The sequence below is a fragment of the Leopardus geoffroyi genome, chromosome B4 (assembly GCF_018350155.1).
Source record: "Leopardus geoffroyi isolate Oge1 chromosome B4, O.geoffroyi_Oge1_pat1.0, whole genome shotgun sequence".
In the NCBI taxonomy this organism is placed as follows: Eukaryota; Metazoa; Chordata; class Mammalia; order Carnivora; family Felidae; genus Leopardus; species Leopardus geoffroyi.
The window spans coordinates 77,437,883-77,563,615 of NC_059341.1; the positions used below are offsets into that span (position 1 = coordinate 77,437,883).

At 39.7% G+C, this 125,733-nt stretch overlaps 1 protein-coding gene and 2 non-coding genes across 10 annotated transcripts; 1 reads left to right on the forward strand and 2 right to left on the reverse strand.

Annotated features, from left to right (window-relative positions):
• Positions 1–2,344: 2,344 nt before the first annotated feature.
• Positions 2,345–87,273, reverse strand: LIMA1 (LIM domain and actin binding 1). 8 transcript variants are annotated; one of them, XM_045464223.1, is made up of 11 exons: positions 87,155–87,273; positions 60,839–60,980; positions 46,685–46,730; positions 36,477–36,941; positions 24,586–24,673; positions 23,218–23,366; positions 20,354–20,461; positions 15,713–15,770; positions 14,084–14,196; positions 6,997–7,130; positions 2,345–4,637 (listed from the first exon to the last, which is right to left on the reverse strand). In XM_045464223.1, exons 2-11 carry the CDS (start codon positions 60,955–60,957, stop codon positions 3,629–3,631), a joined length of 2,289 nt encoding a protein of 762 aa, XP_045320179.1. In that variant the 5' UTR covers positions 60,958–60,980; positions 87,155–87,273; the 3' UTR covers positions 2,345–3,628. The 8 variants fall into 8 exon arrangements, with proteins under 8 accessions (XP_045320179.1, XP_045320180.1, XP_045320181.1 ...); XM_045464224.1 differs by lacking the exon at positions 87,155–87,273 and adding an exon at positions 71,238–71,247; XM_045464225.1 differs by lacking the exon at positions 87,155–87,273 and adding an exon at positions 67,974–67,981.
• Positions 65,605–65,708, reverse strand: LOC123592289. Its single transcript, XR_006709686.1, has one exon. It is a non-coding gene; the product is annotated as a U6 spliceosomal RNA (small nuclear RNA).
• A 2,299-nt stretch (positions 87,274–89,572) lies between the features above and the next one.
• On the forward strand, positions 89,573–89,763 carry LOC123592353. Its single transcript, XR_006709740.1, has one exon. It is a non-coding gene; the product is annotated as a U2 spliceosomal RNA (small nuclear RNA).
• The last annotated feature ends 35,970 nt before the right edge of the window (positions 89,764–125,733 follow it).

Here is a 125,733-nt window from a genome sequence, read left to right on the forward strand (position 1 = left end):
CCCTTATAAACCTCCTTAATTTTAGGTTTGCACAGTAAACATTTAACTCTTTTGTGGATCTACACAAAAAAGAAGGGGAGCCACAGACAAAAAACCTTCAGAAAGCTAAATTCAAAATGTCCCTCAACTGCCTGAGATTCCTGACCTCTGGTTGCTGTCTGTTCAAACCTGGCTACAAGGTTAATTACCACAGGCTAACTAGAATGATCTGAAAAAAGATTAAAGGAAATTAATCTCTACCTTTTGTTCAAGGACAGATAAAGTAACTTTATAACTAGTAAGGTATGCCTACACCAGAAGTTAGAGTTTTAAGGGGACAGGAAACAGGAGAAAAAAGTGTGCCATCCTAAGTAGACTAGGTTTGCTTTAGCTCAATGGTTCTCAAATTTAGGGTACCACAGCCCAGATATTAGTTTGTCCCATCTCCCACATGGAGAGTTTGCTAAAAGGTTTCTTTTAGCAAAGAGATTCTGATTCTGATTCAGGAGGTGAGTCTGAGTGGGGCCTATGAGTTTGCATTTCTCATTTTTAACAAACTCATAGGCAATGCCACTGCAGCTGGTCTGAGAACCACTACATGGTGCCATGTTTGTCCAAACCCAGCAATAGCTTAGTGGTAACTACCACCCTATATTCAAGGTGTATTGTATTGTATTGTATTGTATTGTATTGTATTGTATTGTATTGTATTGTATTGTATAGTAGTAATGTTTACTTATTTTTGAGAGAGGGAGGGAGTATAAGCAGGGTAGAGGCAGAGAGAGAGAGAGAGAGAGGAAATGAAACAGGCTCTGTGCTGACAGCAGAGAGCCTGATGAGGGGCACAAACCCATAAAGCATGAAATCATGACCTGATGCTTAACCAACTGAACCACCCAGGCACCACAAGGGTGAACAAGAAGTGGACTCTCCCTGATTCCTGGGAATTCAAATCAGAGCCCCAGGGGACAAAGAATTTGGCATGCGGGCACAAGCACACAGTGATCTTGGTCTCAAGGTCTATCCCCCCCAAAACACATTTGTACCACTTCTCGACATCTTGAGTGTGAGAAAATATATAGTGAAGGAAATGTGTAATGAATGTAAACTTTCTGCCACTTTCACTTTGTCCAGGAGTGATTCAACCAGCAAGCTGGTAGAACTAAGTTGGTCCTGTAGTAGTCATGAAGAGTCTCCTTAACCATCTCAGGTTACAAGCTGGCCCCTTTTCTTGCTTCACCAACAGGACCTGTTGCCACCACTGACCTACAAAGCCCAAACAAGTTGCCTTCATTCAGAAAGCTGAGAGAAACACTTTGGCTGTAGGTTCTTTTGTTTTCTAAGAATGTTTAGTGTTACCTGGTCATTCTCTTGATAAGAACCACCTTTTATTATATTGATATGGAGTTAGTCCTTGTTTCTACTCTCTGTCCCTATAATATATCTATCTTAGTCTTTGAATGGCAAAGAAAACATTTCTTCTAAGGTTAATCTCAGTCCCTGCATACCTGATATATGGTGAAATACTCAACTGATATCCATAAGTACTGGCCATAGGTACTCAGACTTTTTTGTATAAAATCAGTAGGCTCAGTGAGTACCATGTGGATGGGTTGGAGCAGCAGAGTCATACAGTAAAGGCAGCTAAACTCAAGCCAGGATTCGATAGTTTATGAATGTCATCAGGAGCTTCTGGATTAACTGTCCAGTGAACAGGACTTTCTAAAGGACTTCAGCCTGTGATGGGCGAAGAACAGAAAGTAGTACCCTGCCATCCATTTGGAAGACCAGGCAAGACCCTGGAACATGTAACAGATGACTCAAAAAGTGTGTTTATCTCCAAGGAAATCCACACTCCCACACTTCCATTAACAACAACAACAACAACAACAAAAAGTGTTTTAACTATTGGGGCAGTTGCCTCTACAGGCAAGGAAATCAAACAATCAACTATGCCTCTGCCCAGGGTGGAAAACATCCATTTTCAAGCAGAGACATTTGGAAATTCCCTTTAGCATGTTAGGCATAATTGCAAGATGAATTATTAAATGTTGAGTACAATTAACAACAAAAAACCACCATCAGAGTTTGAATTGTTAAAACACACAGCTCATTTTGAATGTACACACTAAGTTTCTTGCCAAGTTGCTCTCAATTTTTCAGAAAAATTTGTCCTCTTTTAGGAAAGATCAAAGCCCAAGATCGACCCAATGCCACCACCTAGTGGGGAGATATATTCATAACACCTCTCTTCACTTAAAATGCATCAGACCCATGTGCCTTTCTCCCCAGACTGCTAAAGTAAAAGGTCTTGAGACACTGTCATAATGTAAAATAATAATGGAAAAGGAACATTGAAAAGTTCAGATGTAAATTAAGAGCTTTATTGAATAAAAATGGTTCAGACTAAGCAAGACTATAAGAAAGCAGAATATTTTACATCTCTAAAAAATATTAGAGCTAAATCTCTAAAAATGCAGGACAAAGAAAAGCCTATGGCTTAAAACATCTCTCTCTCCACATACAATTTGGAATATCGATTATGTACAACAAGTGTACTCAAGTTTATGTTCCAAAGCCTTAACTACTAGAAAACCATCCCCCCCCCCCCCCCCACACACACACAAAGGCCTGTAATTGGTTTAATTGCACCCTGGGAATACTGTCTGCCATAAAAATCAATACATTTCAGAGCTGGTATGTATTTAAAAAACTAGTGTCCCAGAAAGGGGATATCAGAAGTGGAATATAGGGCGTGGGGGTCTGAGCTCAAGTGAGTTAAGGCAGTTTTTTCTGTTATTCCTTCTTTAAACTCCTCACTTTGCTTTAACATGCAACATGGCAAACAGCAGTACAAAAGATCTTATAAAAATATTGTAGTTTTCAGTATATGATGAGCCCATAGATACCACCAAAGAAGAAAGCAATCACTTGGGGTGTAGTCAGACTCATTGGCAAATACCAGAGCTTATTTGAGAGAGAGAGTGGATCTCTCCAAGCACCAAATGTGCTCAAAAAGTGCCCCAAAAGAACAGTTGTGTTATATCTCAGTAATCCAATTCAGGATGTGGCTTAGAGAATGGGATGCAAAGCAAGAAATTCCCCATGTATATCAGAGTGAGAAAATTAACCTAAAAATGTTTTAAAGATTACATATTTGATTTCTTAACAGATGAATGCTAAATAAACTGGTATTCATTTAAAAATATACAAACTGTGCCCTTTATACTAAAGTGCGTTCAGTCATAATGTTTAGGTCCCTAAACCCCTTCTGTGTGTTCCCTAATTCCATAGTTGAAGTGCGACAATGTGCTACTAATCGTCTATTTTTGTACTGCCTTTTGGGAATACAGTGGAGTCTGAACTACATCAGTTGGCATACCCGCCCCCCGCCCCCATAAGACCTTAAAGCACTTATGTATATCATCATTGCTAAAATAGAGGACTGAAGTAATATTATCTATAGCGTTTAGAATTGGTTCACTTAAGCTGCAGTATGGGATTTTTTTGAAGCAAGAACTCCTCCAGAACTGCTTCCACATAAATGACAGTTCATGCTAAGACACCTGTTTACGGTGCATCACTTTGATAAAGGGCAGTGGCTTGCTAACACTAACACAGATTTAAGGCCCAGCACCGTTGCAGTCTGTCATTCCTCATCATCCTCATCCTCATCATAGTACCGATTTCTTTTTATCTGTTCCTCCACAGACAGCTCTTTGACTACTTCTCCCTCCCAGAATCCCACATCCTGGGATTTCTGATGCTGGGTAGTGAATTCTTTAGGGGAGGTGCTTTCTGCAAAGCTGGACCAATTTGTAGACTTGGGTTCTAGTGGGGACTGCTCTTTGAGGTTTCTATCATTTTCATCTAAGCTTGCACCATTTTCTATAAGATTCTCACTCCCCATCTCGAAACCATGATCTTCCTTACTTCTCCTCCCTGCCTCCCCTCCTTTAGATTCTTTGTTTTGCCTGGCTGTTTTTCCCACACTACCATTCTTTTCGGAGGCACTGGCATTTTCCACTTGTTTCCTTTCTGCTGCCATTCCTCCTATAAACTCCTCACTCTGCTCTGACATGCTCCAGCCTTTCCTTATAGGTGGGGATAGGATTTTGGGGCTCTTGACTGAAGTGGTTCGAAATGAAGCTGCCACAGTGAAAGGACGGCTTCTTTCCTTCAGTGAAGAAGATCGTCTTAGCTTCTTCAGATCCAGATCCACATCCTCGGGAGCTTCAGGCTTGCTCATTTCATCCTCAGGAGGCCATTTGGGCTTGGATACTTTGATGCCTTCCTCTAAGGTACTTCCTGAACTACCAAGTTCAGTGGGGGGTGGCCAGGCTATCTTCAACTTCTTGGTTTCAGCTGGCTTGTCTTCTTTCTCTGGCTGAGAGGATGCCTTGGCTTCCATACTTGCTGTAAGCACACCCACCTTAGCAATGGGGGCATCTTCGACCCCTGGGCTCTGAGGGGTCTCCCCTGCAATTGGAAGCTGGGCTGGTCTCTCCAAAGTCCCTTCACTTTCATTTTTGCTTGCCCACAGATCCTTGTGTGGTCTGTGTCCAAAGCCTTCATCATAGTTGCCTTTAGCTTTAAAGAGTTGATTGAAGTGAGGCTTACAGTAGATTCTCCCATGTAAAGATGCGTATGTTCCTAGACTGTTGTTAAAAGAAAAAGAGCATAACGTTGAGGTATCCATATACTCTTACTTATACTAGCAGGCTGAAATTTGGCAACTTCAGTATTTTCAGAAGTTGCTAAGTGAGAAAAATACCTTTAAAAGCACATCAATCACCTAGGATTCTTTACCCCCTCCTCCCTTTCAAGCACGTTTGTTTTATTACCCTTATAAAAAACATGCTCACTTCTAGGCCTAAAGCTTCACAAGACATTCATGTGGTACATCTTCCTATTTTCAAACTCCCCTCTGTCAAAACTGTTAAAAAAAAAATTTCTTCCAAGAAGTCTTCCCCAGGTTATCCCACCTATCTCTGACCACTCATATATTTCCTAAGCATTTATAACCTTTCACTACTTATAATGATATTTTCTTTTGTACAAAGCTGAATCATTTTCCTCGTTTCCCATTTGTGTTATAATTTAAAAATACATATCTACAGGAGTAGGTATAATGCTTTGCAAATGGTTTGCACTCACAAGACACAAATGAATGAATGTGGTTAATAGGAGCACAGTAGCTGGGAAGTAAATCTACTCTAATGTCAGTGCTGGACAGGCCTTTAGGAGAGTTGGTGTCTCTTGCAGGGTAACACAGTTTGAAGGGGGTATGAAAACAACAGCATTTCCACAGAAGAGATACAAAAATTCAGAAGCTTAGAAAAATATGCTTTGGAGAAAAAAAGTAATACCGTGGGCAGAAAAAGAACCAAGGAGCGGAAGTTACAGAGGCACGTTTTGGCTCAACAGAAGGAAAAGTTGTTGGGCTGGAGCTACTCCCACACTGGAACAAGGCAGTGGGGTATCGACCCCTGTGGAAGTGCCACACAGACGCCAGCACGTCTTTGAAGAGTATTTTCATTTATTTTTGAGAGACTGAGTGAGGGACACAAAGAGAGGGAGAGAGAGAGAGAGAGACAGAGAGAGAGAGAGAGAGAGAGAGAGAATCCCAAGCAGGCTCTGTGATGTCAGCACAGAGCCCGATGCAGGGCTGGAACCCATGAACTGTGAGATCATGACCCAAGCCAAAATCAAGAGCCGGACACCCAGCTGACTGAGCCACCCTGGTGCCCCTCAAGAGTATTTTAGAAGGAATGCTTGCTCTGAAAGGAAAGCTGGAGGAAGTGACATCCTGGTTACTTTCTTCTCTAAAACTCTATGATTAAAATGAGTTCATATGGAATATGTCCCCAAATGGCCACATTTATATCCATACTTTAAGTTACTTGGAAGAAATGATAATTATTTTGTCACACATAAAAAGAAGCAATATACAGAATATGTGCTCTTCAGTGCCCATTATCATTGCTATTATTACCATTTACACAGTGTTTGGGACATTTTCAAGTAAGGGCTGAAACAACTATACTCTTTTTTTTTTTTTTTTTAATTTATTTATTTTGAGAGAGGCAGAGAGAGTGCAAGTGGGAGAGGGGCACAGAGAGAGGGAGAATCTCAACCAGGCTCTGCGGTGTCATTGCAGAGCCCAATGTAGGACTCGAACTCACGAAACTGTAGATCAAGACCTGAGCCGAAATCTAGAGTTATATGCTCAACTGACTGAGCCACCCAGGCACCCCTAAACTCTTAAGATTTCTTAGCTTTTAAATTTTTTTTTTTTTTCAACGTTTATTTATTTTTGGGACAGAGAGAGACAGAGCATGAACGGGGGAGGGGCAGAGAGAGGGAGACACAGAATCGGAAACAGGCTCCAGGCTCTGAGCCATCAGCCCAGAGCCCGACGCGGGGCTCGAACTCACGGACCGCGAGATCGTGACCTGACTGAAGTCGGACGCTTAACCGACTGCGCCACCCAGGCGCCCCAAGATTTCTTAGCTTTAAAGGGGCGCCTGGGTGGCTCAGTCAGTTGAGCATCCGACTCTTGGTTTCGACTCAAGTCATGATCTCACGGTTCGTGGGTTCAAGCCGCACATCAGGCTCTGTGCTGACAGTGTGAAGCCTGCCTGGGATTCTCTCTCCCTCTCTCTGCCCCTCCCAAGCTCTCTCTCTCTCTCTCTCAAATAAATAAATCGACTTAAAAAAAAAAAAGATTCTGTGAGATCCAAGGAAAATATTCTACTAAATTAAGTCACAGGGGGGTTTTACCTGCCACCCATAAGATTTAAGCTCCATGTGAATTAAAATATCAACGTACTAAGATGTTCCAAGATGTTCATCATTTGATATTAAATACTTGTCACTAAATGATACTTTTTATGTTTTTCAAGGGCTTTCAACAGTGTGCTCTTGGTATAACAGCTTTTAGCACCAGTGCTCTAAAAGCCAAACATGCCCTCCGGAGGTCCAACTGTACAGAGATAGCTGGTTTGGTTGGCTTACCTAAGTTTGTTGTTGCAATAGGAGCACCGGAAGCAACTGATGTGAAACACCTGCTGGTTGGCTAAGAGACGCTCCATCGGGTAGACTGTCTTCTGACATTCCACACAAGTCTCTCTCGCAGGTGCCTGAAACTTCTAGGAAAAGGAAAAGGGCAGCTTTAACAAGCACCGGCCAAGATGAGTTAGTGCTCTGCTGAGAGGCACCCTGCTTTTACTTTGTCAGCTAAAGGCTCCCTTACCTGTCAATTCTCACAGGAACACTAAGCCTGTTACGATTCTCTTAAAGAGTTCTCTTTAAGGCCAGGAAGCACTCCTGAATTCCTTTCCCCAACTGCCTGGCTGCCCCAAGTGTAGCTGCCACCAAGGACAGGTGGAGCTAGGGCTGGATTGCAGAGAGAGGCTTAGACAAGCCACCACATACACACAAAAGCACATAAAAAATGTTTCCACAGACAGGAAATTAGGAGAAAATGTCATCACACACAGAAGTTTATTTGATTCAAGTGCCTAGTAAAAGCAGGACAGACTTTTGTAAGATTCTGAAGGGGATAAATTTAAAGGAGAGGAAGAGCATTTAACTTTGGGGATGAGGAAAAGACAATTTGATAAAGTATCTTTTAGTCCCCTCTGCTTATACTCTTCATTTGGCATATTATTTTACCCACTAGGCATAATATTTTGAAGTAAGTCAAAGCTGACAGATAAATGTAATAATTTTAAAGAGACAAACTATTTTATTAGGACATCCAGAAGACAGCACAGCCCAACAAAGCTAGAATCTTCTCAGAAACCAATGGAGAAGGGCGCCTGGCTGGCTCAGTATGGAGAACTTGCCACTCTTGATCTCAGGGTTATGAGTTAGAGCTCCACGCTGGGCATGGAGCCTACTTAAAAACAAAAACAAAACAACTCAGTGGAGAATAAAACTATTGTAATGGGGAGTGGAAGGTCATAATAGACTAGGAATTCATGAACTGCCTATAAAGTGTGGAATAAAAGTGAGGTGAGCACAGGTGTTCTAGCTGGTACTACCAATCCTAAATAACACCAAATAGTTAGTATTCCAGCATTGATGAAAGCCAGAATTACCAAACTGCAAGTTTTTACATAAGCAATGGTAACATGGCCACCAGGGGTGGGGGGTAAGAAGTCTCTAGGTATATGTAAATAACTCTTACCCCAAGAGAAACACCTTATCCAGCAAATGCAGAAGCAGCTTAGGTGGCCAGGAAGCTCTCAGTAGACACCTGGGGAAGGCTTTGCTGCTAAGACCCGGGTGGTGGTAAATAACATAAATTAGTCCCGAGGTCCAGGACCTGAATAGTTAAGATAAGCCTAAAAATAAACCAGGTCATGGGCAAGACAGAATTTTCATTACAAAAACCCGAAAATAGTCCCATAAAAAAAAAATCAGACTGCTGGTTCACTTGCTATATGATTCACCAGGAAGTAAAGCAAAAAATAGGAATGGTTTTCCAAGTAGATTTGGATAGGAAACAAAAGTAGAAAATGGACCAAAAAATGGCCATAAAGGGAAAGCTCTATAAAAGGGAGTTTATTAGAGTTTAGTGGTAAACTCCCAAACAGCACCAAGGGATTTAAGAATGAAGGAAGAGAACTGAGTGGAAATGGCTTATCAACAGCCCTCTTCCATTCCTAAGGTTAGAGTCCTAAAAAGAAAAACTGTAATAATTAAAGACAGGTTCAACCTAGTTTACCAAGTGTAGGGGAGGTATTTAAATATGATCAAATGTTATTGTAATTGAATGCTGTTGGAAGTAATTAGGGCATTGTTTGGAGCTCGAATTTTTTTTTTTTAATGTTTATTTATGTTTAGAGAGAGAGGGAGACAGAGCATCATGGGGGAGGGGCACAGAGAGAGGGAGGCACAGAATCTGAAGCAGACTCCAGGCTCTGAGCTGTAAACACAGAGCCCGATGTGGGGCTCAAACTCATGAACCTGCGAGATCATGAGCTGAGCCGAAGTCGGATGCTTAACCAACTGAGCCATGCCCCAGAGTTCAGAATTCTTATATGACCACTTCTAACAAGACAGGACTAAGTGGAGATGTCATTGCATAGTTTTAATTGGGTTTTCTTCGAAAAGAACTAGGTCCTTGTCTAGCAAGCAGGAAATACGTTAAAATGCAAAATAAAATTTGGGTATCATAGTACAGTTGATGGCATTGGAGAGATCCTGTACAGATCACTGTTCACATAATGTAAAAGTAATCGGCCAAATGTATTTATTTATCAGATTAAAAATCTTTTTCAGCTGCAGGGGGACTTCTGTATTTTTAACACTTGACTTAGAACAGTATTCATTCTGGTCAGTAAAGACAGAGCAGAGGACGGGAATTTCACACGGTACAAGGGGAGATGGGCATTATTTATTCTGCTAATGGGGAACGAAGACCTACAGAGCACTCCTCCATTACAAACATACAGAGAACACACTGTAGGAGGGTGCGGCCCAGTGAACAGAAAGGAAAACCTGAGAGAAAGCTGAAAGCTGAGCTCACGTTAGGAGGAAAGTGGAAGGCAGGAGCAGAAATTAGGTACCGGAGCAGGAAGCAGAAGCTGGAAGAGACAAACAGGAACCTTCAATGAATACACAGCATTTGGAGTGCCCTGGAGCGCTTTACCACAGCTGAGCTGAAACTCAGGTGCAGGCTCCGATCCAAGAATAAGACCATGTTTGCTTTCTTTTTCAAGTATTTCTACTAATTGTGGCTAAATCAGCCTCACTCATATCTACCTGAGGCTGGAACATGTCCCAGCTCAGGAGAAAGAGCTCTTCTGAGCTTTCACCCACGCGAGGAGTGTCTCATTAACAATTCTTTAGTGTCTTACCACCTCCCACACCTGACCCACAATGGCTCTCTCCTGAATGGGGCCTTCGCCCACACAACTGAAAGGCCATCCTCCTTCTCCTCAACATCAAATTAATAGACTGCTAGCCCAAACATCTGACTAACCACAAGCTCCTAACTAGCCAGACCTATCAGAGTCCCATTATTCCCACCCAGCTTTTTACACAGACCCTTTGCAATAGTATTTAATGTTTATGCGGCAGCTGCCCGAGGGCCCCAGAGTTTCATAAAGTCAAGAGGATCCCAACTTGGTAATGTGCCAAATCAGAGTGGCTGTGTCTGTGCCTTCCCTTTACTTCCTCTGTCCTGGGCTCTCAGCCACTTTTCTGTAATTGCCCCCATGCCTATTCAGACAACAGGAAGCACAGTCAGTGCCCAAAAATCTCCACCATTATGGTAGGCCTGGCAAACATCCTGCCCATGCCTCCATGGCATGCTTGGACCTGGCGCAGCCACGTTTTAAAATGATGCCAGCATCAGAACGTTAGACAGTTTTTAATCTTTTATATATTTTTCAGTTAGTAAGGTATTTTTCATCTCTCCTCCCTCACTCTTTTTCACACGTAGAAACTGCAGCACCAGAATGTCAGGTGCCTTATCAAGGCTCACATGGTCAGTAGCAGACTTCAAATTAAAACTTGGAACTCCCGACTCACAAACCAAGAGAGCACTTTCTAAATTATCCTGGAATGTTAATTTTCCATAACTAAAGGAAACTCCTTGGGGATGAGAGCAGATGCTAACCCAAATGAAAATAATCTCACTTGAGCATTTGGAACAAACTACTTTGTTCAAACTACTTCCTCCCTTTGTTTCGAATTAAAATATGTAGATAACATCTTCGGGATATTCAGGAATGAATGAGGTAATACATACATAATTGATGTTCATAAACACTGTCATGTCTTTCCCATATGACAGGTCTTTAAGTAGGTGGTCAGCACCTACTTAAAGCTACTTTTCCAATAAATTGCTACATCTGCATTCTTTCACCCTCTTGCCTTACGTCTATGTTTCAGTCCAATGAAAGCTCTAGTTGGGAGATGATATATATGTAACGCACATAATATATATAGAGAGAGGGGGTAGCTGGCAACGAGCAGTAAAGCTAACTAACCTTTGGACGTGGTGAAGTCAGAAGAAAATTCTGTATTGATGTCAGGCTGCCATTCCTCAGAACACCACAAAATGCCTTTCATTCCCTCCTTTCCAATCTGTGCAAAATATCTAGGTAATTAAACTGAAATTCTTCGCATACAGTAAATGGTTGGGCCAGCTCTGTGCAGCCTTGGCCCTTTCCCTGGCTTTCTGTGAAACTCTTTTTGACAGCATTCTGGAGATACTCACATCTTAGATTGCTCTACATATAGAGGAAAGGTTAGTGTTCTGATAAAGCAGTAATAACATAGACAGGAAATAAATAAATAAATAAATAAATAGATTCTAGATGACCTTCTAGCATAATTCTGATAGCTTTGCAAAATAGCATAAAACCTCCTACCCTGTCCAGAGGAGAAGGGACAGCTGACAGGGCACAGAGGGGGTGCAAAGTGTGTGTCCTCTCATGCAGTCTGCCATCTTTTCTCTCCACATCCATCAGCAGCGAGGGTCTGTCCTAATGAGGGCAAGTGGGTGTTCCCATGGCTGGTCACATCTCCTTGCCTTTTCCTATCCTCCTTTCTGGAAACATTTAAGGGACAACTTCTTTCAGGGGAAGGACATAAACCCCAAGAGACCTCTGGGTCTCTTGAGTAGAAAAGTCCTGATCCTTCCCCCAGGGTCCACTGAGCTCTGCTCCCAGAACACCTCTTTTGAGAATGAACCTGCAACTTGAATTGCATAGGCACCAAGTCCCACCAACTGAGCTATCCGGCCAGTGTCCAAAATATACAAATAAAACTCATACTTGTAAAACTAGTATCATTTTTTTTTTTTTTTACTTTATCAAGCTAAAGTTTGAAATGAATCTCTACCTTAGATACCCTATTTTCAATAATAGATAGACAAGCACTAAGGAACAGTTTTTCCAGGATGTGTGGGACCTAAAAATCTATTCTGAGTGAGCAAGTTTATTCTTAGCTGTATGTAATTTCCCCAAGTGCAGAAACAACTTCTGTTGCATAGTCTACTACCACGACACCAATTACATCAGTAGGTCTTACCTATAGACACTAAAGTGTGTGTGTGTGTGTGTGTGTGTGTGTGTGTGTGTGTGTCTGTACTTGCCTTCAGAATGTAATGGATAAATCTGAGGAAGAGAAAATAAACTACCCTTAAGTAAGAGTGGAGATGTGATTGAGTCCCATCCGTATCCCACACCATAATCCTTTGAGCTCTGGACCACAGACAAACACAGGGAACCAGGTCCATTTACTCCAGTCTTTACACAATACTCAAAACCTGAGGTGTATGTCTGCTGAAAGCATGCCTGTCTGCATTCTACTGCTGAGTGACCAGAGGAAGCAGCCATGGGTCTGGGGCAGGTGCACAGGGGGCTTCATCTCCACCTCCTCTTGTCCCTGGTTATGCTTGTCCCTAGTTATGGGACCCAAGTGAGGTGCACTCTGTCACTCATCACTCAGCAGCTCAGATCCTGGAGCCTATGTCAAGAAGGGACCTCAAAAGTCCAACCCAGTACCCGGAGGTCTGACCTAGCAGTTGAGGGAGGGAAACAAGACTGGGTTGAGAGTTCAAATACACTTAAGAACAGATTTTAGTTCTTAGATAAGCCACGGAATTTCCCTAGTCCCTAAGTCCATTGCTAAGTCAGATTTGTTGGCTGTTCCTGATCCAGAACCGCAACCCAAGGACTCAAATCTGGGCAGGGTTGCTGTTGGAAAAGAAATTAACCCCATGGCATTTGCTACTTTGTTGGACTCCAGATACCAGACAAAGGAAGTACTGATAACAGCCTGAGCTGGTCTTTCAGGTCAGAAGAGGGAGTCGTATTGAATACATGTGCAGCTCTATCACCGTAACTCCATTTTTCCTCCCTTTACTTGCGATCTCTTATTACTTTCTTCACCTTTTGCTCCTTTTCAACAAACTTCACTCTCCTCATAAATCTCAGCTTCCCATAAAATTTTCATTTACATTCTTCACCCCCCCCCCCCTTTCCCTTTTTTAACTCACCCTTTAAATCCCGGATTCTCTGCTTCCTTCTTTTTGTTGCAAACCTTCACCTATGTCCTCTTTTCATCCTTTTTTGTGCACTAGAACTTTCATCAAGGCACCAGTCATGCCCACAGTTGAGAGATACCCACAGGGCTGATGCCAGTTACATACCATCTTAACACTAATTCTACCTACTGAGCTTCTTTCAAATGTTAAAACTTTCTAAACAAAACCAGGCTACTGAAGAGAGCACCAGAGGAGAAAGACACTAAAGAAGTGTGGGTATGTTTGGTTATTAATCCAAATGGCTACATTAGCACCACATTAGCAAAGCATTCCATTAAAACAAGTCAGGTAATAAAGCCTAAAATAGGTATTGGGTATTTTTTTTTTCTTAAACTTTGTTTATTTTTATGAGAGTATATATTTGTCCACAGAAAGGGAGAAGACTGTTTTTAAAAACTGGTGAATAAAAGGCAGCAACAGTTTAAGTAGCCTAGTAAAGTCTTCTTAGGATAAAAAAGTCTGTACATTCCTTAACACCTAATATTATACACCCTAGTATAAGTGTTACTTGAATGCCCATTTTTATAGCAAATGGGCTGGCCAACCCCCACTGCGATGTACACATTCTTTAAATAAGTTAACCACTAATCATGTTATGGTCAAGTTCTTCAGACCAGGGAGCCACTAACTTTAAGTTGACATGCACGTTCCCACCCAACGAGCTGATTTAGTTTAACAGATTTCTTGAGTTTCCCAGTTTGTGGTCTTTTACCCCTTCACAGATTTATGGACTTTGGGCATTTTTTTCCCTCAAAAAACATAATTTTCTTTAACTTTGGGTTTCCTTAAAACTTTCATGAATTTTCCATATTTCAAAATGAGAGCTATTAGTGAACCTCTCCCCTCCTGGCTCAAACATTTGAGCAGAAAAAACAAGGTTTCCAGGGAAAGTGATTGGCATAAGTAAGCCCTTATTTGGTGTTTTTATCCCCAGGAAAGCAAAAATAAGTTATAACGAACATAAATGGTGTAAAGTGCAATGAGCTCTACCAGTAAACCAGTGTCTAAAGGCTCAGAGAGAAATTGCCATCATACCTTCAATGCTTTGGGAGGAGAACTCTCAGAGAGGCTGGAGGCTCTGGCATCTGGATTTAGTGGCTTGGGATGGACAGGCTGCTGGACCTCACTCTTAACCAGGAAGTTACCTGCTTGAGTTTCAAAAGGAAGAAATTTTATAGCACCTCTTGGCAAGTCTCAGAAATGGTTCCTCTCCAAAGCAAAGTTTTGTCACCTTCACTACAGGACAGGTCCTTTCCACGCCAGGAGATACACAGCTTTTCTAATGCTAAAAGCTTTGCTCTTAGACTCTGAGCTGGGAGGTTTTCTCACCCTTAGCCACACACAGCAGAAATCCAAATCAGCAGATCTGAAGAACTTTCTGCCAGCCCCCCTCCCCACCCACCCCCCCCCCCCCCGCCACCGTGGGATGTCATATTTAAAGGCTGTTTGTAGACATTGATGGCTTTTCTGGTAGTCAGCACCCCCCAATAACTCCTTCTGGAGTTGGGAAAATGAAGGAATGTGAGGGTAGAAATTTCATATCATGTGCATATGCACACGTGTGTGTGTGTGTGTGTGTGTGTGTGTAATCTGACAGTCTTTTTAGTCAATCCTATAGCAGACATCCATGGATGAAGATTATGGAAAAAGGCTCTATGAGGTTTTTTTTCCCCATAATCATTGATGTGTCACCTGGATAAGTTAATTTCCTGCTAATACATTAACTGCGGAAAACTCTGAACAGGCACAGAAAAATGCTACTAAGGAACCATAAGAGAATTCCTTAAAATCTAGAGTTAAGTCAACAAAGTACTAAAAGACTTAGGCTTATTTTTCAAATGTTTTGCAAACCTAGTCAAAACTGAGAAAAATTTCTAGTCCAACCAAAATGCCTGCAAAAGGAATGTTCCTGGATTCAAGCAGCAAATTTCTCTCTGAAATTTTTTGAGGTAGGATTTACTAGAGATTTGTTTAGCTCATATTTCTACTTTAGTTGCTGAGTTTTCAATGTCTAGTAAAGTCATTATCCTGGGGGAAGCTAGAAATCCATAAATATTTTTAAAAATACACTGAAAATCAGAATCAAATGTGGATAGAGTAAGGAAAAAAAAAAAAAGAAATGTTTTTGTCCTTGGGAGAGGTGAGGCTCAAAATGACTCTAAAATAGGATGAAAAGGTGATAAAAATTCAGCACCAGCAGGATAATCTCTAGAATCTAGCTAGAGGGTGGAATATGGTACACATTTAGATAAGCAGAGGAAGATATGTTTAAAAGGTTAACTCAAATATCAATTCTTTATCCTTGTAAATGAATAAAATCCTTCTTGGCCAAACTCCTATTAAAATGAAACTTCAAAATTAGTTTTTGCAGCTTTAACCCTGAAAAGATTTGATGCAAAAGGTAGGATAAGTTCAATGAGAGAAGCACCAAAAGTATTCAGTGCCTCAAGTTAATCATATCAAATTTAACTTCTCCCTAAGCCATGGAATGTGTGAAGGGTAGGCAAGCACCAGTCCTTGAAACCAAATGAAAGATTTGATCAGCTAAATTACTGGATTTAATATATCACATTCTCAGCACTGACGGCATTGGAGACATCCCCGGACCAAATACAGAACACAGAATAAGAACCTCATCCTCCAGATCTGAGAACAAATGCTTACGGGAGTCATCTTCAGCAGGGGTGGGACGGATTGCCAGGCTATTCTCAGTTGCAGAAACCTACAAAAAGGGTGGAGGGGGGATTAAGAATCACATTAAAAATAAAAGAGCAAACTGCTGTTAATGCCATAAAAACCTGCTGACTCTAGTCAGTCACTGGCTGCCTGGGGGAAATAACGGGCCTCAGAACAGCTGAGCATTTAAACAAGAGGCAGCAAAATGTCTTTTATGAGGATATTAACATGCCTCTCAATTACAGAGTAACGGGAGAAACAGACTGCACTCAACTGCCAAGCGTGCATCATCTCCCTTTATAAAAGAACTTCTAAACCACATCTTTCTACTGTCAAAAAAAAAAAAAAAAAAAAAAAAAAAAGGGCAAAACAAAACCCTCTATCAGAGAGAATAAAGCTTCTCACCATATAACTATAACTCACTCCAAGCCAAGATGGAGTCTTTACATTAGGAACTATTCTTATTCTTTTATCTTCCTCATTGCTAATTTCCCAACCAGATACATTCAGCTGAAACAAGCTTGCCAGTACAGAAGACACTTTGATAGCTAAACAACAAATTTACCTAAAACCAACCTCTGGTATTCTCTTCAAGGTTAGTTTTCCTTTTTGTTGTTGTCGTTTTTTCATGTTTATTTTAGAGAGAGAGAGAGAAGTGAGGAGTGAGAGTGGGGGAGGGGCAGAGAGAGAGGGAGACACAGAGTCCGAAACAGGCTCCAGGCTCTGAGCAGTCAGCACAGGGCCTGACACAGAGATCGAACCCACAAACTGTGAGATTGCGACCTGAGCCAAAGTCGGACGCTTTACCGACTGAGGCACCTGGGCGCCCCTTCCTTCTTAATCCCAGTTTTAAAACAGCAGAGTGTTTAACAAAATGGCAGATCTTGTGCATAGGTACAGATCTCTTCCCAGGAAGCCATCAAATTTAAATAAAAACTTTCTATGAGCTCTCCCTCTCCTTTCTGGTGTCCCAGGCCTTCTGGGTATCCTCCTTCACACCCAAAATCATGAAGGGCCAATAGGTGACCAATGTGGAGTCTGCCTGTAACAGTCTTTCATTCAGATATCAGGGATTTTATGGGCAATGCTGAGTGTTTCTATTGAATAAATTTACAATGCAGATTGAGTCATTGGCTGACTGCACCTGAATTTATAGCAAGGTTGTTTTTTCTCATTACTCTGTTTTCATTACAGAAATTCTGAATTGGGATAGAACAAACCGCTGTAATAACAGCTAACATTTACTGAGCATTTAGTATGTGCCAGGTATTGGAATAATCACCTTACATGCATTATGTCATTTAATGATAATGAAAGAAACTAAAAGCTCTTCAATTCCTGTTAATTAGTAGGTGCATCCATCTCAGGATGTTCTTCTCTCACCTCTAATTTTGGTCACCTTGAACGTGCAGGGTAAAGTTAATGCCAATCATGACATCATTGCACATGCCCAACCAGCTGACTTCACTACAGGAACAGCCAGGAGAGAGCATGTGTGATTTCTGCTCAAACATTTCATTAAAGAGAAGCACAGATTTGATCACAAGAGGACAAAGGGAAGAACAATACCTTGACAAAATATTCTATTTCAGACAAGTGCACCCCTAGTGTCCTTTTTTAACAAGCTGATGTTCCAATCGTTCTTAGGTATTGGTTAACAAAAGCTGGGCGAACAGCTGAAAGGTAAGCAAGGCTCTGAAAAATGTTATGAATTTGCCATGGGTTTATGGGTTTATGAACCTGCAGTGCGGTACGTGAAGATTATGTACTACTGTCTTTATCTCCTTTCCTTCCCACCCACTCCTCAATTCATGGTTCAGTTGCACTGATGCCTTTTAGGCTATAATTAAAATGTTTTGATCCTCCAGCTCTACTCAGAGTTCCAGTTTCAAATCAGTGTGAAGACCATCAAGAAGGAAACACAAAATCAGATTAGGGACAATCCAAGCATTATTTTCCGCATGACCATTTCTCAAATTATATGTTCCTAGGGTAGATGGGGGGATTTCAATGCTGGGAATATTTTTCTCTTAAAATTTTTTTTAAGTTTATTTATTTTGAGAAAGAGAGAGAAAGAGCAAGTAGGAGAGCAGAAGAGAGAGAGAATCCCAAGCAGGCTCCATGCCCAGCATGGAGCCCAACTAAGGAGTCGATCCCAGGAGTGTGAGATCATGACCTGAGCCGAAATCAAGAGTATGCCACTTAACCCACTGAGCCACCCAGGCATCCTTTAAATTTCTTTTTTACAGTATGTAACATTTTAACTCAGTTCTTCTTCTTCTTCTTCTTCTTCTTTTTTTTAAGATTTTACTTGTAAGTAATGTGTACACCCAACGTGGGGCTTGAACTCACGACCCTGAGATAAAGACCTGAGATCAAGGAACACCTGGGTGGCTCAATCAGTTAAGCATCTGACTTCGGCTTAGGCCATGATCTCGTAGTTTGTGAGTTTGAGCCTGTACTGGGCTTTGCACTGACAGTGTGGAGCCTGCTTGGGATTCTCTCCCTCTCTCTCTGTCCCTCCTCTGCTCATGCTTGCTCTTGCTCTCTCTCTCTCAAAACAAACTTAAAAAAACAATTAAAAGACCTGAGATCAAGGGTCAGATGCTTAAACGATTGAGCCACCCAAATGCCACAACTCAGTTATTCTTAAGACATAATCTCCCGCTTAAAAATGGGAAAACCAGGTAGTCTAATAAGAGAACTCATTTGATACATGGCATGGGACTCATGGGACTAATGCATGAGCCCACTGTTGCAAGGACATGTGTAATTTACTGGATTTTATGATTATGAAATACACTACTGCTAAGTATTCTGTCTTACTATTTCAAAATACATTTGCAATATGTTTTTGTCAAATAAAGTGATTTAATTTTTCTAATTTATTTCTCATTTTATCATATGATTCATATTTTGTAGCCATTAATCTGAGACCATTTTCCTGTGCACCTACTTAGTGTGTTTCATAAGTTTCTGTTGGTGTTCTGTCAATACATCACACTTTTTAAAAAAATGTTTATTCATTTTTGAGAGAGAGTGCAAGTGGGGGGGGGGGGGGCGGTGCAGAGAAACGGAGACACAGAATCTGAAGTAGGCTCCAGGCTCTGAGCTGTCAGCACATAGCCCAATGCAGGGCTCCAACTCACGACGTGGGCCAAAGTCAGACACTTAACTGACTGAGCCACCCAGGCACCCCAATACATGAAACTTTTTTTTTTTAATGTTTATTCATTTCTGAGAGACAGAGAGACAGACAGAGTGCGAGCAGAGGAGGGGCAGAGAGAGAGGGAGGCACAGAATCTGAAGCAGGCTCCAGGCTCTGAGCTGTCAGCACAGAGCTGGATGCGGGGCTCGAACCCACGAACTGTGAGATCATGACCTGAGCCAAAGTCGGACACCCAACCGACTGAGCCACTCAGGCGCCCCACATCAAACTTTTTAAAGTCTCTTATAGTCAAATAAATTTGAGAACTATTGCTCTTAATCCATTTTAATGATCTCTTCACCTTTTGGAAGAATGGCCTCAAGGTTATCAATATGTGTAACAGAAACAATGATTTTTCTCCTAAAATTAATCACTGTAATATATTTGAAAGCTCTTTCTCCTCATCTAACTTAACATTTGACATTGACCAAAAGCCAAAAGAAATTGGGTAATGGATTGGCAGAGAAAATTATAAATTCACCTGATATAAATGTTGTGACTTACTCCGACCAAGCCATTCATCTAATGATGGCTGCATAAAATGCAAATATGATTTGCTTAAAATCTTCTCGTCGTTTTCCACCTCTGCAGGACTCTTTCCAAAGTCTTAAGCTTGGCATATAGAGCTTTTTAAGACCCGCCCTGGCTCTCCCTCCATTTGTCTCTCCTTCACCTGTATGTGCCTTGTGTTCCAGCCAAGCCATCTTGGTTTGGAGCTCTGGTTTCCAAACCTTTGTTTGTGTCTGCCTGGGGTGCCCTTCTTATTCTTTACTTAGCCTTTCCCTTACTCACTTGGTCTCTTTCCACATATTCTTCAGGACTTGGCTCAGACATCACCTTCTTGAGGAAGTCGGGTTAAACGTCCTTAGTCTGAGCTTCCATGGCCCCACAGAGCCCTCTCACAACACTTACCATATTGCTTTTTAACAGTCAACCTGTTACTCATCTCCCTTCTACTCTGTTAGCTTCCTTGCAGATAAAGACCACATGGAATGGTCTGCTCACACTGAGTTGCTAAGCTTAGTATTTCCTGTGCTTAGCATGGTGCCTAGCTTTCAAAATAGTTTGAGTGAAAGAATGAAATGGTCTTGCATAAAATGTGTTAAATTAAGAATACACAAATACTTTGAAGATAGGATCGCTAATCAAAACAGATTTTTTAAAATCACTTTAGCTCTACGCCATCTGAGCATTTGCTGAGCAAAAGAATTTTCCAGTGAAGGTTCATTATTTGGTCAGCTATAAGTTGCAGAGTTCCCCAACTAAAATTATGTGACCTGCAAAAATGACAATCTGTCCTGGCAGCTGTTACCAAATTCCCAGACACTCTGCAGCCTACAGTTAGAGTTGTTTCTAATTTTAAGCATCTAATTTAGAACACATGCTTCCTTGGCAACTGGACATCAGACTCTTCAACCCACCTTTTCTCCAACCTGATGGGAGATGCAGACCTCAGGATCTGGGGGCACATTCTCCTTTTGCTCCAACTTATGAGTTTTTATTTCACCACCATTGGCTCTCAAGTCATTCTAGAAAATAAAAATAATCTGTGAGCTAAAATTAAAAATCTCACAATTCTACGCTCTTCATAGCACATCTATTAAATAAACTTGGAATGGTAAAAGAAAAGTTCTTTTAAGAGGCCTTGGGTCAAATCAACCCCCTAATTCTCACAAGCAAAACCCATTTACTAGTGAAATGACAAAAGCAGCTTTGTGGACACATACCTCGGAGTTAAATATTTGTACGCTAGTCTAAAACTGGATGCTCATTAGAATATAGACATATCAACACAGACACACACAGAAACCACCCCCAGCATACAGTTTTCTTGTGATTCACTCCTCTAGCAGCAGAGCTCGTGGGAATGCAAAGCTTGTGAGTTTTATCAGAAAAGACCATTCTGGAGCAGGGGAAAGGAAATGCCAAGTGCCAATAATTAAGAAAATATACTGACCATATATATAAATGCTCGGCCTGGAAAGAGAGACAGGGATGATGCATACATATAAAAACGGAGATTATATTTAATGATACCATAAAACAACCTTTTTTGTGAGACTTTCAAAAACATGCTTCTTTTTTGCATCAAAGTCATACATTGTACTAAAGACATACCTTATTCTACTCAGAACAAAGCCTCAACATATAAAAAGCAGGCATTAACACTGTCATATGGAGTAAGCATAATCACATGTTTTTCCTTGCAAAGAACACTTGGGGCAAAATATTAAAATTAACTTTATCGACTAGATCCAAAGTTAATATAGTGGTAGATGAATATGGACATTTCCTAACCTTTAGTCTGCCACCTTTCTGAAAGGCTAGTACCTTTCTGTTGTTTGCGATTCTTTAGGCAGGGCGAGAAAACAAGCAATTTATGGCCTCGGGGCCAGTGAAGAGGGTGTGAGTGTGCTGGCTGAGGTGTGGGCTCCCAGACTAAGGGACACGACTCTGGAGGAACATCTGTGAGGAGCTGGCGGCCAGAGCTGCAGAACACAACAGGCCAGCCCAAGGACTCATTTCTGACCCCATCTCAAAGCCCTGCCTCCAGAATCACGGCCTGAGAGTGTGCGCCTAGTTACAGCCTTCCTCTGTAAGGAGCCTGAGAAATTCTTTGGGGATGAGATAAAATGTACTTTTGACAAGAATTCCTAAAGGCCCTTAAAATTTACAGAGCAGGAGAACGGCAATGCATAAACTCTATTAGGAGTTAAAAAAAAAAAAAAAAAAAGTCACAGAACAGGTTTTTCCACCTAGGGAGTCACCTGGTCGGAATGTTTGTAGCAGGAAGACTGAGAAGTAGCAGAATCTTGAAAGGAAGGACTTATGCTCCAAAGATCACCCATTTGCCCTATCTCCTGACCTGCCTTCTAAGTCTAATTTTGCTCATTTTCACACTCAGGGAATAATGAGCCTGTGGTGTTCCACTTTGCTATCAAATTATGCACATCCTCTCTTCTAACAACCACAGTGAAAAATCACGATGAAATTATTTGTTGCCCAGAGACAGAGTCCACGGGTAACTGCTACTAGAAAATGCATACTTAATAATATGAGGCAAAGAAGGCTCCACTCCTGGAATACATGTGATGATTTCTAATAGATACTAGTTTCGGTCTGCCCAGGAACAAGTAAAATTCAACGCTCTTCTTCGAACTTTGTTTAAAAAAAAAAAAAGGACACCAATAGGTTCATAGCTTGTATTTTTAAATCTTAGAAGGATCAAATGTTTGAAAGATACACATAAAATATACATATGTACGGTGTCTATATGCATGTGTATATATGAATAAATGGCATTTGAAAGGTAACTTCTGGCAAGCAGTTCTGTAGTGTCAGCTTGCCAATTAAGCCTAGGAAAGTTTAAAATGGAAAATCCTATTTAGAATAACAAATTTTGTGATTACTGAGCAAGCCATCTTGTTATTCCCCCCTCCCCTTTACTTATCTACTATACTATTTCTTTAGAAAATCATTACATCATAAGAGGTAAAGATTAAGTGCACCACATATTATATGATTCATTTACATAAAATGTGCAGAATAGTAAATCCATTGAAGACAGAAAGCAGGGGGAATTGGGAGTGACTACACAGATATGGGGGTTCTTTTTGGGGTGATGGAAATATTCTGGAATTAGACAGTGATGATGAGAGTACAACATTAATGTTGAATATATCCTATATTTCTCTCCAGTATTCTCTCTTTCCTCAAAAACAAAAATGGGGCACCCGGGTGGCTCAGTCAGTTGAGCATCCGACTTTGGCTCAGGTCATGATCTCACGGTCTGTGGGTTCAAGCCCCACATCGGGCTCTGTGCCGACAGCTCAGAGCCTGGAGCCTGCTTCCGATCCTGTGTCTCCCTCTCTCTCTGCCTCTCCCCCACTTTCACTTTGTCTCACTTTGTCTCTCAAAAATAAATAAATGTAAAAAAACAAAAATAAGTGTTTCTGTTAAAACTAACAGATGACACTTTTTTAGCAACACAGCAAGATTAAGTAGAAGAGACAGGAAAACTCTCAATATTACTGGATGATAACATCACACACACAAAAATGAGTGGGGTGGGAATAAGGCCTAGGAAAGCAAAGTCAGCATTAGAACACGGTAAGGATTTTGAATGAGGCTAAGGTAGGATTTACAAGAAAAGAGAATGGCTGGGGACCAGGGACGGAGCCAGGGCTCCAAGTCAGGGTCTGGGAGACATTTCTAGTTTCTGCACTCAGTGACCATTTGCCAGATGAGGGAATGAACGAATGAATGAATGGTACAGAACACATACTGTGTAGTTGGTGGAACTACTTTGTTTGGAGACAGCTGCCTGGTACTTGGCCATTCGATCCTTTATGGAGGTTTCTGACAGGCGTGGTAAGTCCAGATTTCGCCTGCTCTCGCTTTTCTCTGAGTTGAATGCAGAAGATGACAGTTGACCTGGAAGCATGCAAATAATGTGCTTTACAAGAAGATAAAACGTGATTTGAATGATTTTCAGATTCTAAATTTGGGGCTACTATAATTCTTTGTATTATCTTTGTATTAAAAATACAAAGAAGGGTACCTGGGTGGTTCAGTTGGTGAAGCATATGACTCTTGGTTTTGGCTCAAGTCATGATCTCAGGATCATGGGATCAAGCCCACAGTGGGCTCTGCGCTGAGCATGGAGTCCCCTTAAGATTCTCTCTCTCTCTCTCTCTCTCTCTCTCTCTCTCTCTCTCTCTCCCCCCCCCCTCTCCCTTTGCTCCTCTCCTCTGCTTGTGCTCTCTCTCTCTCTAAAAAAAAAAAAAAAAAAAAAAGTACAAAGAAGCGGGGGTACCATTTTAATTTGCATTTCTTTATCAGGAGGCTGATAATTTGCCTGTTAATTTTTTCTTTTGTGAAGTGCTTGTAAATGCCCCTTTCAAAACATAGTAATTATGCTCTCAAGGCATTCTGTTACCACCAGTAATACAAGATAACCAATCTTTTTCATTTTTTTATTTTAGAGAAAGAGAGCACAAGTGGGAGAGAGGGGCAGAGAGAGAGAGAAAGAGAGAGAGAGGAGACAGAATCTTAAGCAGGCTCCACACACAGCGTGGAGCCCGACATGGGGCTTGATTCCATGACCCTGAGATCATGACCGAAGCTGAAATCAAGAGTCAGATGCTTAACTGACTGAGCTGCCCACGTGCCCCAGGATAACCAATCTTGACAGAGGGAACTGCCCATCCATGGCAGCCCTCAAGCCCCAGATGCCCATGAAGCCAAAACTGCTGGCATTATTTGCCTTGTAATCCCACAAGGGTACAACTTGGCTTTCACAAATAGACTTCCTTTAAAAAAAGCTTTTTTTAATGTGTTTAATTTTGAGAGAGACAGAGAGAGACAGAGTGCAAGTGAGGGAGGAACACAGAGAGAGAGAGACACAGACTCTGAAGCAGGCTCCAGCTTTGACCTGCCAGCACAGAGCCTGAAGCGGGGCTTGAACCCACTAACCAAGAGATCATGACCTGAGCTGAAGTTGGACATTCAACCAACGGAGCCACCCAGGCACCCCACAGACTTCCTTTTAATTTGTGCCACTCTTCTCTAAAAGCTTTGAGCATGAGGCCAAAAGGTATAGCTACTTATGAGTATTTCCTAGGGAACTTCACATACATGGAACTCTGCTTACCTGGGCCTATTTCCAAATCATCCAGAGAATAGCTGTTTTCAGAGATCCTCCTTCCACCTGCACTACGGCTTTGGGTCCGAAGAATCTGCTTGGAAAACAAAACCCAGCAATAAGGTTTACACAGGAGATGGGAAATCTTGATGAATGTTCAGAAAAGAGGTCTGCAAATCTCTTTTATTAACAAAATCCACAAGGAATTAGATTTTACATTTGTTTTTACATTCCACAGAACGTGTTTTTAGCATTATAAATATGAAGCAGTACATATTCACAGGTGCCCAGGGAAAAATAAGTAACTGTATATAGGTAATTCTCTCTGGTAATCATCACTGCCTAATCAGCTTAACCAGAAAACTTAGTAATTTAAACAGCATGGAGGTGAATCCTCATGCCCCAGATGATACTGACATGTCTCCCAAACTGCTAAGTCCGGATCGATGGCTGTTACCTACCTGCTCTTTGTTTCCCCGCTCCCTCCCACTTTATCCTTGCTGTTGCTGCCTTGGTTCCCATCGTCATCTTTTCCTTGGACTATTGCATTACATTTCTAATCAGTTCTTCTATACCTTCCAATCAAGTCTGTATGATGCTGCCATTATCCCAAGTCATAGAAAGTAATTATCCCCCAATATAAATCTATATCACTCCCTTGTTCAAAATTCTTTAAAAATTCCTAATCACTCCTTACATTAAATCTAAAGTGCTTAGTATGTCACAGAAGACCCATTCTACATCTGGTCCCTACCTACCTACCTTCTCTGAATATTCCCTTCCTCACTCTTTACCCTCCAGGAAAAGCAAACTGCTGTGAGGTCCATATTATACATGAGTTCCCTTCTCCCATTACCCTTTTGTCCCTCTGGTTGTCTGTTCCTTCAAGATTTGGTGGAGGCTGAGCAACCTTCTCTCTGTGAAGTACACCTTATCTCTCCTACCTAAATCTAAGTTGCCCTCCCTCTGTTTCTAAGGTCCCTGGCCACACTTCCATTACAACACTTATTGTGTGTCCCTGGCAGAGACCATGTTTTTTGTTTTTTAAATGGAAAAGTGGGTGGTACAGATTTTTTTAATACGTTATTTTGTGTTTCCTATAAATTACTACATTTACATCTCTCACATCTAGGGTAGATCTCTAATTAAAGTTACAAATTATAATTTTTAAGCCTGGAAAAGTAACTCAAGAGAAAGCCATTTAGTGTCACAGAATGTTCCCAGACATGGTACACAGAGGGTATGTCATGTTTATTCAGCTTGTAATGAGAGCCTTCAACCAGATCCTATCATTCAAATCTCAACTTATTTCCAGATAACTTGAAGTAGGAAAGATATCTGAAATCTGGTATGACAGGAGATAAGAGTAAAACACTTAGCACTCTTCTGAATTCAACATTAGTAAATCGCTATTAAACCTTTACGTTCAATGGGCTAATCAAGTCAACAGTAAAGTTTGAGACTGTGAACTATCATTTTTTTCAATCCTCCCCCACCTCCACTGAGACAGAAAACATGCCGCTTCAGAAATCAGAGCCACAGGCTGGTTTGTTTGTACCACAGCAATGACAATAGTTTCTTGTAAATTCAACATACACTTAATATCATTTATTTTCAGTCGGCTTTGCTATTAACATTATGAATTGATAAAAAAATAAAATAATAGATAGCAACTCTAACCTTGCCACACCATACTCAGGTAAGCTGCACCAACATCAACCACACCCATGTGACTTACATGACGCAACAGATAATGAACATCATCAGCCAAACAAACAGGTAAGTTTGGCAGGACACCCTCCCCATCCACGTTTTTTCATCTTCAAAACATTGTTCATTTGCAGATAATTAAAGTAAAGGAAATTCCAAAGACTTATTCTGAATGCTGCTTCACTGTAAGATGAGTATTATAAAAGAATTTTCCGGACTCAAAAAAGGGAGAGAGCCTGCAAATACACTTTTTTTTTTTTTTTTTAACCGAAAGGGAACAGGCTCTGAATCCTTAATACTGAAGCAATATTTCCAATATTTACATGCTGTCAAAGGTAAAGTTCAATTCTAAGAATATGTGTTATCTGCCGCAACCTGCAGAGAGCTGTTTTCTGTCTGTGCTCATGGTCAAGTCCCTCTCGGCCTCCTGCAGAGTCCCTGCACTGGCATAACTGGCAGCAAGCTCATTTAGAACGAGGACATATGCCTTGCCAGGGCAGAGGCTTACTTTGGTTTTAGGCGCATAATATTTTCCGTCTTTGCTCGCTTTTAATTTAAACCTTCAGGTTAAATGAAGTCAAGAGCCTTTTTCTTTTTTAAAGCCTTCAGGTTCATGAGGGTATCAGTACTTGGAATTGTTTTCTTCCAAATACTAAAAAAGTGACTGTGCAAAGCCACTTGGTCTTAAAGAAGAAATTAGAGAGAAATGTCTCTGGAAATCAAAGTTATACTGATGCTGGTTCTGAGGAGGACCACAGCTCTGAGATGGGAAAGCTTTTAATGAGATTCCAGGCAAAGCACGAAGCATTTCTTTTGATACCATTTCACCTCCAAATCCTTCAAATATTAAGAATAACAAAAACTCGGGGCGCCTGGCTGGCTCAGTCGGTTGAGCGGCCGACTTCGGCTCAGGTCATGATTTTGCGGTCCGTGAGTTCAAGCCCTGCGTCGGGCTTTGTGCTGACAGCTCAGAGCCTGGAGCCTGTTTCAGATTGTGTGTCTCCCTCTCTCTGACCCTCCCCCGTTCATGCTCTGTCTCTCTCTGTCTCAAAAATAAATAAACGTTAAAAAAAATTTTTTTTAAAGAATAACAAAAACTAAGAAGCATTTACGATGAATTTTATGATCCTCATTTTATAAGTGGTAATTTGAGGTACAGGAAGAAGGAGGAGTTTCCTCTAATATTTCTCAAGGAAGTAGAAACACACACACACACACACACACACACACACCCAGGAATTCTGATACTGAAATACTCTTCTGTAACACACTTTTATCACATTTCAGCCCTGTTTACTCAGATGCCTGAGGGAGCCTTTTAAGAGAAGAGAGAAAAGACAAGACACTTTAAGACTTTCTGGAATTTCCTAAGGCTTGGCCTCCCCCCAACCCACAAGTCCTCCTTCCTGTCAGCTGACTATAGTAACTCTCATTAGTGGGAACGCCTCTTTAAATAGTCACTGAGAATCCCTAAACCAAATGTTATCAACACGTACCCTTAGAAGAACAAGAGCTTAGGGCTTTTAGCTAGTGGTCTGCAGAATTTCTTTTCTCCGGAAAATTTTCTTAAAGAAATATAGTAAGTGAGGTCTCAAATATCAAGTAAAATGCAGGATTTCCTATCCCCATAATTTTTAGGAAAAATTCTGTTTAAAAGTTGATTCTCAACACTTTATAATTTACCTTCTACCTCTCTCAACCACTTTCTTCAACCTTTCAAGTCTGACCTTCCTTCAGACTCTCATCCCTGAAAGTCAAGGGTAGAGGAAGGATGGCCTTTAGGGAAAATAGGACTTTGCTGAACTATCCATAGCATGTAGACAAAACCTAGCCTTAATTTCTCAAAGTACTGAGAGACAAACATTGCCTTCTTCAGGTAGGAAAAAAACAGAAAAAATAAAGATCTTTTAAGTAGAACAATAATATATAGAAGGAGCAGTTGCATCCAGGTTGTGGGATTTCTCTATATTTTCTGTATTTCTAAGCATTCTACAAAAACTATGTGTATATTCCTTACAATGTTTTTAATGTTCATTTATTTTTGAGAGAGACAGAGTGTGAGTGGGGGAGGGGCCGAGAGAGGGAGAGAGAGAGAGAGAGAGAGAGAGAGGCAGAATCTGAAGCAAGTTCCAGGCTCTAAGTTGTCAGCACAGAGGCCAACATGGGGTTCGAACTCATGAACCACAAAATCATGACCTAAGCCCAAGTTGGATGCTTAACCAACTGAGTCACCCAGGTGCCCCAACTATGTGTATATTCTTACAATTAGGGGGGAAAAGAAAAGGAAGGAGAAGTAATTTATTAATATAAATAGATAAAAATGATAAAATCAAATGCTGACAAGGTGCTAGAGAATTAAATATGTTCTTAGGCTATGCTAATAGTATTATGAAGTAGTACAATCTTTGAGAACAGCTGAGAATATGTAAGAAGAATGTTTAATGAATTACATACTTTTGGTCATGAGAATACCACTTTAGTAATATAGCCCTCCCCCTAAAATAACTAAAAACAAAATGTTTCTGCCACGATGCTTAGAGTTTTTTATTAGGCTCGAAAAATATCTAATTACTGGGGCATAATTAAACCATAATGAAATACTATATTGCTATAAACGGAGAACCACATGAACTAGGAAGATACATAGAAAAGTCAATATAAAAAAGACCAAACAAAAGATAAAGCACACAAAACAGCACACAGGGACTAAAACCATGTAAAAACTAGTCGTGCAGTGATAGCATATCATTGTGCACAGTTGTTTTATTATTTTTTCCTGATAAAAGTTACTGGTTTTTCCTGGTTTACTTGGCTTTTTCTTCTTCTGTTTACTGTGTGTGTGTGTGTGTGTGTGTGTGTGTGTGTGTGTGTGTGTGAGAGAGAGAGAGAGAGAGAGAGAGAGAGGGAGAGAGGGAGAGAGAGAGAGACAGAGAGCAGAGAGAGAGAGATAGAGAGAAACAGAATCCCAAGAAGGCTCCACACTGTCAGTACAGAGCCAGATGTAGGGCTTGAACTGACAAACCCATGAGATCATGACCTGAGCCAAAATCAAGAGTCTGATGCTCAAACCACTGAGCCACCCAAGCACCCTGAAATCTCTTGCATTCCAGCATGTTTCTTGTCTTCATTGCCTTGAGGCTTCTAATTCAGTTACAAGGGGTGCCTGAGTGGCTCAGTCAGTTAAGTGTCTAACTATTGGTTTCAGCTCAGGTCATGATCTCTTGGGTTCATGAGTTCAAGCCCTGCATTGGGATCCACACTGACAGTGTGGAGCCTGCTTGGGATTCTCTTTCTCCCTCTCTCTCTGCCCCTCCCCTGCTCATGCTCTCTCTCTAAAAATAAATAAATAAACTTTAAAAATTTTAAATTCAGTTATGAGACTATAAAGCGTGGGAAGAGGGAAGATAGAGAGCTAAAGTCTTTGAGGATACAACTGTTGATATATTTAAATTTTTTCCTGGCTTCCTTAGATTTCAGATAAGTAAGGCCATGGCCAGTTGTTTTTATCTAATAAACAGTTACTACAATATTAATGAAGATACTGTTACATGGTAGAGATGTTACTAGACAATTCCAGTCCTTACTCTGATATTAATTAGCCAAATGACATTGGGTGTATCAGTAAACTTCTCTGACCTTAGCTGTTTCCATCTGTAAATTAGGGATTTTAACATCCTAACTGACAGCAGTGAGCTGGATTAAATAACTTTACAGTCCCTTATGGCTCTAGGATTTATGTCAAACATTTTTTAAAAATTTCTATTTTTTTTTAAGTTTTGCTTATTTAAGTAATCTTGACACCCACCATGGGGCTTGAACCCACAACCCTGAGATCCAGAGTCACACACTCCTCTGACCAGCCAGGCGTCCCTATGTCAAAGATTTTGATAGGGACTTTTCATTCACTGTAACTCATCAGTGAGTTAAAAGGCTAGAGGAAATGACTAATATATTCATCCGGGTATACACACCTATACTGTCCAATCCAGGAGTGAGTCTGATACCAGAAAGGTATGATATCATATTTGGGGCGTAAATGAAGTCTTTCTGGCTACTTCAAATTCTAATGCAGCCAACCTTGCAAATAGAATGTTCCATTCCTCTGACATTACTTTTCAACATGTTTTTAACTTCTCAACATGTTTTATTATAATGAAACCAGCTAGAAACCAGTAAGTAATTAGTTGGCCTGAAAGTAAACAGAAAAGAGATGACTGGTCTCTAGTTGGTACATCAAGGACAGCCATAGTGAAAAATATCAGCATTCCTTGACCGGCGTCTTTACACCTGGATCCATTATTACCTTACCACAAAAGATGAAAGAATTAATGAGTTACTAATTAAGAGTAAATAAAACGTAATTTACACTGGTGTGAGGTCTTTATGAGAAATAATCCACTATAAAGAGAGGTCAGTTAAAATAACACTTGTATTTACAGTGTACTTACATTTTGAAATTATAAAAGAAGCTATAAAGCATAGGTGACTACAATAAATGGGCAAAAAATTACTTTTAATATGAGAAAGATGGCACTGATAGAAAACCAAAGATAATTCTTGTGTTTATTTAACAAAACCAGTTACCGTATCCATATTGAAAGCTCTAGCAACGTATCTATTGGAGGCTTAATGTCAGGTCAATTTAAGATTTATGATTTGCTGATAAGCAAATTAAGGATATACTCCCCAACATTTGGACGACTACACTAGACCCTACAGTGTGTTGACAGTTATTCAAGTCTCTTTTCCTCTTCTTGGAATATAATTTCAAATGACTTACTGAAGACATTAAGAAAGCAGAAGGGGCACCTGGGTGGCTCAGTCAGTTAAGTGCTCAACTTCGGCTCAGGTCATGATCTCATGGTTCATGGGTTTGAGCCCCGCATCAGGCTCTGTGCTGACAGCTCAGAGCCTAGAGCCTGCTTCAGATTCTGTGTCTCCTTCTCTCTCTGTCCCTCCCCCACTCAACTCGATCTCTCTCTCAAAAATAAGTAAACATTAAAAAAAGAAAAGACATTAAGAAAGCAGATGAAAAATGTTATTAAGATAACATTAAGTGGATAAAAGAACACATGCAGTTGTTACCCAAGAAAGGAGAAAATTAAATGTCATGGATAATTTTATAACACTGTAGATTCCCTACGGACACCTACCCATTCTTCAAGAAGGCAAACATAAATTGTTTCTTTGAGGTAGATTATAGATTGGTTGGCTATGGATAAAACATCTAATAAACTTTAGCTTGGTGACCTTATTTGCTCAAGGGCTTGCTCCACTACACCAACACATATATACTGTCATGTACCAGAGATACATAAAGGTGAACAAGATACCAATGTTGCTTCCAGGAAATTACAAGAAGAAAAACCACAAAAATATTAGGCTGTTTGAAGAAGGATGGTTTTACTCTCCCATTAACAGGTGCAGCTTTTGTTGGTGTTTTGGTGCCAGCCATTCATATAGTCATCCCGGTAAAAAGAGGAACAGAAATTCTCAGGGAAATTTAAGGGCGTAGGAGTAGAAAGGGAGAGAAGTAGTGAACAATGAAAAGGGGGCTGGCTGGGACAAGGGAAACTTCCATTTTTATTTTAGATTCTTCTATTTTAGCTGAATGTACTGTTTTGCCTTTGTCATATAAGACAAGTTAACACAATTAAAATACGACTAAGTGGAAGCATTAAAATGTACCATGAATAGGGGCGCCCAGGTGGCTCAGTCGGTTGAGCATCCGACTTTGGCTCAGGTCCTGATCTCCCAGTTTGGGAGTTTGAGCCCTGTGTCAGGCTCTGTGCTGACAGCTCAGATCCTGGAGCCTGCTTCAGATTCTGTGCCTCCCTCTCTCTCTGCCCCTCTTCCACCCGTGCTCTGTCTCTGTCTCTCAATAATAAATAAACGTTAAAAAAAAATATATACCATGAATAAACAGGGATAAAAGGAGAAAGAAACAAAATTTCTAAATAATTTTAATTCTTTTCACTTGTGGATAAACTTATCATTTTCTCATTACTATTTCCCATCCTTGTTTAGTCTTAAAGAATGAGCAAATGAGTGAGTTTATGTGTTTTAGGAAACAATGACGTTTGGTGAGGAGGTATTCTCTCCTCTTCTCTCCTTTCTTTCTTTATCTAACTCCTCTCCTAGAAAATGGAAACACTACATGGAAGAAGCAGTAGTCTGCATCTTTGTAAAACAATCAACGAATATCCATAGCCTAGTCTTATTTTCTTGTATTACACCTAACTGGTTCCATCGACCCAAGCCAAAGACAATAATTTAAATAGGTTGTGAAGGTAGAAATATATTACCCAAATAGTTGGTCTTTACTCTCCTAGCCAAGGATTTGTGTGAACCAAATATGTTACGAACCAAACAGAAAGAAGTGAGACTTAATGAGCCTGTCACATGCTCATTACAGTGGTTGGTCATTCCTGGGCATGAAAGAAGGGGCACTTAATTTTTTGAATAACCACATCCTGGTTTCTAAAGGTTATGGATTCAAATGTCAACCCGATGACAACTGAATGTTGGTTAGGACTAGTTAGTTAATCAGCTATCTTTTTCATAAAAAGATGTACAGAATAGTTACCTCAGCTACCAAAAATCCAGATCAACATATACATGAGGATAGAAATGCTAAACCACTTCAGTATATGTCATTGGGGAGTTTCTTTTTCCTAGTAATGATGGTAGGTTATATTAATCCATCCACTGCTCATTTGTTCATAGGAATTAGAACCATCACGTTCAACTAAAACATCTGACCTGGATAATGTATCTATTCACCAAAGGTAGAGAGTAAGTGAAGAAAAGCCTTTAATCAATTCTTATTACTTATAAGCTATTTGAATTCTAAGCTTCGTTTCTTCCTTTAACTAAATAAACACTAAGAGCTAAGTCACTGTGCTAACCGCTGGGGAAGAAAAACATCATTACTTTGGAAGAAATTATAGACTTTGGGAGTATACAAATTTATACACAACTATTAAGGGGAAGCATGATATAAGTGCCCAAACAGAAGTGAAAAGAAAATTCTATAGGAGAATGAGAAGGGTTGCTTAACTTATCTGACAGAAATGGAGGTAAAACCTCACAGTCTTGATAGACCTTGAGGAGTAAGATTTCAGAAGGCAGTAATGCCGGGGATAGGCAGGAATAATTTAGAGAGTGAGGAGTTAATACAGAGTTTAAGTATAAGATTGGCTAGAGACTGAAAGGCAGGTTGAGCTTAGATTGTGGAGGACCCAAATATTAAATAAAGATTAATCCTGAGATATCAAAATGAAGGGGGTAAACTAATTTACAACTCTATTTAGAAAGATAAATAGCAACGGTGTACAGGATGGATGGGAGAAAGGAAAAGAGAAGCTGACAGGGGAGGTGGTGGCAATGCTATGGGACCAGACAGAATGGCACATACTTGAGAAGCACATAGAGGGTAGGCTTATTTAGGACCGACTGGGAAGAAGAAACACGGAGAAGGAAGAACTGATCCCAACTTTCACAGACGAAGAGATTTGGTACATGGTGATGTATTAAGGGACACCTGGGTAAAGGAGGTTTTTAGTTAGAAAGACAATGGATTCTTTTGTAGCCTTCTTGAACTTGAGTGCCTAAGGGATATTCAAAGAAAGATGTTTGATCTGGCAGGCAACCAGAAATATGAGGCTTAAACTTGGGTTAAGAACCGAGGATTAGAACCTAGTTTGGGGGTTCACGTCAAAGAGAGGAGATTTTTTCACAAGGAGAGAGAAAAAACCAGGAGGGCAGAGAGATCAGGAAGAAAAGTGGACAAGAACAGAAACTATCTTGAGCAAAAGGGAACAAGAGGAACTAAGAAAAGTGGAAGTCAAGCCAATTAATTTTGTCTCCTGTAAATAACTGATAAAAAGACTTAGGACAACACATTAGACAGATCATGTATTTCATTATCTATGTGCTCCCTGCCCCTGACCAGCTAGTTAGTTGAGATTCAGTCCAGTTCTCTAAAATTTAATTATGGAACCAGTTTGTCCCTACTATATTCATTTGTCTCACTGAGGTACTCATTTGTTAGCTCTGAAGTATACATTCTTTCTTGCAGGCTCTTGCTCCGAAAAAGATTTCTAGTGTCCCTACCATATTTGTGAGAGCTTCCTTCCAAAGATCCAATTATGTAACTTCCTGATTAAAGCCTTATCCATGTTAAAGCTGAAATCATGTTAACAATAACCATAATCTAGTTTCGAACTAATTAGTTATTCCTCAAGCTAAAGTAGACAAAACTTTAGCATTTTTTTTTGAAATATTAGATAAAACTTTTCAAAGTAAATGAAACACAATGATGCTTAGAAACCGCTATAAAACCGAGGGCAGCTCTGTTTGACTAAGCACTCCATTAAGTGACAAATGACTGTTTAGTCAGGAAGTTTTAAAAGCCATCTAAAAAGTCCAGGTCAACTTAGACACTCTCATCCCCCCCCCCCCCTTTTTCCTATACCATTAACAGTCAGGCTGTCCAGTGCCATTAGAGATTTAGATGGATCTTTCTTTATATGAGGAGTCTTTCTTCACTTCTGACCAGCCACAAAATGATAGGCTTGTTCTGACACATCTCTCGCCAGACATGTACGAGAAAAAAGTCTCTCACCAGATCCTACCACATAATCAGCATTTTTGTTTGCTGCAATCCCAGTCATTTCCTACCTTAGGCCAGTTTCGACATGCACCAGGCTTTTGCACTGAATCGACATTGTGTGTGCTAGCATGACATCAGCCGTCCTGCCCCTAACAGGGTCTCTGAGGAGGAGACTTACAATGGTGCTTTGAGTCACAACAAAACCCCTTCCTCTCTGTTTAGGATTTCTGACATTTTTTCCCTTCCACTTAAAATTCTTCTTCCCATTTAAATTTAATTTTTTTTTTTTTTTTTTTTTTATTAAGACCATAAAGGAGAAAGAGGGAGTTGGCAGGCCCTAGAGGACTAAAAACTGAGAGGGATGAGAGTTTAAGAAAAGTCATAAAACTGCTTTGTGGTTACATCTCTTGCCAACTGGTTCCAGTGTTAAAATAGAGCTAAAACTCATGCAGAGGAAAGGGTTCTAGGTTTGCAAACCTTTAAAAATTCTTACTACATCCTTTAAATAGATGATCCTTTAAAACATCCAAGAACTGTTCTAGTCAGGAAAGCTACAGGCACTGCAAGTTATGGGAAGAGATAAACTAAGTCACGTCAAACATAACTGAAGATTATTGGACGGGTTCTCGAATTTTTGTCTCAGAAAGAAGGCCTTATACCATTACTTCACACATGTAGGGATCTGGGCCAAATACTTAGCTTAAAAAATTTCAGCTTTCCCATCTAGATGGAATGTAGAGAAAATGATGGCTTTGCTTCCTGTCAAATCTGTTTATTTCATTATAATGACTGTTGTAACAAACCATCCCCATGTACAAAGCCAGATATGCAGGAAAGTATGAGAAAACTGGAAAATTTTACCAGCTCTGCCGCCCCTGGATTGTGTTATAAGTCACCAGCATATGTAACTCATTTTCTAGTTAAGTAATTCCCTCTGGGTACCCGGTCTGCAATCCACACGAAGGATCAAATTTCATTAGCAGTCCTAGGAAAATGCAACCCTGTGCATTTGCAAGTCAAAACTCCTGAAGGCTACAGCTAGTCTGGCTACCCTCATTGATTTTTCCTGGGAGAGGATTTTAGCTGATAGAAAACATTTGTTGGAAGGCACAGATGAGGAAGTTCAGAGAAGGAGTCCACTAGCAAAGAGACAACTAAGCCTTAGTCTTCATGTTAAACTCTGGCCTTAACACTCAGCCTGCAGCTGTGTCCAAGGGGAGAGAGATTCAGCAGAAATTCCACCCCCTCAACCCCCCCCCCCCCCAAGCTACAAATGACAAAAGGCACAGGAAGACAAATTAAAAGGGCAAGCGTACAAAAACAAAATCCAATCAGCCTCAAACTCTCTTCATTTCTAGATATTAAACTGAATCCCTGTGTGTGCCTGATTTCACGTGAAACTGGGTCAGAGATCCGCAAATCTTAGCATCTCTGTACATAATTCAAGACTTTTAATTAATTCATTTAACATTGAATCGAAAGACACGCTGGCCACTACTCAAACTGTCTAGTTCAGAAAAATAGCGTTAATTACTTGAATTGCCTTTCTCAAGTTTGAAACCGGCCCAGTCCTTACCTTGGTTTGAGTTGGTTCACCTTTCTCAAACATCATCTTAAGCCTGTTCAGCGGAACATTATATTTCTCTATTTTGTTTGCAGCTTCTGTGTTTTCACTGATTTCGGGTTTTCCTACTTCATGCCTGGATTCTCCTAGACAATTTTCCATTTTTTTACTTTCTTTCGAGTGGTCTTTAAGATGCTCACTGCCCTGGGTGCGGGGATACGGATACCGATTGAGGGCTTCAGAAGGCGATCCTAGTCTAGGTCTGGGATGGACGGGTTCTTCTTGGTCAGCTTCGGCCCCAGAGGCAGACCTTCTTGCCACTTCACCGGGAGGACGGTTGCCTCCGTGTCTGACCTCAGCGCTGCCGTTTTGCAGGGAGTCCGTGTGAGACTCCGTTCCCAGGGCTGGGTTCTCCCACTTCTTCTTTAACACAGTCAGGATCCCCCTTCTAACGTGCTGGGGGAGATTTTCAGTGTTCTAGAAGAACAAGAAGTAAGTGCCAGTTATAACTTGCCTGTTGAAACATTCAAACATGTTGTTCTTTGTAAAATGAAAGTTAAAACTCTAAGCTGCTCCTGGTCCACTGGCGTTTCGGACAGCTGGGAACAGTTACAGTCCTGCCACATGGAGAAAGCATCCACCCCGGGAGAGGGAGAGGGGAAGAGAGAAAAAGTCAGGAGCTGAAGCAGGAAGTGATAAAACAGGATAGCCTTATAAGGACAAAATGAGAAGAAAGGAGAGCCCAGATCTAATGAGACGAGGGATTTTTATCCAGAGATTAATAAGAAAAACAAGAAAGAAAAAGCAAAATACTAGGTACTTTAAATACCACAAATCTGCATTAATACAAGTTCCTCATTACATACCACAAAATTACATGGTGAATCTTTTTCTTCTTTTAAATAAAACAAAGAGGCAGTGTAGCTGAAACCACCCAATACCAATAATCATCAAGGATTGAAACTATTGAAAGAAACCGAAAGAACTCACCAGACTTTTACATATATTTGCATAAATTATATTTCATCATATCTGACATAATCTACGGGCATATGAACAATCAAATTCTATTTTTACATAAGAACCTAATCCTCTTTTTTCCCCTGCTCTTCTCTACATGTTTGTCCATGTGTAAATTCTCAGTTATCAGGAAATTTACTACTTCACACATCCTTTGGTAGAAAAACACCCAAGCTTCATATGAAAACACCACCACCCACTTTCTTGATTGAAGGACACACGTTTTCACATCTCAGAGAGTGCCACTTTCTCCTGGGTCGAAACGGAACGAATTTATACATAAGACAGATTGCAAACAACCTGGAAACTGCCACTGTTGTTCTTCAAGAACCGAGGAAATGTGCTTGATGAAGTGAAATTCCATGTCCCAGACTCTGAAAGCTTTCCTATAAATAAAGCGAACAGCCCCAGTTCCCAACAAACCACGAACTCCAATACCTTCGCGCTCTCTCCGTTCCTGTGGTCTGTGACTCACCCGTCTTTCTACAAAGAAAGGACAAACCACCTAGGACTGAAAGACTTTGGGGAATTAAACAGGATTAGCAGCTATATTGGGAATTAAGTCTCTCACCCTATTATTCTTCTGAATTCACTTCATCAAGTAGCACCAAGATTTGGAAAAAAAAAAAAAAAAAAACTTACAGAAGAACAACTGCCTGATTTTAGTGTTTAAATCTTTACTGACAAGATGATTCACTGGTGGAAGCATGAACGGATCAGAGATACAAGAAGCACAAAAAAATTTTCTTGTTGGAAAAGAATTAAAAAACTGCTCTGGACACCGGTGCTGCCTTAACTCTGGCAACATGCTTTGCTCAATGCTACCTCCTGCCACACAATGGATGAGTCATCCCGGTCTCCAACTTCACCTGCCCTGCCCTTGCCCTGCCTAAATAGGAGCCCTGAGAATCTAAGTGGCATTTTGTCTTGGGAACTGGACACTACTTTTCTCAGTAACCATGTGATCAGAGTGTATTTACTGACATGGAAAGATGCTCGTAAGATGCTTTTGAGCGGAAAAAAGCAAATTATAAGACAGCATAATCCCACTTTATAATGCACATGTGTATTTATAAATATAAGCAGAAACGTAGCTGGAAGAAAAGACATCAGGATGTTAATAAGATACCTTTGGATTGTGGATTGTGGGCGTTTGTATTTTTTTTCTTTCTTTTTACAATAAATGTGTATTTGTTATTTAATAAAAATGAATAAAAAATAAAACTATACATCATCGTCCTATCACAAAAATCTGCTACAGAATATTAAAACTTTTTTGATGTTAATGTAAGCAGCTTGAAAATGACCATTTCTACTTTACTTGTGATGACCAGGGAGGGAGGGATCTGTGGGATGGAGTAACGGCAGTGTCCCAAAACGGGTATGGGTGGAGGACATCCCTTAGGGGACATCGTAGCTAGGAGTAAATGTGCTCTTTTATTAAAAGGAGTTCTTTTGTTTTCTGTTTTTGTGAGAGAGAGAGAAAGAGAGAGAGCGCGCGCGAGCTCAAGTGGGGAAGGGGGGCAAAGAGAGAGGGAGAGAGAGAACAATCTCAAGCAGGCTCCACACTCAGCACAGAGCCCCAACACAGGGCTGGATCCCACGACCCTGGGATCATGACCTGAGCTGATATCAAGAGCTGGATGCTCAACCGACTGAGCCACCCAAAGCGCCCCTAAAAGGAGTCCTTAAAGGAAACAGGTCCAAAGGTGTTGAAGTGGGGACAAAAAGGGCTGCATGGTCGGACAGCGTTAAAGGCCCCATACCCTTAAATCACTCTTGGCAACATACCCAGGCAACGCCAGGTGTCCAGGTCTTTAGGATGTGAGGAGAGCAAAAAATGGGGAAGCAGCAGTGGTTACAGGCTTTCTGGGGAAGGTAAGGCAGCAAGAAGGTGTAGAAGAAGAGCAAATGCTAAAAGCAGTTTGGACAGCACGATGGCCTGGGCTATCACTGGATAAGGCATAATGGGCCACTTCTATGTTCTTCTCTTTATCTGTATTTTCTACAACAACAGCTGTTACTAGTATAATCCAGCCCCACCCAGCCAAGTGACCTTGGGCAAGTTTAATTTCTGCAACCCACAATCCTGGGCTAGTATGGAGAACAGATGTGACTACATTAAAGCATGTAGTGCGGTATGTGACATAAACAGGCACCCAATTTAGTGGTGACAATTAATATTATGTGGGTGGCCCTCCCTACCCCTCCAGCCATACCTCATGATGATCAAGCACAGTAAGTAGCCAGTCATCTCCCAAATCCTGAACTTGGGTTACAGTCTCTTCTTGTTCTTTCTCTTTTTTTTTTTTTTTAATTTTTTTTTTCAACGTTTATTTATTTTTGGGACAGAGAGAGACAGAGCATGAACGGGGGAGGGGCAGAGAGAGAGGGAGACACAGAATCGGAAACAGGCTCCAGGCTCTGAGCCATCAGCCCAGAGCCCAACGCGGGGCTCGAACTCACGGACCGCGAGATCGCAACCTGGCTGAAGTCGGACGCTTAACCGACTGCGCCACCCAGGCGCCCCTTGTTCTTTCTCTTTACAGTGAGTATCAGCTCACTGTACCAGAGTAGAGGTGTGGGGCACAAAATAAGGTGAAATTCTAGTTGATGTCCTTTGTATCAAGGGTTTAACTCTGTCCCAAGTATTTTCCTAGAGTAGGCAGTGGGAAGTCACGGAGACTGCAAGGTTTCAAGGACCTTGTTAGTTGCTACATTACTGTAGCTTCCTCTCTCAAAGTGACATCCAGAATGCTGTTCACTCTACCCTGAAAGGCTGAGAATCTTGGCAGATTTGCCTCTGGATCAGAACTGGCTGCCTGAATCCAGATTAGGCACAACCTGGAAATGCAACACAATGTCTTTTCTGCGGGAACATTTGACTTTGGGATGTGTCCCAGCACTGTCATTCTGAGATGTATGGCCTTGGATAAGTCCTTTCCTCTCTTTGTCTCAGTTATTCTACCTGTAAAATAAAGAGGCTGGGTCAAATGAGCTTTAGTGTTGAAATCTTAGCAGGGGTATCTTCATCTTAAAAGCCGGAGGATATTTAGTAGGAGACAGCAGTGGAGTTGGAAATATGGACTACCTGAATGTATAGCCTCCAAGGAAGGGAAGAAATTCCTAGGCTGAGAGACTCTCAGAAAAGTGGTAGCTAGTCATTACGGAGATGAGTGACCAAAGCATAGATTTCAAGAAGTGCTATATTGCATGCTTGAAAGGAACCTGAAAATATAACTGATGGCAGTATTAATGGTCTTTATTTCTGTTTTCTAGATGTATGTGGAAGAGGAAGAGAAAAGGAGAAGTAAATTTCTGGGAATCTAGGCTATCATATAACCTGATCCCACTATTTGCTAAAGGAATAAATGTACCCTCTTGCTCCCAAATGTTTCTCTAAGTTGCTTTCCATGGTAGAATACAAGTATTCTTTCATCTGATCAGTCACTTCTACTAATTTATATGGATATTTCTCCCTGTTCTTCAGGAGACAATTCAGACTTCTGACAAGTCTAGTGGATTTGTCCAAAAGTAACCCTTGGGCGTCTGGGTGGCTCAGTCGGTTAAGCGTCCGACTTAGGCTCAGGTCAAGATCTCATGGTTTGTGAGTTCGAGCCCCACATCGGGCTCTGTGCTGATGGCTCAAAGCCTGTATCCTGCTTCGGATTCTGCATCTCTCCCTCTCTCTCTTCCCCTCCCCTGCTCGAGCTCTGTCTCTCTCTCAAAACTAAATAAACATTAAAAAAAAAAAAAAAAAAGCAACCCCTCTGTCATTAGTGGGAAAAACTGCTGAGATTTGAATAAATTCTATAGTTTAGTTAATAGCACTGTATCAGTGACTTTTTTAGTTTTGATAAATGTTTCAGAATTATGCAAGATGTTAACATTAGGGGGAGGTAAGTAGAGGCATATCAGAATTCTCTGTAATATTCTTTTTTTTCTTCCAAATTTTTATTTAAATTCTAGTTAGTTAACATATAGTGTAAGACTGGTTTCGGGAGAATTTACTGATTTGTCACTTACATATAACACCCAGTGCTCATCATAACAAGTATCCTCAATACCCATCACCCATGTAGTCCATCCCCCACCAATCTCCCTCCATCAACCCTCAGTTTGTTCTCTATCCTTCAGAGTCTCTTATGGTTTGCATCCCTCTCTTTCCCCCCCTTCCCATATGTTCAGCTGTTTTGTTTCGTAAGTTCCACATATGAGGGAAATCCGATGGTATTTGTCTTTCTGTAACTGACTTATTTCACTTAGCATAATACACTCTAGCTCCAACCAAATCGTTGCAAATGGCAAGATCTCATTCTTTTTGATGGCTGAGTAATATCCCGGTGTGTGTGTGTGTGTGTGTGTGTGTGTGTGTGTGTGTGTGTGTATACACCACATATTCTTTATCCTTTCATCAGTCCATGGACACTTGAACTCTTTCCATAGTTTGGCTATTGTTGATAATGTCTCTGTGCTATCTTAATAACTCTAGTGTAAATCCAAAACTATTTAAAAATAAAAAGTGTGTTTAAAAAAAAAAGTAACCGTCCCTCAACTTTGTGTCTTCCTTTATCTCTTGCATTTTATAGTTAAGGGTCTTTTTTTTTTTTTTTCAACGTTTATTTATTTTTGGGACAGAGAGAGACAGACAATGAACGGGGGAGGGGCAGAGAGAGAGGGAGACACAGAATCGGAAACAGACTCCAGGCTCTGAGCCATGAGCTCAGAGCCTGACGCAGGGCTCGAACTCACGGACCGCGAGATCGTGACCTGGCTGAAGTCGGACGCTTAACCGACTGCGCCACCCAGGCGCCCCTAGTTAAGGGTCTTGAAAGCACTGTCTGTAGTTGCTATTTCTACTTGAACGCTCTATATTCACACTAACTCTACTGCCCAAACACTTCTGAAGTAGCTCCAGTCAAGATCACTGATTAGGTCTCTAATATTTTCATTTTATTATCTTATTATTAATAATTTTTCCTAGTTACAAAAGTAATAAAAATCTCATTGGGGGAAAAAAGTCACAGTCAATATAGGAATGTACACATGCCTTGAATGTATGCTCTTATTTTCCCTATTTGACTCCCCTATGCCTGCCACCCAAGATACCCACTGCCAATGATTTGGTGCATATGCTCTCAAATTTTTTAACCTATTTTCATATACTCTATTTTTTTCGATACTATATATATATTTACATGTGAAGATATCAAAAAGCATGTTAAGTGATTAAAGCAAGGTGTCGAACAGTATAGTATGGTAACTATATTAACAGTATGTGAGAGTTCATATTTCCTCACATACTAATTATTATCCAATAAAAAAAATCTGCCAACTGTTTAGATTACAATTTATATCTCATGGTTATTTTAATTTACATTTTTTATTATTATTAGTGAGGCTAAGCATTTTTTTCATGTTTATTGTTTCTTCTTTTTTTATTAAAAAAATTGTTTTTGTTTGTTTAGTAAACTCTACTCCCAATGCGGGGCTTGAACTCACAACCTAGACATCAAGAGTCCCGTAGCTCTACCAACTGAGCCAGCCAGGTGCCCCTATTTTTTCTTTTTTAATTACCTACTCACATCCTTTTACCTCAACTGGCAAATGCAGTGGACACTTCTGCTTTATTTTACTTGATCCCTCTATAGCATTTGACATTACTGACTACCCCTACCCTTTTAAAAAAATTCCCTCCTTCCATGGCTTTTGTGAGATACCCCTTTTTTTCTAGGGTTCTTCCCATTTCTCTGGCCACTCCTCAGTCTTCTTTATAGGTTTCCCTTCCTCTGTCCCTACCTTGTATGCTGGGGTCCCTCAAGGTTCTGTCTTAGGTCCTCATTGTTCACTTACATATTCCCTGTAGATGATGTCATCTACCTTCTGGTTTTACCCACCAGTTGCCTAGAGATGACTCAGACCCTATAACTAGCCAGATCCCTCTCCATACCTGGAATTCTACCTGGAAATCCTATAGACATCTTACACTTATCCTTGCCTAAGGCTGAAGTCTCCTTTCTCCTCTCTTTACCTCTCACCCTTTATTTATTTTTTTAACGTTTTTTTACTTATTTTTGAGACAGAGAGAGACAGAGCATGAACAGGGGAGGGGCAGAGAGAGAGGGAGACACAGAATGGGAAGCAGGCTCCAGGCTCTGGGCCACCAGCCCAGAGACCGACACGGGGCTCGAACTCACAGACCGCGAGATCGTGACCTGAGCCGAAGTCGGACGCTTAACCGACTGAGCCACCCAGGCGCCCCTACCTCTCACCCTTTAATCTGTTTCTTTTCTTGAACTCTCCATCTTGGTGGATGTGACAATTATCTTTTCAAATGTCAAATGTGCCCGTTCTCATGTGTCCATGCTGTGCATGTGTCACTTGCTCTGCCATTTCCTTGCCCGCTTTGCTTGACTAATTCCTATTTATCCTTTGGGCTTAGTCAGGCACCACTTCTGGGAAGCCTTCCTTGACATGGTATAGTCCAGGTTAAAAGTTTCTCCTAAACTTTCCCCCAGCACCATGAGTATTTCTCTAACAGGGTACTTACTGCACTGGGATTATAAACTCTATTTTCCACATTCTAAATAGTCCCTTGAAGGCAAGGACCACATCTTATTCCTCTTTGTGTTTCAGCACCTGGCACCTAAGAGAGGCTCCACAAGTGTTTGTCTACACTCGTGGTATCAACTTTTATCATCCCCCTGTCTTGAACCTACTTCAGTCAGGCCTCCCAAACAGCACAAGGTGACCAATGACCTTCATGTTGCTCCAATAGTCAGTTCCCAGCTTTTTCTGGGTGTTTGACTCTGATGATAACTCTCCTTTTAGAAGCACTTTCTTGGGGCACCTGGGTGGCTCAGTTGGTAAAGCATCCGACTCTTGATTCTGGCTCAGGTCATGATCTCACGGTTGTGAGTTTGAGCCCCACATTGGGATTGCAGAGTAAAGAGCCTGCTTGGGATTCTCTCTCTCCCTCTCTCTCTGCCCCTCCCGTGCTCTCTCTCTTTCTCAGAAGCAAAACAAAACTTTTAGAAGCACTTTCTTCACTTGGCTTCTGGCACCCATACTCTTGTTTCTGCTGTCGTTTTACCAGCTGCTCCTACTCAGTCTCCTTTGCTGGTTCCTCCTTATCTCCCAACTTGAAACATCAAAGTGCTCTTGAGCTCAGTCCTCAGACCTCCCCTCTGTCTCCTTTCACTCCCTAAGTGATCACATGCATCTCATGTCTTTAAATACCATGGATACTTTGATACACACACATCCTATCTCCAGCTCACATCTCTTCCAGTTTCAAGTTCTTATATAACATCTCTACATAGGGGGCGCCTGGGTGGCTCAGTCAGTTAAGGGTCCGACTCTTGATTTCGGCTCAGGTCACGATCCCAGGGTTGTGGGATCGAGCCCCACATTGGGCGCTGCGCTGAACATGGAGCCTGCTTGGGCTCGCTCTCTCTCTCTCTCTCTCTCCTGTTCTCTCTGCCCCTTCCCTGCTTGTGCTCTCTCTTTCAAAAATAAATAAACATTAAAAAAAAATCTCTACTTGGAAGTCTTAAAGCATTTCACATTTAACATGCCCCAAACTGAGCTTCTACCATTTTCCCTTCTCTAAACCTGCTCTTCCTACAGACTTCTTCATCTCAATTAATGTTATTTTTCCAGGTGTTTGAGCCAAAATTATTTTTGCCATTTGCCATTTTTCTCTTTCTCTACTTTCAGTATAAATCCTGACCACTTCTCATCACCTATATAACTACTCCAGTCCAGTCCATTATCATCTCTTGCCTAAATCATGGCAATTGTTTTATAATTTGTCTCCATGCATCTGCCATTGTTCCTAGAATTTCTTCCTCCTCTTTTTAAAATTTAAGTCAGATAATATCACTCCTTTGCACACAAACCCTCTGAAGGCCCCCATGTGATCAGAGTTAAAGCCCTGGTCCTCGTAGTGGCTATGATTTTGCTTTTCCTATTCCTCAAACACATCAACAAAGTTCCTGCCTCAGGGCATTTGCATGTGCTCTTCCTTCTGCCCTAATCATTCTTCTCCCTGGTTCGCATCTTCAGATCTCTACTCCAGTGTCCCCTCATCAGAGGTGTTCCTGGACCACCCTACATTCTATCCCTCCTACCCACTTTGTGTTGTTTCTTAGCATTAACCACCACCTGACAAAATTTCTTTACTGTCCGTCTCTCCCACTATCGCAAACTCCATGACGGAAGAATCGTAGTCTGTATTAGTGCCTAAAACAGTGCTTGGCACCTAGTAGGTGACCCGTGAATACTTGCTAAATGAACCACTGAAAGAAGGAAGGAAGAAAAGAGGAAGGGGAAAAATAACAGGCGGGAGAGAGAGGAGGAAAGAAACCAGCAGTTGAGTGAAATGATGGTAGCTTTTGCTTACAGTGGACCACAAGGGACCCATTTTTTAATTACAGGAAAATTACGCCAAAGACCTGGTCAACATTACCCCCTTCGAGAGAACAAATTGACAGGGGCACGTTATGCACTAACTTAAATAGGTTAGGTACTAAAAACCGCTAGGAGGATGTTTCTGTAATGCCAGCCAAATTAAAGAATTCTTACCCAAATAAGTGAGATTTTTTTTCCTCACAAGATTAAATCAAGTAAGATTTCAAAAGAAATACATTCTCCAGCCCAGCTGGAAGCTAGCCAGCAGGGAGAGTAGAGAATGAGAGCAAAAGAGCTTGTTCTAAGGTTTTAGCCTTTGATGGATCCTGCAGCTAAGAAACTTGCTAACTAGACTGGGTCAAGAAGTGTGCTTTAAACAAAGAACCCCAGGATGACGACAGTGGCACAGCTGCTACCATTTAAATGCAGAAATACAGAAATTCTGGTTGTTTGATTTGGAACAAGGGATGGAACCTAGGAAACCCTGTATTCTAATTTGAGCAGAATTAGTAAGCCATTTCACTAACCTCGGGCAAAGCACTTGGCCTTCTACCTTTCACTCAACTCAGGGAAGAGAAAGGGGTTCAAAAGGAGAACCTCAGTGGAAAAATAAGATTCCCTGCACCTGAACCACGTCCTCATGAGTAAATGGCTCACAAATCAGAGCAGCTGGCACCATTGCCTGGCTCAGCTGACATGGAGCCCGAGCCCCACAGAAGCTGCAGGTGGCTGGACCACGCAGGCTTTATCAAGAAGTTCCACATGCCCTGGGGCTCCTCAATACTTACACTTCTTCTCTTTTCCATGTTTGCTTCTTCAGCGGCTTTCTGGTACCTTCAGAGAAGGGGAGGGGGGGGAGAAAGAGAATGTTCTCAAATTAAATTTATGTTTTTACTTTTTTTTTTAATGTTTATTTATTTTTGAGAGAGCACAAGCTGGGCAGGGGCAGAGAGAGAGGGGGACAGAGGATCTGAAGCGGGCTCTGCACTGACAGCAGCGAGCCCAATGTAGGGCTCGAACTCATGAATCGCGAGATCATGACCTGAGCCGAAGTCGGAGGCGCGACCGATTGTGCCACCCAGGTGCCCTGTTTTTACTTTTTTATCCTTTAAGAAAACCACTTCTGCCTACATATTTCTGCCAGCAAGTGTCTTTAATCAACTCCAGCAGAAGAAGCAGAGAATCAGAGCAGCCCTCACTTCCTGCACTGGTACAGTCATCCGGTCTGGTCTAACAGGTCCAAGGCGAGGAGGTCAAAGGCTGGGAAATAACTAAATAGAGCAGAAAGTCTGGGGTTTAAATCCCCCTTTGATGTCTCATTAACTGTGATCACTTAACCTCTGTAAACCTCAGTTTCCTTATCTAGAAAATGGCTTTATAGATCTCCTGTCAAGGTTGCTGTGAGGGTTAAATGAGATCACGTGCATAAAAAACACTTTGCAATTAGCCAAAGGATGTAACATGGCATTGAACGAGGATGCACATTTCCCCCGGGCACTAATGCCTCTGAAATCTTACAGTTCTTGCCAAATGATGGAGAGCTAGTCACACTGCCCGTGCATGTGTGAGTGTAATCTAAATTCTTGGTATTGTCACTTTAGCTCAATGTAGTTGATGGTATTACACATATTTTAAATGCCACTGAAAATGTCTTTAAAGAAATTACATGTGATTTGGCACTTAAAGAAAAACTGTTTTTACTGTTTTAGGTATGAATAAGGGTGATATGTGAGGAGAAAAGTTTATGTGCTAAGCAAGCACTGGTCCTTTTAATTGGCAGTGTTTTTGTTTTTTTCTGAGTGATGCATAAAATAGTGGCAAGGCTACAGTGGATGGCATTATAGATGCCATTTGATAAACAAGCATGTATAATTTAATTATTTTAATTTTATGATTACTTTCATCATTTTTCTTTTTTTTTTTTAATTTTTAAATGTTTTTATTTATTTTTGAGACAGAAAGAGACAGAGCATGAGCAGGGGAGGGGCAGAGAGAGGGGGAGACACAGAATCTGAAGCAGGCTCCAGGCTCTGAGCCATCAGCACAGAGCCCGACGCGGGGCTTGAACTCACGGAGTGTGAGATCATGACCTGAGCTGAAGTCAGACGCTTAACTGACTGAGCCACCCAGGTGCCCCTTTCATCATTTTTTCTTACTTGGATCAGAAGATCCCTGAGAAACAACAGAAGTCCCAGGGCTTCTCAGAGGGGATTAGGTTTTCTCCATTTGAAGGCAAAGATGGGCTGGGATGTCTAGGCTGCAGCAAATCCCCAGGCCACCCAGGACAACCTTAACCTGGCTTCCCCAGGGCCTCTGAGTCAAGCACAGAAGGCAGCACCATCACCAAGAATATCCCCACCCCATGCCTCTCCTTGGGCTTACATGCCTAGAACTCAGCACCAACCCAACCCTAGAAAAGGGCCACTGAATTCACAAGTCACTTGGAGAAGGAAAAGGAGGTGAGAGAAAACGAAAAAAGCGGAATGGGGAAGGGCCCATCCCTCTACCAAAACCAACTTACTTTTTTTTTTTTTTTGGTTTCAGGGAGTATAATTTAGTGATTCAGCACTTACATACAACACCTGGTGCCCATCGCCCTCAATACCCATCACCATCTAGCCCAACTCCCACCCACTTCCCTCCAGCAACCCCCCGTTTGCTCTCTATCATTGAGAGTCTCTTATAGTTTGCTTCCCGTTCTTCTCTTCCCCCCCTTCCCTTATGTTCATCTGTTTTGTTTCTTTTTTTTTTAATGTTTATTTATTTATTTTGAGACAGAGAAAGAGTGAGGAGGGGAGAGGCAGAGAGAATCCAAAGCAGGCTCCAGGCTGTCAGTGCAGAGCCTGACGTGGGGTTTAATCTCATGAACTGGGAGATCGTGACCTAAGCTAAAATCAAGAGCCAGACACTTAACCGACTGAGTCACGCAGATGCCCCAACACTAAAACATTTTTAACCTATGAAGTAGGGAAAGATTTTTTTTTTAAGCTGATATACTGGGGGTAAATTAATAAAACCCTTACGGTGGCATTTTGTCAATTTTACAAAAGCACAAATGTTGTGATCCATCAATTTGAAACAGAATTGATTCTGAAACAGGAATTTGTCCTATAGATACACTCACACAAGCAAAAATGACTTTTATATTAGATTATTTGTCAGCACATTAACTGTAATAACAAAAGACTGAAAACAACCTGAATTTCCATTAGCAGAGGAATGGTAAATAAATTACAATGTATTCCTGTAATGGAATACTATGCAGCTATAAAAAGGGATGATGGTGATGGTTGCCTGATAATGTGAATGTTCTCAATGCCACTGAATTGTATACTTAAAAATAGTTAAAATGATAAATTATATGTTATGTATAACATATCACAATTAAACAAACACAACAAAACAGTATGATACTAGCATAAAGACATATAGATCAATTGAATGGAATAGAGCCCAGTCAAAAACAATTACAGTTACTTCAATTGCATGAACAGAATGATTACTAATGGATGGAAGTCACCCTATTACAGAAATATTTGCCACAGATTTCCCATCTGCATTTTCTCAGAAGGGCTAAATATATTTGAACTGTGAAATCTTTGCATATATCTGTGCCACCCCTGTCCATTTCTCTCTTTACTTAACCAAGGTATTAAGCATGACTGTCACAACTGTTATGTTTTCCATTAAGCCAGCAGTATATTACTTCATATATGTCATATAATTGTAAGGTGACTTTTACCATCTAAATGTAATGTTCACATGTTGCTTCCTACATTAAAATTTTTGTTAGGGGGGAGAAGAAAAGGAATATAGCCCAGAAATAAACCCTCACATATGTAGTCAAGAGCTTTTCAACAAGGGTACCAAGACCATCTAATAGGGAAAGGACAGTCTTTTCAACAAATGATGCTGGGAAACTGGATCTCCACATGCAAAAAAAAAAAAAAGAAGTTGGACCCTTGCCTTATACCATATATAAAAATCAAGTCAAAATGGATTAAAGACCTAAGGGTAGGAGCTAAAACTATAAAACTCTTAGAAGAAATGAGGGGCCAAGATTCACGACGTTGAATTTGATAATGATTTCTTGTAATAAAAGCACAGGCAACAAAAGAAAAAGTAGATAAACTGAACTTCAACAAAATCTGTGCATCAAAGGAAACTATTAACAGAGTGAAATGGCAATCCATGTAATAAAAGAAAGTATTTGTAAGTCATATCAGATAAGGGATTAACATCCAAAATATACAAATTTTTAAACATAACAAACATGGGATAATATTGTGCATTCTATTCTGCATCTCCCTTTCTCCATCTTAGAACAGCTGAATTTTTACTCAAGCACTAGAGAAAAGTAGTAAGAGGAAGTAACCAAAAGAGATATAGTTCCTGCTCTCAGCTTAACAGTTTAGCCATTAAACACATAAGCACATGAATATATATATAATGTATATATATAATGTGTGTATATGTATAATATGTATACATAAAATATATACATTAGACACACACACACATATATAATACACACACACATATTGCAATAAATCCTTTAAAGGAAAAGAACACAGAATTATGAAATAGCCTAACAAAGGAACCAAATTGAGAAGGCCGTGGTGGAGGGTTATGTGTATGCTGCGTGTCTGAAGGAAAGCCTTCCTGAGAACAAGACCTTTAGACTGAGATCTGAAGTTTGACCAAAAGAGTTGGCCAGGCGAAACAAGGTGAGGAAAGCATTCCAGGCACAGAAAAATGGCCCACACAAAGGCCCCAAGGTGCCTCAGGTGTGTAAGTACATAAAGCTCCAGGGTTGCTGGAGCACATCGGGAGAGGGAGAGCAAGAGACCGATCAGGAAGGCAGAGGTTCTGTGAGCCATGCTGAGCGTTTTGAATGTAATCCTAGGTGCAAGGAATGGTCACTGATCCAATTCATGTTTTTAAAAGAGTGCTCCAGGGGCACCTGTGTGGCTCAGTCTGTGAAGTGTCCAACTCTTGGTTTCAGCTCAGGTCATGATCTCACAGTTTGTGGGTTTGAGCCCTGCAATGGGCTGTGCCCTGACAGTGGAGCCTGCTCGGGATTCTCTCTCTCTACCCCTCCCCCGTCTCTCTCTCTCTCTCTCTCTCTGAAAATAAATAACTTTTTAAAAAATTTTTAATGTTTATTCAGTTTTGAGAGACAGAGAGCAAGCAGAGGTGGGGCAGAGAGAGAGAGGGAGACAGAATCCGAAGCAGGCTCCAGGCTCTGAGCTGTCAGCACAGAGCCTGCCGCGGGGCTTGAACTGACGAACTGTGAGATCATGACCTGAGCTGAAGTCAGACGCTTAACCGACTGAGCCACTCAGGCGCCCTTTAAATAATCTTGAAAAAAATAATAAAGGGGTTCTCTAGAGGCTGTGTGGAGAATGGACTAGGGGGGCCGACAAAGGAGGTGGCATTAATGAGAGGTGATGCTGGCTTGGCCCAGGGTGGTGACACTGGAGTGAAAGAAAAGTGAGTAGGCTTGAGATGTATTTCAGAGGTAGAATCAACAGGACTGGTAGTGAGGGAAGGGGGAAGAAGCAGTCAAGAACAAGTCCCAGGTTTTTGGCAGCTGAGTTCATGGAATTACTGTTAACTGGGATGGGGAATTCTGAAGGAGGAGCAAATCTGGGGATGGGGAAGATAAAGAGTTCAATGTTAGCCATGTTAACTAACTAGCAATATAAATTTAGGACTTGTCAGTCCACAGATGGTATTAAAGCCACGGGAATACACGATATCACCTACAAGAGTGTGCACTGCGAGAAGAGGTCCTGGAGACTAACATTTTAGCAGTAAAAAGGGGATGAAGAGGTCATAAGAGACAATGACGAGGAATAGCCAGAGAGGTAGCAGACAACCAGGAAACTGGCAGAGAAGCCAAGAGAAGGAAAAATGTGGGAGGCACAAAGTGCTGAGAGGTCATGTGATACCAAGGCTACCAACACCTGGGTTTAGCAACACAGCAGCCTCTTGTAACCCTGGCAATCCTCTTCCATTATAAATATAATTAATTTACCCACACTCCTTTTATGTGCATTTGGATTATTTCCAGCTTTCCACCATTACAAATAGTACTTTGGTGAATGTCTTTGGGCGTATATTTTCCCCCTTACTTGTACTAATACATCTGTCTGAGAGTCCCTAGAAATGGAAATGCAAGAGAAAAGTGGATTATAGATAGAAAGGAACCTACAATTGGCCTTGGCCCTTGTTTCCACACCCCCTGGGTAATCATCTACAGTATATTACAGTGATAACACAATATATGGGAGCCAGAGCCAATCAGCAGACAGGTTTATTCTTAGTCAATTGTTCTCCAAGGCAAAGTATTTGCACTGTGGTTAGTTGAGTAAATAGGCTCAAAGGTTCCCTTCCCTTTTCTGTCTTAACAGAAATATAGACTTAAAGAAAGAAGACCAGAATAATTTTCATCTTCAGTCCTCTCCTTTTAGCACAGAGGCATCTGAAAGACACAGGTATATCTGTCGCTGGCTGTCTTGAATTTTGTTTTGAAACTCCACTCAAATATCCCTGTCCTTTATTTAGAATGAAGTACTTGCTAAATATTAGATATGCAGGGAGAAAGGTCACATGCCACTGCTTTCTTCCAAGTCAGGGCCGTGGTACTTTTTACATTTTGCACTCTCGGTATGCTAAGAGACGCTGGGGTGCCACACTTCTAAATTCAGGGTTGGGGCAGGATTCAGGCCTCAGACTTTCCTCAAAGGCACTTAGAGCAACTGGCGTAATTCTGACACAAAATGTGAAGGTCACTGATTTTGCAGGGGCAGGGGAGGGGGAAGGCATTTTGAAGATTCAAATTGGAGGGGAAAAAATATTTGCAGTGACATTTCTATAATTAAAATCTCATCCCGTGCTCGCTTCGGCAGCACATATACTAAAATCTCATCCCTCTCCCCCTCCCAGACTGTCTTGTCGTCCACCATCCTCTTCTTCACACACAGAATTTAATCTTGCAACTGCTCATTAATGCTCAGCGGTGGGGCAGGCAGCTGATGGAGGATGCTAGAATTATCTTGGGAGTAAGAGCAGTGCCTCAAACTTTTCTAAGGCCAGAACAGAGTTCCTGAGCCATGACTCTTGCTCGCATGCCCTCAAAGAGAGCAAAGAGAAAATGGAAACTCCCAAGTTTCAGGCAATGTCTTTTCCTCTGGAACTATTTCACCACTAAAATGTTACAGAGGAGCAAAAAAGGAAAAGAAAAAAAAAAAAAAAAAAAAAAAGAGGAAGGTAGCCAGGGAGATCTGAGGGTCAATTTTTTCTTAATGAAGGAAAAACTAAATATAAACCAGGTTCCTTCTTGAGACTATGGAGAGGGTAAAGTCATAAGAAGGTGGTGTTACAGAGGGGAGGGATGAGTGTGGGGGTGGGGTTCAGGGATCTGTGTGCTGGCTTTGGCTTTGCCACTATCTGGGGTGGGAGCCTCAGTCATAATCACTGGCCATCAAGTTCCTGGTCTGTCAGAGGAATGGGGCAAAGGTTAGCCAGATTGGTGGTTTTAAAACTCTTTTCACTGCAGAATCCTACCTTCAAGTGATACCTCTTTTTTTAATGTTTCTTTCTTTTTTTTTCTTTTTTCTTTTTTTGAGAGAGAGACAGAGTGCGAGTGGGGGTGGGGAGCAGAGAGAGAGGGAGACGCAGAATCTGAAGCAGGTTCCAGGCTCTGAGCTGTCAGCACAGAGCCTGATGGCAGGTCTCGAACCCACGAACTGCGAGACCATGACCTGAGCCAAAGTTGGACGCTTAACTGACTGAGCCACCCAGGTGCCCTCAAATGATATCTTATTTAGAACCTAACATATAAAAGAGATCAAAGCAGTACGGCTGGTGTGGAAGGTCTCGCGCTCAGTCCTTTCGTTCTTCCCATCTTCCCAGACCTGGCCCCTGAGGTTCCTCTGAAGAACTCAATTAAGATAGGTTGAAAACCAATGAGCCAGATTCTCTTTACTTCCAAAAATGTAAGAGTCAAACAGGAGTCTTCTGGAAAGAAACCAAATTCCACCAAAAAAGTCAAATTTTAATCAAGCAAAGGATATGTTACGCTGAAGTTAGTGGTGAGTAAACCAAAGCTAGCTATTCATTTTTTTTTCTTAAATTTTTTTTAACGTTTATTCATTTTTTTTTTAATTTTTTTTTTTTTTCAACGTTTATTTATTTTTGGGACAGAGAGAGACAGAGCATGAACGGGGGAGGGGCAGAGAGAGAGGGAGACACAGAATCGGAAACAGGCTCCAGGCTCTGAGCCATCAGCCCAGAGCCGGACGCGGGGCTCGAACTCACGGACCGCGAGATCGTGACCTGGCTGAAGTCGGACGCTCAACCGACCGCGCCACCCAGGTGCCCCTAACGTTTATTCATTTTTGAGACAGAGAGAGACAGAGCATGAATGGGGGAAGGTCAGAGAGAGAGGGAGACACAGAATCTGAAACAGCCTCCAGGCTCGGAGCTGTCAGCACAGAGCCCAACACGGGGCTTGAACTCACGGACCGCGAGATCATGACCTGAGCCGAAGTCGGACGCCCAACCGACTGAGCCACCCAGGCGCCCCCAAAGCTAGCTATTCAAACCGACTCATCAATAGGACCTTCCTTACCTCAAGTTTAATGATGTATATAGTATAGAGGCTCAGTAAAAGAATTAAGTCGAGCTATAAAGTACTCATGAGACCTAAGATCTATGCTAGAAAAATCACTCTTAAATTTTTTTAATGTTTTTTTTTCTTTCTTTAAAAAAATTTATTCTTGAGAGAGACAGAGCATGAGGGAGGGAGGGAGAGGCAGAGTGAGAGAGGGACACAGAATCCAAAGCAGGCTCCAGGCTCTGAGCTGTCAGCACAGAGCCTGACATGGGGCTCGAACTCACAAGCCGTGAGATCATGTCCTGAGCCAAAGTCGGATGCTCAACCAATTGAGCCACCCAGGTGCCCCAAAAAAGTTACTCTTATATACAAATAAATGTAAAACATGTTAGCAGTTAGAAAGTAAAGCCCAGGGGCGCCTGGGTGGCACAGTCGGTTAAGCATCTGACTTCAGCCAGGTCACGATCTCTCAGACCGTGAGTTCGAGCCCCGCGTCGGGCTCTGGGCTGATGGCTCAGAGCCTGGAGCCTGTTTCCGATTCTGTGTCTCCCTCCCTCTCTGCCCCTCCCCCGTTCATGCTCTGTCTCTCTCTGTCCCAAAAATAAATAAACGTTGAAAAAAAAAAAAAAAAAAAAAGAAAGTAAAGCCCAGCTAATTCTACAAACATGAGCCAGATTAAGCTTCCAAATGCCACTTTTATATTAATCTCTGATCAGAAACCTCCTCAGGTTTCCTACAGTCTCTTAACTAGGCTTGTACAGGATTTGTTCATTCCAAACCCCATAATAGGGAGTGTTTCAAAATAAGAGAAAATCAGGTCACCAGGTGTTGGAAGTAGAGATGAGTATATGCTTTGTGGAACACAGTCCTGCAATCTGCTTTGGAAACCTATAGTGAGTGAACCCTAAAAGCCTTGAGCAAGACCAGCAACGTTGATTCAGGGTCTCCATTGAGCATGAAACCTGGAGAAGAGATTCAGGCTGATTCTCTGGTTTATCTGTGCCAAGTGCACATCACACCCTGTACTACTTCTGTGCCTTAGACCTCCTGTGGCTCTCTGCAATGTCACCACCATCCTCTCAGCCTACCAAATAAAATCTATTCATCCTTCAAAACTAGTTTAATACATGGGCATCGGGGTGGCTCAGTCGGTTAAGCGTCCAGCTCTTGAATTTGGATCAAATCACGATCTCATGGTTTGTGAGATCAAGCCCCACTTCGGGCTCCCACACTGAGCCTGCTTTGGGATCCTCTCTCTCCACCCCACCCCCTCCCTGGCTCACACTCGCTTTCTCTCTCTCTCTCTCTCTCTCTCTCTCTCGAAATAAGTAAATAAACTAAAAAAAAAAAAAAAAAAAAAAAAGAATCTAGCATGAAGCCTGGCACATCGATTCTGTTAATAAGTTCAGGATTTAGTTTTGCATAATTGCCATTTGCCCTTATAACCTTCATGGAGAAAAGACAGTCACCTTGCTATGCTAGGAGAAGGTGACCTCTAAGATGACTTTTTGCTTTCTCTCTGTAAGATTAAGAAGGCCCCTAAGATGAACTGCTTTTCCCAACTTCCTAACTCTCATCAGTTCTAAAAGACCCAGTTCCTCTATCTTGAGAACCGGCCGGGCGAGGCCATGACAGAACAAAGGGCTGGGAAAGGAACTGAAGAAGGGGTGAGAGTTTCACTGAAGTGACCAACTGAGGTAGGCAGGGAAGGAAGTGAAGCCAAGAAGCCATCCACGGCCTGGGCGTCCTGCTTTGGCCTGAGAGCAGTGTCAGTGGGAATAAGAGAGCGGAAGAGTATTAGCACAGGAAGCTCCAATCAGAGAGGTATTAAAAAATGCACATTCCAGAGATGGATTCTGCATGAGATAAGGTTGGGATTGGATGCAGGGCCATGGGAGACAATGTGTCGGTTGAAGAAGTAGGGAAGGTCAAGAAATTAGGAGGTCAGAGTATGAGACGGGTCATTTATGTGGACCAGTGATTCTTCACTGGGGGGCACTATGGGCCCTGGGGGACATCTGGAAACATGTGAGGGAATCTTCCTAAGGTTTCCCTTCCACCTCATTTTTCTTTTTTGGATGTCACAATGTCGTGGGGGTACTACTAGCATTTGGAGGAAGGATGAACATCCTGCAGAAGGAAGGTCTGCCTCATCGAAAATGCCAATAGCACCGTTGCTGAGAAACACTGAGGAGAGAATGAAGCTGGAAGCTACTGTCCCCAGCAAAGTGGGGGGAGCTTGGCCAGGTGGCTGGCATACCACTGCAAGAAAGGGGAATAAAGAAAGAGTACAGTACAGTTAGATGTGAGCCTCAAAGCACAGGTTTAGAACTTCAGAACAAGGAATGAAAAACAATCGATGGGAACCAGTAGTGGAGATTTAGGACATCAGCAACCCTGACTCCCAGCCCCAGCATGTGCAGAAGCAGCAGGCGGCCACTGCTCAGAGACAGAAGGCAAGTGGAGGGAAAGCCAAGTTCAGCTGAAGAGAGGTGGGGCTAGGGAGGGTGAAAAGGGTAAGAATGTGGAGAAGTTTCTCTGCAGAAGAGGGAGTTTCCAACTCCCATTAATCACATCTCAACACTGTCTCAGTTCTTTCCCTTCCTCTCCATTCCTGCTGCCCCCCACCCTCAATAGCTTTCACTTGGGTTCTCAAGAGAGCCTCACAACTTGTTTCCATGCTATCAATCTCTCACCTTTCCAGTCTACCTTTTTACACTGTTGCCAGAAGCATCTTTCTAAAATACAAGTCTGATCATGTCATTCTCTCTACACAAAAACCTTCAATTGTTTCCCTTGTTTATCTAACTAAATCCTGAACTCAGTATGGCATTCAAGGCCATCTATTATCTGGCTCAAACTAAACCATACTAGTCCCTTCTCCCTTTTGTATCTCTCCATGCCAGACTGCTTGCTTTCCCATTCCCTTTATTCATGGTTAGTTTCCACAATCCTTTGTTTGAACCCATCATAAGCCTGATAGAATATCTTTCACTACCAGTGCTCCCTAAACCTCCCTGAAAGTAAAATTCACCTGGGATACTTGTTGAAAACAAATTCCTGGGCTCCATCCCAGACACATTGAATCAGACTCTTTAGGGGAGGAGCCAGGGAAGCCATATAGGATAGTTTTAAAACATGTCCAAAAATATCTTTGACATTCCTGGGGCGCCTGGTGGCTCAGCTGGTTAAGCGTTTGACTTCGGTTCAGGTCATGATTTTACGGTTCATGAGTTCAAGCCCTGCATCGGACTGTCTGCTGTTAGCACAGAGCCTGCTTCAGCTCCTCTGTCTCCCTTTCTCTCTGCCCCTCTCCCCCTCCTCTCGCTCAAAAATAGACATTAAAAACAAAAATTGACATTCCTCCCATCGAAAAGTAGAGTCAAGTTCTCGTCCCTCTGAATGTGGGCCAACTTGAAGAGAATGTGGCAAAAGTGATTCTGTGTAACTTCTGAGGCCAGGTCATAAAAGGCCACACAACTCCTGATCCTGTCTCCCTTCTTCCTTTGTTCCCTCCCTCTGTCTCTGGATGCTTGCCCTTGGCACCCAGACAACTAAGCCACGCAGCCACATGGAAAAGCCATGTGTAGGTATTCTGACCAGGGCCCCAGCTGAGATCCCAGATGACTGCCAGCAGCAATGACCTGACTTGCGAGTGAGTGAGTCTTTAGAGGACTATGGGTCCCATCTTTGAGCCACCTTGGCTGATGCTAACAGAAGCATCAAATTGGAGATTCACAAGCAAAATAAATGTTAGTATTTCAAGCCACTAAATGTTGGAGATTTTTTTTTTCTAATGAGCAATAGATAACCGGAGCACCATATTATTAGTAAGTACCCCAGGTGATTCTTAAGATGAAGGAGGTTCAGGGACTTCAGCTACCATATAAACCATACTAATTTATACCATCAGTTTCCTTGAGGTCAGGGATTAAGTCTTACTACCTTCCCAGGGGCAGCTGGGTGGCTCAGTCAGTTGAGCATCTGATGTCAGCTCAGGTCATGATCTCACGGTTCGTGGGTTTGAGCCCCACACCAGGCTTGCTGCTGTCAGCCTGTCAGCATGGAGCCCATTTCGGATCCTCTGTCTCCCTCTCTCTGCCCCTCCGCTGCTTGCACTCTCCCCACTCACTCCCCAAAAAAATAAATGTTAAAAAAATTTTTTTAAATGACATTTATTTATTTTTGAGAGTTAGAGAGACAGAGTGTGAGCAGGAGAGAGGCAGAGAGAGAGACACACACATACACACAGAACCTGAAGCAGGCTCCAGGCTCTGAGCTGTCAGCACAGAGCCCAACGCAGGGCTTGAACTCATGGACCGTGAGATCATGACCTGAGCTGAAGTCAGACGCTTAACTGACTGAGCCACCCAGACGCTTCAAAAAAATATTAAAAATAAGTCTTACTACCTTTCAGGATCTCTGTCCCTTTTTTCTAAAATATCTTTATTGATTTTCTTTTTCTTTCTTTTTTTTTTTTTTTTTTTGGTAAGAATAATACATGTTTGCCATAAAATTACCACAATACAAAATGCATAATGTAGAAGATAAACGGCCTATGCAGTCTCCCCCCCACCTTCCTTCCACCTTGAGCGGTAAACAAAGTCAACAATTTGGAAGGGCAGTGTTTTCCACAGAGCAAGTGCTTGATGGATTTGTTCCTGAAGAAAAGGTGACACGGTAGATTTAAAAATGTCTTGTTATTTAGCTATATCCTAGATACAGCTCCCAGAATTTCTTTCTTCAAACCTTGACCATGTTTTATCTCTTAAATGTATCGAGCTTCCTATTAATTAACAAACTCTACTAGTAAGGTAAACCTATCAGCTGTCCTAAGCTCCTCCCCAGTATGGCGTCTCCCTTTGAGTGAAGTCAATGTGTGCATCCCTGGTATATTACATATACCATTCTTTCAACATCTGTTGAGTGCCTACTACATTCCAGTCACCATGCTATACACTAGGCATATAAAATAAGTGGGAAAGGGGCCCTCGTATCAAAGAACTCATGGTCCAGAGTAGGGGGTCAGCAAGCTTTTTCTTAAGGGACCAGGTAGTAAATATTTTAGACTTTGAGGCCATCTGGTCTCTGCTGCAACTCTGCAGCTATAGCACGAAAGCAGCCATAGACAATGCACAAATGGAAATGGCCATGTTCCCATAAATCTTTATTTACTAAAACAGGCAGCTAGTGGGCCGGAGGTTGCCTACACAGTTTTCACTGTTCAACAAAACTTTGTGCATTGATGAAATGTTTCTGTGATTTCCAAAATGGTAGCCACTTGCTACATGTAACTCTTGGATGCGTGAAATGTGGCTAGTGCAGCTGATGAACTGAATTTTAAGTATTATTTAATTTTAATTAATTTACATTTATTTTTTATTTATTTATTTTTTTAACGTTTTATTTATTTTTGAGACAGGGAGAGACGGAGCATGAACAGGGGAGGGTTAGAGAGAGGGAGACACAGAATCTGAAACAGGCTCCAGGCTCTGAGCTGTCAGCACAGAGCCCGACACGGGGCTCGAACTCACAGACCACGAGATCATGATCTGAGCCAAAGTCGGCCGCTTAACCAACTGAGCCACCCAGGCGCCCCAATTAATTTACATTTAAATAGGCACATATGTAGTGGCTACTATACTGGACAATGCAGGTATAGAGTGTACTAACGCTCCCTTCAACGAAATCAATGCTTGCCTCACAACGCACCTCAACCAAAAAGCCTTCCTGATTAGCTTCTGCCCATGATGGTCACTCTTTCTCTCCTATTGTTTCTAGTCCTTAGTTCCATTCATTTTGGACTTGCTGACATTTTGCTTAATAAGTATGTGTTTTATAATTATCTTTTGTGTGTAACTTTTTCTTTCCCTAACTAAACAAAAATTCAAGGATAGAGAATGTGTTTCCTGATTATTATCAGCCTCCTCCACAGTGTCTTGTATGGTGCTTAAAATTCAGAAGGTGCTCAATAAAGCCATTTTTTTTAGACTTTTTTTTTTAAAGTTTACTTATTCTGAGAGAGACAGAGAACGAGCAGAGGAGGGGCAGAGAGAGAGAAAGAAAGAGAGAGAGAGAGAGAGAGAATCCCAAGCAGGCTGCACACTGCCAGCAGCGGAGCCCGACGTGGGGCTCAAAGTCATGAACCATGAGATCATGACTTGACCGAAACCAAGAGCTGGACACTTAATGGACCGAGCCACCCAACTGCCCCTCAATAAAACCATTTTACATCATGTACTTCCTTTACTGATTTCCCTGACAGGTGGTAATGTTTGCTCAAGACAGGTGGTCCTCTTGGACAAGGATCAGCACTTACTTGGAGAATATTTCTACAATAGCCGATGACTTGTTCTTGTTGACAAGAGAAAGTTCTTTGGCCGTTACCCTCAATGATACTGAAGTCCATTGCCGTCTATTAAATGGAGTTGATTCCATCTTGTCGACAGATACTGAAATACCTAAGCAATAAAGAAAGTCAGAGTATTAGACACAGAAGAGGATTCTCTAGCAGCCAAGGGCTCGCAGTGGTGTGGCAGAAGAGAGAACACAGAGCTCTACCTAGGCCAGCAGACCACACCACTGCCTCTACCAGTTCTCTCTCAAAAACTGTAACCTTGGTCAAATGATTCAATATCTGGGTTGTAGTTTCCTGTAAAATGAGAAGGTTAGACCAGATGATCTCTAAGGTCCCTTCCAGTTCCATCATTTTATGACTGACCTCACTGTGCAAACATCAATTGGCCTCCCTCTGAACTTAAATCTGTTCCAAAGTCACATTTGGAGTGAAATGTTCCACTCTTCTGAGTTACATCCCAAGGGAAGTACACTTGGCATCTGTGTAGATTCAGGTCCAAATTAGGTTCTACCTACGTCCAAGTTTCTTTTGGCTGCCCTTTCTCCCCAAACTGTGCATCACTGACCACTTGGTTTGGAGAGAGAGCTGGGGACACAGCATGGTATAAGATAAAGAGTGAGGGCTTTAAGTTGAGATAATCTTCAGCTAAATCATAACTTTTGTCACCTTGAACAACCTATATAATTTAATATATATAGTTTTACTTTCTTCTGCTGAAAAATGAGAATAATACTTACCATTGGTGGTGTTTTGATATGGATTTAAGGAGAGGATATATTTAAAATATTAAGTAGATTATAATGCATTAAGAGCAATTTAAGTATACATATCAGAATTGACTATTGTTATATACTTATTATTTTTACATTTTAACAATCTTGACAACATGGAGAAATATAATGTACTTTAAATTCAGGCGACAAAAACCTCTATTCTGTAATTCTTTTCTAACATTGCTTCAAGTCAAAGAATACATAAAGCTATGCCCCTGAAATCACCCAGTCCCTGCCCATTAATCTGGATTGTTTCGGTTTCGCCCCAGAAATTGCCAAAGGTGTTTTTGCCCTAGTAGTTAGCAAAGGAGTTCCAACCTTTGTCCAGAGAAGGTAAGATTAGAAATGAGTCCATAGTTTCCTTATTTGAAGAGTGAAAACTATAGATAAAGTACTACTTGCAGGTCTCTTGACAACTGCAGAGCATAACTGATCTGACAGAATGCAGAGTTCATCATGTACTGTTTCTAGCAACCTTGACAACAACAGAACCCAGTGGGCTTAACCAAGCAACCTGGGCTGCCATTTTACACTGAAAGTTCTGTTATGCAAAGCAAGTGATAAGCAACCTTAAAGAGCACACTACTTTTCCACACGCAGTACTCCTTCTTCCGACTAAAGTCTTGTCTGAAAACAATGAGAGTTTTGTGGTTTTTACTTGTTTGTTTTAAGCCCCATGTTGGAAGGTAACATAGAATCTCCTCATGATCAGGAGCTCTGGTATTAGATACAGATGCATTTAAGTGGGAGTTTTGGCCCCATCCCTAAAACTTAGATTTCTCATCCATAGCAATAGTACTTCCTTCATAATATCCTTATGAGGAACAAATAAGATAAAGAAAAGACCCTGACACAGAGTAAGTAATACATATTGGTTTTTCAAGAATCTCTCTCTTCCTGGATAAAATAATCTTAATTCTACACATGTTCTTTGAAGTAAACGTCAGTGTATCAAATAATATGTATTTACTTGTTTATCTGCTTCCCAGTCTGAATCTGACAGACCCGTCGAACATTGTCAGCCCTTACTCTAATAAGAAAAAGATACAGAAGCAAAAACAATTCTGCTAAACTCAGTTACGCAACATCACAGTAATGACCCTTTGAGCCAAGGTTAGGAAATACTGAATCACACTTTAAGACACTGTTTGGTACAATTATGCTTTCAATGTAGGTGTGGGTATAAAAGTCGTCAGTGCTTCTATAGCAATCAATTCTGGATCAAAGAAAAAAATACAGAAGATATGTTCTCAAATTTGTTTGTAAAAAGGAAAAATCCTTCATTATTTGAGGGACTGAGTATGGTTAAAAAAAGGGGGGGGGGTATTTAATTCCCAAGTCTAATTCCATGGTTTTGATTAACATTGGCCAGGAATCCAGGAAAACGCAGAGTATCTATCTTGGTATAAGGCTGTGATAAGCACACTTTTTGCTCAAGGAATGAGGTGGCTCACACCATCACCACACTTCTCTTTACAGAAGCATACTATCATTTCTTAGTAATGTGATTAGCAGCACCCTATGAAACAGATAAAGGCGAGAATGAGTACACGCTTTTTGATAGACGCTGGTATCAGGTTACCAAGTAACTAGCTACTTTCTATAAGGTATAGGGAGAGGGCCTGCCCTGGCTGGGGCTTGCTGACACGTACACAATAATTATAGCACGAAGTAGAATATGGTTAGAGGCAATGTGTGGTCTAGGAGTAGGGAATTTGATTTTCTGGCTTGATGGGAGGGAAGGGAAGAGACATCAGATTGACTTGGGACTGACAGAGGGGCAGAACTTCATCTGAGGCCAGGAGGAGGAAAGTGCATCTCAGGTAGGGAGAACAGCATCATACTGCTAGGGAGCTGAAATAGCATAGAATACTTTAATGGATTTGACTGTAGGTACAAAAGTAGTGGAAGATAAGGTAGGGAAAGAATGGGCCCAGAATGGGAAAATCCTTGCAAACCATGTTAAGGAGTTTGAGCCATATTCCAATACTGGAAAGAACTAGCCTGTGAGTGAGCAGAGATAAGGTCTAGTCTTCATGTGCCACTCCCAAAAGAATGATTTCCCTGAGCCCAACATCTATATCTGTAAGATAAGAGTTCTATAGTGAATCGCCCACAGTCTCTATGGTGGAACCTGGAAAGTTTCTGAAAAAGCAAGTAACATAATGGGAACCATGTTTTAAAAGCTGATTCTGCAGCAGTGTATAACGTGATAATTGGGGGGCAAAGACTGGAGTCTAATTTACTTGTCAAAAAGATCCTAAAACTGTCTAAGTGAGAGGTAATCAAGGTTTACATTAGCATAGGTGGGAATGGAAAGGTGGGAAGAGAATTTACAGTTCTTAGAATAAAATGGATTTAGAGTTAGAGAAGGAATCAAAATTGGAATCATCAAACTTGAATGATTAGAAGATTGTTGATGCCATTAAAAGAGACAGTAAACATAGGAAGAAGTGGGAGAATTATGAGTTTGTTTTACATATGTTGAAATATACACGCCTGCAAGAAAAATCCTAGTGATTTTAGGAAGCTAAAAATTCCAGGCTGAGGTTAAAAGTCACACTCCTGGAAAGAAATGAACGTTTTGTTTATTTATTTTTCACATGTGTATTTTTATTTATTTTTGAGAGAGAGAGAGCAAGTGCATGAGCAGGGGAGGGGCAGAGGGTGAGGGAGAGCAAGAATCCCAAGAACCCCAATGAGGGGTTCAATCTCATGAACCATGAGATCATGACCTGAGCTGAGATCCAGAGTTGGACACTCAACTGACTGAACCACCCAGGTGCCCCAGAAATGAACATTTTAAAACATCTACTTATATGAAGTACATATTTCACTTAATTCTCAGAACCGCTCTACAAGATTGGTTTTACTATCTCATATTTATGTTGAAAAACCAAAATTCAGAGATATTAAATAACTGTACAATCATCTTTTAGTCATAAGTAGCAGAGCTGGGATTCAAATCCATATTCTCTCTGATTTCCAAAGTCAATTTTCTTTCCACTACAAGTAATGAATAATGATTAAAATCATCACTTTTGGCCATGGTAGAAAATTGGGTAGCAAAAGTTTTGAATCACTTAGCTGCAAACACATACAAATTATCTTTCAGCAAGAGTGTAGTGGCAGTTATCTTCCCAGAATGGCCAGCATCAGAGATAAATCATCTGTTCTTTCAGTGAAACTTAGAATTAACTAGGGCCTTCTTGAAATACTCTCCACTGTGAACATCTTGACTTTCATGGGCTTGAATTAAAGGTGTGATATCTCTCCCTCCTTACCAACTCTCTCTCAGATGGGAATCCCATTCTCACACTTTAGGACAACTTCCTAATCCTAGACAACTTATTAAGAGTGAGAAGGGCATGTACCAATGCCTGGAAAGACCCATCTAGAAGGAGGTATTCAGTTTGGGCTGCAATGCCTTTTTTTAAGTTTATTAATTTTGAGAGAGAGAGAGAGAGAGAGAGAGAGAGAGAGAGAATGTGCATGAAGGAGGGGCAGAGAGAGAGGGAGACAGAGAATCCCAAGCAGGCTCTACTCTGATAGCGTAGAGCCTGACGTGGGGCTCGAACTCATAAACCGTGAGATCATGACCTGAGCCAAAACCAAGAGTCGGACACCTAACCGACTGAACCACCCGGGCACCCCTGGCTACCATACCTTTGACTATTTTTTTTTTTCCAAAGGCCCATTTGACTCTAAGATCTAATCCACTGCACTGCTACGTGCAAATAATAAAAGGCACTATTACTTATTGGACACTTACTAACTCATTTAAGCCTTACAACAACCCTGGAGATAGACTAGTGTTATTTCCATTAAAAACAAAAGCAAAAACAAAAACAAAACCTGGTTCATTGAGGTTGAGTAATGTGCCAAAGGTCATGTAGCTAATATATGGCCCAAGCAGAAGGCGTGTTCAGATTCTAAAACCCAGCCTCTTAGGTCAAACGCATTCTACTACCACTTTAACTGTGTGTCACCCTTGAGCAAGGGCCATGCTAATCTTCTCTGGATCGTTCCAATCTTAGTATACATGCTACCGACACCACTTCAACTGTGAGGGAAGAATGGCTGGATTGGTTGTCAACTGTGTTCGAGAGTTAAAGGAAATGGATATAACAGAAATAACTCTAAGATTTTCTAGCCTCAGACATTGGAAGGACGGTGGTATCACAAATAATAATGGGACACATAGAAAGGGAAACTGTTTGCTAAGAAGGAAGAAGTCTTCGGTTTTAGATGCATAGGGCAGATTTTAACATCAAAAGGGAAGCTTAGAAATCGAGGGGCGCCTGGATGGCGCAGTCGGTTAAGCATCCGACTTCAGCCAGGTCACGATCTCGCGGTCCGTGAGTTTGAGCCCCGCGTCAGGCTCTGGGCTGAGGGCTTAGAGCCTGGAGCCTGTTTCCGATTCTGTGTCTCCCTCTCTCTCTGCCCCTCCCCCGTTCATGCTCTGTCTCTCTCTGTCCCAAAAATAAATAAACGTTGAAAAAAAAAAAGAAATCGAGTAACCAAATCCCCCTTTATACAATAAGGGAATTGAGCCACATGAAGGTCCAATAATTTTCCCCAGCTCCACAACTAGTTACGTATGAAAGCCGGAGTTCTAATTCCCAGCTCAAAGTTCTTTTATCACACCAGGTAGCTTGAGGTAAGACGGCTAAATGTCCTATGGGGAGCTATAGCTTGTTGATAAAAATCTCTTGAACAAAGGTTCTTTAAAGTTTAAGGGTTGGGCAATGACTCACTGGGAAATTTGGCCCCAGGTATCTGCTTCCTCAAGCTATTGCTGAGGGTGAGACCTGTGGCTGCTCCAGGAGTCCTACTGTAATAAATGCATCTCCAGACTTCACCTAACTAAGCAAACTGTCTTGCAGAACCCAGGACGGGACAAAAGCAAATGAACTGTCGTTAATACTATTCCTGTTCTTATAAATCTAATCTCCTAATCTCATCATATCTTTCTCCCCCCACTCTTTTTGTTTTGCTTTTTGTTACTTGTGCAAGAGGCATAGTTGCCTGAACACAGCCCCCACCCCCCCTCCACACACACAGATTAGAGAGAACAAAGTACAAACTCATTCATTAAAAGAAAATGTTGGAGAACCTGGGTGGTTCAGTTGGTTAGCTGTCTGACTCTGATCTTGGCTCAGGTCATGATCTCATGGGTTGTGGGTTCAAGCCCCACGTCAGGCTCTGCACTGACAGCCAGACTGGGATTCTCTTTCCCATTCTCTCTGTCCCCCCACCCCCCCATGCTGTCTCTCTCAAAATAAATAAATAAACTTAAAAAAAATAAAAAGAATGTTTAGAATAGACTGTAGGGGCACCTGGGTGGTTCAGTCGGTTGAGCGTCTGACTTCGGCTCACGTCATGATCTCAAAGTTCGTGGGTTCGAGCCCCGTGTCAGGCTCTGTGCTGACAGCTCAGAGCCTGGAGCCTGCTTCAGATTCTGTGTCTCCTTCTCTCTCTGCCCCTCACCCACTCACACTCTGTCTCTCTCTCTCTCAAAAGTAAACATTAAAAGAAAATTAAAAAAAAATAGACTGTAAAGTTTTAAACGTTTCTTGTTTCTTTTTTATCAAGAACTCTTTCTGATTTTAATGTCAGCAGGTAAAAGGGAGCAACTATTACAGTTTTTTACTTCTTTTTAATTTTTTTTTAAAGATTTACTTTATTTTTTTTGAGAGAGAGGGAGAGAGACAGTGCATGAGCAGGGGAGAGGCAGACAGAGAGGGAGACACAGAATACGAAGCAGGATCCAGGCTCAGAGCTATCAGCACAGAGCCTGACGCAGGGCTCAAACCCACGAGCTATGAGATCATGACCTAAACTGAAATCAGAGCTTAACTGACTGAGCCACTCAGGTGCCCCCTGTTTGTTTATTTTTTTGTAATCTTTACACCCAATATAGGATTCAAACTCATGACCTCAAGATCAAGAGTTGCATGTTTTAGCAAAAGAGCCAGCCAGGCACCATAGGAGCAACGGATTAAAAGAAAAAAACCAACCTAAAAAAACCTTCAAGGTGCAAAGGGAAATTTTAAACAAAAGCAACGTGAAAATGTTCCCATATAATGTTTTTTTCAGAATATAAACTACATTTCTTTCTTTTTTTTTTTTTTAATTTTTTTAACGTTTATTTATTTATTTTTTTCAACGTTTATTTATTTTTGGGACAGAGAGAGACAGAGCATGAACGGGGGAGGGGCAGAGAGAGAGGGAGACACAGAATCGGAAACAGGCTCCAGGCTCTGAGCCATCAGCCCAGAGCCTGACGCGGGACTCGAACTCACGGACCGTGAGATCGTGACCTGGCTGAAGTCGGACGCTTAACCGACTGCGCCACCCAGGCGCCCCACGTTTATTTATTTTTGAGACAGAGAAACAGAGCATGAATGGGGGAGGGTCAGAGAGAGAGGGAGACACAGAATCCGAAGCAGGCTCCAGGCTCCGATCTGTCAGCACAGAGCTGTCAGCACAGAGCTTGACGCAGGGCTCAAACTCACGGACCGAGAGATCATGACCTGAGCCGAAGTCGGCCGCCCAACCGACTGAGCCACCCAGGCGCCCCTAAACTACATTTATTTCTAAGTGTACATATTTTTTTTTTTACCAAAACAGTGACTAAATTCACATACTTAAAAAAAGCTTTTGAAAGTTAAGTTTTTTTAAAAAACTTATTTTGAAACAATTTTAGATTTACACAAGAGTTGCAAATAAAGTACAAAAGTTCCCATGTACCTTTCATCTAGTTTTATCTTGTATTACCACAGCACAATTATCGAAATTAAGAAATCAGCATTGGTACAATACTATTAATTAAGCTATAGACTTTATTCAAATTCTACTAGTTTTTCCACTAGAGTCTTTCTTCTGTTCCAGAATCCTACATTACATTTAATGGTCATGGCTTCATTTTGTTTTGTTCTTTTTTATGTTTTATTTTATATTTGAGAGAGAGAGAGAGAGAGTGAGAGAGAGCAAGCAAGCAAGGGAGGGAGGGGCAGAGACAGAGACAGAATCCGAAGCAGGCTCCAGGCTCTGAGCTGTCAGTACAGAGCCTGATGCAGGGCTCGAACTCATGAGCAGTGAGACCATGACCTGAGCCGAAGTCGGACAGTTAACCCCTGAGCCACCGCGGTGCCCCTAATGGTCATAGCTTCTTAGGTCTCTTCCAATGTCTATGACAGTCCCTCTGTTTTTGTCTTTTGTGACCATGACACTTTTGAAGAGTACTGGTCAGGTATTAAATAGAATGTCCCTCAATTTGGGTTTCTTGGTGTCTCCAATAAAAAGAACCAGGGCTCCTTGAAGAAGTGGTTGATTCCAGAGCTGGGGCAGGGAAATAATCAGATGAGCCTGGAATATCTCACAATCCTTAAAAAAAAAAGGGGGCGGAGATAGGTCACTTTTTAAAATATGATACTTTCTCAGATTTAGAGTGAAGTTCTAGAATTTTGGGAGGAATACTACAGAGTCTGATGTGCCTTCCTCCTCAGTGCATCATATCACAAGGCTCATGATGCTGATGTCTTGTTAATGGTGATGTTAACCTTGATCATTCGGTTAGGGTAGTGTCTGCCGGGTTTCACCACTGTAAAGTTACTATGTTTCCCTTTATAATTTGTAAATATTTGGGGGGAGATCCTTTAATCCTATTCCTCCTTAAACTTTTACTAATTTTAGCATTCATGCACTGATCTTGCCTTCAGCAATTATTACTGTGATGTTCTAATGGTGATTTTTCTCTTGCCCTCATTCCTTCTGCATTTATTACTTGGGATTCTTCTGTAAGGAAGAATTGTCCTTTCTCTCTTGTTTATTTATTCAATCATTATTAATATTAGGATAGACTTGTGGATATTTATTTTATTTCCTGAGTTATAATAATTCCTGTATTATTCTATTCCCTGGGTAATTTTGTTTTGTTGCTCAAATTGTTCCCAGCTTTGGTCATTTGGAGCTCTTTCAGCTTGGCTCTAGTGTCCTTTCAATATGCCACCAACTTTTTTTTTTTTTTTTTAAGCACATTCTTACTTTGTAGCACTATAAGATGACCCAAACTTGTCTTGTATTTGCCTGGTCCCAGGCCTGGAATCAAGTACTACAAGGAGTTGTGATTCCTTTTATTGGAGAAACCAAATCTGGAGACTACATGTTCTCATTGCTACTGAGATGTCACTGCTTCTAGGCTGCCTTGGGAGATAGAACCAGGAATATATATATTTATTTCTTTATTTACCTGTTTACACACACACACACACACACACACACACACACACACACACACACAATCTAGCATCAAATAATTTAGTATCACAAGATTCATTCTAGCATTCCTTTTATTTATTTTAAATTCTTTCTCTGCTACTAGGGAGAAGCCTAACTTCATAGAATTTTGACATGAAAAGAGAATCTCCAAAATTATGTCATCACCAGTTTCTACTCCCTTGATACACCATATATTTTTTCACTCCACCTAGAATGTTATCCCTTCCTCAACTATCCACCTTTCAAGACTCCAGTAAAGATCACCTCCTCAAAGAACCCTTTCCTGAACTGCCCTGGCCCTATTCCCAATCAGCATAGGTCACTTCCTTTATCTTATTATAATTTTATAAATTCTACTTGACAGAAAGATTCTTGGGATCAGGGGACAGATCTACTTTGCCTCTTGCCCTCTTGGCATCTAGTACATTGCCTTCTAAATAGAAGGAACTTTGGGGCACCTGGGTGGCTCAATTAGGCATCTGACTTTGGCTCAGGTCATGATCGTGAGTTCAAGCCCTGCATCAGGCTCTGTGCTAACAGCTCAGAGCCTGCTTCAGATTCTGTGTCTCCCTCTCTCTCTGCCCCTCCCCCGTTCTCTCTCTCTCAAAAATAAATAAACATTAAAAAATTTAAATAGAAGGAACTTTTTGCATATGTTTTGAATGAAATTACATCAGGTTTAAATTTCATCCAAAACACTATCAGTACAAAAAAATGAATGCTTGTTACACAGTCTTAAGGCTAGTTGTTGAGAAAGTACGTATCATTTTTCAGAACTGTGACTTAGTAATTTTAGTTTATTCAAACTTTTGAGTTAAACTCAAGGAATATGAAAAAAATAGAATGATTAAATAACTTCAAATACTGCACCTAAAAGGCTCACTACTCTATTATTCAGCCACACTGTGACAGACAAGTCTATAGGCAAGTTTACAAGTCTGTTAGAATTGTCACTGCTATTCTTCTTGGAATAGTTTTAGCCAGGTCTCTGTAGAAACATGTATCCTAGACAATAAGAAATTTGTAGCAATGATCAAATTCCCAGGGGTCAACAAGGATGTAGATGTTTGTATCAAGACAGAATCACCTTAGCAACATTTTGTCTCTTTTAAAAAATCACTTTTTAAGGATATATATATATATATTTTTTTTATTTTATATTTTTGGGACAGAGAGAGACAGAGCATGAACAGGGGAGGGGCAGAGAGAGAGGGAGACACAGAATCGGAAACAGGCTCCAGGCTCCGAGCCATCAGCCCAGAGCCGGACGCGGGGCTCGAACTCACGGACCGCGAGATCGTGACCTGGCTGAAGTCGGACGCTTAACCGACTGCGCCACCCAGGCGCCCCAAGGATATTTTGATCTCTAAAAACACTAAGAGAGAGGTGCCTCGGTGGCTCAGTCGAAGCATCCAACCCTTGATTTCGGCTGTCATGATCTCATTCATGGTCATGAGATCTAGCCCCGTGGAGGGCTCTGCGCTGACAGTGTGGGGACTGCTTGGGATTCTCTCTCTCCCTCTCTCTCTCTGCCCCTTCCTTGCTTGCTCTCACTCTATAAACAAACAAACAAACAAACAAACATTTAAAAAAACCACTAAGATGCAGAGCAAGAATAATGAAAAGGAGGTTGTGTAATTCTGAGAAGCAATTCCACTTCTGGAAACTGCTCACCAAAGAATCAGAGCAACTTTCATGGGGTGCTTACAGAATTCACCCTTAGCGATTCACACTTTACCACTCCAGAAAGAAAAGAAAAGAAAGAACTGAATATGATGGCAACTAAATTCGAGATGTCAAAAGTTAAAGCAGGAAGCCAACAGACATGGGTTCTAATCTTTAATCTACAACTAATTAGCAGTATCATCTGCCGAAAAAGTCATGTCTCAGGGCCTCAATTTCCTCTTGTGTGAAATGAAAAGGTTAAAACAGCCTAGTATTTTCCTCACTGCGGGTCACAACTAGTGAGTTGTGAAATCAGTTTTAACGGGTCAGAGCCAAGATGTCTGTGCTAAAGAAAAAGAACAGAATGAAATACAAAATGTCAGACTGCATCACACGGAGTATAAGTAGTCTTTCAAAAAGCTTTTGTTTCAGTTATTTGTGTGTGGATAAACTGGGTAAGAATGTAAAATATTTCTTACTGTGGGATGCGGTTAAAAAAATTATAGTCTGACAAGTGTTGGAGAGGATATACAGAAACTGAAACCCTCACACACACTGCTGATGAGAATATAAAATGATGCAGTTGCTTTGGAAAATAGTTGGCAGCCCCTCAGAGGGTTAAACACATAATTATCATGTGACCCAGGAATTCCACTCCTGGGGGAGGTACACCCCCCCCCCAAGAGAAATGAAAAAAAACAAACAAAACGCATGTCCACTCAAAAACTTGTACATGATTGTGTATAATAACATTATTCACAGTAACCCCAAAGTGGACACATTCCAAATATTCATCAACTGATAACTGGATAAACAAAATGTGGTCTATCCATATAAAAGTATGATATTTGGCCATGAAAAGGAATGAAGAACTGATATACGGTACAACATGGGTGCACCTTGAAATTATGCCAAGTGAAAGAAACCAGTCACAAAGATCGTATATTGTATGATTCTATTTCATGTCTAGGATGGGCATGCCTATAGAAACACAAAGTAGAGGGGTGCCTGGGTGGCTCAGTTGGTTGAGCGTCTGACTTCGGCTCAGGTCATGATCTTGCAGTCTGTGGGTTCGAGCCCTGCGTCAGGCTCTGTGCTGACGGCTCACAGCCTGGAGCCTGCTTCAGATTCTGTGTCTTCTCTCTTTGCCCCTCCCCAACTTGTGCTTTGTCTCTGTCTCTCAAAAATAAATAAATGTAAAAAAATTAAAAAAAAAAAAAGAAACACAAAGTAGATAAGTGGTTGCCTCACACATGCAGGGGGGTTGAAGGGGATTGGACTGACTGCTAAAGGGTGTGGGTTTTTTTCTGGGAGGTGATAAAAACGTTGTAATATTGATTGTGGTGATGGCTGCACAACTCTGTGAATATACGAAAAACCACTGAACTGCACACTTTAAACAGGTAAATTATATGGTATATGAGTATTTCAATAAAACTTCTATTTTAAAAATTACAGTTTGGGGGCACCTGGGTGGCTCAGTCAGTTAAACATCTGACTCTGGATTTCGGCTCAGGTCATGATCTCACAGTCTGTGAGTTCAAGCCCCGCGTCAGGCTCTGCCCAGACAGTGTGGAGCCTGCTTGTGATATTCTCTCTCTCTCTCTCCCTCTCTCTCTGCCCCTCCCCTGCTTGTGCAAGCTCTTTCTATCTCTCTCTCAAAATAAATAAACTTAAGAAAATTATAGTTTTAAAGTCACTAGACTGGATGATAGCTGATCACTGAGGTCCCTGAGAATTCTCAGTGTGCCCTCAACACGGGGCTCACATCACCTATCCTCACGTCTTGGTTATTTGGGGGCAGAGCGGTACCATGGAAACACCAGCTGATTCCAATCCTGATTCCAGTGCTAACCAGATGCATGGCAACCACTCCATCCTACACTTTCCTTCTGTATAAAATGAGGATGATAACCCTAAGATACAGGGTTGTTCTAAAAATAAAAGGAGATAATAAATGAAAAACAGTGCCTGGCACATTGCTTGAGGTCAGAGCCAAATCTTGTTAGTACTGTCGTATGCCTCTGTGTCTAACACATCGAATAAACATTATTCTAAAGGTTCAGTTAACAGATTACATATTTTGGCTTAGCTTAGTTTATATGTCATACTGTCTTAACAAGGCCTATGTCATAAGGCTCTGATGAAAATAATTCATAAATGTAGCATATTCTTCAGCTGTTTGACTTTTTTAGTGCAAAGATTATAATATTACATAATGGAGGTAGTAATGCTAGTTGAAAAGACATTAGTGGTGCCTTTAAAAGATCAAAATTTTTATTTTATAATTATTCAAAGAACTACCTCTTCCTAAATGTTTTGGACATGTGAGCAATTACTTTTTTGTAGCTTTTGTCCAAAAGTCAAATGAAACATGAATCACTTCTTTAGTATAAATGTAAAACTAAATTGCAAAAAGGAAAAGTCCAGATATAAATGTTGGGCCTTCATAAGGTTCTTGTGCAATTTAAAATTTTTTGATCTTTAATTAGGTTAGTGGTTTTCAAAAAGAGCTTCAGCAGCCAAGGTGGAATCAATGAGCATCCTTTTTGTATCCCCACATCACCACCGTCTTTCACCCTCCTCCTTTCCTTCGGGGAACCTCTCACTCCACAGGTTTCAATAAGCACTCCAAACTGGAGCCACCATTTTCTTCTTTGCCTCGCTTCTTTGTCATAGTGATTGGTCACGCGATGGGCCTGCTTGTCATAAACAATTATGTAGACACATACAATGTAAGAAATCGAAGTCTCTGCCTGCTTTTGCACACCCCTTCCCCCAAGACAACTCTACTTGCCAAAGGTAACCTCTGTCACACTTTGGAGCATAAACCTTCTGATATTGCCCATGCATGATAATAATAGCAAACACCCAGCATAATATGTCAGTCACTGTCCTAAGCATTCCACAAATATTATCTCATTTTATCCTCACAACAACTCATGACGTAGACATTATATTGATCATTATAATGATACCTATTTTACAAATGAGGAAACTGAGGCACAGTGAGGTTAACACCAGCGCACATACTTTCTTTTTTTAACAATAACAATGACTTTATGTTAATATGCTATTCAGCAACTATTTGTTTCCTTTTGGACATCTTCTCACACATGACAGGAAGACATATAGGAAAGGACATATAGATGGAGGAGGACATAGCGATCTACTTCACCCTTTCAGTACCAAATACTATTTCACTCTGCAATAGTCTATAACTTATTTAACCAGGCGCCTGTCAATGAACATAGAGGTTGCTGTAGGTTCTTCATTATTAAGAACAAGACGGCAATGAAAATGTTTCTATCATTGCCTACTTGGAAGTATGCATCCATGGCATAAATTCTTGGAAGCAGCATTTCTAGTAAAAGGCCTATGCATCAAAATTTTAATACACATTCCCAAGTTTTTCTCCAAAAAAGTTGCATCAATTTGTATATATTTTTGCATCCATTTATATTTGAACCATCAGCTATATGAGAAAGACTATTCTCCACATCCTTGTGAATATTGAGCATTGCTAATCCTTTTTATATTTTCCAATCTGCTAGATGTATGAAAAATGGTATATTATTGTTTTACTTTTCATTCCTTTACTCATGGGGAAAGTTGAACATATTTTCAAATATGTGCTGGCCCCTCAATACATTTATTTTTTGAAACTACAGTTGTTTTTAAAACATTGTTTATAAATTGTTGGTTATCTTTACAACTTAATTACTTTTTAAAATGGCACAAGGACTTTAGTAATATCATGTGTAACTCCTTGTACAATTCAAATTGCCTCTCACAGCAGCTGTCCTTTCCCGGTGTCTGATTCCTATCCAGATCTCATTAATATTCTTTCCAAACAGAAACGTTGTTTGACTACACAGATGAGATCGTTTCTGTAGAGTTCCTTTTTGTAGGGCACCCACCCCTTGACTACTCATTAATATTCCCACTGACACCGACAATCCAAGCATTAAGATCACTGTTTGGGATTGCGCTTCAGCTGCTACCCTCAACTAGCCAACCTAACACTTCTTAGTTGTGCAGGGGTCAAGGGTGGGGAGGTGAGGCAGGGGTTGGGGAGGGTGCTTTGAATATCAGGATCATCTTTGGGATCTGAATCTCTCATGTAAAGTCTGAACACTTCTAATTTTTCTTAAGAGTCCCCTATGATTCCAATGTAAAAACAGCTTTGGGTGTTTAGACTTGGTTTGATCCCAGGGTTCTTAGGCCTCAGCAGGGAGGCAGACACAGGCCCTAATCACCAACCATCTAGATGGACTGTGTCAGAATCAGATAAAAAAAAAATCTGGGCCACCTTAGCGTAAGCCTGGGGCCAGGTTATTGAGTGCTGGTCATATGCAGGGTGATTCATTCCATTTGGTTTTACTCCCTTAGTCCCTATAATATCATGAAACAAATTTTTATTTAAGTTTATTTATTTTATTTTGAGAGAGACAGCAAGCAGGGCAGGAGCAGAATCCCAAGTAGGCTCGATGCTGCCACCTCAGAGCCCGACTCAGGGCTCAAACTCACAACCATGAGATCATGACCTGACCTGAAATCAAGAGTTGGACACTTAACCAACTGAGCTACCCAGGTGCCCCGAAACAAATACTATTATTCTCATCTTACAGAGAAAGAAACCGAGGCTCAGAAAGGTTAAATAACCTGCCAAAGATTACATAGCTAGTAAGTGGCAGAGCCAAGATTTGGGACAGTCTGACAGACACTAATGTCCATGTTCTAACTACTTACTGCAAAACACAAGTTCCTGGTCTCTGGGGGGTGCTCTGGGCCAGTCTTATCCTAAGCGTCTTGAAACTAGAAGAGATGGGTAAGAGTTGGGCCAAATGCCCCAGTCTGTTCCATATCTAAGCCGATTCTGTCTCCAGTTTCTTTCAGCCTAGGTCTACATTTTGAATCTGCTCCTTGCTTATGGGGTAACACTAGGAAAATTACTCTAAGCCTCAGTCTCATCATCTCTAAAATGTTCCTTTAGCTCAGTGCTAAAATAAGTGCTTATAAAGTAACAGTGGTGCTGGTAATAAAAATAGCTAATGTCTATTGAATGTTTACCACGTGTCAGATCCTGTTTTGTTTTGCATATATAAACTTATTAATCCTCACGGTAGCAAACTCAGAATATTGCCGTCCCACTCTACAGATGAAGAAACTGAGGCCCAGAAAGGCCAAAATAAATGTTAACTTATTCATTTTTTAGGAGGCTGGGATGAAAATAAAATGACCTCTTGCAGAGAGAATAAACTACAATTGCCATTCTAGTGCACACTATATTTTAGGGTCAACTTATTTTCGTTATATCAGCAAGAAAAAAAGAGCACCTTGAATGTCATCTCTGAGAAACTGGCAGTAACTACCAGGAACATCAGATCTGCTTAAAACCCTGACACTGTTTCTCTGCACCCAAAAGTCTAAATCTCTCTCAAATTATACTGTTTAAGGGCCAAATTTTAGGTGTTCTTAACACCTCTGTAAAAACTCTAACTGGAAGATGATATAATTATCACCATCCTACACAGCTTCTATCACTTTATTCATTAGTTTGAATATCTTATCTTCTTGCACTTTTGAAACCCAAATTAGCTTTTTACATAATTGCGGTAGCATTCACATATCTTATTTTAGTAAAAGAGTAACCTGTAGTTACAGCCTTTAAACACGAACTTTGGTCTAAAATTTTTAGGTCACAAAGAACCACCCAAGATTCTTTCTAATCTTTTTTTTTTTTCTTCTTTAAATTAAAAATTACCCAATCTACTCCAAGTTTGATTCGACTTCTCTCTCAAATCTAATTTGTAATTTTTCTCTGCTTGGTTCTTCTTCCTCCTCCCTGTGCCCAGTTGATAATTAACACATTGTAAGGACAAACATAATCCAATGGATTGAGTCTTTTTTCAGTATTTTTCGCACATAGTAAGGAAAACCTCTATCAGTACATAGAAAAGCAGATAATTATGTCAGTAATTTCAAATTTAAAGCGAAAAGTAGAAAAAGGCACAGTTAATTGGAAAAATAATGTGGAAATTTATAGTCAACAGAGACCATTATCGAAAGCATAGATTTACTCTAAATAGCCTGTTTCTCCTTTAACCTTTGTACCATTCCATACTTTAACATCAGATGCATCAAATATCAGTGCCTGGTACAGTGTAGGGACTCAATAAACATCTGTCATATGAATAAAAAACAGCATTCTGCTAGTTCTCAGTTGCCACATATCAAAACAAAGGCCCACCTACATAATTGAATGTCTATAAACTACATGCTCACAGGTCTTGCCAATCACATGCTTAATTAAGACAAAGTGGCTAATTAAAGAACCTTCTTTACAATGTCAAAGCAGAAGAATCATGTACACTTATTTTAAGGCTGCTTCCATTAAGGATATAACCTCCTTGTACCAGTCCTTTGTCCTTAATAATTAATTGAGTTTTCTCCAAATACAGGGCTTCTTAGTTTCACTCCTGGCCATTTCCAGGAAGGACCTGGCTTCCATTCTTCTTATCTGAAATTTTAGATGATGTGTTTTTTTCAGGACCTGCTCAATCTGAAAGGCCAGTTCAGATCAATTGAACCAATCCCTTCAAGCAAGAGGAGAATTAAAACGGGCTTACTGAAAAGTGACTCTTCTCTAGGCAAGTTCTCTAATCTTTCCTTTCTGTAAAAATCTGAGCAGCTCACCCAGAACAATGCTTTAATCAAGGACAAGCATAGCTGAGGCTGATCAAACAAAGAATTACCAAACCATAGAGCCACAGAAGTGACAAAATTTTGTACTTATCTCAACTAACTTATGCATCTTATTTCTTAGGGACCGGTTACAAACGTATAACGTTAATGTTTCAACTACATTTTCATGTTTACCTTCTAAAAATTATATCAAATTATGGTGCTGTTTTAAAAAGTTATTGAGAGGCATTTAATTGAGTAGTGGGCTTTTGGGTGACATGGGAAAATGAATCAGTGGGTCTCAGTTTCTACATCTCAAAAACGTACTCACAAGGGATGGTTGTAAGCATTAAATGAGGGAAAAAAAAAACCCAGAATACTTTGAAAACTATAAGTTGCTATAAAAACTATTGTAATTTCTAATAAAGTTTCAAGCCAGTTTCAAGAAAAAATGGAATGAAAGAATAAGTCTACCCAATGAAGAGAAATTGGAAGAAATTATAACTGATGAGTTAGACTGGTTCAATGAGATGTTAACAAGAAACACCTTGTTTATTTTTTTGTTTTGTTTTGTTTTTGAGAGAGAGAGAGAGAGAGAGCACAAACACACATAGGGGAGGGGCAGAGTGAGAGAGAATCTTAAGCAGGCTGCAAGTTCATTGTGGAGCCCGACAGGAGGCTCAGTCTCACAACTGTGAGATCATGACCTGAGCCAAATCAAGAGTCAGACACTCAGCCAACTAAGCCACCCAAGCTCCCAAGAAACACCTTGTTTAAGGCTGTTGCTAAAAATCTTTCAAATCAAGAGGCATGTAGTAAATATAATGAACATCATTTCATGTTTCCTTGAGGATTCTAGGTAGCTTTCTTATTTTTCTTCTAGAGAAGGAAACCAGAAGAAAACTTTTGGTTGCTTGAGGATTGGTTGGATTCTAATTTTGCTCACTTTTAAAAATGTAACGAGAGTTTAAAGACTAGAATTGGCCAGCAGTAACAACGCTGGAAGTAGATGCTGACAGCAGTAGTAAAATAGTGGCCTGGATCCTGGGAACACCTTGGAAAGCCTGCATTCAGATGGAAGTGAATCCTGGCTATCACAGTCTCCATTTTTCCTGCTACCTTCAGAAACCCTCAGAGGCTGCTACCTGATTTGAACCCTGATGGAACTACATCAGCTGTTGTCCATTAAAAAACAACAACAAAACTTTGAGCTGCAAACCAAAACAGGACGTGGTAAAATGAAAAGTCTATCTTCAAGGCTTATGTGTGCATTCAACAAATACTTACTGAGAACTTACCACATGTCAAGCAGTGCTCTGTTTGCTAAAGACATGACATTAAAAGTGAGACAAGGTCTCTGCTCTCATGAAGCTTCCATTCTACTGAGGAAGCAGGACAATTAAAAACTGTGATTAGTGCAGTGAAGGAAATGCAAGGAGAGTAACTGAAGTGGCAGTAGGAAAAGGGGCAGATGCCTTAGATAGTGGTCAGGGAAAGCCTCCTTGAGTGAATGACATTTGAGCTGAGACCTGAATGATGGGGAGGAGATACGCAGCCAGCCAGGCAAAGAGAACAGATGTAGGAGTTTTCAACGTGTAAGAAATAGCAAATGCAAAGGCACTGAGGCAGGAAAAATATGACTAGGGAGTGAATGAAAAGTATGAGAAGATGACAGAGATGAGTGGCAGCACTCATCCTTAAATAAGGATTTACAAGCAGTGGTAAAAGATCTCAACTTTATTCTAAGTGTGGTGCAAAGCCAAACATTTCTATGGAATACTGTTTGCAAGATGAGATATATTTCATATACTTTATGATATTTAATTGCTTATTATATGTATAATGACTACAAAATGGAAATGAAAGGCAAAGTTCTCACAATTAGAAGACTTATAATCATTTAAGGAAGCAATAATTCATAGTGACAGCATTAAGGTAAAAAAAAAAAAGAAGTAAAAATAAAGTGCTAAGTGAAGACTGGGGAGGGAGCCAATGATTAAAATAGAACAAATTAGAGGCTTCATTTTTTAAAAGGAGCATTTTATTTGAGCTCTTAAGGAAAAGGATTTAGGCAGGAGTGGGAGGAGGGAGAGGAGCATGAGGCTGTGGGAACTGCATGAGCAAAGGCACAGAGGCAGGAAAGGACAGGGTGGGTCCAGGAAACCATGAATCACTGTATGGCTACAATGCCAGGTGGGTGGGTAGTGATGTGGGAGATAAGTCTGGAAAAATAGGCTGTCAGGGTGTGGGAGTGGGGGTCTTGAATAGCATTCAGAGAAATTTAGATTTAATATACTTGTGCTTTGCTTCCCCTTAAGTGTGTAAATGAATCTCCTGAGGCACTTGTTAAAACTGCAGATTCCCAGACCCCATTCCCCCAAATATATCAGTTTATAAGTCTAGGTGGGACTTGGGAACCTACCTTTTTTAACCAACACTCCAGGCGATTCTGAAACAGGTAATCAAGGAAACCATACTTTGAGAGTCGGTGTTCTATTTTTTAATGACAACTCTGGTCTAAAGAGGAAAAACTGAAGCCAATTCTAAGGACTAACGAAAAAAGGGGGGTATTAATTAGAACAATGACAAAGAGCCATTATCACTGTTGGAGTAGAATCAACCAAATGTAGTGAGTTTTGATTAAATGTGGGAAATGAGACTAAAACTTTCAAGACAACTTCAAGCTTTCTCCTTAGGGAAACTAGGTGGACATAATGCCTGGTACATAGCCCCGGTAGTTGGAGACAGGGATCTGGAGCTCAGGAGATATGCAAAGGCACTAAACACATTGCTTTGGTACTCCTAAATAAATTCAAGACAAAGAATTAAACATAAGAAGTAAAACCATAAAAGCTAGAAGGAAATCGAACTGAATACTTAATCCATCTCCAGAAGGCAAAAGGCTTCACAAAATAAAAGCAACAAAAGAAATCCCAAAGGAAAAGATCTATAGATAACTAAAAGGCAAATAACTAGTTAAACATTTGACCACAGGGCAAATAATTAATATTCTTAAAATGAAGAGCTTGTACAAATAACAAAGAAGAACCCCCACTCTGAATAGTTTCTGTATGGAATCCTGGAAGTTGTTGAGTACCTTGGCTTCGCAACTTAAACAGGCTGTCATAAAATGAGATTTGCTTTGTATCATTAGAGATGGTGGGGCTTTGTGGCATACATCAGCAGGGCTCCAATGACTTATGTAACTAGGTTGCCAAGTGTCAATCCATGGGAGTGCCTAAAAATTACCAATCTTTGCAACTTCTATTGTTCTGCCTTTAGGTTCTATTAAGCCTTACTGCCCACTATGAAAATTGCCTTTACTGCATCCAGTCTTTTTCCTCGGGCTCTATATATCTAAAATGGGCAACGGGTCAGGGATGGGACAAAAAATAATTTCACAATGTCTAGAGAGCAGTGGCTTGTAAGTCACCCTTTCGGCACAGACGGTGTATGGACTTTGGGATCAATAACCCAACCCTGTTCACTTCACAGATAAGGCTCAGAGAGGATGGATGACTTTCCCAACACGACCTAAGTGGTTGGTTCCCAACACCAAGTTGGCAATTCTGACTTTCAAGGAGGCACCCTTTCCATTTTGCAGTGCTGCTCCAACAAACATAAGCTCTGGCTCCTTATACCAACGGGCATTTAAAACACCACCATTTCAACTACTGCACACTTTCCACTTCATCCCTTCACTCATTCAATTTGGCCTAACAAAAATCTGTACTCCCTCCCCATAGCCCCAAATAAATGAAAGAACCCCGAACAAAAAACAACATAATTAAAATGTTAAGACCCCAATAAAAATCGGAATGGACTAACCAAAAGACAGTTCACAGAAGAAACTGAAATGGATGTGAATATATGAAAAATGTTTGCTCTCACTAGTAATTAAATACAAATTAATCACTTTTGCTTATCAAATTAATAAAGATAAAAAATAAGATCCAATATTATGAAGGAGGCACTCGGGCACTCACAATCACTGCAGGTGAGAGTATTAATTAGAGTCTAATCTTTATGAAAAGCAATTTGGCAGCAGGTTTAGTGTTTTTTAATTTTTATGCCCTATGACCCAGTAATTGAACTTCTGGCAATCTGACCTAAGGAAACAGTGAGTGATCTGTACAAAGATTTATGCATCAATTTGTTCTCATTGTTTTTCACTTGTTAATAATATTGTAACAATTGAAATACCCTAGTACACACGTAAATTATGCAACAGCAACACATTAGGACATTGAACATCCATTATAATTGTTTTCAAATAATTTTGATGCCACTGAAAATTATGACATAATGTAAAGTGAAAAAGCAGATACAAAACTATATCTACTACAATAGGATGAGCCCAATTACCTGTGTATGTCTGTGTGTGTGTGTGTGTGTGTGTGTGTATCAAAGGAAAAAAAGACTGAAAGGAAATATACCAAATAGTTCCCACTGGAACAGATTATGGAATATTTTGCCTTCTTTATTTTTCCTCAAGTTTTCTATAATAAGCATATGTAATTCTTATCTTCCAACTATATATGCATATTTGTCTATGTGAAAATAAAATAAGAATATGAAATGAAATATGAAATAAAGTTTCATATGAAATTTTATATGAAATATGAAAAAAGCTTCAAAGCGAATCAGTAAATCACTCACATGGAGATGTTAGTTGAAATTGCAGAAATAAATCAGTCTGCACAGAGAGAGAGCATTATAAGAACAGGATGCTAAGCCAAGGCAAAAACCCATACTTAAGGGGCAAAAGACTGAGTTAGTGAAGGGGCATGGGAGGAAGTGGTTAGACTAGAAGATGGACAACCAGGTAAAGTCATGTCAAGAAAGCCAACTAAAAGAAATAACCAAAAAAGTTGTCCACTTGGTCAAGTGTTGCCAAGTGGTAACTAAGGAGGACAGTGACAGGGCCATTCCAGGGAAGTCACTGGGTAGGATGCAAGGACAGACAGGTTTCCTCCAGTTGTAGAGGCGGAAGCCAAATCTGAGCAAATGTTACCTAGTCAGTGAAACTGACTATGAGGAAAAGAAGTCCCAGGCCATTTGTTTAAATTTCAGTTTATGTGGGGAAAAAAAAGATTTTGGAGATCTACAACCGAGTAAAAGTATATCAGGATTACTAATCTATGGGCAATGAAACAAAAATTGGCAATACTTCGGAGTGCAAGAAAAAACATGTTTGAGGGTTTGTGAAACTTTCTAAACTCCATTAGAGGATGAATAAGAGAAAAAATAGCTCCATACTTGTTATCAGAAGAAAAGTTGCATCTTTTCACCCCTAGAGACGGAAGTTCTTAGTTTCAGTGTAGCATTATGAAGAAATTCTTTAAAAGAAAATAAAAAGAATGTAAAATATGACGGTATCATGTTAACTTCTCATGACTGCAAATGTGAAGTCTCTAGAAACATTTTCAAGGGTGAAGAAATCATTTGACATGCTAAATAATGGACTGCTTGTTGGGTCAAACCATGTCCTTTTAATAAAAAGAGGTCTCCATTAGAACAGTAACTTGACTGGGTCTCAAGGACTTTGCATCCAGCCACAGAATAAACACATCGGTATGGTTCTACCAAGAGTACCATTTACCACAGAATCTCAGTTCCACAATCATTAGGAAACTACTCAATTTACAACCACTCATTTGTTACTAAAGAACTTTAAGAGTCTGTGTTAAGTAATTTAACATCACCTGGAGATTACTGTACACAATCCAAAATAAAGTACTTTAACTGCCTATCATAAAACATAGTGAAAGACCATAGAAACCTTAAGAAAAAAAAAAAAAGCTTTTTCTTATGGAAATTCCTGACTTAGGGACCAAGTCACACATTTTCCTATCTGCAGAAAGAGTGCAATTCCAATCTAAATAAAAGTCACCTATTTCTGAGCGTATGGAAGTAAGAATACTGAAAACCTGTTCTGCTGTCAATATAGACTGACGAATTCTCCCAATTTGTGGTTAGGTAGCCTTTTATGGCAAAGATGTCTAATGATCTCCTGTGCTCTCAAAATTCTTTTGTGTCTATGTGTATATGTCTTTGGTGAACCCTTCTGGTACAGAAGCCCTAAGTCAGTTACAGTTGATTTTTGAAGAATATCAGAGGAAAGCAAAGAATTTGAAACCCCAAGAGGAACAATACTTAAAATTGAACTTGAAAGTATTTTAAAGGAAAAAGATAATTGTTACAGATACCGAAAATACATGCAAATACTGACTGGCTTTCCAAAAATTCCCAGTGAAACCACTTTCCCAGAGTGTAAACAGAAAGAAAGGAGGTAAATAATTGTCAAAGAAATGTGTTCATCGAGTACCATGGCTCAAATTACCAAATGAGACAACCATCATCTGTTTTATTACCTCAGAATCTCTATTTAAAAATGAAAAACATTATCATATAGAAGGGACTGTATCATGTTCATCCTCTATATACTAGATCACTGGCACACAGCAGGCAATTAATAAAAGCCTGAAGTTACATGGAAAGCGCTTAAGACTATCATAGACTTCAGATCATAAAGCTCTGCAAGGAATCTTCAAACACTTCTGACCCTTTCCTCTTTCGCTCATTTACCCATCCTGTCTCCCGTCAGAAAGAAAGAAAGAAAGAAAGAAAGAAAGAAAGAAAGAAAGAAAGAAAGAAAGAAAGGGAAAGAAAAAAGAAAGAAGAGACATTTTGAAGGCACCTTAGCAAGAAAAAAATAGCCTGTCATCATGATGCGCTGTTAATAGAAATATTTTCACTTCTGAAGCTTTCTCTTCTTAGAATTATTAGAAGGTTGAAATTTGGCCCACTTTTAACCAGAGTCTGGAACAAAACTGGACTGTACCAAGTTAAAGTTACACAATGAAGCAATTTTACAAAATGGCACTATTTTGCTAAGGTTGCCAATACACTATTCTATTCCCAGAAGTTCTACAGTTCAGGGACTACATGATAACAACACTTCGAGACCCAATACAGAACAGTGAAAAACAGCTCCACCAACCATTAATGAACTACCATAGAATTAAGGACAAGTCTTAATCCCATCTTCAAAAGGCCATAATGTTGGCAGAACACGAGGTAGGACATATATGCAATACAAATGTCTGAGGAAAATAATTCACTAATACGCAAAGTTTTTTGTGTTGTTTATTTTGTTTACAAGGAAAAGTAGAAGAGGGACATAGCACTCTGGCCTCATCTCTAGCATAGCACTGATTTCACCAAAACTGTAAGTTTTATCTATTGATTCTGCCTAACTCATTTGATTTTAACTAAGCTTTTTTAGAGTAGGGATGTTTGGAACTTTTTTTTTTAATGTTTGCTCATTTTTGAAAGAGACAGAGCACAGAAGACAGAGCACAAGCAGGGGTGGGGCGGAGAGAGAGGGGGACACAGAATCCAAAGCAGGCTCCAGGCTCCAAGCTGTCAGTATGGAGCCTGATGTGGGGCTCGAACTCACGAACCGTGAGATCATGACCTGAGTCGAAGTCGGACACTTAACCAACTGAGCCACCCAGGTGCCCAAAGTTTTTTCTTTTCTTCTTCTTTTTTTTAATGTTTGGGGATGTTCGGAACTTTGAATCCATACTATAACTGACAAAACGAGGCACTCAATAACTGTTTTGTCCAAAAAATGAAATAAATAAATTCCTAAATTATTTAATAGCATGTTATGTATCGCTCTGTTGATGCAAAACAAGGAAATAGATGTGGACACAAACTTTTTTTTTTTTTTAACCTTCTCTCCTGCCAATTCTATACCTTTTCGGAGGTCTACCTAAGACAATCATCCCATAGCCAGGTTATTACTCCACAGAAACTTAGAAAATGTTTGTTGAAGGTCATCTTCTTTTGTGTCTCCATCAGACCTCAGAAGAAAGTGTTATTTTATGGTTTCTAAAATATTTATCACTTGTGAATAGTATTAGTAACTATGGGGATAAAAAGTATTGTGTTTAACCACTTAAATCAACAGCAAAAGAAAGAATAATGCAAAAGAAGACCTCTCCCCCAAAGGGGTATTGTCTCAAGGCTGATAACTCCCTAAGTACTTTCACTAACTTGAGGAGCCAAGTCAGTAGAACCATCTGGATTAGGCAGACTTTTGAAAGCAGGAATTAGGTGAAAGACAATAGTAGTTCAAATATCTCTCACTAGGATCAGCTAAACTCGTTCTAAGCACCAGTAAGGAGGCAAGGAAGGACGCCAGATGGTTGGCTCCTAGCACGTACAACTTCAAGCTTAGTAGGTGTAGCCAGGGGTGTACAGTTACCTTATATTAACACCTACCTATATTGGTGACAGGTGTCAGTGATATATACGCGACAGCGATTTGGGGATGACACACTCAGCTGCAAGGACTGCTATATTCTCAACATGCCTCAAAGGGGTGTAAGTGTCTTAGAGTTCAGTAGGCAGCATGGAATGGGGAAAAATCGAAGACAGAGGGAATGGCTTTAAATGAAGAAGGGAAAAAAGCAGTTGAATATCAGAATATTTCCCTAGGAGACTATTTGGAATTTTGATGAACTGCCGCCTTCCTCCACCACACCAAAACTGTATATAGTTAGAAAGGAGTCTTCCCGATGGAAGAGGTGGTCCTATCAGCTCCGGCCCTCAGGCAGCAAAGATTCGGCCCTACATAATTACTCCCAAGACCAGCGCAGTACCTAGACACGAAAAGAGCAAGAGGATCAGCGGTTCCTCTACACTCTCCCTCTCTCTCTCGGCGGGGGTGGGGGGAAGGGGTTCAAGCTCCTGGTGCTACCCCTGGCCCCAGAAGTCACTGGAGAAGGAGACTGTGGAGGGAAGCCGGGGTCTCGCGCACTCTTCGGCCGTGCAAGATGTGGACAGAGAAGGCCCTTACCTGGCTGAAGGCGGTCTTTCCTCTGTGCTGCTACCAGCGGGGCTACGGGTCCCAGGCACTCTGCCTTGCGCACCTGTCGCGACCCAGCTGCAACACCTACAGCTTCTGCGGCCCCGCCCCGGTCCGGCTCCGAGCCCCGCCCCACCCCGCCCACTGCCGCGGGGGCGCGCACGCCCGCCGGTCTCCCGTGCGGCCTCGGGGCGGGCGTGCGCGTCGCCGACTGCGTGCCCTGCCTTCTGGGCCGCTCGCGTGGCTCCGCTGCGCGCTGCGTTGGCGTCTTGGGAGGCGTGGCTGCTTTTCTAGAGGCAAAGTCTAAGTCTCCGCGCCTATCAGTGAGGGGTGCGCCTACCTTTTGTAGCCTTGAGCTTTGCGTTTCTCTGCTTTGGTCTTAACGCTGACCCAGAGTTACCGCAGTTTGACTCCGGAGCGACTGGGAGGTTTGACCTAGGTTCAACTGTAGGCCAGTCCCCAGCCAGGTTCCTGGTGCTTTCAGGGGTAAGTTTTGTGCAGGGAGAGTGATTTAGAGGAGGTGGCGTGGTGTAGTGGAAAGAGCTATAAATTAATCCTGATTCTACCGCTTGACGTTCATCAAGTCGCTTCACCTCACCAAGGCTGTGTAAATATGAAGGGGTTGGATGGGGCGGATCAAGTTCTTCGAACAGCTCGAACAGTTATTATTCCTTCGCTTAGCATTGGAGCTCTGTGAAAGATTGAGTACGTCAAGAGGCCTACCAGTGCGCCATCCGGACCCCAGATTCTTGGCCCAGTTCCGGGAGGCTGCGTGAGTGCCTCTGATAGAGTCCTTCCTTTTCCTGCACTGCAAAGGTTTCAGATCACAAGTTGTCTGAAGTTTTTTGGAACTCACGTAGCTTGATAAGTGCTACAAGGGGCTTGGGTTACTAAATGCCTATACTTACACTTCCTAAAGCAGTTAAGAGAAATACCTAATGAGGAATTTCCAACAGCAGATGATACATGGACCAATCCGTGTTCCCTTCTTCCTTCAAATACCCAGGCTAGACTGATTTCTGAATAGGGTAGCAAGCATCAAGACTAGCAAAATTGGCCGGCGACATGGGAATGTAAAAGAGTATGCATATCAATATAGGATGGTACTCCAGAAGATGCATTCCCTTGCAGGTTTAGTTCCCTCAATATATGTCACAGACACACACCCAATTTAAAAAAAAACAAAAACAAAAACAAAAAACAAGCCAATAAAGGCCCTTATTCTCCGCTAAGAAGGCTATGAAGCCTAACTGGGGTCAGAGTTTTAGACCTACATTTGAATCTCGACACAGCCACTTAACAACTAGGCAAATTACTCTGAACCCCTCCCTTAGTGCCCTTTTGAAAACAGAGCTTGGGGCGCCTGGGTGGCGCAGTCGGTTAAGCGTCCGACTTCAGCCAGGTCACGATCTCGCGGTCCGTGAGTTCGAGCCCCGCGTCGGGCTCTGGGCTGATGGCTCAGAGCCTGGAGCCTGTTTCCGATTCTGTGTCTCCCTCTCTCTCTGCCCCTCCCCCGTTCATGCTCTGTCTCTCTCTGTCCCAAAAATAAAATAAACATTGAAAAAAAAAATTAAAAAAAAAAAAGAAAGAAAACAGAGCTAGTAGTAAGCCACAGTTGACTTGTACTAGTTTGCAAGGCTCATTGCTAAATTTGGGGGGATTTTATGAGCCAGTTGTTAAGCTCAACCACTGTTAAAAATCAAATTATGTAAATTTACAATTAAATACGTTAAAATCAGGTAATAAATACTCAAAACTTGTCACTTTTTTAAAACTTACTTTTACCAATAACTCTTCCTCTGAGAGCATTTGTCTGTTGTATCTTACGGATGGGAATGTATGCATCTCTTCCCAGCTCTGTCCAGAAAGGTCACATTTGTAGTTTGAAATTGGCTTCAATAGGAACATTTGCATTGCAGAAATTGGCAAAAGTTACAAATGAGGGTTTAGTTTATTGTTTTGTTGATTTTCTAGGCCCAAGTGTCTACAACTTCTTCTGTAAACAAAAGGTAAATGTTTTAGGCTTTCTAGTACATATGGTCTTTGTCATAACTACTCAACTCTTACATTAAAAATGGGTGTGGCCAGGGGCACCTGGGTGGCTCAGTCGGATCTCACCAGGATGAGATCGAGCCCTCCAAGTGGCTCCATGCTGGGCTTGGAGCCTGCTTAATTAAGATCCTCTCTCTCCCTCTCCCTCCACTTGCGCACGCTTGCTCTCTCTCCCTCTCAAAAAAATGGATGTGGCTATGTTCCAGTAAAGCTTCATTTACAAAAACAGTCAGTAGGCTTGTAGAGAAAATGTTGATAATGCAGAATTAAACTTTACATGTATCACATTCCTGGCCTTGACATTGTGAATAGCACAAAAAATTGAGGTAGTCTTTCAGTATTCAAAAACTATCATCCATCGCTTCTCGGCCTTTTGGCTAAGATCAAGTGTAGTATCTGTTCTTATCAGTTTAATATCTGATACGTCCTCTATCCGAGGACAATATATTAAATGGATTTTTGGAGCTGGGAGATGGAATAGGAGCTTGCTCCGTCCACTCCGCGCATCGACCTGCTATTTCAGTGCTTCCAGGAACGGTGCCCTCCTCCCTCTGGGGGGAGGAAGTACTTGTGGTGCTCAAAATCAGCGTGCGGTTTAAAAAAAAAAACAAAAAAACTATCATCCAATTCAGCAAACAAGTTGCTCATGTCATTGATAAATAAGTGAAATTCCAGTACACTTCTTCACTATTTTACTTTTTTTTATCTTACTGGTTAACTTAAATGAAAATATCAACCAACATCCATGTCTGAACCTCACTTTTTTTTAAGTTTATTTGTTTTGAGAGAGGGAGTGGGTGCACATGTTAAGGGGGGGCGGGGAGGGGGAGAGGCAGAGAGAAGGAGAGAGAATCCCAAGCAGGCTCCGCACTCGCAGTGAGGAGCCTTGGTGTGGGGCTCAAACTCATGAACCATGAGACCATGACTGGAGCTGGGAAGGGTATGATGCCCAACCAACTGAGCTACCCAGGTGCCCCTAAACTACACTTCTTTGACAATGATGTGTCTTTTTTTTTTTTTTTCTGAATAAAATTGTAATTAAGCATTTATTCATAGTCTGATTTTGTGAAATATTGTTGGAAAAAGAGTGAACCAAACCAATGGATTTTCAAGAAATAGCAAGTCACACAAAGTATAGGTATAGGCCAAAAAGCAAAGTATTTTAGTTTAAAATCCTGCCAAAGACTCCATCAAAAAAAACTGAGACTAATAAATGAATTCAATAAAGTTGTTGGTACAAAATCAATACACAAAAATCTGTTGTTTCTCAACACTGATAATACACTATCAGGGAAATAAAACAATACCATGTACAATTTCATGAAAGAGAATAAAAAACCTAGGGATAATTTTAACCAAGGAGGCAAAAGACCTGTATGTTGAAAACTATAAGACATTAATGAAAGAAATTCAAGAAGACAGAAACGGAAAGATATTCTTTGCTTGTGGATTGGAAGAACCAATATTGTTAAAACGTTCATACTATCCAATGCAATCTATAGTTTCAATGCAATCCCTATTAAAATTTCAATGGCATTTCTTTTTTAAAAAAATTTTTTTAATGTTTATTTATTTTTGAGACAGAGCATGAACAGGGGAGGGGCAGAGAGAGAGGGAGACACAGAATCTGAAACAGGCTCCAGGCTCTGAGCTGTCAGCACAGAGCCTGTTACGGGGCTCGAACTCACGGACCGTGAGATCATGACCTGAGCCGAAGTCCGACGCTTAACTGACCGAGCCACCCAGGCGCGCCTGGCATTTCTTAATATAATACATAATCCTAAAATTTGTATGGAACCACGAGAAACTCCGAGTAGCCAAAGCAATATTGAGAAAGAAGAAAGCTGCAGGTATCATGCAACCTGATTTTAAACTATATTTATAAAGCTACAATAATTAAAACAGCATGGTATAAAAACAGACACATAGAATGGAATAGAGAGTCCAAGAATAAACCCAATAAATGTACAACAAAAGACTCAAGAATACATAATAAGTGAAGGACAGTCTCTTCAATAAATGGTGCTGGGAAAACTGGACAGCCTTGTGTGGAAGAATGAAACTCAACCACTATTTTACACCATACATAAAAATTAATTCAAAATGGATCTGAAACCATAAAACTCCTAGAAGAAAACTTAAGTGATAAGCTCCCTGACATATATCTTGGCAGTATTTTTTTTATTCTGATACCCAAAGCAAAAGCAACAATAGCAAAAATAAATAAGTGGAACTACATCATACTAAAAAGCTTTTGCAAAACACAGGAAACCATCAACAAAATGAAAATGCATCCTACTGAATAGGAGAAAATATTTGCAAATCATGTATCTGATAAGGGCTAATATCCAAAATATCCAACTTAAAAATGGGCAGAAGTTCTGAATAAAATTTTTTTCCAAAAAGACTTACAGATGGCCAACAGATACATGAAAAGATGTTTAATGTCTTTAATCATTGGAAATGCAAATCAAAACCACAATGAGATGTCATTTCACACCTTTAGAATGGCCATTTTAAAAGACACAAGAAGTAACAAGTGTTGGTAAGGATGTGGAGAAAAGGGAACCATTGTGCACTATTTATGGGAATGTAAACTGGTGTAGCTATTATGGAAAACAGTATGAATGTTTCCCCAAAATATTAAAAATAGAACTACATATGATCCAGTAATTCCACTTTTGTGTCTATACCCAAAGAAGACAAAAACACTAACTCAGAAAGATCCTCATGTTCATTGAAATTGCTTTGAAATAAAAAAAGGCAAATTAAGATGTAAGGATGATTTGATAGTTTAGCATTTAGGAGTGACAGCAGAAAAGCATGTCCATGGGTCCAGGGAATGGAGGGCATATTTAGTAATCCCAAATGGTACTAATAAAGCTAGACTTTCCTGAAAAAAAAGAAAGAAAGAAAAAGAAAGAAAGAAAGAAAGAAAGAAAGAAAAGAAAGAAAAAGAAAGAAAAAAAGAAAGAAAGAGAAAACAGTATTTTTCTAAAGACTAATAAGATCCAAGATTTGTGAAAAGAATCAACTGGTCAATTTCTAATTTAGTGTATAAACTAAATAATAAAAATATTGATAATATCATAAAAGTTCTTAATAGTTTTTACAGTTTAATAAAACATAATAGGCCTTTATCTGATAGGAGGGCAATAATATTTTAAAAAATGGAGTAGATACAGGCAATTGTTTACATACCTGGTACAGTGCAACGAGAAAAACAGAAGATAGAACAAAAGAAATTATACGAAAATATTTAGGAATATTATAGAAAAGAATTCCAGGTATGTGCTATAATTGATTAGGCATCTACATTTTTGAAGAAAAGCACCCAGTGAATTACCTGCAGTACACAATTGAGTCAGTTTTTGTACTGGTAATATTTGTTGCTTTAAAAGAATTTGTGTCAGCCACAAAGGAGTGTATTTCTGATACATTAGTGTCTACTTGAAATGATTGTGACTTTGATAATGTTTGAAACAGAACTTAATTGCGTTTTGTTCTAATGGTATTTGTACAATAGTGGGAAGGAAGTCTGAAGTCAAGCTACAAATTTGTTAGAAAATTTTCCTGAAGTCATCATTTGGCACAAAGTTGTCGATTACAATTCTGTATTTGAAATAAAATAAGTCAATAATTTTAAAATATTCTAGATAAAATTTAGTCTAACACAAATACAATCCAATTAAAAATGAGTTAAGAACTGTAAAGAACTTGACATTATTAAAACTGCTTAAGTGCTGAGGTTGAAATGGGTGGCATGTAGTTTACAAACTGCCACTGCTGTATGTCAGGCATATTCTTCAATATATGTGCATTTTTCTCTTTTTATTCTGGTTTAGCAAAGAGATTGGCTAACATTAATTTGTTGTAAGACCTTGCTTTAACGATTGACATATTTTTTTTGAGAGAGAGAAAGAGAGCATGAGCAGGGGGAGGGACAAAGGGAGAGGAAGAGAGAGAATCTTAAGCAGGCTCCACGCCCAGTGCGGAGCCCCACACAGGGCTTGATTCCATGATCCTGAGATCGTGACCTGAGCTGAAATCAAGAGTCAGATGCTTAACCAACTGAGCTACCCAGTTGCCCCTAATGATTGACATTCTTGAAGAATTTTCATTATTTTCAATTGCACTGCAGTCAAGATCAACTAATATTCAGAAAGTAAAAACATTAAGTGTACCATAAAAGATTTGGAAAATTTTTAATTGGATTATGAAATATGAATCTCATGTTAGATTTAAGTCAAATGAATTTAAAGACATTCCACTTAATAAATTTGAAGCTCTGTGTAGGAATATATTTCTAAAAAGTAATGAATTTGTCTTTTATTAGAAACAAAGCATCTTTTATTTGTTTGTTTGTTTAAGTCATCTCCATACCCAACGTGGGGCTGGAGCTCAGCACCCTGAGATCAAGAGTCCCATGTTCTACCTATCGACTAAGCCAGCCAGGTGCCCCAGAAGCAAAGCATCTTAATTACTTTGATTTACAAGAACTATTTCCTTGGATTTATGGAGATTTAACTTTGGCAGTGGGGGGAGGTTGTATCATTCAAATGAAATTTTAAAACTTAAAATAATTCTAATGACTTTCAGGAATTTGTAGATAATAATGTAGAATCACACAATGTTACAATACCTGCAACTATACAAAAAGTGGGGAAAAAATCGCACTATTATAGTCAGTAGTACTAAAGGTGAAAAAAGTCTCCTTTTAATTGCATTTGCATGAGATGAGAAATGGGAGTTTAATAGTAGAACATGTATAAAACTTAATTACACAAAACTTACTGGAAAAGAGCAGATTATATCATCAAATGGTGGTTGTACCGTTATACTTTGCTTTTCTCCTGTGTTGGGTCCTATATTTCTTTACTCCTGATTTCTCAACACTGGCACTATCGACTCATTTTTCCTTATCTGTTTTTTTGGTGTTTTATTTTGAAAATGTAACATTTGATTAGCATGTGTCTTTGAGAAATAAGTAGGACAGTTGAGAAAGAACTTAGCCTGAAAGAAATGTGCCCATCCTGGCAGTCACATTCTTGAGCCTCTGTCACATCTCAGAGGGCAAGGTTTAACAATTTTTGCTAAAATTACTTTGCCCAGTGTGTGACAGCACTGTGAAAGGAAGTTCTCATCCTTAAAAATCGTAGCAAGAATGGATATTCTTAGAAAGCTATTGATTTAAAATACTCTCCCTTCTCCAATTGTGTCAAAGTCCTTGTAAGACTTTTTTTTTTTTTTTTTTTAAGAGCAGTTTTAGGTTCACAGCAAAATTAAGAGGATGGTACAAAAATTTCTCATATACTCCCTTGTCCCCATATAAGCACAGCTTGTCTTATTGACATTCCCCACTGGAATGGTACATTAAAAAAATTTTTTTTTTAATTTGAGTATACTTGACACATAATGTTACATTACTTTTGGGTATATAGGATGGTACATTTGTTACCAAGGATGAACTTACACTGCATGTCATAATCATCCAAAGTCCATAGTTTACATTTGGATTCACTTTTGGTGTTGTTTATTCTTAGTTTAGACGAATATGCAATGGCATATATCCATCACTATAGCATCATTCAGGGTATTTTCACTACCCTGAAAATCCTCTGTGCTCCACCTATACATCCTTCCTTCCACTTCAACCCTGGCAACCACTGATTTTTTTAGCTATGTCCATAGTTTTGCCTTTCCTAAGAATATCATATAGTTGGGATCGTGCAATATGTAGCCTTTTCAGATCAGCTTCTGTACTCAGTAATATGCATTTAAATTTCCTTCATGTCTTTTCATAGGTTCTAAGTTTTGTAAGAAACTGGCAAACTATTTTCAAAAATGGCTGTACCATTTTTCATTCCCACCAGCAAAGAATGAGAGTTCCTGTTGCTCCATATCCTCATCAGCATTTGGTATTGTCATTGTCCCAGATTTGGGCCATTTCAATAAAGGTGTAGTGGTATCTTATTGTTTTAATTTGCATTTCTCTTCCTGACATATGATGTGGAACATCTTCTCATATGCTTATTTAGCATCTGTATATCTTTGGTGAGATGCCTGTTCAGATCTTTGGGGTGTGTGTGTGTGTGTGTGTGTGTGTGTGTGTGTGTGTTTGTCCCTGGGTGGGCACAGATGGCCCATTTTGTAATTAGGTTTTCTTATTGATGAGTTTTAAGAGTTCTTTTTTTCTTTTAATGTTTATTTAGTTTTGAAAGAGAGAGGGGGACAGAGGATCGGAAGCAGGCTCTGCGCTGACAGCAGAGAGCCCAATATGGGGCTCAAATTCATGAACTGTGAGATCACATGACCTGAGCTGAAGTGGGACTGAGCTACCCAGGTGCCCCAAGAGTTCTTTTTATATTTTAGATAATACTCCTTTATTGGTTGTATCTTTTGCAAATACTTCTCCCAGTCTGTAGTTTGTCTCCTTATTTTCTTGACATTGTCTTTCACATAGTAGAAGTTTTAAGTTTTGTTGAAGTCTAGCTTATCCATATTTCTTTCATGGATTGTGCTTTTGGTGTTCTGTCTAAAACATTGCCATATCCAAGGTCATCAAGGTTTTCTCCTATGTTATCTTCTTGGAGTTTTGTAGTTTTACATTTTACATTTAGAGTTATGATCCATTTTCAGGTAATTTTTATGAAATGTACAATGTATATGTCTAGATTCATTATTTTCATTGTGAATGTCTAGTTGTTCCAGTATCATTGGTTGAAAAAATTATCTTTGCTCCATTGTAGTGCCTTTTCTTCTTTGTCAAAGTTCAGTTAGCTATATTTATGTGGGTCTATTTCTGGGCTGTCTGTTCAGTTGCATGATCTATCTGTCTTTCATCAATACAACACTGTCTTGATTACTGTAGCTTTATAGTAGGTCTTGAAGTTAGATAGTGTCAATTCTCCAAATTTGTTCATCTTTTTCAATACTGTATTGGCTATTTTTGGTCTTTTGCTTCTCCATATAGACTTTAGAATCAGTTTGTCAATATCCACAAAATAACTTGCCAGGATTTTTATTGGGATTGCATTGAATGTACAGATCAATTTGCAAAGAAGTGACATCTTGAAAACAGTGACTCTTCTTACCTGTGAACATGCAGTATTTCTCCGTTTTAGTTCTTTGATTTTGATTATCAGAGTTTTATAGTTTTCCTCATACAGATCTTGTAATGCTTTATTCTTTATTGTGGGGGACTATCCATATTCATATGTGTAACTCTAGTTCATGCTTTGAAGTATTCCATTAACACATATGCCATTGCTGATAGATATTTAGATTATTTCTATTTTTCACTCTTATAAACAATATTGAAAAGACATCCGTCTGTTTGTATGCTAGAGTTTTTAGGTATATATCTCCAGTTTACCCTTTAACCTACTGTGTGTGATCTCATTTCTCTACATCCTCACCAAAAGTTGGTTATTATCAGACTTAAATCTTTGTAAGGTTGATGGGTATGGAATGATAATATCATTATTTTAATTAGCATTTGTTTAATTGAAAATGAGAATATCTTTTTTTTGATGTTTATTAGCCATTTGGATTTCTTTGTTTGAATAACTTATTCTAATCCTTTGTTCATTTTCCTCCTCGTTCATTTGCTGTGGTTTTTTTTCTATAGTCCCTCCTGGTACTTGTTCGTTGGTATACATATTTTAAGTTGCATAAATGCAGTTTTATTATCATCTTTCCCTTAACTTCATTCATACTTCTAAGTAAAAGTCATTCATTTTGCTATTCAATTAGTATTTGTCAGGTACCTACTATATGCCAGGTACAGTGCCAAGAACTGTGTATTTACTGGAGAACAAGATAGTGATTCAGAGGGACAAATAATTAAGTTAGTAGGATGCTTTAGATAAGTACTCTGATAGAGGAAAATACAGGAGGCTACATAGCCTTTCTGATTTTCTTCAGACTTGGAAATCAGAAATCTTCCTAGAGGAATTGATGTCTAAACTGAATAGTAAATAGGAATTAGCAAGGCAGAGGGATGTATGTATGTGGCTGGTTTACTGGAAGCGATAGAGTAGGATCAATAAGGGGAAAACAATGCATAGTAGAGCTATGCTTACTTTAAAAATGAGGGAAAATTCAGTATAGGTTAAGCCTTGGGTGCACGAGGCAATAGTCACTGATGAAGCTGGAAAGGGAAGCAGGGGCCAGATCTTACAAGACATTGGAAGACATGTTAAGGAGTTTGAACTGTATTGTAGGACAACTGGGGAGCATTAAACATTGTGCCTTAAAGTATGGATTACCTACATCAGAATTACCTATGAGGCCCCTGGGTGGCTCAGTCAGTGAAGCATCCAACTTCTGCCCCTCCCCCACTTGCACTCTGTCTCTCTCTGTTTCAAAAATAAATAAACATTAAAAAAAAATAAAAAAAAAATAAAAGCATTTAGATAAGAACCACAAAGCTGCTCAGCTTAAATATTCATCCCTCTTTTGAGATTTGAAAAAATACAGAGTTTAATTTTTTCATATATAGTCATAAAAATGATTCCTTATGGGCCTACCCAAAAAGGCAAATTTACTTAATAGTTTAATACAAAATTAAAATTTAAGGTTCAACTAAACCATAATGTATCTTTGTGGTCACAAACCGTTTCTTACCTTGCTTTTTGGATGTTTTCCCTTGATTTTTCTTTACACTTAAAATAATAGTCATGTCTGGAAAATAATGTATAACCTAATAAAACCCCTGTTTTCGGGTGTTTTTGGTTTTGGTTTTGTTTGCTCCATACATTCTCCTAAGGCAATTTCATCCTTTCCTGGGTCCTTTGTTACCATTTTTATGCTGATGATTTTGGCCTATAGCTCAGAGGCAAAGCCAAAGTTGTCTGAGGACTGAAGTTTACACAATTAGGGGAGACCCTCTCGAGAAAATTAATATAGATCTTAAAATATAGAATTTTCAGGGCCTGTCTCAAGGCCTTGAAAAGGACCTTCACAAGAGAGGCCTAAAGGTTAACTTCATCAGCTTCACAGCAAACCTGCCTCTGCTATAGCTATATCTTAAACCCAGATATTTCTTTTAGCGACTCTAGAACTATCCCCTAGCTGCCTACTGGATATCTCTATTTTTAAATCCCCCTTACAATTAATAGGCCTACAGTTGAACTTGGTGTCTCTCCTTCCTACTCTCACCATTACCTCTAGAAAGTTGCTTGTTTTCCTATATTCTCCAGATTAGAAAATAGCATCAGCATTTATCCAGTTACAGAAGTTACCTCCATATCCAAACAAACCATCAAGTCTTGACAATTCATCTTCCAAATAATTTGACATTCACCTCTCTCTAGTTCACCTACTTCTCTCCAACTCCAATCCTGTTCTAGTTTAGGCCATCAACTTCTCTTACCCAGATTATTCCAACAGCCACCTATTGAGTTTCCTGGCCTCCAGTTTTACCACCTTCCAAACTATTCGTATTGCAACCAAAGTTCTCTCTCTAGAATATGCATCTGATCATATCATTCCCTAAACTCAAATACTTTACTGTATAAACTTCAATATGCATAAGAAATTACTTGGCAGTATTGTTAAAAGATACAGATTTGGGGACTTTACCCCAGTGATCTGATTCAATAAGTCTGGGGTAGCATACAGGAATGGTAATTTAAAAAAAAATTTTTTTTAATGTTTATTTATTTTTTGAGAGAGAGAGAAAGAGAGACAGAGTGTGAGCGGGAGAGGGTCAGAGAGAGAGGGAGACACAGAATTGGAAGCAGGCTCCAGGCTCTGAGCCGTCAGCACAGAGCCTGATGTGTGGCTTGAACCCACCACGAACAGTGAGATTAGACCTGACCCGAAGTTAGACACCCAACCAACTGAGCCACCCAGGCGCCCTTAAGAATGGTAATTTTTAACAAGATTTCTAGGTAATTTTTTTTTAAATGTTTATTTTTGAGAGAGAGAAAGACAGAGTGCAAGCATGGGAGGGGCAGAGAGAGAGAGGGAGACACAGAATTTGAAGCAGGCTCCAGGCTCTGAGGTGTCAGCACAGAGCCCGACGCGGGGCTCGAACCCACCAACTGTGAGATCATGACCTGAGCAGAAGTCGGACGCTTAACCGACTGAGCCACCCAGGCGCCCCTAAATGCTTTTAGAATTAGATGTTAACTATGTATTACATGATATATATAATATGCATATAGTACATATGTTAGATACTTTAGCCTCAAAAATCTAGTTCAAAAAACAGCCTTCTCTTCTTTATCTTAAAAATTGTCAAAGAGGGGCTCCTGGGTGGCTCAGTTGGTTAAGCATCTGACTCTTGGTGTTGGCTCAGATCATGATCCCACTGTTCTTGAGTTTGGACCCTACATGGGGCTCTGTGCTAACAGTGTGGAGACTGCCTGGCATTATGTCTGTCTGTCTCTCTCTCTCTCTCTCTCTCTGCCCCTCCCCCACTTGCTATCTCTGTCTTTCTCTCTCTCTCAAAAATAAATAAACACCCCATGTTTATAGCAGCACTATCAACAATAGCCAAAGTATGGAAAGAGCCCAAATGTCCGTTGATGGATGAATGGATAAAGAAAATGTGGTGTGTATGTGTATGTATATATATATATATATATATATATATACACACACACACACACACACAATGGAGTATTACTCAGTAATCAAAAAGAATGAAATCTTACCATTTGCAACTACGTGGATGGAACTGGAGGGTACTGAGGGTATTATGCTAAGTGAAATTAGTCAGTCAGAGAAAGACAAAAATCATATGACTTCACTCATATGAGGACTTTAAGAAAGAAAACAGATGAACATAAGGGAAGGGAAACAAAAATAATATAAAAACAGGGAGGGGGACAAAACAAAAGAGACTCATAAATATGGAGAACAAACACCATTGCTGGAGGGGTTGTGGGAGGGGGGATGGGCTAAATGGGTAAGGAATCTACATTAAGGAATCTACTGAAATCATTGCTTCACTGTATACTAACTAATTTGAATGTAAATTTAAAAAAATAAAAAAAGTAAAAAAAAAATTAAAAAATACACATTAAAAAAAAACTTCTCTGTTTAAAAAAATTGTCAAAGAAAGGACATTATTGAATCTTTAATAATGTCACATGATCAGAAACATTTTATGTCTAATCTAGATCTCTGATTCTCACAAAGGAAAAGGACCATTTTTTAAAAATAAACTTCATTGAGGTATGTTTTGCATGCAGTATGATTCATCAGTTTTTAAGTATACATTTCAATGTGTACAGCAGTGTAACCACCATGACAAGTCAGATATGTATTTCTGTCACCCCCAAATATTCAGTTCTTCCCCTTTGCCATCAATCTCTTCCCCTAATCTTGCACTCCTTCCCCAGGCAAACCACTTGGTCTGCTTTTTGTCATCACAATTTTAACTTTACTAGAACTTCATATGAATGTTTGTAGTCTTCTGTGTCTGGCTCTGGCTTCTTTCACTTAGCATAATGCTTTTGAGATTATCCAGGTTGTTTTATGTAGCAGTAGTTCATTCCTTTTAATGCTAAGTAGTATATTCCATTATGTGGATGTATCATAATTTATGGACTCACCAGTTGATGGACATTTGGGTTGTTTCTAGTTTGGGGCTATTATGAATAAAACTGCTATGGACATTTACATAGCAGTTGTCATATGGACATCTGTTTTTATTTCTCTTGAGTGAATTCTTAGGAGTGTATTGCATTGTAATGTGCATTTAACTTTTTAAAAAACTGCCAGACTTTTACAAAGTGACTGTGCTAGTTTGCATTCCTGAGAGCAATGTATGAGAGTTCTAGTTGTTCCCCATTCTCCACTGGTACTGAGTATTGTTGGTCTTCTAAATTTTAGTCATTCTAGTGGGTGCTGTGATATCTCATTGTGGTTAATTTGCATTTCCCTAATAACTAATGAAGGTTCACATCTTGTATTTATACACACACACACACACACACACACACACACACACACACCTGTATTGGTGGGATCTTTTGCCCATTTGTTAATTGGATTATTTGTCTTATTATTGAGTTGTAAAAATTATTTATATTCTGGATAGAAGTTTTTTATTGGATACATGCTTTGCAAGTATTTTCTTCCAGTCTGTGGTGTGTTAATTTTTCTTAATAGTATTTTTCAAAAAGCAGAAGTTTTAAGTTTTGATGCAGTACACTTTATCAATTTTTTTCTTTTATGGCTTGTGCTTTTTGCATTCTAAGAAATCTTTGTATAACCCAAGGTCATGAAGATTTTCACTTATGTCTCATAGTTTTAGAAGTTTTATAGTTTTAGCTCTTACCTATAGGTCTCTGATCCATTTCAAGTTAATTTTTTAGCATTTGGTGTGAAGTAAGGGTCAAGGTTTTTCCATATGGATACCCAGTTGTTTTAGGACCATTCATGGAAAAGTCTACCTGCCTCCCTCCCCCCATTCAATTACTTTTATAATTCATTTGTATTTAAATGAACATATTTGTGTTGGTCTACTTTATTTATTTATTTACTTACTTATTTTTATTTATTTTTTTGAAGTAACCTCTACACCCAACATCGGGCTTGAACTCATGAACCTGAGACCAAGAGTCCCATGCTCTACTGACTGAGCCAGTGAGACATCCCTGTGTTAGTCTATTTTGAAACATTCCGTTAAACTATATGTCAACGATTGTCACAGACTAGGAGTCTGGAGTTCTAACTTGTCCAGCAAGAGAGCAGATGGAGAATTGAATATGAGAGAGGCTAATGTCTGAGAGTAGAAAAGAGCCCCGAATGGGGGTTTTGTCTCCATATTTATTGAACTCACAGGTTATTACCCACGTGGTGAACGTGAAGAAAACAAGGTCATACACACGTGAACGTGGAGAAAACAATCAGACAATAACCATTAGAAGCAAAGGGTCTGGGGGCAAGTGGAGTTTCTGATCAAAGTACAATAGTATATTGGCATCAGGTAGAAAGTAATTTCCTGCAGGTGATATAACAAGTTACTGATGATCCCATTATAATATCTTGCTAGCTAACCTCAGGTGCTTTTGCCATATGGTGGCAGCTTTCTGCCCTAAGCTTTTTTCTAACCCCTTTATGTAAGTAGAACCTATTTCCCCACAAATGATAATCTTTCAGTAATGAAAATAATTTATTTTACTTTCTTAAAAATATTCTGGGGCGCCTGGGTGGCGCAGTCGGTTAAGCGTCCGACTTCAGCCAGGTCACGATCTCACGGTCCGTGAGTTCGAGCCCCGTGTCAGGCTCTGGGCTGATGGCTCAGAGCCTGGAGCCTGTTTCTGATTCTCTGTCTCCCTCTCTCTCTGCCCCTCCCCCATTCATGCTCTGTCTCTCTCTGTCCCAAAAATAAATAAACGTTGAAAAAAAAATTTAAAAAAAAAATATTCTGAAGTTATTCTTGGATTTTATGAAAAAGGGCTGAATCCTATACTGTGAACAATTTGCATTCTTCCCAAATATCTGTTACTCAAACCAGAAATGTGTGTGTGTATTAAAGGTATTTTCCCATAAGTAATTCCTAGGATAGTAAACTATCATTGTAGGGAATGTACATTTTTTTAAAAGTAAAAAATCCAACATTGGGGCTTGAACTCATGACCCCAAATTCGAGTTGCATGCTCTACTGATTGACCCAGCCAGGCACCCCCAGAATATAAATTTTTTGTGTAAGATGTAATTAGGTATTCTTTGATTATAGCTTCATTTTCTCAGAATGTAAAAAAGGGGTAAAATAAACTCTTGTCATTCAGAAATCTTTAAAACAATCAAAACTATGTTTTATTAATGGAGAATGATAAAATATTGAAAATTTCAGAGGATAAAGCAGAATAAATGCTGTTCTTTGGGAATAACAACCACATAAATACCACAAATCAAGGAAGGGGATTTCCTGACTTCGGCTTCCAAGCAGTTCCAATAAATGAAGGAGGAAGTGATTTTCCTTTTTTAAAAACTTATTGTTGGCAGAATTAGTATACTTCCTTTCAATCTTTTGGAATTTTAAATACATGTATACTAATATTCCTGAACTTCATAAACATCTGGGATTTTGTCAGAATCTTAGTTTGCAGAATGTTAAATTGTTTCAGTAAATAGTGTGTTGTAGAAACGTTACAGGAGGGAGATGATGCGTTATCAAGTGAGAGGGAAACACCCAGGCATTAACACTTGGCTAGGAGGGATTCCTCCTTCTGCTGGAATAAGCATAAGCTTTGGAATCAGAATTCATTTGCATTTCACCTCTTTTACTTCTTAATATGAGTCAAGGGGCAAGTTTCTTAGTTTCTCTAAATCTCAGCTTCTTCCTTGGCAATAATACTTGGCTGACAGTATTGTCATGAGGATAAATTAAATGAACACCTAGTACTGTCCTTAGCATATAACACATAGTGAGTAAATAATAGATCCCTTTCCCATTTCACCCAGCCCTTTCTCATATAGGCTTAGTTTTCTGGAGGTAAATTGCATACCTCACAGCAGAAGCTGATCTGTTGGTTCTTCCTCATTCTTTTAGTAACAAAATGATAGAAGTTTGTAAAGTACTGAAAACAGGAGAACATCTGAGCTCAGGGATCAGACTCTAGGATAAGAAACTAGTTCAGCAGGAAGTATGCACTGTCAACCCCTTAAGGATCATATGCTCAAGGTGTCCAATCCTATCTCACATGTTTAATACCTCAAATGTCACTTGATGGTAGAGGACTCTCTAGGGAACTCTGTGAGAACAGTACCCAGCTGTAGTGGAAGGGTGACCTGAGAACACCTTTTAGTCTTTCTCTATCCGTCTTTGTCCTCATGTAATTTAATTATGTCCTCTCTCGCTGGAGCTTTTAAATTCAAAGACACTTTTTATTAGTGCCTGTCACCTTAAATTACCAGATTCTGGCCCTCTTTACCTCCTCCCACCTTTATCCTGTGAAAACGATAGAGGTACTGTCTAATTCAAGTTGCTTCTGCTTCTTCCTCCCTGCTCCCCAACACACCTGCCCTTTCACAATTAATTGTACTCCTAAAGGCAGAAAAAACTTTTCAAAATGCCCTAGTTATTTTTGGGGAAGATCTGCCCATCACTATTAGCGAAACAACAGATTCTCAGTTAGGTGTGCAACTATCTAATTTGTACTTTTGGGATATTGCAGAAAAATTACCAATTTTTATTTTGAAGATATCTGTCAAAACACAAAATACTCCCAACCAATCAGACTGATCATACTAACTTATTACGTTTGTATCACTATTCCCATTCTAATGAAGAACAGACTTCCCATAAACTGTTTATGTACTGTATTAGGCCCTGAGAATACAAAAGTACAAGGTTTGGACCTTAATACTTAAGTCATGAGGAGAGCAAGCTAAGATTAGAACTCAAAGTCTCTGTTTTTTTCACATGTGCAAAATTTTAATTATATCATGCACTGGATCTATCTCAGGCACAAAAATATATAAAACTCTTTCTCTGACTCTCTATATAAGATATATTCCCGGGACGCCTGGGTGGCTCAGTTGGTTAGGCGACCGACTTCGGCTCAGGTCATGATCTCGCAGTTTGTGAATTTGAGCCCCACATCAGGTTCTGTGCTGACCGCTCAGAGCCTGGAGCCTGCTTCAGATTCTGTGTCTCCCTCTCTCTCTATCATCCTCTGCTCACATTCTGTGTCTCTCTGTCTTTCAATAATAAATAAATGTTAAACAAAATTAAAATATATTCCCATGTATATATGTATGTTTAACTTAGACTATAATACCTATCAAATAATATTTCATTGATTGATTTCCGAAAGCTTATTCCTTATTCTCCTTTCATTCATGTTTAAATTGAACCTGCTCAGATGTATATACAAACTTTTTTACACATTCTGTTACAGTATCACTTATATGCAACACCTCAAGAATAAGAAAAACCCTCAGTTGTTAACACTTTTTTTCTGGAGAGAGTCCTAGTTAGAAGAAATAATTAAATATCTTTATTGTTTTAGTCTATTGTTACATGGATATTCTGGTATTTGCTGATGATAGCACCATTAAAGAAATTTTGTGATTACATTTCTGTGATTAAAGCACCTGACTTAGGTAGCTTTATTTAGGTGTTCTTTCAGATTTTCAAAGACTAGCTTATTTAAATCTTACATAAACTTTTCTAGAACATAGAAAAAGTAGCAATGCTCCTTAGCTCTTTCTATAAGACCATGATAGCCTTGATACCAAAACCAGATAGGGAGACAAAGAAAATTAAAGGCCAATCTAATTATCATAGACACAAATATTGTAAGTAAATTAATTATTAGTAAACTGAATCGAACAGTGTATTAAATAGGTAATACACATAATCTAGTTGAGTTTATTCCAGGAATGCAAGGGTAGTTTAATATTCAAAACAAAACAAACTATCAATGTAAATTATCATAGTAACAGACTAATAGGGAAAAAACTATGATCATCTCAATAGAGGTAGAACAAGCATTTGAATTCAGTACTCATTCATTTTATTTTATTTTTTATTTATTTGTAATTTTTTTCAGTTTATTTTTAATTGAAGTGTAGTTGACATACAATACTATATTAGTTTCAGGTATACAAACATAGTGATTCAACATTATATGCATTACAAAATTCTTACTACAATAAGTGTAGTTACCATTTGTCATCATTCAAAGTTACTACAATATTATTGACTATATTCCCTATGCTATACTTTAACAACTCTGTGACTTATATATTTTATAACCACAAGTTTTTACCTCTTAATTCTCTTTACCTATTTCACCCATTCCCCCCTTGCCCCTCCCCTCCGGCAACCACCAGTTCTCTGTATATATATGAGTATTTCTGTTTTGGTTTGTTTTTTTAGATTCCACATATAAGTGAAATCATATGGTGTTTGTCTTTCTCTGTCTGACTTACTTCACTTAGCATAACATCCTCTAGATCTGTCCATGTTGTTACAAATGGCAAGATTTCGTTCTTTTTTTATGGTTGAGTAATATTCGTGTGTGTGTGTGTGTGTGTGTGTGTGTGTGTGTGTATGCACATCTTCTTTATCCATTTATCTATCTGTGGACACTTAGATTGCCTATTGTAAATAATGCTGCAGTGATCGTAGGAGTGCACATATCTTTTTGAATTGGTGTTTTCATTTTGTTCAGGTGAATACCCAGAAGTGGAATTGCTGAATCATATGGTAGCTCTATTTTTAGTTTTTTGAGGAACTTCCACACTGTTTTCCGTAATGGTTGCTCCCAACTTACATTCCTACCAACAGTGTACAAGGTTTCCCTTTTCTCCATATCCTTGCCAGTATTTGGTATTTTTTGTATTTTGATAATAGCCATTCTGACGGGTATGAGGTGATATCTCATTGTGGTTTTGATTTGCATTTCCCTGATGACTAATAATGTTGAGCATCTTTTCATGTAGCTGCTGGCCATCTGTATGTCTTCTTTGGAAAAGTGTTTATTCAGGCTCTCTGCCTGTTTTTTAATTGGATTGTCTGGTTTTTCTTGGTGTCGAATTGTATGAGTTCTTTATATATTTTGGATATTAACCCGTTATCAGAAATATCATTTGCAGATATCTTCTCTCATTCACTAGGTTGCTTTTTCATTTAGTCGATAGTTTCCTTTGCTGTGCAAAGGATTTTTATTTTGATGTAGTCCCAATTGTTTATTTTTGCTTTTGTTGCCCTGTCTGAGGAGGCAGATCCAAAAAATTATTGTTAAGACCAATCAATGTCTATGAATTTATTGCCTATGTTTTATTTTAGGAGTTTTATGGTTTCAGGCCTTACATTTAGGTATTTAATCCATTTTGAGTTTGTTTTTGCATATGGTGTGAGAAAAATGATCAAGTTTCATTCTTTGCATGTAACTGTTAGGTTTTCCAAACACCATTTATTGAAACTGTCTTTTCCCCATTGTATATTCTTGCCTCCTTTGTAATAGATTAATTTAATTAATTGACTATATAAGCATGGGTTTATTTCTGGCCTCTCTGTTCAGTTCCATTGATATATGTGTCTATTTTTGTGCCAATGCCATAATGTTTTGATTACTATAGCTTTGTAGTGTATAGTTTGACATGTTGGAATGTGATTACCTCCAACTTTGTTTTTCTTTCTCAAGATTGCTTTGGTTATTCAGGGTCTTCTGTAGTTTCATGCAAGTTTCTCTGTTATTTGTTCTAGTTCTGTGAAAAATGCCATTGGTAGTTTCATAGGGATTGCATTGAATCTGTAGATCACTTTGGGTAGTATGGCAATTTTAACAATATTAATTTTTCTGGGGCACTTGGTTGGCTCAGTTAGTTAAGCTGTCTCGTCTTAATTTGAGCTCAGGTCTTGATCTCATAGTTCATGGGATCGAGGCCTGGATCTGGCTCTGCGCTGACATTGTGGAGCCTCCTTGGGATTCTCTCTTTACTTGTCTCTCAGTCCCTCCCTCCCTCTCTCTCAAAATAAATAAAAAAAATTTAAAAATATATTCATTTTCCAATTCGTGAGCATGGTATATATTTCCATTTATTTGTGTTGTCTTTAGTTTCTTTCATCAGTGTCTTATTGTTTTCAGAGTATAGGTCTTTCACCTCTTTGGTTAAATTTATAGCTAGGTATTTTGTTCTTTTCGATGCATTTGTAAGTGGGATTGTTTTCTTTATTTCTCTTTCTGATATTTTTTATTGGTGTATAGAAATGCAACTGATTTCTGTATACAGTAAAACCTTGGATTACAAGTAACTTGTTCTGCAAGTGTTATACAAGACAAGCAAACATTTCTAATAAATTTTAACTTGATAAATGAATGATGTTTTGCAATACAAGTAGTATGTGATGCTGAGTGTCACATGATCACATCTGAACTTCTCTCTCTTACTGTGGGATTTTGGGTGATCATTCCCCATGTGTGGATGCTCGGTCTCAGGCTGTGGTGTTTGGCAGAAGTCAGTGATTTTTCAGAACATTAGAAGGTGCCTAAAACTGGCACTAGAGTATTTTTTGTCACTTCAAAGCACCTATGGACAATTCTTTGCTTTTCCACACAAGAGTAAACTTAGGAATGTTTTGCTTCATTCTAGGTTAGGCTACTTGCAGATATAGACCCTTTCCTTTGCTGCCTTATTGTCAGTTACATTAAATACAGTATATGACAAGAATTTCTTAATACTGTACTGTAGTCAACAGCCATGCAAGCATATACAATGGCCCCATGCAGGAAAAGATTGAAAAGAAAGGTGGTAAGAAGAAGGAGATGATTACGGTGGAAATTAAAAAGGAAATCATTGTGGGGCACCTGGGTGACTCAGCCAGTTAAGCATCCAACTCTTGGTTTCAGCTCAGGTCATGATCTCACATTTCATAAGTTCGAGCCCCACATCAGGATGGATGCTGACAGTGTGGAGCCTGCCTGGGATTCTCTCTCTGCCCCTCCCTCACTCGCTCACTTGCTCTCTCTGGAAGTGAATAAATAAACTTAATTTTTTTTAAAAAAAAAAGAAGGAAATTATTGAGAAGTATGAACGAGTTATGCAAGTGGCTGAAATTGCAAGATTTTATAAGTCTACGTCTGTACCTCATCTGTAGAGCAAGAGGAGAAAAAGGCAGAGGAGTCCCTCACTTCAAATGAGATTAGGGAGATGTGTAAAATGTGGGAAACAGTGCAAAATTTTGTAGAAAAGCACTACCCAAGGGGCGCCTGGGTGGCTCAGTCACCCATGATCAGTCAGGTCACGATCTCGCAGTTTGTGAGTTCGAGCCCCATGTCAGGCTCTGTGCTGACAGCTCAGAGTCTGTAGCCTGCTTCAGATTCTGTGTCTCCCTCTCTCTGCCCCTCCCCTGCTCGTGCTCTGTCTCTGTCTCAAAAACAAATGAATATTAAAAAATAAATAAATTACAGTTTTCATGCTTGCCCATTTGAAAACAGTATTTATAAAAATCATCTAACATTTCATTAACATATAGCTCTTTTCAAATAAAACAGATTGATCAATGCCATAGGTTTATTAGAACAATGATAAACTGTAGGGGGGAAACACTAGTTTACTGTATGCTCATTTTACCAATAAAAGCATACAGTTTATTTTGAATAAATTCCTAGTATGCAATTGCTGGGTTGTAGAGTAATTCTATTGTTAACTTTTTGAGGAACCTCCATACTGTTTTCCAGAGAGGCTGCACCAGTTTGCATTCCCACCAACAGTGCATAAGAGTTCTCGTTTCTCCACATCCTTGCCAACATCTGTTGTTTCCTGAGTTGTTCATTTTAGCCATTCTGACTGGTGTGAGCTGGTATCTCATTGTGGTTTTGATTTGTACCTCCCAGATGATGAACAATGTTGAGCATCTTTTCTTGTGTCTGCCATCAGAGTGTCTTCTTTGGAAAAGTGTCTATTCATGTCTTCTGCCTATGTCTTCACTGTATTATTTGGTTTTTGGATGATGTTGAATTTGGTAAGTTCTTTATAGATTTTGGATACTACCCCTTTATCAGATATGTCATTTGCAAATATCTTATCCCATTCCATTGGTTGCCTTTTAGTTTTGTTGATTGTTTCCTTTGCTGTGCAGAAGATTCTTATCTTGATGAAGTCCCAATAGTTTTTTGCTTTAATTTCCCTTGCCTTTGGAGACATGTCAAGGAAGAAGTTGCTGTGGCCAAGGTCAAAGAGGTTGCTGCCTATTTTTTTCTGTAGGACTCTGATGGTTTCTTGTCTCATATTTAGGTCTTTCATCCATTTTGAATTTATTTTTATGTATGGCATAAGAAAGGGGTCCAGTTTCATTCTTCTGCATGTTGCTGTCCAATTTTCCCAACACCATTTGCTAAAAAGACTGTCTTTTTTCCCACTGCATACTCTTTCCTGATTTGTCAAAGATTAATTGGCCCTATATTTGTAGGTCCATTTTTGGGTTCTCTATTCTATTCCACTGGTCTATGTGTCTGTTTTTGTGCCAATGCCATACTGTCTTGATGATTATATCCCCCTGACTTTCAATTTATAGGTATCTTTAGGTATGAAGTGAGTCCCTGTTGGTAGCATAAATGGATCTTGTTTTTTATCCACTGTCACCCTATCTTGCGATTGGAGCATTTAGTCCATTTACATTCAAAGTAATTATTGATAGATAGGTACTTATCGCCATTTTGTTACTTGGTTTGTGATTATTTTTCTCTGAAACTTTCTTCTCTTGCTCTTTTTTGTGGTTTGTTGGTTTATTAATGATATACTTGGATTTCTTTCTCTTTATTCTTTGCATATCTATTACTGGTTTTTGATTTGTAGTTACTGTTAGGTATGTATATAATATCTTCTGCAATATAGCAGTCTATGTTAAATTATTATTCATTACATTTGAACCCATTATTTATTCCTCTCCCTTCATGTTTTAGTATATGGTGTCATAATTTGCATCATTTAATTTTGTGAATCCTTTGATATTTACAGATATACTTATTTTTACTGCATTTGTTCTTCTAACTTCATACCCTCACTTATGGTCTTTCCTTTCCACTTAAAGAATCCCCTTTAATATTTCTTGTAGGGATGGTCTAGTGGTCATGAACTCTTTTAGTTTGTGTTCTGAGAAACTCTTTCTTTCTTTCTTTCTTTTTAACGTTTATTTATTTTTGAGACAGAGAGAGACAGAGCATGAACAGGGGAGGGGCAGAGAGAGAGGGAGACACAGAATCTGAAACAGGCTCCAGGCTCTGAGCTGTCAGCACAGAGCCCGACACGGGGCTCAAACTCACGGACCATGAGATCATGACCTGAGCCGAAGTCGGGCGCTTAACCGACCGAGCCACCCAGGCGCCCCGAAACTCTTTATTTCTTCTTCTATTCTGAATGATAGCCTTGCTGGAAAGAGTATTCTTGGCTACAGATTTTCCCTTTTAGCACTTTGAATATATCATGATACTCCCTTATGGGCTGCAAAGTTTCTGCTGAAAAACCAGCTGATAGCTTTATGGGGTTTCCCTTGTACATAACTGTCTTCTTTTCTCTTGTTGCTTTTTTAAAATGTTTATTTATTTTGAGAGAGAGAGTGTGTGTGTGAGTGGGGTAGAGGGGCAGAGAGAGAGGGAGAGAGAGAATCCCAAGCGGGCTCCATGCTGTCAGCAGGGCTCGATCTCATGAAACATGAAATCACGACCTGAGCCAGAATCAAGAGTTGGACACTTAGACGGAGCCATCCGGGCACCCCTCTCTTGCTGCTTTTAAGATTCTCTCAGGGCATCTGGGTAGCTCAGGTCATGATGTCACAGTTCATGGGTTCAAGCCCTGTGTCAGACTCTGTGCTGACAACTTGGAGCATGCATCAGATTCTGTGGCTCCCTCTCTCTCTCTCTGCCCCTCCCCCACCTGTGCTTGCTCTCACTCTCTCTCTCTCTCTCTCTCTCTCTCTCTCTCTCAAAAATAAATAAATAAACATTTAAAAAATAAAAAAATAAAATTCTTTATCACTACTTTTTGCCATTTAAATTACTTTGTGTTTTGGGGCGCCTGAGTGGGTCAGTCAGTTAAGCATCAGACTCTTGCTCTCAGCTCGGGTCATGATCTCATGGTTTGTGGGTTTGGGCCCTATGTTAGGCTCTGTGAAGACAGTGTGGGGCCTGCTTGGGATTCTCTGTCTCCCTCTTTCTCTGCCCATCCCCTGCGTGTATGCTCTCTCTCTCTTAAAATAAATAAACTTAAAAAAAGAAGTTTTAAATTACTACATGTCTTGGTATGGACCTTCTTGGGTTGAACTTGGGGGAACCTGGATATCTGTTTTCTTCCCCAGATTAGGGAAGCTAAATCCACTAGAACATAGGTATCAACATGCTATTTCTGTAAAGGATCAGTTAACAAATATTTTAGGCTTTGTGGGCTATATACAGTCTCTGTTGCTTCTTCTCCTCCTTCCTCTTCTTCTTTTACCTGTATAATTTTTTTTAAGGCAAAAACTATTTTAGCTTGTGAACCATACAGAATATGCCATGGGCCAGATTTGGCCCACAGGTTATAGGTTGCCAACTCTTGCACTAAAACATGCAATTTGATTTCTGTAGATTTTGTTGAAATTAGCTCAGCCAACATTAAGTCATTAACTGCTTATTGTAATCTGGTGTTATAGATTGAATATAACAACTGACATTTTAGACATTGGAAATTGAAGTAAAGAGATGTTAGGTGACTTACATAAGATCATACACTCTGTGTAGTAGACCTCAGACTTATTACTCTTTGTATCATTTGTGTTTTTTTTTTAATTTTTTTTAACATTTATTTATTTTTGAGACAGAGAGAGACAGAGCATGAGCGGGGGGAGGGCCAGAGAGAGAGGGAGACACAGAATCTGAAGCAGGCTCCAGGCTCTGAGCTGTCAGCACAGAGCCTGATGCAGGCTCGAACTCACGGACCGTGAGATCGTGACCTGAGCGAAGTCGGACACTCAACTGACTGAGCCACCCAGGCGCCCCAATATCATTTGTGTTTTAAATTTGTCTTAAAATATTCTTTCTTTGTAAATAAACTGGGAAAAGTAGAGTAAAAGGAACTAAAAGTTTTAGCTATTGTAATTGTCAGAAACACGGTTAACATTTTCCAGATCCTAACATAAAAGGAGTATCCCCAGAACTAGGTCCATTGGATGATTGTGTGGAATATTGGCTTGTGTTAAAGTATGTTGGAATAAGTACATATAATGCCTTCCCAAAGAGTGAGAAAAGGTCAGTAATATCATCCAGGCTATAGCCTTAAGGGAACTGACCTCATCTCAGAAGCAAACTGTTTATTCAAATCATTTAAATATGACAAGAAGCTCCTGGTAATTGTGCTCTGGTTCTAAATAGTAATCCACAGATTCTTTAATCTGAAAGAAGTCCCAGATACACTCAGCTCATCTCCTCTCTCTGGGAGACTTTTAATTAGATTTATTAGAGAAGTATAGATTGTGTTTTAGGGTTGCTTGATTGATTTTGCTTTTTAAGTATTAGAGAATGCCCAGGATATGGTAAACCTCAGTTTTTAAATAGAAGGTCAATAGAATTAGAAATATGAACTCCAGTTAGGTCATTTTTTAGTTTATTGATTTATTTTAATGTTTATTTATTTATTTTGAGAGAGAGAACACACGCAAACCAGGGAGTGGCAGAGACAGAGGGAGAGAGGGAGAGAGAGAGAGAATCACAAGCAGGCTCCGTGTTCAGTGCAGGGCCCAACATAGGCTCAACCCCATGACTGTGAGATCATCACCTGAGCCAAAATCAAGAGTTGGACACTTAACTGACTGAGCCACCCACGCATCCCAGTTCATTTACTTATTTTGAGAGAAGGGGGAGGGGCAGACAGAGAATTCCAAGCAGGTTCCGCAGTGTCAGTGTGGAGCCCGACTTGGGGTTTGAACTCACCATGAGATCATGACCTGAGAGCTGGAATCAAGAATTGGACACTTAACCTATTGAGCCATGCAGGTGCCCCTTATTGAGCACACAGGTGCCCAATACTTAGCAGCATTGGAAGTCAAGACTTTTTAGTTTAGTACTCTTGAAATCACAAATTTGTACTTCAAATGAAGGCTGACCGTATTTTTTAAATCTTGATATCTGTTAGGTAGTTCATTTATTGAACAGCTAAACTAGATAGAAAAGAAAGACAAGGTCTTTCATGAGTAGCTTTTATCATAGTTGGAGATAATCACCACATACATACAAAAAAGACTTAATACTTATACGTATCCTCTTATTCCGTCCTCTGCTTGAGGCTCTTGATCAAGGCAAAGCCCTTTCAATTCAAGCAGAACCAGGTCCAAATCTTTAAATTGCACTATTTTTATTTTTTAAATTTTTTTATCTTTATCTTTTTTTTTTAATATATGAAATTTATTGTCAAATTGGTTTCCATACAACATCCAGTGCTCATCCCAAAAGATGCCCTCTTCGATACCCATCACCATCACCCACCCTCCCCTCCCTCCCACCCCCATCAGCCCTCAGTTTGTTCTCATTTTTTTAAGACTCTCTTATGCTTTGGCTCTCTCCCACTCTAACCTCTCTCTTTTTTTTTTTCCCTTCCCCTCCCCCATGGGTTCCTATTAAGTTTCTCAGGATCCACATAAGAGTGAAAACATATGGTATCTGTCTTTCTCTGTATGGCTTATTTCACTTAGCATCACACTGTCCAGTTCCATCCCCGTTGCTACAAAGGGCCATATTTCATTCTTTCTCATTGCCACATAGTACTCCATTGTGTTATATAAACCACAATTTCTTTATCCATTCATCAGTTGATGGACATTTAGGCTCTTTCCATAATTTGGCTATTGTTGAGAGTGTGCTACAAACATTGGGGTACAAGTGCCCCTATGCATCAGTACTCCTGTATCCCTTGGGTAAATTCCTAGCAGTAAATTGCACTATTTTTAAAAGGTCTTTGTCTTGCAAATAAGTCAGATAATGTTGGAACATTCCCATTAGTGAATCATGCTGACCAAACATAGTTTCTGTGTATTTCTTGCTGGAGCTTTTTATCTTCCCATTCTTCCTTTCTTACACCTCTTGAATGACTACTGTGAATGCAGAACTCAACACTTAACAGGCTCTTGTAGTAGAGTATTTTTCTGATTTAAGAAACTTCTGTTATCTAAGTATTGACAGTTTTTTTTCAAAGATCAATTTTTTATTTTAACAGAAAAAAACAATCAAAAATTTTACTTTTGGTAGGTACATACAAAGGCATTATGGCTTCATCTTTTCTGTCTCTCTTGGGTCACTTATGATATTCCCTTGAGTATCACATATCAAGAAGCTCTTTGGAGACATCCATATTGCCTCTAGCCAACAATTATGTGAGTGAGCCAATTTGGAAGCAGAACCTCCAGCCACAATCAAGCCTTCAGATGATTGAAGCCCACGCCAACATTTTGGCTGTGACCTCATGAGAGACCATAAGCCAAAACCAGCCAGCCAAACCAGTACTGAAGTCCTGACCCACAGAAATTGTGAGATAATATATGTGTGTTGTTTTAAGCCACTAAATTTTGTTATGCAGCAACAGGTAACTGATATACCATCATGTAACATTTTGTAGTAAAAGATTGATAAACCTTTTATCTGTCTTATAAGACTGTCTTCTAGATCAACATTGTTTAGTTCTCCTAAATTCTTACTTTTTTTGTTGCTATTCTTTCTTGGACTGTCTTGAAATGAGAGATATGCATTAAAGTCATTATTAGCATTTTCTGTCCATTTCTCCAATCTTCTGTAGTTCCTACTTTACCAAAGTCGTTGCTATATTATTTATTGCATAGATATTCATGACTATAATATCTTCATAGTGACTTGTAGCAACTTGGGATATGAGTACTTTGGTCCTGAAGATTGTGTGTGGAGAGGGTTCCACAGGATTCACTACAATTATATATCTTGTAGTTTAGTCTTAATTTCTGCTTTGGGTTAGCAATTTCTGCTTTGGTATGCTTTCATCTGTCAAAACTCATGATTGTTTCTGTGTGTGCGTGTTTTTTTATAGTAACTTTATATGGATACTGAAGTTTTGTTGTTGTTGTTATTCATGTTTGAATATGTTAGATTTTCTGAGTTTTTAGCAGGTGGATCTTTCAAGCCAGAATGGACAGGGTTTCAAGGGCCTTTCCTGATTTTTTTTTTTTTTTCAGCTCAAGGGCCCCCTCTTCTGTTACTAAAATGAAAAGCAGTTTTCTTAAGTAGGTGCTTTTTTTATGGTCAGATCTCTGATTCTCCTATTCACTTTTTCAGTGGGGTACTTATTACCAGTTACTTCTTTTCTTCCATTTACCACTGGTTGCTGTTTTCAAGGAACAATGACTACTTTCCAAAGTGCCTCTTTCTCCTGAAAGTGACACTTTCCCAAGCACCTTCCTTCACATGAATTTTCCCAGCCCATATGTTTTGACTCCTGTTGCCAGTGCTGATCTGCCAGGTTTCAGACTAGCTCTCAGCTGTTCCAACTAATGGCTGGGTGATTTCCTTCTGGGAGCAAATGCTTGTTATTACCAGGTTCTACCAACATTAAGACTCTGCAAATCCTCCACACTTTCAAGCAGATTCTGTGCCTCTACACATTTGTGGGAGTTCTGAATGGTATGTACTTTATCTCTCCCAACTTGCATTTAAATTAGAGATTGTAGGATTTTTTGCCTGCATTTTAGTATCAATTGTAGCATTTTGATTCGCTTTCCTTTTTGCTGTGTGTAGTTTTTAACAAGAGGTATAGGAAGTGGGGTGCCTGGGTGGCTCGGTCAGTTAAGTGGTTGGTTTCAGCTCAGGTCATGATCTCACAACTTGTGGGTTTGAGCCCAGTGTCGGGATCTGCTCGGCAGCTCAGGGCCTGCTTGGGATTCCCTGTCTCCTCTCTGTCTCTCTCTCTGTCCATCTGCTATTCGTGCATTCTCTCTCTCAAAAATAAATAAACAAACAAACATTTTTTTAAAAATAAATAAAGAAGAGGTACAGGAAGACTACATACAAAGGTGTGTATTTATTTTTAATATGCATAAGTAATATTATACTTCAAATATCCTATTTTTTTCTTTTTAAACTTAACATTATGTGTTTAAAATCTATGGACTATATGTACACTCAGTTTGTTGCTTTTAGTTGCTACATTTCTTCCACAGTCTGCTTCCATCCTATTTTATGTAAGTGTTCCCCTGGTTAAAACACCTGCTTTCATCTCCCTGCTATCTTGCCAAAAGCTAAGTGAACATTTGTATATGTTCCCGAGATAACGCACATGACACTTTTTTTCTAAGACATATACCCAGGAGATGGTAATTTGGGATTCCAAGGCACACACACACACTTAACTTCATGAAAGTGTTTTCAGGTTGCTTCCCAGAACAGCTAAGACAGCTTACACTTCCACATCCTATGCATAAGAGCTCAGTCTTCCCACATATTTTGTTTGCCAAGATTGGTACTAACCACTCTTGAGTTTTGCCATGCTGGCAAATAATCCATGAAGTTTGGGCCTTAAGTTTCATTTTGGTTTTGTTTTTATTTTACTTTCAGCTTTATTGAGGTATAATTGAGGAATAAAAGTATAAGATATTTAAAGTATAAAGTGTACATAAAGTATTAAAATATACGTAAAATAAAACTGTAAGGTATTTAAAGCGATTTAAGTTTTGTATTTTTGGATCTTGTTTAAGAAACCTTTCCATTCCCTAGATCACAAAGATATTTTTCTACATTTTCTTCTATTAGCCTGATAGTTTTATTTATTTTTTTTATTAATACTTTTAAGTCATGGGGTGCCTGGGTGGCTCAGTTGGTTAAGCATTGGACTTCGGCTCAGGTCGTGATTTACAGTTTGTGAATTTGAGCCCTGCATTGGGCTCTGTGCTGACAGCTCAGAGCCTGGAGCCTGCTTCAGATTCTTTGTTTCCCGCTCTCTCCTGCTTGCACTCTGTCTCTCTCAAAAAATGAATAAACATATGGGAATGCAAGCTGGTGCAGCCACTCTGGAAAACAGTATGGAGGTTCCTCAAAAAACTAAAAACAGAACAACCTTACGACCCAACAATTGCACTACTAGTCATTTATCCACAGGATAAAGGTGTGCTGTTTCAAAGGGACACATGCACCCCCATGTTTATAGCAGCACTATCAACAATAGCCAAAGTATGGAAAGAGCCCAAATGTCCACTGATGGATGAATGGATAAAGAAAATGTGGTATGTATATACAATGGAGTATTACTTGGCAATCAAAAAGAATGAAATCTTGCCATTTGCAACTATGTGGATGGGACTGCTAAGTGAAATTAGTCAGAGAAAGACAAAAATCATAGACTTCACTCATATGAGGACTTTAAGAGACAAAACAGATGAACATAAGGGAAGGGAGACAAAAATAATATAAAAACAGGGAGGGGGACAAAACAGAAGAGACTCATAAATATGGAGAACAAACTGAGGGTTATGGGAGGGGTGGTGGGAGGGGGGATGGGCTAAATGGGTAAGGGGCACCAAGGAATCTACTCCTGAAATCATTGTTGCACTATATGCTAATTTGGATGTAAATTTTAAAAAATAAAAAATAAAATTAAAAAAATGAATAAACATAAAGAAAAATTTTTTTTAACTTTAAGTCATCTGAAGTTTATCTTCGTATTTATTCAGTGTAAGGTAGGGATCTAACTTGATTTTTCTTCATACTGTGAACCTGTTTTATCAACGTAATTTTTTTTAATTTTATTTTTCATTTTTAAAAGTTTACATCCAAATTAGTTAGCATATAGTGCAACAATGATTTCAGGAGTAGATTCCTTAGTGCCCCTTACCCATTTAGCCCATCCCCCCTCCCACAAACCCTCCAGTAACCCTCAGTTTGTTCTCCATATTTATGAGTCTCTTCTGTTTTGTCCCCCTCCCTGTTTTTATATTATTTTTGCTTCCCTTCCCTTATGTTCATCTGTTTTGTCTCTTGAATTCCTCATATGAGTGAAGTCTATGATTTTTGTCTTTCTCTGACTAATTTCACTTAGCATAATACCCTCCAGTCCCATCCACGTAGTTGCAAATGGCAAGATTTCATTCTTTTTGATTGCGGAGTAATACATCTTTATCCATTCATCCATCGATGGACATTTGGGCTCTTTCCATACTTGGGCTATTGTTATCAACATAATTTCTAAGAAATCTGTTCCTTCCTCATGAAGGTGGCTTTGCCGCCTTTGTGGTGCCACCTTTTTCATATGTCATGTTCTGTGTGTCATGGGTCTATTTCTGAGCTCTTTGTTTGTTGGTTTATTTGTTCTTGTGTTTCTATCTTGCTGTTGTTTTTTTAATTTCTATAATGTGTTTTTTAAATTTATATAATTTCTATAATGTTCCAGCTCATAATAGCTATATTATTAACCCCTTTCTCATTTTCTTTTTCAAAAGTGATTCCTCTTTTCATGTGCTGTATGTTTTCACATACAGTTTAGAATGAGTTTGTCAAGTTTCTAAAAAAGTTCCAGCTAACATTTTAAAATAAGATTTTCTTAAAGTTTATTTATTGGGGTGCATGGGTGCCTCAGTCAGCTAAGTGTCCAACTTCGGCTCAGGTCATGATCTCACAGTTTGTGAGTTCAAGCCCCAAGTCAGGCTCTGTGCTGACAGCTCTGAGCCCGGAGCCTGCTTTAGATTCTGTGCCTCCCTCTCTCTCTGCCCCTCCCCCGCTCATGCTCTGTCTCTCTCTCTCTCTCTCCCTCAAAACTAAATAAACATTAAAAAAATTTTTTTTAAGTTTATTTTTGAGAGAGAGAGAGTGCAAGTAGGGGAGGGACAAGAGAAAGAGAGGGAGAGAGAGAATCCCAAGCTTGTTCAGCACTTTCAGCACAGCGGCCAGTACAGGGTTTGAATTCATGAACCATGAGATAATGACCTGAGACAAAATCGTCAGATGCTTAACCTTAACCAACTGAGCCACCCAGGCACCCTTTAAAATAAGATTTGAACTTATAGTTTATTTTTCAAGGAACTGACATCTTTACTAAGTTGTCTTAACTAAGAACATACTTTATCTATTTTTTTTTTTTTTTTTTTAGATCTTCTTTTATATCCTTGAATAGAGTTTAAATTTTTTTCAGGGTAAACATATTGTGCCACATTTGTGAACTAATTGTTAAATATGTTATAATTTTTGGTACTATTGTGAATGGTATTGCCATTTTTGGTTCATTATTGCTAGTATAGAGAATTAATATTTCTGTTTTTCTGAAGACATTTTAAATACAAATGTGTAACCTTATCAAGTGTATTATACCACAATTCTTGGAAAGATTATGTGATTTTTCTCCTTTAATCTATAGATACGGTCAATAACATTGATTGCTTTGTCATGTTAAGCCATAGTTGGATAATATTTCTTTGCATTTATTTTTTAAAATCTATTTTCATCAGTAACATGGGTTATGATTCTCTTTTCTTGTACTGATTTTGGAATAAATCATTATGCAGCTTTTTCCCTTTTCCTATTTTCTGGAACATTTAATTGATAAACGGATTATCTGTCCCTTGAAAGCTTAGTAAAATTCACTGTAAAACCATATAAGCCTAAGGTCCCCCTGCCCCCCAGGGGGGAAAGCTCTTTAATTGCTATTCAATGTGTTTATAGGTATTTAATCTGTTCATATTTTTAATGTTTTCTGCCAATCTTGGAATTTTATAATTTTCCAAAAATCATCTAGCTTTTAGTATATCAGCTTATAATTGACCATTGTATTCTTTTCTATCTCTGTTGTATCTGTACTAGTTCTTTTGATTTCATTATGTGATTTGATTATTTGAATAGTCTCTTTTTCCTAATCAGCTCATTAGGGAGTTTTCCATCTTACTCATCTTTATAAAATGGCAAAAATAAATCCTAATATAACTGAAATTACAATAAATGTTGATAAGTTAAATCCCTCAATGAGAAGGCAGAAACTCAGGTTGGATCTCAGACTGGATTTAAAAATTAAGGTCTAACAATATATTATCTATAAGAGACATATTTAAAATGAAAGACTACAGACAAATGGAAAGAAATATAAGTAGGTATTCCAGGCTAATATGAACAGAAAACACCAAAAACAAAACAAAATGAAAAACAGAAACAAAGTATCTATTTTATATAAGATGAATTGAAGCTACAAATTCAAGGCAAAAAGTATCATCAGGGACAAAGCATAAGGAATAGATCTGTTGCTATCAGGAGCTCAGCTAAGTGGAGATATCAAGTGGATAGTTGGATATATAGGACTAGAATTCAGGGGCAAAGTTCAGAGGCAAAGTCTGAGATATAAATTTGAAATCATCAGCATTGTATATACCATATATTGGTATTTAAAGCCATAAGGCTGAGACCATCAAGGGAGTGTAGACAGGACAAGAGGCCTAAGAAGTAAACTCTGAACCACTGCAACATTTTGAGCGCAGGGAGATAAAAAGGAACCAGCAAAAAGATATAAAGGTGGCCAGAGAAGAGGCAAACCAGGAGAGTACAATGTCCTGGAACCCATGTGAAAAAATTATTTCAAGGAAACAGAGTGATCCATAGTTTCACATGTTGCTGATATATCAAGTAAGACCTCAAAACTGATCATTTGATTTAACAGTATGAAGGTTGTTGGTGACCTTGCTAGGAGCAAGTTCGATGATGGAGTAGAAGCAGAAACCTGATTAGAGTAGGTTCAGGAGAGGAGAGAAATTAGTTAGCTTACATAATTTTTAAAAGGAATTTTGGTGTGAAAAGAAAGGGAGAAATGGAGCAATAACGGTTGAAGGAAGTGGATCTAAGAGAGAGAGTTGTTTGCTTTCAAAGTTGAGAAAAATAACATCATGTTATAGAGGAAAAATTGATGGTACAGAGAGAGATGGGAGAATTGCTGAAGCAATGTCCTTGAATAGAAAAGAGGAGATAGTGTACAAGTGAGGGGCTGGCATTAGATGGAAGTGAGATACTTTATCCACAGGTAACAAGAGAGAAAGTAGATATATGGGTACAAATGCAGATAGTTAGAGAGATGTGGTAGAAGTATGTGGACTTAATAATGATTGCTTCCATTTTCTCAGTGAAAGGAGGAGCTTGGTCATAAGCCAAGAAAGAAGATGAAAGGGAAAGTCTCAGGAATTTAAGGAGATAGGAGAAAACCTGTCCAGCAAAGTCAGAGTAAATGGATTAAGGAAATATGGTATGTTTGCCAGGCAGTATTATGGGGCCAGTTGAGGTTAATGATTATTTAATGTAAGACTAGTCAGCAAATTTGAATGTTTATCTTAAGCTACATTCAGCTGCCAGGATGCAGGTATCGAGCAGGCAGAGCAAATTTGATTTAAGCTGGACTGTGGTCAACCAAGGAGTCCTTTGAAGCAAGAGAGGAATAAGTGAGTTTGAGTTGAGAGCATATGCAAAGGACTGATTATAATTATCTATCTATCTATCTACCAGATAGATTATGTAATCTATCTGATTGTAATTATCTATGATTTAAAGTAGATTACAAAGGAATTGAGGACATGAAAGGATGAGGGACACTGTGAAGATGGTGGAATCGATGAAATAAAAGGTCTGTGAAGATCAGAGGATTGTTGGAGTTGGGATACTAGTGGGAATGAGCTGTAAAGAGGTGATGTTTGCAGAATGAGTTATTTGGAACTGAAATTACAGATTGGTTGCAGGGTATTTTTGTTTCGTTTTGTTTTTGCAATGACAAGGTCAAGGGTATGACTAAATAGCTAGAGGATTAAGTCACCAAAGGAGAAAAATCAAAACATTGCAAGGTCAGGTATTATAAAAAGTTACATGAATATTGAAATTGCTAGGGATTATGACAGAAGTACTGGACAGAGTGACAGTAAACAAAGAGAAGGTAAAGGACTGCAACAGAGAAGGCAATGGGGGGGTATATGGCATAGTAACAGGAGATTGAAAGTTGAGTATTATTAGAGAGTAGGGAAGAATGATCTAGAAGTGGCATTGAGGAGTAAGACCCCCAATTCATTTCCAGGCCAACTGATGAGGGGGATATGGGAGTTAAAACCGACATCATCAGAGGGCTGCAGGGAGAGGCAGGGGTCAGCTACTATTTTGTATATTTTGAAGTTATGTCATAATAAGCACCTGTATTAATAGAGATGCATTATATTTTCTGTATATTCCATGTTCTTTAGCTATAGTTTTCCTTTGCTTCTGGTGATACTTTTTGCCTTGAATTCTATTTTTGACCTGATATTAAACATATGCTTGGCTTTCTTTTGGTTAATTGTTGCCATTTCCCATCTTTTTGTTTTAACTTGTCCAACCTTTTTTTTTTTTTTTTTTTTTTTCATTTTTTTTTTTTCAACGTTTATTTATTTTTGGGACAGAGAGAGACAGAGTATGAACGGGGGAGGGGCAGAGAGAGAGAGGGAGACACAGAATCGGAAACAGGCTCCAGGCTCTGAGCCATCAGCCCAGAGCCTGACGCGGGGCTCGAACTCACGGACCGCGAGATCGTGACCTGGCTGAAGTCGGGACGCTTAACCGACTGCGCCACCCAGGCGCCCCCCAACCTTTCTTTTAAATGTCTCCAGGGGTGCCTTGGGTGGCTCAGTCGGTTTAGCATCTGGCTCTTGAGTTTGGCTCAGGTCATGATCTTGTGGTTTGTGAATTCAAGTCCCATTTTGGGGCTCTGCACTGTCAGTGCAGAGCCTGCTTAGGATTCTCTCTCTCTCTCTCTCTCTCTCTGCCCCTCCTGCACTCGCTCTCTCTCTCTCAAAATAAATAAACTTTAAAAAACTGTGTCTCATGTAGACATTATATTGCTAGATTTTTTTCTTCTTTTTTAAATGTTTATTTTATTTTGAGAGAGTGTGCATGAGCAGGGGGAGGAGCAGAGGGAGAGGAGAGAGAGAGAATCCCAAGCAGGCTCCCACTGTCAGCGCAGAGCCCTATGTGGGGCTTGATCTCATGACTGTGAGATCATGACCTGAGCTGAAATCAAGAGTTGGTCCTTTTACCAACTGAGCCACCCAGGTGCCCCTAGATTTTTTTCTTTTTTTAAGTTAGGCTCCATACCCAATGTGGGGCTTGAACTCATGACACTGGGATCAAGAGTTGCATGCTCTACCGACTGAACCAAACAGGCACTCCACTAGATTTTTTTAAATTCGATCTGAGAATTTTAAGTTTAACTAATATATTATTTCTATGTTAGAACTTTTATTCCATTTTAGTTTTTTTTTTTTTTTTTTTTTGCTTCTTATTCATTTCCTTGGATAAATCAGTTTTATCTATGAGTTTGAAAAGCATGCATTTTATTTTAATTTTATTTTGTTTATTTATTTATTTTGAGAGAGAGAGAGACAGTGTGAGTGGGAGAGGAGTAGAGGGAGGGAAGGAGAGAGAAAGAGAATCCCAAGTAGGTTCTGCACTGTAAGCGCAGAGCTCGACATAGGGCTCAAACCCATGAAACAGTGATATCATGACCTGAGCAGAAACAGAGAGTCAGACACTTAACTGACTGAGCCACCCAAGCATCCCAGAAAAGCATGCATTTTATATTTGTTCTTCATTGGTAATCCCTAATTTATCAAGGCCTTTACTTGTATTTTTCTCCCTAATTTATGAAACTTATCAACATCTATCTGTATCTTCCCCTTTAGTAGTACAAATACTTTAACACATACACTCTTACCTACCTCTGGAGGTTACACTCTGTCCCCTACTTTGTTATATCTGGTGTGTGTGTGTAAAATGCTTTTTTAGACAACATACTTTACAAGGGTATTTTATCATTCTTACTGTTTTATATTTTATAGCATTTCCTAAAGTGTTTGTTTGATACCTTACTTCCTCCAGGAATATTTTCAGGGGATCTTTATGATAATCTGCTGAGACCTTGAAGGTCTGAGAATATTGTATCCTCACATTTAATTGATAAGTTAGCTAAATATAAAATTTTAGAGTCAAAGTTTCTGCTCTTAATATTTTGAGAATATTTCATTGTTTACCTTCCCCTAATGTTGCTCTTGAGACATCTCACATTATTCTGATTTGTTTTCTTTATGGATAAACTGCTTTTCTCAGAGAGGCTTTAGAATTTTCTCTTTGCCTTTGGAATTCTTAAATTTCATTAAAATATTAGTAAGTATGCATTTTCCCATATCAATTCTATTTATTTATAGCCTTATAGCCTTTCAATAGCAACCTTTCTTTGGAAGTTCTCACTTTTTTTTCATGAATCATTTTCCCTCCATTTACTTTTTTTCTCTCTTATTAGCACTCCTGTTATATAAATGCTGTCATTTCTATATCTAGCCTCCATATTTCTTAGTTTTTTATATCTTTTATCTCTAATTCCTTCTCAGTGTCTTTTGGAAAAGTTTCTTGACCTGATCTTGGGCTGTGTCCATTTTGCTGTTTATGTCATCCAATGAGTTTATTTCAATTGTGTTTGAATATTCAGTAATCCTACTTGTTACCTTTTTTTTAATTTATTAAAAAAATTTTTAATGTTTATTTATTTTGAGAGAGAGAGTGTGTGTGTGAGAGAGAGAGAGCTGGGGAGGGGCAGAGAGAGAGAGAGAGAGAGAGAGAGAGAGAGAGAGAATCTCAAGCAGGCTCCACGCTGTCAGCACAGAGCCTGACCCCACGAACCATGAGGTCATGACCTGAGCAGAAATCAAGTTGGACACTCACCCGACTGTGCCACCCAGACTCCCCCCATACTTGTTTCTTTATAATCGTTTCTGCTTCGTTATCAGTATCCTCTTTTAGGGACATTTATTTGGCATGTATCCTACTTTTTCTTGTCATCTAGAGTAGGATATTTAGTTTATTGCCTTTCTAATTTTCTAGTTATTTTTCCCTGGGAGGTCATTTTCCTCATGGGTATCAATTATCAGTTATCTTGGCAGGTAATGGATGGAGAAAGGGGTAGGAGGAATCAAAACATAGACCTTAGCTTATATCACCTCTGATGAGCAGGGTTCCAACTTTAATATCCTCATGTGTGTCATTCTTATCAGAAGGCTTTGTCCTTTAGCAAACCTCTCTGTA

Coding starts and splice junctions, on each gene's coding strand:
- LIMA1 (XM_045464223.1), bottom strand. CDS start 60,957: ATGGAATCAACTCCATTTAATAGACGGCAATGGACTTCAGTATCATTG. Junction 15,771..20,353: donor CCCATCAGGTTGGAGAAAAG/GTGGGTTGAAGA, acceptor CCCTTTTTGTAG/GTTTCTGCAACTGAGAATAG. Junction 14,197..15,712: donor CCCTGCTGAAGATGACTCCC/GTAAGCATTTGT, acceptor TTGAAACTCAAG/CAGGTAACTTCCTGGTTAAG.